The sequence below is a fragment of the Ischnura elegans genome, chromosome 13 (genome assembly GCF_921293095.1).
Source record: "Ischnura elegans chromosome 13, ioIscEleg1.1, whole genome shotgun sequence".
Classification (NCBI taxonomy): domain Eukaryota; kingdom Metazoa; phylum Arthropoda; class Insecta; order Odonata; family Coenagrionidae; genus Ischnura; species Ischnura elegans.
This window is the reverse complement of record NC_060258.1, coordinates 17783299-17900388: the sequence shown is the minus strand read 5'-3', so window position 1 is coordinate 17900388 and position 117090 is coordinate 17783299. Positions and strand designations below refer to the sequence as shown.

Genomic DNA, 117090 nt, shown 5'->3' with positions numbered 1-117090 from the left:
ATTTAACTCTTAAAAAATGGCGCCAAGGGGGACAATAGTTTAACGTCCCATCCGACGGACGGTGTACTGCACTTCTGGTTTAATGCACATTACACGCAGGGATTGAATTTCGAAATGCTCTAAAATTATTTAACGAGATTTGGACGTGGATGCTAGTACACTATCTGACCACTACAGTAAATTCTTCGTTTGCAAGTTTCGGGATAGTACTCGAACAAATAGAGAACGCGTTCCTTCCTCCGCCGCAACGACTGACCTGTATTTTTGACGGTACTCACGAGAAAATTAATCGCGTTATTATCCTTTTCGCTGCTGTTCAATCTCCGAAAACCTTCTCCTCACATGCGGCGAAAAGGTTAAAATGCGTTTCTTGGGCCCATGGAGCTGGTACCTCCGGGATGGGTGTGGTACACCCTCCGAAGGGTCGCTAATCCGCGACAGCAGTGAAAGGGTTAAATAAGTTATTCACGCTTACGAATGGAAATGGAATTGAATACGCTCTAGGGGTGATTTATCCCCCTTATTCCCCTTCCCCATAGTTACGCCACTGACTCCAATGCTTCTAATGATAGGAGATTGCCGTAGGGTAGAAAGAACACTGTATTCTATCCCATCCTCAACTAAAATTGCCACCTTTCCTGAAGCTTTGCTCCTATGGGTATTGTCATTGTGACGTCTGTAGCCGATGTAGCATTCTATGCTGATATATTTATCGTCTTTGAGATTTTCTCCGAAATAGAACAAATATTTGCATGATACCTATCCAGAAACATTTTAAGTTCGGATATTTTTTTCCCATCGTTTGCATTCCAAAAGGCTCTGGCTAGTGATTTATTTTGTACGGGTTCATTATACACAGCTGGTTTTGTAGTTTTAAATTTGCATTATCTTGCTCATAAACTCCTGCATCATTTGCATTGGTTGCTGCATCGTCTGTGTCAGTGTCGTCACGGTTGGCATTAAAGCAGCAGTAACTTGATAATGGCTTTGTTCTGCCTCGTTGCTGTTTTATCTCACATGTGGTTATCTCCGTTTAATACGTAATTACCTTTATTCTGGTTCTGTGCCTGCTCATAATCTTGCGCATGGATATTGCCTTGCCTACGTTTATTCTAAACTTGAGTGAATTGTGCTATTTGGGCAACCTCGCATGTCTGGCGTCCATTCTTCCAGACGTTTATTTATGTGGAGTCGGGACATAGTTATCTTGATGTTTTTCATTTTATTATCTCAAAGGGAAGTCATGCGCTTCCCTGCCTTCTTGTATTCAATGCATTCTTTCAACCTTGACGCGTGATTACCTACACAATTAACACACTTCACTGGGTCCTTCCTTGGGTAGTCTTTCCCCTAATGTCCTTGAACACAGAAGAAGCATCTGGGCGCTTTCATGCAGTTGCGTGAGCTGTGCCCGTATCTATGACACCGGTAGCAACTTTGTGTACCTTTGTTCTAGTATGGATTAATTGTGATAGGATGTTTTCACACGCACTTAATGTCCTCTAGTTTCTACAAATCAAATTCTGGTTGCTTTTGGACTGAAATGACACATGCGTCAGTCCTTGATTTGTCTAAAACTCGTACTGCCACGCATGGGATGCCTTGCGCTGTAAATTCTTCTTGGATGTAATCATAATCCGTATTGTTTTCGTGTCCGTAGATGATATTTCCTAGTATTTTTTCACTTATATATGTCCACTCGTGATTCTTTGTGCCACTTTCCCCTAAAAAACGTTTAACTTTATTGTAGTCGTATTTCGTCTCGAGTTGAAGTTTTGACCTGTTATTTATTTTCTTGATAAAGAAGTTTTTGTGGATCAATTCGATCTTTTGAATTAGGCTCGTCATATAATGTATGTTGTATAAAACAGTTGCAGGACGTTTTCGTTCATCGTAATTGTTTAAACATAGCCTTATGGCATGGGCGTACCAAGTGAGGGGCAGGGGTGGCAGCTGCTCCCCCTAGAAGCAAAAATTGCAAAAGTCTCTGAGCAAAATCAGTACTGAAATAAAACTTAAGTATTCAACAAATTTTCTGTAAACGCACGAAAAATAACATATATTAGTACAAGATATGTAACGAAAATAAAACTACTCTCTCAAGGAAATAATCTCATAAATCCCATGGCTTGCCCCCCCTCCCTCTCCTAGACCATGGCTTGCTCCCCCCTAGGTCATAGCTTGCCTCCCCTCAGTTATGATCGTGGGTACGCCCTTTCCTTATGGCTTCGTTGTTGTTTTGATTCGAAACTCTCGTAAATGGATTAAATGTATTACTGATTGCAATTTCGGGTGCCACTGTGTCCTATTTACGTATCCTCTTCCGCCTGCTTGTCGTGGCTTTAAAAGTCACGAAGATAGCTTCGTCCTGAGTAGGTGCCTGTTTGTCACAGTGATCGGTTTGAATCAATGCAATTTCTATGGTGTTGCCAACTTGGTCCATTCGTAGCTCGTTGCCATTCTGGGTTTCTTCGACTAGTCTTCTTTCAGCCCGTTTTGAGCTTGCTGTCTCCGGAAATAAAACTTATCGCGGATTGGTACCCTTTGTCCTTGAGTACGGCAAATTTGCGGATTGCGGGAGATGCATGATCGGTTGAATATCAGATTATTGACTTGAGAACGTTGAAGAGGCGTCGTTGAGGACTCACTAAACGTACACGTAACTGGATAAAGGAAAGCTATGGAGGACACTCCGGGAGCCCCGGCCGATCCTACCGCCGAAGCGGCAGGGCACAGACGGTCGAGCCAAGATCCCCCATACTAGGATGGTGCGAAAAAACTCAAGTAACAAACTTCGTGTCGCTATAGTGCGGAACATTTGCGATACGTCAGTAAAGAAAAAAAAAGAATTAATAAAATCGGACGTCTTTTTCCGATCCCGCAAAGCACCTGAAAAAAAGGACAAAAATGAAAACAAATGTTTTTTTTTCTACGTTGTAAAAAAGGAATTAAAATTTATATCATTTTGCGCTTTCGCAAAAAAATTATTACAATAGCATAGGTTATTATTAATATATGCGTATTTATGGTTTTAAACTGTTATTACCGATCGCACCAGATCATTAAAGATGCATAAATTTTGCAATTTAGCCGGTTTTTCAGAGTTGTGTAATAATTAATTTTGAAATGAAATTTGTATATTTAGCTGAACTTCTTTAATAGTGGATACAGAGTGCAGGCCAACCTTACAAGGTACGGTTCGGCGTAAGAATGAGAATGAATGCCGGGCGCGACGATACTCCCATTCGGCTCAGCGCATGCGCACTAGACCTCTCCCTCCCCCTCCGTCGCCACCTGGAGGGAATTCAAAAAGCCTTAACATACCGCCCGCCTCGGCAATGTCCAAATAATTACCTTAACATTTATAGCCGCCCGCCGTGACAAGAAGATGGGGGCAGCCAACTTACAGATTAAAAGAAAACACACAAAAGTGAATATGGCTTACCACCGAAACAAGTAATTTAACAATAAATATTTAGTTAGACAATATACATATCTTATTGACAGGGCGCAAAATAAAACCCTTTGAAGTCTTTAGTTTTGCGACTCTAACTAAACCATCATTTCCAGGACATACTTCCACTACTCTCGCCATTTGCCTTTTAGTTGGGGATAACAAAGAATCCTTTACGACAACTAATGCCCCAACAGTCAAGTTAGGCGATATTTGTCGCCATTTGGGAAGATTTTGCAGTTGATTGAGATATTCCCTTGACCGGCTAGTCCAAAATTTATCCCTCATTTGCATCAAAAGTTTATATTTCTTAGTCAAATCTCTTCCGTTACTAGTGAATGTTGATTGTTCTGACATGGCAACCAGAGGTTCCCCAATTAGAAAATGCCCGGGAGTTAACGGCGTTATATCATCTACGGAATTGCTCAAAGGCGAGAGTGGCCGATAGTTTAGACATGATTCAATTTGGCAGAGTAGGGTAGTCGTTTCCTCAAATGTAAGTATTTGGTCGCCAATTACGCGATGTAAATGAAATTTAGTAGATTTTTTTGCTGCCTCCCATATGCCTCCAAAGTGCGGCGCGTACAGTGGGATAAAGGTCCACTGCGTCCCCGTGTTGCTCAGCTGACAGCCGACTTCTTTATAGAAGGATGAGGATTGCTGAAACATTGTCTTCAATTCTTGCGCAGCTCCTCGGAAGGTTGAGGCGTTGTCGCTGTAGAGAAGATAACAAGCACCTCTTCGCGAAACAAATCTGCGAAAAGCAAGGAGAAAAGTGTTAGTGGTAAGATCAGATACACATTCAAGGTGAATGGCTTTCGTTACCATACAGATAAAAAGGCAAATATATCCTTTATATGCTTTGTGCCCCCAACCCTTAGTGGCCCTCAGGAGGAATGGACCAGCATAGTCCAGTCCAGTAGATGAGAATGGTCTTTGGGGTTAAACCCTTTCTTCTGGAAGATCACCCATGGGTTGCACCAGAGTCTCTCCACGAAGCCGGGCGCAGGTCACACACGTCCTGATTTATCGCTTCACCACCACGCGGCTGCGGATGATCCAGTACCGTTGCGCTAGATACGCTGATGTAGCTTGCAGCCCGCCATGAAGGGTGGCTGCGTGTGCGTGGCGCACCAGCAGCACGGTGAAGTGGTGATGGGATATTTCTCGTCATAGTCCAGCACTGAATTTCTTAGTCGACCACCCACGCGAAGTAGTCCATCCAAAAAGGTCGAAGAGGTAGCAGGGGTGATTACCTTTTCAGTGATTTCCTAGACGTCAAGGCTGCAAGTTCGTCTCGGAAAGCTGTGGACTGCGTGCTCCTGATTAAAGCAATCAAAGCTTCGGCACGCTCCTCGGGGGAGACAAACCCCGAGCGTTTGTGGCTTTTATTCCAGAAATTGTGGAACCATCTTAGGCACAGAGACATGACGTTTAGCCGGCGCAGGTATTATTAAAATCTTTGTACTACATCACCTGAGTTATGAAGGGAAGTTGCAGAGTGGTTTACGGCCATCCGCATCTCCGAATCCTCAGCACCTGATGATTGGGGTTTCCCACAGCTTCACCCCTCTTCCCGGCCGGCAAGCCATGTTGGTCCACTCCACCAGAGAGAGGAGTCCATCAGTTCGTCAGGGCTGAACCCACGAGTTTCAGCATCAGCTGGGTTGAGCTTGGTGTTGACGCAACTCCACTGGGCCCCCGGAAGCGACGTCTGGATCTCCGCGACGCGATGAGCCACGAAGGTCTTCCACCTTGAGGGGTGGCCACGGATCCAAGCCAAAGAAACTGCTGGATCTGTCCAGCAGAATACTGGCACAGATACGAACTGAAGACCTTTCACTATTTTCACCAGGAAGCAAGTTAAAAGTACAGCTGCACACAATTCAGTTAATTGTATCTTAACTTCCATAGCATCATCTCAATCATCTGCACCACAAAGAATGCCATCCACGTAAGAATGTCGTGCCACTGCTTTTGCTCCCAAAGGGAATGAATGACTCTCGTTAAGTACCAAATGCCGAAGTACTCTGATAGCTAGGAAATGGGGCTGGAGCCGTACCGTCAGTAACCGTAGTCAGCTTATAATCGGAGACTATTTCGGAAGGATCCTTACGCCAAATAACACGTTGAAAGTCTGAGCCGTCCTCATGCAATCGAATTTGGCAGAACATTTTCACTATGTCCGAAGTAAAAGCCACTCGAAAAAAACGCCAACGCGTTAGAATCAACCACAAATCCGGTTTCTGACGAGGTCCACTCAACAATAAATCATTTAAAGAATTACCAGAGGCACTCTTAAAAGATGCATTAAATACAATTCGAACTTTAAGCGCTTCGTCATTTTCTTTTGAAACAGCATGGTGTGGCAAGTAATATAATTGATCGCTCGCACCAGTAAGTTCCATGTTCTGTCATAAATGCGGCATACTTCTCCCTCAAAACAGGTTGACTTCTGAGTCGATTCTCGTTTTTCAAACATAATTTCATAGCTGACTCCCGAGAAGGATACAATTTCAGCGAAGTGTTTGGCCTGAATGGCAAACGTACTACATATCTCCCATCAGAGTCCCTGCGGTGAGTCGTTTTGAAATGATGTTCACCATAAGAATCCTCTTCTGACGGCGGTGTTACCGTGGAAACTTCCTCAAGGGACTAAAATTTCTGAATCTCATTCCATCCATCGCACATGCATAGCGGTAGCACTGTCAATCTGAAATTGCATATCCTTCGCACGCGAAACAGGTCCCATTAACACCCATCCAAAAGGAATTAAACGGGCAGTAGGAGTTCCTACAGGCCCTTCGCGAACTTCACTTAAAAGTATTTCCCCGCAGACATCGGCGCCCAAGATGAGGTCAACTGATGAAGGAATGGCATGAGTTGGATCCGCAAAGGTCAAATCCTCCAGATGAGACCATGGGTGCAATATCGCATAGTGAGAGGGAGTAAGAGCGGTTAGCCTTTTAAGCACCAAGGATTGAAGATCTAGTTTAAAGTTTCTGTCGAAGGAAGATGTAACCGTCACGTTTACCATGCTTAAAGCAGTACCCACTTCTTGACCTTGTATGCCCATGATCGGAACGCTGACCTTAGTTCACTGAAGTCCCAGAGTTTGTGCCAACCATTCCGTAACAAAAGACGTATCAGACCCAGTGTCTATGAGTCCTCTCACTGCGATAGATTTTCCCGAAATGACCGTATAAAACCAAAAATATGTATATATTAATAATAACCTATACTAATTGTTATAGGTTTTTGCTATAGCTTTAAAAGATATTAATTAAATTTTATTTAATTACAACGAAAAAAAAACATTTTTTCAATTTTTGTCCTTTTTCAGGCGCTTTGCGGGATCGGAAGATGACGTCCGATTTTAATTATTCTTTTTTTGTTTTTCTGATATTTACGTATCGCAACTTTTCCGCGCTATAGCGACACGAAATTTGTATCTTGAGTTTTTTTCGCACCACCCTACCCCATACTCTACTACTTAGTCCCTAACGAGTGGACCAACTCACATTCCCCAAAAATACAATGAGGCATAATGTCCTCCAATTTTGATACTAATGAGCGAGAAAACCCGGATGAATTCGCTAATAGGACACCACCTTGACGTGAGAACGTGCTTATTGGGTAGGCCTTCCGCCAAGACGCCCCTCGCGACTCAAAATGAGTCCACAGCTGGATTTTTCACTAGCAGAAATTCGAAGTCACGATCTTTAAAAAATCCGAATTCGAAACTCCTACACATCGAAAAAACCCAGAACCCAGCGCAAGAATTGCTATAATTGAGAGAGAATTGACAAGGAGTCAACGTGTGATCTAAAGTGCATTTTTTGGAGACAACCTGTGATTTTTAAGGTATTTTGAGGTGAAGCCGTGTGTGTAGGAAGTGGGTAATATGGGTGACGACGATGAATATTAAGTTTTGTACTTCATTAAATGTTATCGTAGAAATCATAATATTGTTCATAATTCAAAGGCCAGCATTTCCCATTCTTTGAGCGCATTCCTTGAGACGCTAACGCGATCATCTCGGAACCCGGGTAAACCCTATTCATGTCCTTTTAATCCAATTAAAAGTCTGATTCCAGGGGCATCACTCGTTATTCAATGACCTAGTCACTACAAGCCGGGACAGTTGATTAAGAATATTAGTCGTGCCTACGGGCATCCGGATCATTCATCTTATAATAAATCCTGCGGGAAATCCAGTGAGTCTGGAGGGATTTTTTTTATGGGACCAGTACAATACGAAGAGGCCAAGATAGCAATGGTTGGGGCGAGGATAAGCACAGTACCCGGAAATTCACGCGTAAGTAATTATACACGTATTATTTACAGTTTGTAGAAAACAAATTGTTAATACCACAATAATTGAATGATTAGCAGTAAACAACGCAAATCTCTACTAACTTCGAAAGTAATGTGGAATGAATTGAAGACAGCTGCTTATAACATTTACATTAAATATCGCTATTTAAGTCCATATTACTTAACCCATTTACGGCCAAAGCTGCGAAAACGCACAATTTTTTAATTAGTTCGTGAAAAAATATTTACTCCGTTATTTAATAGTTTTTCCATGGTAAATTAGCCTTTAGATGGTAAACTTATTTTTAAAACCATTTTCGTTAATAATTTTGACGTGATTATTTAGTTATAATTTTTCAAGTTTACTAAGTTTCTTGCTCATCGAGGGCTATCAATTAAATATTTTGATACGAGTGCACTAAGAATATTTATGAATCCTAATACTAGTATTATAAGTGTACTAAAAATGCTTAATTACTCAGATTTTTTAAAACCAAATAATATATTTAGAGATGTACAATTTTGACACTTGAATATAATGGTGCGTTTTCGCACCTTTGGCGTTTGGGGGTATGGCGGATTAGGACTGAGGCACCGTACCAAGAGACAAATGTAGCAAACCTTGGTCACTAATATTGTACGCTGCCCTGTAATTATTCGGTGAATCAATTTAATCCGTGTTGGGTTTTAAATACCATAAAACGTACTTTCTTATCTTAATGGACTCACAGATGTCGTCTTCTAAAATGTGGCTTCTCTTAGCCATTGTGTACTAATGAGCAGCTTGATTACCCGCCACGAGACCTATCGGTTTTCAACTGTGTGTAATGTACTGTTTCTCAAACAGTGCTGGTCATTTAGAAACGGATCACTGCTATGTATTGTTCAATGGATATTACCTTCTAACACTAGAAGAAAGCTTCAAGAAGTTAGTGTCATTGGCCTATACGCATGCGTTAGGTATAACGTGTGTGACTGGGTGATCCTAAATCTTCAATATCAGCGTTTCAGGTAACGTAAGAGTGAAAAAATTACCTTTTTCATTTCATCAAATTTTCCGAGACTACTGTGGGTGGATAATAAAAGAAGGTGCATGTCCACCCAAGATATCTTGACCTTTTTAGAGGATACCCTGGATTCTGTGGATGACGCCACGGATGTTGTCTAAATACCGCCAGACGTTAAGAACTTGACTGATGAAGAACACGTCGATGATTACATTTGAACTGCGAAGCCGATTAACAATGGCATCGCGGTAACATCGCAAACGCATCGAGGCAATAGCATGGTGGAGAACCCGCTGAGTGCGCAAGAAGAAGAAGGAAAGCCACCAGAGTACCAAAAAGATATCCAGTCGTCTGATAAAAGGCACTAGTTTTCCAAAATGGAAAAAGGATATTGATGCTAAGTTTTTGTGTCGTCTAATATCTAAAGAGAAGGAATATGACGAAAAAATAAGACGTGAATTTGGAGGTATGTCTCCATCTGAAATTTTCCTCAGGTTTCTTGATGGCGATGTTTGGCAGGGAATGGTATATTTTTCAAAAAAAGCAATATATTTTACTTATAGCAGTAGGCATCAGTTACAATTAGTATTGTAGACTTGAGAAGTGTCTTGAGATTTTGATTCTCTCTAGGTATCATGTGCTCCCGCAGCAGGACTTGTACTTGTCTAAAGATATTATAAAGATAAATGGGTTGAATGAGTAGAAAGAGATAAAGGAAAATATCCACCTTTTCTCTCGACAAAACGGACAAATGTGCAAAGCTGAGACCAATATTTATTATGCTGAATGCTAATTTTTTTTGCTGTTTGGAATTTTTTCTCATAACCTTTCTATGGATGAGCAAATGGTTCCGTGATTTGGACGCCACTCAGCAAAAATGTTGATACAAAATGAACCGGTTAGATTAGGGTTCAAATTATGGTGCCTTTGCTCTTCAGATGGTTACCTCATCCAATTTGTCTTCGTATGCAGGGGCTAAATCAATGAAACTCTAATGGAGTGAAGGTAGGATTAGGAGCTATCTTTGTTTCCCATCTCTTGAAAATAATTCCCGAAATTACTCAGCATCGGTTATTTTTTGACAACTTCTCTTATACATGTTCCTTTTTCCAAACACTGAAGGAAAGGCGATCCTTTGTAACTTGAACCACTCGGGAAATTAGAACTGGAAAGTGCCTTGAAGACCCTAAAGCTTTTGGAAAAAACCTCAGAAAATTGATCATGCTTTTGACGAGGAATCTGAATTTTTCGCGGTAAATGGAATGAAACCTCTGTTGCAATTGTGGCCAGCAACAAATGGCCAATTTACCATTTGAAAGAAAAGGCATAACTATTCCCCAGCATTCCAATAATCCCATAGGTGGATTATACATCACGATAATGCAAACGCGAATTATAGAATCAAAATCAGAGGGAAAAAGTGGTGGTGGACATTGTTTACCAATTTACTGGAAAGTGTGTTATCTAATTCATTGAAAATCTATAGGAGGGTCAGTTGGCTCAAAATGTTTCCAATTGATTTCTCATAGATCATATGACGCGCTAACGTCAATCAAAGGTGACCTATTCAGCTATGGCAATCACTAAGAAATAGAAGCAAAAGGACCATCAAATCCGAAAAAAGAGAAACCTTCTCGTAATTCTTTACTAGCAGACACTAAAGAAGATAATGCAGGTCATATTATCGAGAAAAAGGTAACAAGGTGTAGGTAATGTAATAGGCACAATGTATATTTTTGGGTAAAATGTAATGTGCCCTAATATTCAAATAATTTTCATTAATAAAAGGGATGTTTATAGTATGAACGGTTACTTAATGATTTTAAATACTAAATTATGCGTTTCTATGTGTTTATAAATTAAAAAGGAGGAAAAGAAAAATATTTTAGTTTTTCACGGTATTGTAACCGAAGTACCCACATTCCGCCAAAGGTGCAAAAACGCGTCATTATTTTTTTCGTATAAATAAATTTTTTAAAGCCTTAATTTTTTTAAAATTTCTTTTCTAGTATCTATTAAGACTAAATATGATGATAAATTCAAATATTTCTACCGAATATAAGCCTTGGCCGTTAATGGATTAATATTTATCTGGTTGTTTCTATACACGTACCGCCATCTCCGTCGTGGAAGAGGGAGGAGAAAAGAGGCGCGTGGTTGCCCCCAACTCTGCAGAATCGACAAGTGGATGATTCAAGGACTGCTAGGGTACCGTGCGTCACAATGCAAGTTATGGTAACTGCGTGCGGCTTTCAGAGACTCTCTGTTATATGTTGCTTTGTTTTCGCCTGTCTCGGTAGGCAGATCAAAAGCGACAACCAGAGCGGAAACAAGAATTAACATGAAACGATACTGAATATACTGTTGACGTTTAACTTGCATGATCTAAATAATTCATCACTTACATTCTACGACACACAATGGTACCAATCAATTTTCAATTGACCCATTGGTTTAGAAGTCAGCTAATATTTTCCCTCTTGTCGACAAACCGATCAATTTCAGTGGCATAAGCAATTTGTTTTCTCCACATTGTTGATAATACATTTGGATTCATCATATCAAAATTCCAAGTTATTGAAACGAAAACTGAGGGATTACTAAGCGCTGTAATTTGGGCAACTTGATGTAACGCACAAAAAACGGGTACTTTTTAGTAAAACTTAAGTAAAGGAAATAATACGAAGCGAATATTTTAAATAGCAAATAATCAAAGGCAGAAATAAGTTCTCCTCCTTATGCTCTTTGTTGGATTGAAATTGATTGCTTCATTAAGGAGGAACCTGCGCTTCGAAATACTGCTTTCATTAGTTAGATAAACTCGATAACAACGAGTTATAATCGCTAAATTAGTCATTCATAAAAATTAAAAGTAATTCTAAATCAATCAAAATAGCTGTACAATGCATGGCTGTTATATTGACTCTTTAGGTATCGGAAGAATTTAAGTACTTTCTCAGGAAATACAGTAAAGCTTTATAACTACATCATTTGTGATGAATAAAATGAACTTAACTAATGAGACCTTTTTCTCTGTTAATTTCAACCTAATTTGGAAAAATGGTTTATTTATAATTGCTGACCACCAACTCGACAACGCTTTGATTTTCACACCGGTTGAGCACCTTTGTTTGTTTACGTTACCTCGTAGAGTTACGTTGCATTGTGACAATATTACTCGTTTTATTATCCCTTTTACTTAGCCTCAAGTTATTAAATATAACTTTGGGCTGAAGTGATGGCGTCATTATGCCCATTTAAAGGCAAATTTGTGTCTGAAGGTAAAGATAAGAGCTTGGATTATTTGAGGAAACGAAATTTGGCCAAAAGTGAATCCATCAATTCCATCGAAGCGATTTCAACGAGTGCATCTGTCGAAGGATACCGAATCGTCGACGTGCATTTTTAATTTCTTAAGAAATTTTTGCAATATTTCCCAACATAAAGTGTCCATCATTGTTTAAATAATCAATGTTTATGTCTTGATTTATGAAGATTAAAGTCCCTGTCGAATGACTGACACAAAGCTCTTTAATGTTTATTTCTTTGTAGATTTTCCATTCAATAGCCTCATCCATACTATTAATAAGGAGTTGATTAGTGAAAATTAGAAACTAATGTGTCAGTTATAACCCAAATGTAATTCGAATCATTAGTATCAGGATAATTAAATAATACTTGTTCCTAGCGCCGAAGTTTCAGTAAATTTGGAAGGCTGGCATTGCAACTTCTACGGACTCGCTTATGTCAGCTGCCATCGATTGTTCAGGAATGCATCCTAATTTTCATCCTCCTGCAATGACTTCATGAGTAGGTAAATGTATTTATTGTTGTTTTTTCAAATTATGCTAATTGGACCTTTGGAAAACGTATCAAAGTAAATTGTTTGGTCAGTGAAAAAGGAAGTACTTACACTTGTCTATTTTATTTTATACTTTCGATGAATAACATGGGTGAATATTCGATTAATTAGTACGCTCGCGAAGTTGTATTTCCAAATATTACATAGTCGGTACCCAACAGCAATATGCTTGTCTCGTGGTACATTCATTTACCTGTACACCTTATTCTAGACATTTAATATCAATTAAACTGATGATTAAATACAAAATGCGCTAGATTTTCTACTTTATGCTTAGAACTTCTATTTAAATAAGTATTCTCTACAAGTTGAAAACGATGCATATTTTTCGAAAAACAATTTGAAGTAGTATTCACAAGAACAGATAAACTATCGCAAGTCTCATTATCTTCTATCATTTTCGCTTTTGAAGCGATACGCCGACGATTTCAAAGGATGTATTGAATTCCGGTCATGTTATTCGCATGTTCAATAAAATGTAGTCGCATATAGGAATTACTTTAACAACCAGCACTGATAAATTTCGTATTTCGGTGTATAGCACGTTTCGATATGAACTGAATATTCCTTTAATGAATTCGTAGAAAAATGACTCCGAAAAATCCAATTCACTGGAATTACGCAGCAGTCGACAGGAGCAATATCGCTCTTCATATTTTACCTCCGTATACTTTGCAACGTTGCCACTACCTCCGCAGCATAATGGCTGCTCACTCTGCCGAAAACCGGAAGTATGTTCTTTAAACTTAAATACTGACGCTAACATATCGGTAACCCCTTCTAAAAATATATATATTGGGCATCGATGCCTATCCTATGCTGTTTTAATTTTTCAACGATATATTTCGGGCCAAATTTGAGATAAAAAATGTTTTACAAGGGAAGGTCATCATTCTCCCATAAAGACAATGTATTTCAAGGTGAAAATCCGTCATTTGCAAATCCATAAATCTTTTTTAAATGGCCGGTGACATAGTTATATTTTTTCACTACTCGATAGAAAAAATAATGAGCAACAACATATGTCAAAATAAGGGGAGGTTTTCGGGCATGTTTGAAATGATGGTTCCTCTTTAAGACACTAGAATTCCTCAAATTCCGGTACATTGCTTTTTTAACAGATACTAACTATGAGAAATACTTTTGGCTTCATGGCACAGTAGAAGAAACGATGTTCGCATTTTTCGGTTACGTTGATTGAATCGATATCCGGTTTGTTTCATGTGTTGTTTAATCTGTGATTCTAGTCGTTCCTAGTATAGCATATGTTTCTTGTTTTTTTTTTGATGTGGTTGAGTTTAGCGCTACCAGGATAGATGGCAATGGATCACTTTGCTTACTAAGCTTCCTTGCCTCACTGTCCATTCCGTCATCAAATTTTCCAATTCACTGGCATGTTTTCTTGATGCAGAATAAATTAGGGTATAATAAGGGTAAAATGAATGGCTATCGATTAAATTTCAGTGATAGATTCAATTTTCAGTCGATAGTTTCTTCTTTTGTCCGGAAGCTTCACGTCTACATCTAGTGCGCAGATATAGGTATAATGTGTCATAAGCATGGTTAGGCATTTGTTTGGGGTGGTAAAAATGCAGTCGGTTTCATATAAAAAGTAAATGCGCAAACGAAGTTCCGCCTAGAACTTTTTTAAGTACTCAAAGCAAGGACAAAATAAATTTCCAGACCTATTCGTCCCGTAAAATATCTCTCTTTATTTATAATTTCAGTTGATGTCTGGAAATATGATGGGATTCTGATGCATATTCCCTGTATCGCTCTGTATGATATCTATTCTTATTCTTTAAGCAATATCAGACTAGCGTGTAACCTCCAAGTACATAGCATCTCCCAGCCTTCTTTTTACCCTCATAGTACCTTTTGAACAATGCAGCTTTCTTTTGTAAAAATATTTTCCGTCAGTGGAGTTATTCCATTTTTTGGGAAGTTTTTTATCAAAAGTATACTTAAAGATATTAATTTCAATTCAGCCATCACGCATTCGGCTCTTTCCTCAGACCCCAACAAATAAACCAACTGATTTTTAAACCATGGTTTTTTCACATTTAATAATTATACTTATGACAATAACATTTATTCATCTCTGGTCTTTCATTGTAATATACAGGACCATCTTAATACAAACTGAATGCACATAAGCATTGAAACAATCCTCTGAAAGAATGATTCCTCAAGGAACTCACTAATTCCATAAGAGTTTATTTTCACGGTGAACTTTAAAATTTAACACAAATGATACCCTCTGAATGGCATTTTTAATGATTGGGGCAAAGAGTATTATGTTGATGCTGCCATGTGAAAGAGGATTTAAGAAAAACCTGAGTACATATCCGCTGCGATGATTGGCACGTCCGTGAACTTGAGAATTGGTGGTCAAATCTTTCGTATTACTTTAAAATTTAATGCATACGTGATATATGTACAATGAAGTTATTATAAGAAGTTTAAACTCCTTGTTAATGGCTAGGATGAAATGTTTTAAAAAATCTACAATTTAACTCAATTAAAAAAAAATGTAGTTGAAAAATCCGTTAATCTTTTAATGTCTGTGACTCTACCACACGCATATATTGAACCAGGTACTCAAGTGCATGAAATAGATGTGTTACATGGATAAGCTTGCATGTGCAGAGTATGAAAGCTCTTTCTATTGTTTTGATGTTTTTATTCCAAAAGGTTCTCCTGCTGATACTGTTCCCCTTCCTTTACCTGCTGGATGTAATCTCTGATTGTTACGTGGCCTACAAACACTGTAGCGAAGCCAACTACCTATACCTTGGCCTAACGCTCGTGTTTATCTTTTGGCCAATGCTGGCGGAGTTAATCGCGAACATTTCTTCGTAAGTATAATCACAATCACAGTTCTGAACGATTTAAAAAATAAAAATTTAAATAGTCGATAAAAAATGGTTCACTACCTTATTAAACCTTTGATTCTTATGATTCACATTTATTAATTATCTTCTTATAAATCTATTGAAAAATTGTTGCTTAAATTGTAATTAACATTTGATTTGTTACTAACGCCTAGTGTTAGGCAAAAAGTGCATTTTGAGGTATGCAATCGGATTTTATGCATCTCTTGGCATTGTCCTTCAAATGCTTCAAATATATATCGTTGCTATACGCATTCAATCAGTATGATCTTCCGATTTCAAGCGCCTCAGCGACTACAGTGATTGCCATCTAGTTCCCGAGTCTTCAGCTGCCAGCAAATATTCGTCGTCCTATCCCTACTTTACCGCTGTTCATCCATTCTAAAATTTCCATTTATTCACATTTTCCCACAATCTGGATTTCAATGACTGTTTCCATCTTAGAATACTTGCCTACCTCTGTCACGAGCCTTGCCTACCTCACTTGTCACGAGCAATTTATCTTCCTACCTTTCCTTAGAAACAATTGCTAAAGAACTTACCATTAAGCTTCCCCTATCCAGCCTGTCTCCCATTCTTCCTTTTTTTTCCATTCTTTAGGATACCAACTCTCAATCAACATGCGCTATTAAGTCATTTTCCAATACAATACCCTGGTTTCACAATACAAATCCCATATTGAATCTCTATTTAATGTAATCAATCTCTGCAGCTCACAGTCGCTCTCCATCGTCCACAAATGTCTTATTTCTGCTCATAATTCCCTCACTATGAGGCGTCAAAAAGCACTGAGGAAACTGTCCTCTCTTTTAAATTTCTTTTCCAAAAACGAAATATTTTTACCGCTATATACCGCGAATCCTCCGTCTGCCAGCCCTTCTCTACACATCAATAAAACTGACCTTGCACTTCTTCTCAATCTCTCTGCTCCCCCTCCTGCTCCAGCTTCTCCAAATCCTCCACAGAGGATCCTACAGCGCGATATCTCACCTCCCTCCCACTCCTGTTCCCCCATTCTGGTGAAAGGGAACTCATATTCAAAGAAAACGATTTTAGACATAGTCTTTGAAGAGCTTCCCAGGTGCCTAAGGCGAGTAGATTTTTATCTGTCTACCCATATCACTACCAAAAATTGCCACGCTCCGAAACCAAGGTTCGATACATTTAAAACATAAGAGAATGCTGGCAATATGATAGATTGATTTTATATCATGGGGAACGAAACTCGACTGGCTTGAAATGATCTACAGATGGGTATGCGATCGCTTCGTAATATTCAGGAGCAGGAATGAACCGGTGATGGCCTGGGCTTTAAAAAAAATGGGCAATATCAGCGTCGTTTCGGAAATATTGCTAGGATTTGAATTCTCCCTCAAGTGCTTCATGGGTTCTGTCCTCCAAGAAGAGACATGAAATTGTGAAAAGCAAAAAAAATCAATATAAGTGTCAACAAGTGATCAGTATCGCAGAACAATATAACGAACTTCTATCGCAAAAATACTGCAATCAACAATGACGTTTCAGAAGTAAACAAAAAGCTTAATCTCCAAATTTAATAGGGATTTCGTAAAATATACGAAAGATCAGAATGGGTGTGCGTACAGAGGTGATACACAGAGAACGCTCTCAAAAAGGGAGAGAATTTTTTTTAATGGCTCTTTGGAACACGAGTAAAGTAACACATTCATACACAACGAAGTATGCTATTATTGATTCAGGAAAGCTGCTTCCTAAATGTTTTTGGGCATGCAAGAACCTGGAGATGATTTTGGTCCGCGTGTGCATGAAACTGAAGAAACTGGGGACTGAAGTTTTAAATTTTTCTGTTGTCTGTTGAAAATTTGGAAAACTTACGGCTGGGTCGTATATCAAGTTTTTTAAAACCATACGTTAATAAATATAAATTATTGCTTATCGATTCATAGGGCGACAAACAAATAGTGTTATTTATGATGAACTATTTATTGACGAGGAAGGAAAACAAATCACAACATAAAAATTACACCACCGAAGCGCACATCCTTAAGCCAACCGAGCGATGTATATTTCTACTGACCGGTAAAGCAGTTTATTGTAAAGACCAGAACTCTACCTTCCTCCATCTGGGAAAAGAGAGATTTTCTTACGTGAAAATGGAATAAAATCACTAGTGCATCATCAATTGTCCTCTTCAGCATTCAATGAAATGTTGCAGTATGCAGTTAATAGGGAATGGATTTGTTTTTAGAACTAATGGGAAATATGTTTCCCTGATGACTTAAATAACGAAAGTGCGAATGCTCATGTAGCTGTTTTATAAAATGGGCATGGTGCTTTTCAATATGTTTCACATCGGCCCTGGGTAAGCGCAATTCCTAATTTTGTCCTTTGACAAACATGGCAGGCACGGATCAATTTACGTATTTGTCTGCCCATGTCCTTCCATAAAAATCTTTCACTAGTGATCATCGCAATTTTTTGCGTAAGCATGCGAGGCATGCACGTATTGGATCCTCTTCTTAACTTGGCTACTTAGCACCCACATTCTAAACTTACCATCCTTACCTAGCCGCACATGGACTATCTCTTAACTGACCTCAAATCTGTCGGCTCGTCTGTCTACGTTCCGTTATTGCGAATCATCCTTGGGTAGCGATCCATCTAAAATTAGATTTTAGGGTGAAACTCTAGGATCCTTAAATTGAGCTCTTTTCAAAGCCTCAACTCCTTGCCACAACGTCTCGTAAATTCCCAGATTGACTTCTGGAATAATTAAAACCATGTGACCTCTAACTACCGCTTCGTTTTTCCCACAGGGATGTCTACTTAGCCAATCACGAACAATATTTGGGTTGCCCTCAAAGTTTTGTATCTCAAACGAGAACTCTTGAATCGACATCGCTTTTATCCTCATCCTATTATCTTTCAAGTAAAATTTATTCAAAAATATTTAGGATTTACGATCCGTAACGATCGTGAATTCTCGGCCCAAGAGAAAGGCCCGTAACTTTTCAAGCACCCATACTTTGGCTAATATTTCTTTTTCCATTGTGGAGTACAAACTCACCGGCCCACAAAGCTTACGGATTAATAAAGATGTTGCCTTTTCCTTATCTGATTTATCTTTTTGGCTCAGCACTGAACCTACTTCATAATTGCTACCATCATTTTGAAGGAACATGCGTTTTGAAAAGTCCGGGTGAGATATATTGACGCTACTCACAAATATTTACTTTGCGGCTCTGAAGGATTTTTCATGTTCCTCCATCCGCCGCCGTTTATTTACTTTCTTTAGAAGGTTGAGCACAGGGCCATTACTCTCGGAATGGTGTCGGCAAAGACGAGAATAATAATTACAGACTCCCAAAAAACGCACAGTTTCCTCACGCTTTATGGCTGTTGGTACTGCGTGATCGCTTGTATCTTACCTGGGTTGGCATTATACCATAGACACTAATGGCACAACCCATAAAATTGATTTTGTTTAAAGGAACGCCATATCGATAAATTCAATCTTAAATTAGCCTTTTGAATAGGTCAAAATGCAATATTTAAATGGGATAGGTGATAATTGAAGGATCGCGAGAATACCACTACATCATCTACATAAGTTGTGGCATAATTTTACATTTCTTTTCCAAGGGTTTCGTCTACACACCGTATTAAGGCCGCCCAACTCTTTTATGATCCAAACGAAACTCTGTAAAACACCTAGGTGCAGGACTTATAGAGGAAAATAGTGTAACCTTCGTCATCCTCGTGATATTTAAGTTGCCAATAGTGATGACGTGAGGTTCGTGTTAAGGAAACCAAACAGCTCGGTTATAAAGACTTCTTTCTGGTAGCGCAACAGTCATGCACCACATACAAGTTACATAAAAGTTTCTCGAGTTTTCCACCGGTTGATTCCGTCCATGTCTCCCGACGTTTCGATACGCGACTTGCTGATCATCTTCAGGGGATGTGAGTAAATTTCTCTCGGGTTTCCCACCGGGGTAAAGGCTTCATAATGGCCGACGTTTCGAGCTCCGACTCGGCGCTCATCATCAGGGCTACTGGATGCTGTGATGCGGGAATGGGCCTGCTTATATGCTGCCCTCCTCCGGTCAGGTTCCTCGGGATTGGCTGGTAGTTTCCCGCCTGGTGGAGTTGACTCCGGATTGGTCTGTCCTTCGTATCGTCCTTTCCCTGTATTCGGTCAGTTTTTTCAAAACGGGTTTCCAAGTGCTGCTAAGGGAATACCCTGAATCGCGATTAAAGCTCTTCCTCTCCAGTTTAATTTCGATGGCTTCTTTGGTGAGACGGTCCCAAAAACTTTTGGCATGACAAAGTATCTCTGTTTTTTCAAATTGAATTTTATGGGCGTGTTCGACACTATGCTCAGCAATGGCAGATTTTTCTAGCTGACCAAGCCTCAGATGCCGCTTATGTTCTTTAAGCCTGGTTTCAATGGTGCGGCCAGTTTCTCCAATGTATGCCTCACCGCACTCGCAGGGGACACGGTAGACACCAGGAATCTTGAGACCGGCTGGGTCCTTCGCTCGTACCAGCTGTTCCTTCAATTTCATGGGAGGCTTGTGGATGGTCTCGATGTTGTGCCTCCTGAGTATCCTCGAAATCTTTCCCGAAACTGATGAGACATAAGGCAGGCACGCTCTTGCAACCGGCTTTTCCTTGTCCTCTATATGGCGCTTATCCCGTGGTTCGGAGGTCCTTCTAAGGGCCATGGAAATTTGGTGTCCATTGTAACCATTTTGCGCAAAGGTTTTCTTCAGATGTGCCAACTCCGAGGGTAAACTGTTTTGGTGAGAGATGGACATGGCTCTATGAAACAGGGTTGTCAGTACAGCTGTGCGCTGCGAAGGATGATGGTGACTGCCTCCATTCAAGTACAAGTTGGTGCTTGTCGGTTTCCGATAAACGCTGTGGCCAAGAGTTCCATCGCTCTTCCGTTGGATGAGAATATCCAGGAACGGTAGCCGGCCATCCTTCTCTAGTTCCATGGTGAAGGTGATGTTGGGATGCCGGCTGTTCATGTGCTCCAAGAACTGGTCAAGGTTGTCCCTCCCGTGTGGCCACACTATGAAGGTATCGTCAACGTACCGGTAGAAATACTTCGGGCGTAGCGGAGCTGAGTTTAAGACCTTCTCTTCGAAATCCTCCATAAAGAAATTGGCGACGGTGGGGGATAGAGGGGACCCCATGGCAACTCCCTCAGCCTGCTCAAAGAATTCACCGTTGAATTGGAAGTAGGTGGAAGTTAAAACGTGGTGAAATAATTTCACTGTGTCGGGTTCAAACTTGCGTTCCAAGAGACATAGAGTGTCAGTCACAGGAACACGGGTAAAAAGTGACACTACGTCAAGGCTAACTAGTAGGTCTGTTTTTTCCACATGGATTTCACTTAGTGTTTGCACAAACTCCGCGGAATTCTTGATCGTCCGTCAAGAACCTGAGGCCACAAGCACCGGCTCCTCCGAGGCTCTATGGATTGCCGAAAATCCATAAACACGGAGCACCTTTGAGGCCTATTGTAAGTACCATTGGATCACCCACCTATGACCTAGCGAGACATCTCGTCGGCATTCTCTCTCCATACGTGGGACTATGTGAACATCACATCAAGAATTCCGCGGAGTTTGTGTAAACACTAAGTGAAATCCATGTGGAAAAAACAGACCTACTAGTTAGCCTAGACGTAGTGTCACTTTTTACCCGTGTTCCTGTGACTGACACTCTATGTCTCTTGGAACGCAAGTTTGAACCCGACACAGTGAAATTATTTCACCACGTTTTAACTTCCACCTACTTCCAATTCAACGGTGAATTCTTTGAGCAGGCTGAGGGAGTTGCCATGGGGTCCCCTCTATCCCCCGCCTTCGCCAATTTCTTTATGGAGGATTTCGAAGAGAAGGCCTTAAACTCAGCTCCGCTACGCCCGAAGTATTTCTACCGGTACTTTGACGATACCTTCATAGTGTGGCCACACGGGAGGGACAACCTTGACCAGTTCTTGGAGCACATGAACAGCCGGCATCCCAACATCACCTTCACCATGGAACTAGAGAAGGATGGCCGGCTACCGTTCCTGGATATTCTCATCCAACGGAAGAGCGATGGAACTCTTGGCCACAGCGTTTATCGGAAACCGACAAGCACCAACTTGTACTTGAATGGAGGCAGTCACCATCATCCTTCGCAGCGCACAGCTGTACTGACAACCCTGTTTCATAGAGCCATGTCCATCTCTCACCAAAACAGTTTACCCTCGGAGTTGGCACATCTGAAGAAAACCTTTGCGCAAAATGGTTACAATGGACACCAAATTTCCATGGCCCTTAAAAGGACCTCCGAACCACGGGATAAGCGCCATATAGAGGACAAGGAAAAGCCGGTTGCAAGAGCGTGCCTGCCTTATGTCTCATCAGTTTCGGGAAAGATTTCGAGGATACTCAGGAGGCACAACATCGAGACCATCCACAAGCCTCCCATGAAATTGAAGGAACAGCTGGTACGAGCGAAGGACCCAGCCGGTCTCAAGATTCCTGGTGTCTACCGTGTCCCCTGCGAGTGCGGTGAGGCATACATTGGAGAAACTGGCCGCACCATTGAAACCAGGCTTAAAGAACATAAGCGGCATCTGAGGCTTGGTCAGCTAGAAAAATCTGCCATTGCTGAGCATAGTGTCGAACACGCCCATAAAATTCAATTTGAAAAAACAGAGATACTTTGTCATGCCAAAAGTTTTTGGGACCGTCTCACCAAAGAAGCCATCGAAATTAAACTGGAGAGGAAGAGCTTTAATCGCGATTCAGGGTATTCCCTTAGCAGCACTTGGAAACCCGTTTTGAAAAAACTGACCGAATACAGGGAAAGGACGATACGAAGGACAGACCAATCCGGAGTCAACTCCACCAGGCGGGAAACTACCAGCCAATCCCGAGGAACCTGACCGGAGGAGGGCAGCATATAAGCAGGCCCATTCCCGCATCACAGCATCCAGTAGCCCTGATGATGAGCGCCGAGTCGGAGCTCGAAACGTCGGCCATTATGAAGCCTTTACCCCGGTGGGAAACCCGAGAGAAGTTTACTCACATCATTCGCCGGGAAAGCATCAAATCTTTCTTCATCTTCAGGGGATCTTCCGAATGAAGATCCCCTGAATCCATGGAAGCACAACGTAATATGCTTTTTCTTGGGTTTTTTACCATATTATTCACGGGTTCTTTGTTTTTGCTTAAGTTACTCCTTTTTCTAGATGATTTCTATTCTTATTGCATAGGTATTTTACCAATTAGTCTTAAATGTGGCTTACAAAACCACCTTCTTTCAGGAAATGGCGTGGTTACATGGGTACCTGGAAGGAAGTATTCAGCCTACGATCGTTGAGACTACTACCTCGGTAAGAATACAAGCCTTTTTGAATAAAGATTATTTTTCTTTGTGTTACTTTAGTCATTAACACCATTTGACTAAATGCCATGGATTTAGGCGAGTTTGGAAGTGCGCAATGCGTACGCAATATAAGAGGCAGGTTCTAATGACCTATGTGAAAGACGGTGTACGTGTGTTGTATCCAAATTAGATACAAAAATCTATATACAGCTTTGAGCGTGGGACACTGGCTTAATATCCATGAGTATTCCAACCAAGTTACAAAAGAGTACTTTGAACGGCGTAGCATTTATTAGATTATTTATTATTTATTAAATTATGTAGCATTTATTATTCCAGCTTTAATATGCAGACATAAAATTTTAAACTCTTCAACAGAAACTTACAATAATGATTAATGAAAATAATTAATACGATTAACAAAAATTTTCCGCAATTCATTCATTTACGCTAAGGATATGCGAGTACTCGAAAATCCGAGTCGAGTAGTTAGTATTCGACTCGAGTGTTTTCATTAGCATTACGAATGTCGAGTCGAGTCCAGTAGTTTCGGTTACAGAGCTGTCGAGGCCAGTACGGCCACAAATCTGCCGACAGGAAGCGCTATCATTAATCTTAAGTAATACTATAATTTTTAAAGTCGATAATGATTCCTAATGCCTTGGCCTTGGAGTTTCATCTTGCTATGTACACTTCAGTAGTCGCCGTTGGCTCGAAATACCTTTTCGTCATCCGCGGCGGCCGATCGTCTTCCTACCCGGCGCACAGTGGGCGGAAATCGGAAAAAGCCGGACAAAATTACAAGATGGCTTTTTTTGAGTTATAAACTTGAAACCTCGCAGGTATACTCAAAAATGATTGAAATGTATTGATATGTACTTCATTTGACATAGATTCTACCCGTTACTGAGATACAGAGGCTCAAACGTGAGCAAATTTCCATAAAAACGCCCGTCCTCAATTTTCTCTGAAAATCTTCCAAAGTAAGTGCATGGTGAAGTTATGGGTGGATTCTTGCCGAATAAAAAACCACATAATCTGTTACCATGGTGTTGTTTCTTTAATTTTCCGTAATCTTAAAGAATACAATCCATAAATTCTTACCGTGCAGTAAAAAAATGGCGGATACTGTTTTTCGACGAAGTTTTACATTTAGGTAGAGTTTCAAATAGGTTTTCGGCAAGGTCGCGCAGAGTAACTTATATAAGAGCATTGTTTGAAGATTTCTTGAGGTCTTTATGCAGTTTTCTTTGAAATAAGTTTGCGTCACCGGAAATTACATTGATTTTTCGATCGCGCGGCAGGGTTCTTCTCCGCGCGTCGGGAGTTGGATTAGCCGCGCCGCGGTAAGCTGTATGGGTTTTAACGCTCAATATTCACCGTTTTTATGTTTTGCTTCAAGACACCGATTCTCAAATGGTCTATGGTGAAGACAGTGGAGGTTTTTCATGCAATGTACTTGCACGTTTCATCGAAGTTCATTTCGTTATCTTTGGATACGATCGAAGACCATGCTTCTATTAAAAGCGTTCAAACCTCGACAAAGTGAGTTGTTTTCCTGGGACTCATACAAAAAGACCTACCAGAAAGATACCAGCTGAAACCCTTATACCTTCTTCAATCACCGATCCCTGACCCTCAGGATTCTAATTTCGAAAACGGTCGTTTTATGACACCCTGGAGCGGAGCCCTGGGCCGTCTTAACGGAGGTATTTCCATGGGAACGAAAAAATGAACGATTTTTGTGTCGCTTCAAAAATTGGCTCGCTCGGAATCCATAACATTTCCGGAATATGCTTTACATTACTTTCTCAATACTTCTATGGGAGTTGTAATTTTTGTAAAATTCTATTTCTTTCAAATTTATTGAATAAATACTTTTCCACATTTAGTTTTACGTTAAAAAATTCATACTTTATTCATACGTACCGACGGATCAATATTGACATAAATGGCGTGAATAAATTATTCTGCGACAACGTTGTGCTTGGTAAAGGAAACTTACCCATGCGGGACTCGAACCCGACACTTCTTTGACAGGCGAGCATTTTACCCCGCCGCCACCCAAGTCGGCAAATTGAACAAATAACGAACTGCAAAAAGCGTCATTAAATCTAATGTTTTACTCTTGAGATGAAGAGAATGTTGTTCAAGAAGATGGCTAATAATGCAGTGTTCAGTGACTTAACATTACTAATCATGGACATAGATTACTGATGGCAACTAAATAATCAAAATTTTATGGACGAAAATTATGGATCGCGTGACAATCTCATGTTCTGCACCTACAGCAAGCACTAGAAAGTTGTTGAAGCAGATACGATGAAGACAGGGTAGTTTAGGTAGACAATTCCACGGGAACTTCTAGATTTTTAAAAACGTGTATCATTCCCTCAGTTCTACTTTCACTGTGGTGAAGGAAAGTTAAGTTCTCTTGAGTGCGCAGAATTTGTGAAAGTGATTTTAATTTGCTTGTGGAGCGTAGAAATTTTAAACTTCCGCTTGCCTGTAAGTACGTTTTTGAATAAATCCCCGAACATCTTTTTCAAAATAGTTATTTTAATTTATATTATCAATTTTAGCTGAAAATTTTCTTAGCATTACTTTCCTAACTAAAATAAATTAAAATTTAAATTATCAAATGCCACTGTTTAAATTCCAATCAATACGACATATCCAATATGCATTCAGAAAATCATATGTGGCAGTGCAGCGTACACAAACCAACAGAATATTTATCGATATCAGGTGAACGATATTTTACATCTCCTAAGTTATTCATACCCGACGCTATTGCACCGCAGATTTAGAACCCCATGATTCAGCTGTCCTTCAGTGTGTTGCAAACTAAAAACTATCGTTTTTCTTAATTTCGAAATGACTATACTTCCCTGCAGGATAATAAATTATATGGGTTTTAAGATTAAGAAAAAATTAGGAAAATAAGGTAAGCAATGTAAGCATTACTTTTCCGTTGATCATGGTCAGTAGTAAACAGAACTTGATCGTGTAAAATCCACAGTTGAAATCATTAAGGCCATCCACCTGCCTTTCGATATAATGTCTTTCTGATTTTGTAACATCTTTTGTCTCTTTTTTTCACCTAAAGCGGATGGGATGACAAAATCGTGTCGACGTCGGCAGTGGATTTTCCCAGATAGTGTCATCTAAAATTGTAGAGCCTATATGTGAGAAGTGCCTCCGATGCAATTTAAATTCTTTATCAAACGTTTAGAGATAAATGTAATTAACCAAGAGAAAGTGGAAACTTCAGTCGTTACCTGTAGCGCCTTTGTTACCTGCTGCTTTTTAATCAAACTAAGAGATACAAGGGAACTCATGACTAGGAATTTATCTGAAGCATCCACTTGTTGCCACATTTGCTTATATTGAGAGTGGCCCGAACTTCCATCAAAGCCGTACTTTGAGATTAATCTGTAGTTCACCACACATTTTAATTCTTGGGAGGTGGAAGTGGTGGCTAAGCAGGCTATTGTTCCCAATATGGTGTGGTTCAGTCGTGCTTGAAGGTTTACTTCGCACATGGTCTCAGTTGTTTTAATTCCTTCGTTATAAGCTGCCTTTTATGCTATCGCTATTCTATCATAACTGGGATACAATTCGTGTCCATGGCTCAGAGCTGTCCTACGAAAAGGCCGACGTTGACGCTTGGTCAAACCAGAGGCAATCATCAATGACAGTGCCTCTTCCACTGTCATCTCAGGGTGGACCTTTTCACTCGTCCTCCACTTTGAAAGAACTCTCTTAGCCGGAGTAGGGGTCGTAGTTGTTATTTCTGCAATTAGGTGAGCTACTGCAGTGTCTCCCCTCTCTCTCAAACTCACAGATGCCGCGAGAGCAAGCTCAGCAGTTGTAGCAGTAGCTTTTAAAGTTTGAATTTTCTTCTGCGTGATCTAACACATTAGGTGCGACATTTTTTTGGCCGCCCTGGAATGCCTGGCAAATATAATATGAATTTTGTAGCATGAAGCTACAGGGGGAATTTTATTTAGTCAATCAATTTCAGAGGAATAGATTTTTACAAAAATACAATACTCAACAGGCTGTCGTTGAAGTATCGGGAAAGTGATGCATAAAAAATTCTGGAAATTTTATAGAGTCAGCGAGCCAACTTTTGTATCGACACAAAAATCATTCATTATACCGAGAACTCTCTACCCATTTTTTAAGGTATGGCCATAGAATGCGTTTGGTCAGGAAGTCATTGAGAAATTTCAGAACATTAGGGCCTTGTCTTAAATTCAGCCTCCGCGATAAATAATGGAGCAAATATTTTTTACCGAGCGAATGATTTTTTTACCAATTCCAATATTATTTTGTAGATATCAAGTCATGTAATAATGTGAGGTGGCATTTTCTATGGAATGGCGGATGGAGCCTATGTAAAATTTAGAAATAATAAATTTGTCGAACCTATGGTTATCCAATGCCCTAATGCGTACACGGGGGGGAACGTATGGTAAACGTGTGAAGACATGGTAATCTATATATCAAAGTAGAACTGAGGGTATGATGCACATTTTAAAAAAAGCTAGAAGTTTCCATGGAAATACCTCCGTTAAGACGGCCCAGGGCTCCGCTCCAGGGTGTCATAAAACGACCGTTTTCGAAATTAGAATCCTGAGGGTTAGGGATCGGTGATTGAAGAAGGTATAAGGGTTTCAGCTGGTATCTTTCTGGTAGGTCTTTTTGTATGAGTCCCAGGAAAACAACTCACTTTGTCGAGGTTTGAACGCTTTTAATAGAAGCATGGTCTTCGATCGTATCCAAAGATAACGAAATGAACTTCGATGAAACGTGCAAGTACATTGCATGAAAAACCTCCACTGTCTTCACCATAGACCATTTGAGAATCGGTGTCTTGAAGCAAAACATAAAAACGGTGAATGTTGAGCGTTAAAACCCATACAGCTTCAATAACCTTACCGCGGCGCGGCTAATCCAACTCCCGACTCGCGGAGAAGAACCCTGCCGCGCGATAGAAAAATCGATGTAATTTCCGGCGACGCAAACTTATTTCGAAGAAAACTGCATAAAGACCTCAAGAAATCTTCAAACAATGCTCTTATATAAGTTACTCTGCGCGACCTTGCCGAAAACCTATTTGAAACTCTACCTAAATGTAAAACTTCGTCGAAAAACAGTATCCGCCATTTTGTTACTGCACGGTAAGAATTTATGGATTGTATTCTTTAAGATTACGGAAAATTAAAAAAAACACCATGGTAACAGATTATGTGGTTTTTTATTCTGCAAGAATCCACCCATAACTTCACCATTCACTTACTTTGGAAGATTTTCAGAGAAAATTGAGGACGGGCGTTTTTATGGAAATTTGCTCACGTTTGAGCCTCTGTATCTCAGTAACGGGTAGAATCTATGTCAAATGAAGTACATATCAATAAATTTCAATCATTTTTGAGTATACCTGCGAGGTTTCAAGTTTATAACTCAAAAAAAGCCATTTTGTAATTTTGTCCGGCTTTTTCCGATTTCCGCCCACTGTGCGGCGGCGTGTTCGGAGTAATCGGAGTGGACCACTGCATCGCTCATACTTTCTTTTTGCGATACCTTGCAACCCACTCATTTTTCTTCAATAAAAGGCCGAGAGAATTCGTAACAAATTGTTGAGATCTCTGGTAGAAATAGCCCGGTCAAATTTGCCCAAAACAAAGGGGTACCCTTACATAAATTCCCTTCAAGCTGAAATTTTGCATGAACTTAGGGATATCAATTTGATTAAATGCTGAAAAGTCTCCATAGATCCCGTTTGTGCTAAAAGTTTTATTCAAGGTTAAAGGTCACAAAATGGGTTTTTTGCATTTTTTGGCCAAAACGTTAGTTTAATGAAAACAATTGCTATGTACAAAATTGTAGATAAAACAATTATCTACACAATTATTATCATACTTTTCCCTTAGATTTACCGTTTCTGAGAAAAACCATTCGAAATTTATCTGTATTTTACGTAATATGCGTTGCTATATTGTTGCGCTCTCCGAACATTGTTGTACGCGTAAAACGAATATTGGCTACCAGCTCTCACCTGTCCCTTCGCCAACAATATACTCATAACTTCCTTTGCGATATATCTGTACCCTACCCATTTTCATTCACTCTAACGCCGAGAGAATGCGTAAAATGTTGTTACAATTTCTGAGAGAAATATGTAACTTTAATGTTGGAGCGGACAATGGCAGTTTTTCTCCGGTGTTTAAAGTCACAAGCTTTCAGCCTTTTTCATTACTGCGTACGTCCGATACTAATTTTCTTCTCATTCATTTGCTGCGAGTTTTTTTTTCTAGAAATTAAATAACAAGAGTCACTAAGGTTGATTTGACGACTTGAGAAATGCATACATTTTTGCCTTCCAAAGCTAAGATTAAGTTCTATAGTTCGTTCACCCTGTCCACTTAAACTTCATGAAGATTCAAGAACCATAACAATCATTGATATAATTTTTAAAGGTATTTCCAATGTTCCCGAATCTTACAATTATGGATAGTAAGTATGTACTTGAGCAGAAATTGTCTTGCCTTGAATTCTACTTGCCTTTATTGCCGGCAGAAATTTGCCATGAAATGAAATTTTCAGCAGGCAGTAATATGGAGACGTCAAAACCTGCTGCCTGATCAAGTAGAAAATTTGTTTTTCCTGCGTGAGAATTGAAAGGCTCAAAGAATACATGTTTCATTTCTAAAGGTTAATTCATTTCAATTGTGCCTATGGAACTCTTTAAGGCAAATTTATGTTCATTTACCTCTGAATTCTGGCACAATTACCCTCAAAGTTCCTCATTACACTCTCCGTTTTACATCAAGTTAAGCATTTAGAATGAAAAACTCATAATGGGATCGGAAAAATAAGAATAAATTAGTGCATGCATTGTTGTATTGCCTGGTCCAGAAAGTACCATACTCGATTCGATACTCGCGAATAGTTTTCAACTCGACTCGAGATCAAAAAGTGCTACTCACACATCCCTAATATTTACTACCAACAATTGTATTGATATACTTTACGTTCGACGAAAACAGCCTAAGAGTAGCCTTTCAAGTCCATTCATGAATTTTCCTAATCTTTGTTTACTCACTGACACAGTTTCTCGCAAAAAAAAATTGTGTCTATAAATGAAAACTTAAAATACCACATATTTGAACAGTTGCTCAAGTGGACTGTGCATAAATATACAAACTTTGAGCCGAAATTCTTTTACGCAAATAATTCCCTACTTTCTACAAATCCATAATTTGTTAAAATATAACACGAGTATTCGTGTTATTGTATACTTGCTTGAAAACAGAGGAAAAGTCCTTACATTAATTCAGTTTCCCAACACATATATTTTCCACAGAAGATTAATGCAATATCCATGAACAAAATTATGCAATACTTACCATGTGGACTTCCATACAAATCGCAACCCCTAAGCAAATAGATTTTGAAAAATGATTCAGTTTTTCGGCTCAGATGAGGGTCTATTATAATTTTATTGAGTAAGAAACATGGTAAATGAGATGGCTGCCGGTCATTTTGGCGTAAATTTCAAAATACGATTTTCAACCGTTATATTTTATTATGTAATATAATGGGTAATTTTTTAACTGCATACAATTTGTATCGTCGTCAGGTATTTTTCTCTCGAAAATTTTCTATTGCACAAAACGCCGTTGTAAAAGCGAGTAGAGGAAAAGACAGAATAGGGGAAAGAGGAGCGTGGAGAGAGGGAACAAATGGGTTTGGGGGAGTAAACGTTCTGAGCGCTGCGGTTTCATGGAAGAGGAATGGAAGATGGAATACGTCGGCCTCCTCTTACCATTTTATTGTATATTTTTAAATGTGTTGCATAATTTTTTGTCTAATTATAGATGATATTGGACCATTTTAGAATAGATTTGGTTTCAATAAAAGCTAGTGACAGGCATTCAAACTAATGAAAATCTAATGTATTTTATGATAAAAAGGTTGTATATGTACTTTTATAGCTTTCTTTTTCATTCAGAGCATTTAGGAGCGTGTGGTACGCCGTGGACTCCAGGAGAGAGTTTGACTCAGACCAGGTAGAGTTCATTGAAGAGCTCAACAGGTTACGTGGAGATGATAACAAGAAAATGGCGGTGAAGATAAGGTAAACACCGTAGTCATTGTATAATTTCATGTTAATTTTAATGATGGAAATATATATTAATGTGGTTATTCAATACGCTATTGAATAATTATTAGAATTAATTTATTTAGAAAAGCTTTATCTTCCATAACTTTAAGCATGGTATTGCAAAATTTAATGAGATAATGAGCAAATTTGAACTATGTAGCCAATGGTTTAAGGAATTGAGTGGAGATCCAGGGGTTTGACTGTCAAACTGATTATTATTAAAATGCTCCATTCTCATGAGTAAGTCCACATTGGAACTTATTGGCAGAGAATGCCAGACGCATTGATAAAATATAAAATTTTAAAATTAGTATTTCAAGTTAGTATGTCATTATTTATGTCACATCAAGTTAAGCCTATAACAAATGTTGCATTCGAGCTTATGTTAATTTGGTAATGGAACCATTTCGCTCATTGATATAAATAAATAACTATGGATTGGTCCCAGGTAAAGGAGACAGAAGTGATGTTCGAATAATTAAGAGGCTAAAGGGATCAAATAGATTGTCTCCCTGTATGCAGTGGTTTGACAAAAAAATTTTCACATTAATTCTCTCTCATACCTTTGCTATTTCAAAATTCCGTAGATACCCACTTACCCATGAGTTCAACTAACTATCTGAGGTAATAATTTGATTGCTTGCGTGTCATTAAGTTTCGCCTTAAATTTCCACTTTGTTCAAAATCGATGAAATGCCTTCACGGAAATTTTCCCATTAGTTTCACTATTTTCCACGTGTACTGCTTCTTTCTTTGAGCGCCATCATTGACGTAGAGCTACTGCTACCTCCGAGAAAAAGTTCCCTACCGAGAACATATTGCTATCATGTTCTTAAATCTGGCATATAGGCTGACAAGTAGGTTGAAGGTGTTGCGGTATTGCTGACAGGTTACTATTGTCCATCTGTGACAAAAGGAGTACTGGTCGATAGAGACGTTTTCTTAGCTTTTGACTCGAATGTAAATCAATTATTCTCCATACCGAATTAAATCGAAACTAGATGGTCATACGTGGAGCAAGGAGCAAGCTCCATTCTAACAATAATAGACACTTCGTTACTTCCAAAAAATATAAAATTTCTATTTAATGACCGTTTTCAGCTATTACATAATTATCAAGTGCAGAGAATATAAAACATATGTTGAGGACATATTAATATACACTATGTTTGTTGATGTGGTGGGGTTGGTACCAAGCTGGGATTGGTAATTCCTGGAGGGGAAGGAGGTCGAAACAAAGTTTGTAAAGAGTAGTACCTTAACGGCAACTATTGTCGCATGACGTCACAGCACCATGTGCCTTAAATATCTTCCACGTTTGAATAGATACATTTATAGAGTTAGCGTTTAGACTGTTATTACAAAAATGTTTATCCTTCAACGTTATAAACGATTCACTTATTATATTTTATGAAGTCAACACGTAAGTCTCCAAACGTGAATGGCGACTGTCGCATGACGTCACAGTATCATCTACCTTTAACATCTTCCACATTTCAATAGACAAATGTTTGATTCAAACGGCATAGCTGTAAAACTTTTGTTTTCCTTAGAATGTAACCATCTGATTTCCTAAGACTCATTCAATTTCCCTAGTAACGGTACAAGGGTACCCTTAATTGAAAAGTTAGCGTTTTGTCAGTTACTACAAAAAATGTTCTTCTTCGTCGTAATGTACGAATTACTGATTTTTTTACGTATTCAACTCGTAAGCCTCCGAAAGTGCATTCCAAAGCTGGTACATGACGTCACAGCATCATCTACCTTAAATATCTTCCACATTTCAATATATAAATGTATGCTTTATACGGTATAGCCGTTTGCATTTTATTATCGCTCGGTTGAAACGATTAAACTCCCTTGAGGGTCCATTGCCAAGGTGCAAGAGTACCCCTATTTGACGATGTATCGTTTTGACGTCTATTACAGAAATGTTCATCATTCAAGCTAATAATAGAAACCGTGATTTATGTAAACATTTATATTCTCTAACATTAGTTTTTATATTTTAATATTCCAAATTAGTGTTGAATTCTCACTGTTTTTGAAAATATGAAGATCATCTCTATCCACTTAATGCAATTTTTAACATAATTCAAGGTCATTGATCTGGGTAAATAAATTAGAAAAGAAATAATATATTTTTATTCCATTTTTATTTTTTTTTATTAATTTACGTACATAAAACTTTTCATCCCCATTGAAATTGTAAAAACATCATCCCCCATCAGTCATGAACATCCGAGGATAGTACATTTTTCTCTCTCCCCATCACCATTAATTTGGGTCAACAACCCCTCCCCGTATCGGAGACTAATCATCTCCATGCGATACTTCCCCTACCTTCAACATCCATTATACCCCCTCCTTCAACTCTTACTTCTTGAGGAAGGTAAACTTCTCCAGTACATCTGGGAATCTTCTCCTTAACAATCGCTGCCAGAATCAATGGATAGACAAAATATCAGATGCTTGATAAATTACATACATTATAATTCATTTCATAATGAATATTCCGAATAACCAATAGAAAATTTGATGGCTGTATTCGAAGGATGATAAAATGCTAACAGCCATGCCGTTTATATGAAAAATTTGTCTACTCAAATGTGGAAGATATTTGAGGTACATGATGATGTGACGTCATGTACCAGAGTCGCCAAATACGGTACTATAGTCAAGAACGGGGGATTTGGGAGGGTGATGAGTAATAAGGGGGGTGGATTGGGAAAGGATTGGATTGAAAGTGGAATGGATTGGATTACGTCGTTAGCCAGGTGTTCTTCGGTTGCTATCTTTTGAATTTCTTAGGCAACCACCATCCTTCCTTTCCCAGTAAAATGGATTGTTTTTGTATCTCAACTGCTTTGGTGCCCCATTTCCAAGAGGTTCCCGGCAAAAGCTGACTTGTCATTCTTGTTCCTCCAGCATGCCTCGTGTTTCTTCATTCTTGTCTTGAAGTTTGGTCCCGTTTGGCCGATAAAACATGAATCACAATTATTACTATTTAATTCATAGATACCAAATTTCAATGTGTGTTCAATTACACCTTTTGTATTATTGAACAATATTCCCAAGGTTTTGTCATTATAGCAAGCGACCTTGTATTTAGTATAAGGGATTGCTTGGGTTACAAGATTGGATAAAAAAGCCGATAAAATGTATTATTTTTCCACGGGTAGCAAGGAACTTGACTTTGAGTAAAATAAATTGCTGAAGGTGGCATGAGGCCTTAATGTGAATGTTTTACAGAATAACAGTTTTTATTCTTGTCTCTCTTTCACAGACAGAGTGAAAAATCCTGGATAAACGGGCTCTCCTTCGCTGCGCTGGTGGAAAACGAAGAGGAGCAGCTCATATGGAAGTTGAATGAGGCGCTAAATGAGTCTGCTCCTCAGCTCCTCCTCCAACTGGTAATCGCCATCATCGGATTAGGCAACGGCGAGACGGTCGGTGAGTGGATGTGCATGTATGATCAGGGTTCGCCCTGGTCGATGGAATAGAAAGAAACTCTCCTGAAAGCCTAAAGACCCTGAAAATGGAGAATGGGAAGTTAGAAATGGAATGGTTATGTAATACTTAATTTTTCTGCTTCTTCCACCTCTGCCAACAGTAAATGAGAGATGAAATACTTTTACGTTCAATGGTGTCAGGCTCAACTTTGTGGAAGTTAAAGTTCACAAATGAAAAAACGACTTCGTTTTCTTCCACTAATTTATTTTCACGGTACGACATGTTTCGACCTTGAGCGGTCATTTACGAGTACCTAATAACTAATAAATACCTAGTAACCTGAAATACTTTATGATTATGCGGGCATAATTGGTTGGCTGCAATTGAGTCATTTCTCATTACACGCTTCTGACGCAGGTATGGGCAAAGAGATGAAAGGTATTAGGCTCGAATTGGTCACCCCGGGTAAAAACATGGCTGTCGACAAAGCACTGAGGTCACAATGACAATTGCAGGCACTGTTCATTCACTGAATCGGAACACGATCCATGTATTACTGGTATACTCATTTTGAGTAACATTAAAAAAGTATGCCAGACGATATTTGCAATTTGCAACTCGGCATCGATCATCTAGTATTTGCCTCGTCACATTGAACGCTAATTTTCAGGAAATTTAACGTAAGTAATCAGAGTAACAAAGTTTTCTACTTTTTAAAAGTGGGCTGTTTACTGGTTAAAACTATTAACCTTTTCTGGAAGACACTCCTTTTTACCTGAGGAAAATGTTTTCCTTCCAAATCTCAATCAAGGGAGTTCATAGGAAGCATACCCTATCATTCTAATAACTTAGTCTGAAACTGATTAAGGTATTAAATTAAGGTATGTGCAGAATTTCACTCATTGGGCATTCCCGTCACAGTTAGGCTTTGCAAGAAGGTAGGCAACTTGCCTCACAATTGTTAGATTAAAAAGGAATAAGTAATCATTAACTGCCTATTTACAAAATTATTGATACCGACAAAACATTAGAGCATCCCTATTAAAATTTTCTCTTCCATTATATATGTCAGTGCGTAATGTGGAAATAATTAATAAGAATAATACAATCAAACTGCAGCAGGCAGCATAAAATAATATGCTAGGAAAAAGTATTTTCCTAAAAGCAAAGAACAAAGCATCCATAATAACGTGTCGGAGGAAATTAGGCTTCTTTGTCAAATAACTTTGGATCGTGTTAAAAAATGTAATCAAAGACTAATTATAAACTGGATGCTTTATGCGCTGTAATCATTTCATCAAAACATAAAACACAATAGGGAAACATTTCAAGAATTTCCTTAGATGGTTGTTATATATAACAATAAACCAAGTTATTTTTGACGAAATGTAATGAAATAACTAGAATTCTTATTCAAACACAAGTAAACATTGCATTTTGTAAAACTTTCTGAAGCACTCTAGGAGTCATCAGGTGATTCTGATTTCCAATCTTCATTGCTGTAGTTTTCACGAGCTTTCTTGGGTGCAAAATCACATTTTGAACAACGCCCCCTCTCCTTTTCTCATTAAAGGCCACGGTAGTCATTTTTGAAATGTCAACTGGGTAAAAATTATCTAATACTGTCACGTATAATTGTTAGAACTTAGTCATGTAATTGCTTTTTACACTCATTGACATAAATACGATGATATCATGAAGTAAATTTGTGAAATATTAGACATCTGGTTTTGATAGAAATGTATTGTCCTACATTGATTGATTGCCGTATTAGTACAAGGGGACGAATTCTTCCCATAACTATTCTTCCTTCAATTTCAAATAATTTGAAATACCGTCATGTCACGATACATATTAAATTTTGGAAAACCAAAAGGAATGAAGAAAATATTAGAAACACATAAACGTAGCTATGAAAGCAGAAAAAATAAAAACACAGCAAATAGACGCTGTTTAACATCGTAAGCCTCTACTTTTCTATCAAAGTCGGATTTTCCCCTTTCCTCGCATGGTGTTAACACTTGTTACTGTCGGCAGATACAAACGTGCTGAAAACGTCCCAATAGAAAATAGTGGAAAAATCTACTTGACTAAAGAAGAAAAAATGATTCTGAAGGTATGAGCTGAAATTGGCACATCTGTCGTTAAAGGTTTAAACTGGAGTAACTAGTTGCTGACGCATAATTACACGGTTTGAAAATGTTCTCAATACAGAAGATAAAACATTGAAAGAAACCTGGTCCCTCTCCTTTTCGCGTCTTGCGCGGCACTAATGAGGGATCCTCTTTGCGCCAAGAAAATAAGCGTAGATCATTATTCCGAAAATTCTACCGTAATACATTTGCACTGGAGACGTTTTTTGTTGGATGAAGAAAGATATCTAACCTAAAGCACGCTTTGAAATGGGTATGAAGAAAGAAAGCTCCGTTGTGACGTCACGAGTCGTAGGTGGACGGAGGGAGGTGCGAAGACTGATGTTTAGAGTGCCAGTTTGCGAGGAATGCGTACAAAAACCATGCGATGCCTAAACAGACATTTATCCGGCTACGATATCCTTTATATAACAATGTATATACTTCTATTTAAATGATGTCAACAGTACATCCTTACCTCAGGGAAGAATAATATTTATTTAGATTGGACAAACAACTTCGCCGAAAAATCTACTTTACACAGAGGCAACTTGCTCCCAAATGTATTTGAAATCTCGAAAATTTCATCAAATGCCTTGTATTCGGTAAAATACTTTCACGCATTAGTGATAAACAGCATACAAATCATTGCATCTTTTATATTTTTCACGAAGCTTCTATTTTTTCAGCATCGCTGAGTTAGACGATGATATAATAGAGAAGTAATGTTCTTACACACACGCAAGATTAGGTAAGAACTAGAATGTGCTTCTGTGAAGTGCCATAGAGGTTGTTTTCAACACATTCATCTGCAAACAAAAATGTCATGGGAAATTATTCACTCAGCAGGGCGAATTGCAACCTCTTAAGAAATGGTGAACTAGGGTTTGCTTCTTCTAAGACCTTAGAAATATTATTTTGAATGCACAAATACCATATGCTACCTCAGAACACATAAATATAGCATTCAGTTCGAAAAATTGCTACCCCTGATAGGACATAGTGATGTCGTTTGTGCTGCTGTCAATTGACAAAGAGATTTATTTGAATGGACAAATACCATTTCCTACCTGAGGACACATAAATGTGGCATATAATGCATTCATTTGGGAAAATCCTCATTTTTTTGACTGATTTAGTTGTTAAAAATACATTTAACCCATTACCGGTCGAGTAAAGAAACACTTGAAAATATATAATTTTTTCTCTTCGATTTACCTAATAACATGCTAAATAAGGTAAATTGAAAATATGGGCCTTCAAAAAAATTTGCTTATGGTAAAAAAATGTTGCGTTTTCGCAACGATGGCCGATTCCGGTATCTGTAAACGGTTATGCAACCCGCATTACAATAAATTGCCGTCTCATAGAAATATGCTGTTTTTACAGTCGTATATAATCCTATACCTTTTTATGCTACGTATGTGACCAATATCGTCATATTGGATAAATAAAATCCTTAGATATTATGTTTCCAATGAGATGTTGTTGTTATTTGACCTTAATCCATTATAAAATAGACATGCTTTACGGTTTGAAAGAAATAAGTCAAAGCGAAAATTTTCTCAGAAGAGCATGTATTTCTCATTTTTTCATTGACTTTATTTATACCATAGCAGATTTAATTACAACAATCAATGGCTAGTTATGAAATACTCAAGCATTTTGGGTGCAATGGAACATAAAATTTCGTACATTCCTACATGGTTTGGCTTTTACACTGTTTCGGCAACTATTGAATTTTTTTAACCCTCTATGGCCAAATTCGTCCTTTCATGCTTCACGAATCCGCGATGATGGCCTAACTTTTTCTGTATTTAAGAACGCGAATTGTACAGGGGTACGTCATCTGCTGACTGATTCACTTCACTCTTTAGATGCGTCATTGCTAGATACGATTTGAAGTCTACCAGTGAAATTTACTTCCGTCGCATAACCTGTACAATCTCCTGGCGTTAGTGCAAACGATGTCCAGTAAGTTGATAAGCTAGGACCTATTTTCTCCTGAATTGTAGTGCGGTAATTTGCATTATCAAGTAGGTCCACACCTCCCATGTATTTACTATACTCCCCAATAACACGAATAGTATTTTCTTTTACTAACATAGAATAGTATGTGAAATAGTATTTTCTTTTGTCTGCTGAAACTTTTTCCTGTGCCCAATGGAAGCGAAAAACTTGTATTGCCGTGTACAGGTACAATCTAGTTATCATTCCATCGAAAAATACTTAAACCTTCGACTTTATCAAATGTTTGTTTTCATGTTCCTCTCGCCTTCACGTCGATGGTTTTATATATTATATTCTATCAGGCACTCTTCCGTTATATTTTCATGGATGGTTCCAGTGACAAATAATCATTTTTCTTTCAAAACAATAAATAGTCTTCAAGATGAAAAGAAGTTATCGAACAACATACCATGATTCAAGGGATCAGGGATAACCTTGAGAAATTCCAGACTAACACTTGCTTTCAAGCCTAAATTTCGATGGAAGTAATTTTGTACCACCTGGTTGAACCCTAAAACCGTCTAACATAACCGAATAACACAAGCACCAAAGTTAAAAGCTAAATCTAAAAGGCTTGTTTTAAAAGAACATTTATGCACTGATGTGACCAAAGTAAGGTACCATTTGCTCATTATTTCAAAATTTATGCGAAAATATTCCGAATTGTAATAATTTTTTAATTCAAGTGGTCAAATTGAGGGCATAATTTACAAATCTGTCATTTTTGTCCAGACAGGAATTGCCAGAAAAAAGTAGATTATTTATTACTAATCTAATATGTTTTGGTTTAAACTTTTCCGAACCAAATCTACGCCTTATTGTTTTCTTTCACCCAATATTTTGTTGTAGAAGTCGGTGATATTGCTGAATCGAAAGTAAGGAAGGACTAATTCGAATTGAAAGTACAAAGTTTTGTGTTCCATTGCACCCGAAATGCTTTCATGTAATTCATAAATAGTCATTGTTTGTTGTAATCCAATCAGTTGTGATAAAAATGTCAATTAAAAACTGAAAAATACGTTATCTTCTGTAAACATATTCACTTTGACTCGTTTCTTTCAAGCCGTAATGCATCTCTAATTTATATTAGATTTAGGTAAAATAATGCAGCATCTCATTGGAAATATAATATGTAAGAATTTAAACTATCAAATATGACAATATCTGTCAAATATGAGGCATAAAAAGGCGGGGATTATATCTGACAGTATAAATGGCATAATCCTACGTGACGGAAATATGTGGTAATGCAGGTTGCATAACTGCCTACAGATACCGGATTCGGCCAACGTTGCGAAAACGCAACATTATTGTCCGGATCTGATTTTCGCTTAATGTTGACTCCCTGACGAAATATAAGCTTTACCATCTATTGATTGAAATTTCTACGTCCACATGGACGAATAAAAAACTTAATAAAGGGAATAGTTGCTCTTAGGAAAAATTATTTATCTTGCTTTATAGGAGACTCGAAAATTGACATATTTTGAGTATTTTTATAAATATCGAAATACTTATTAAATGTCATTATAATCTCAATAAAAATCAGTTTACACTTATTTTTATCGAAAAAAGTGGATTCTACATAAATAAAATTCAATTGAAACATTTTTTTTGCATTTCTCAATAATGTTGCGTTTTCGCAGCCTTGGCCGTAAATGGGTTAAGGTCATGATGATGGTCATGGATACAGAATAATGGTCGAGAATGATCGGAAGGATGTGGATAAACTATACTCAGCCTTGATGGATTGTTAAAGAGGGATAATCCCTATCTGTTAATGGAATTATTCACTTCTAGCATAAAACAATTTCTTTTTTCTTCACAAATCACATTTTACCGACTTTTTCACGACCAATGATGACTTTCTATAAAATATCATATAAATCACAAGCTGACAGACTACTCACTGGCAGTATATGGACAACATATTTAAACTGTAGTTCTGTACCCTAAAACATGTGCAATGGAAGCTTAACTGCTGGTGTTATCTAGATCTACATAATACCCCACAAGCCACTCAAAAGGTATGTAGCAGGGGTTGTACGAACAACACCCGTTTAAAGATAAAAAGGAAATGCGAATAAGCCGCCATTTTGTCACCGACAATCTTCAACCTCTTTGTCAATGACCTTTCTTCTTCTCTCTCTTCTCTCCTTCTTCTCCACAAACTCAAACTTTCCTGTTTGCCAATGATACCGCAATCGCAGCTCAATCCTGGAGCGGCACTTACGCTTTGCGTAAACTCCAAACCTATCTTTCTCTTCTTGAAAAGTGGACTGTTTCGTCGAAGACAACAATCAGCGCTGCCAACAGCAGTCTTGTCGTCTTTCAAAGGCGAAAAAAACCTCTTTCGAATTCCCTTACCTTTATTTTCTGCAAAATACCAATGATTTTAAAACACAAATTCTTAGGGTTACACTTCGATACTAAGTTACTCTGGTCCGCACACGTAAAGCAAGCCATTAGAACTGCTACCAACACAAGGGTAGCACTCAGGAGCATCCTAAAATTCGCGATTTGCCATCGCAAGGAAGGACAAGGTGACGCTGTTCAAGTCCTACATTAGACCTCGGCTGCTTTACGGATTCGAAGTCTTCGGCAGCACTTCCCTTACGAATATCAAACGCTTAGAATTTCCATTCCAAAATCGTACTGTGCGCTACATCACAATCCAACGAAAACTCATTCCCATTATAGAAATAAGACGCGCTGACAAAATACCCAAAATACGTGAGTTCATTAACTCTTAAAGGACCAACCTTTTACCGGTTACACCGTGGACCAAGGGAGGGTCAAAAATTTTCCACTTATATTTTTTCGTTTTAACTAATAGTGAGACAATAAATCTTCAGCAATGTGTTTTATATTGTTAAAACATTTTAAAAGTTATTTATCCAGCTGAAAGTCATAAAATTGCGATAAAAATATTGAAATTTTCAAATCTTTATAAACCCATCAAAAACGAAATTATGATAGAACTTCTTCACAGAGGTTCCGGGTTGCATGCTCCGATTTGAAAATAAAGTTTCTAAATCAATAATAACTGTGCTTCTATAATAACAATAAGGCATGTTTTTTTCAAATTAAAGTCAATTTTCAGCAACTGTACTGCAGGACAACAATTTTATAATTATTTTAAATAAACCTAAAAATTTCCTCTCCGTTTTCAGTTGCATAATTTACAAGTTCATGATAGATCAAAATACGTCTCCTAATTAAAATAATAATGTTCTATATTGTTAGTAGTATTCATTTATCAATAATCATATCATTCCGATAAAGTTATAAAACTATTAACATTAGCAAGTAATAATGAATGATGAGCTCAAATCTTCTGATAAGGCAGCATTATTGCCAGTATTGAATGGGTCTGTTTTTTGCCATGGTTACCGCAAATATACCTGTTATATATAGTACGTATAATCATAGTTCTTTTATAATTTGTTTAGTTTTTCTCTTTTTGATGTGACGGCATTGCTGCGCGCGTGGCACTTGCCTGTGCCAATTACTTCGACAGCAACATATGACGCCTGTATTTTGCTATTCGGGACCCCTTCCATCACCAATAAAGAGTGGTTATATTGTGTTTTCCAAGCAATACTGTATTGAGTCCGCATAAGTTCAAGGCCCAGCAAATATGCCTAGGGGAGGAGTGACTCATGATTTTGAGGTTCCCGTATGTCGTATGCATCGAAAAAGCAACGCTATATTCGTGGGAACGTGAATTATGAGCGGTTCGCAGACTAAGGGAAGGCAGGACGATTGAAAAATAAAAGAAGGCCTAAGAGCAGAGGGAGGGGGCAGTAGAGGAGAGACTGGAGAGCTCGGGGTTTCCGTAGGTCATATGCGTCGAAAAACAAACGCTTTATTCGTGGGAACGTAAAATATGAGCGCTTCCCAGACGAAAGGAAAGCAGGACGATAAAAAAAAATAAAGCCAAAAAGCGAGGGAAGGTGGCAGAGGAGGAGTGACTCGGGATCTCAAATCTATTTTTATTTCGATGGAAGGGGGCAGGGCGGGAGGACGTAGGGGAAAATGTGGGTGCGTTAAATGGGTTCCCCGAAACTGGTACAAAATATTTATTTTATTTTATGCAATGGTTTTGAGGTTTATTGGGTAATTCATGTCCATTTTGTACAAGTACCTACGCATAATACTCACGTGTTTTGAGTGAAAAGCAAATTGGGTGAATATCAATTTAAAAATTAATGAGATACGAGATCACATTTAACACGTCGATCTTAAAAAACATTAGTGATTCATTTTATTTATATGTCAGCGTCAGAAACATGGTCTGATTATATAGCAATGCCATATGGCGCATCTACAGTTTTATCTACCACTCTACAGGTTTGGGCGTTCGACGATTTTTGTCAGATATTCTGGAATTATTCTCCTACGTTACCACTTGTAGGAGCTGTTTGTTCCTTAACTTACGTAGAAAAACCCACGAAACTTGAAATTACAATCCATTAATCATAGAAACTTGTACCAATGTTATTTTTGCTCCTGATACTTTATCTGTAGGAAGAATGATCTCGTCACTAACGTCATATTTTCTCTCTTAGCATTTGTATTTCGATATAAAACAATTGGTGAGAATTACAAACATTCGATTTTCTCATTGTAACAATGGTAGTAGATCTACAAGCCAAAGTAATTCCGGGGTGGCTGTAAACCGAAGTGCTTTCTTCGTGAGGCATTGGTTCTTAGTCCTTTTACTAACTCATTCTTTGGAATAGTTAAACATTCTTCCCACGGCGCCGCAACCCTTTGGCCAAGACTAACGCATCATATACATAAGAGAACGAAATTTATTCAGCTGGAAATAGAAATATAATTTGAAAAATAAGAGCCTCATTCCCTGAGGATCTCATCCACATTTGATGATGCGTCTTATTTCATTACAAGAAAATGGATTATTTGGAAAATCAAGTTGGTTTTTTTCTAAAGCATGGTACCCCAAAGGTACTATTGATCTCACTTATAGCGGATTCAATTTATTGTCGAATTTAATGAATTTTTCGTGTACAAAAAGAACAAATTAGAAACATTTCACTCGTAATAATGAAAGTACTCTCGAAGATGGAACTTAAATTAGTTTTTAATTGGTTTCAGATTCCAAAGGTATACTTCTACATAGGCCTGAAAATTCGGAAAGAATAATTTCATTACGCACGTACGGCAAATTTGATTCATTTATTTCATTTTCCCGCAGAATGTCAGTTGCAACATTCATAAGAAACATAAGCAAATAATATCAAGTAGACCTCACTATTCACCATCAGGTATTATCACCAAACTTAAAAATAATGTATTTTTTATCACATCGTGATTTTAATTATAATCAATGTTGAAAAATTCATACAAAAGTAGATAAAGGGATAAGTTAAACAATAGATTGAGCTGGGGGAAAATAGGATAAAATTGTCACTTTAATCCTGCTCACAGTTCCAGTTTCAAAAATTCTTATTGACCAGGTTCTACGATTTAAGTTTCGATGGCATTTAAAATGCATCTTTTGTAATCCTAGCCGGCCTACCGAACTAATTTATCTCTTCACCTTAACAGAATAACAATAGTTAATTTACTTAGATTATCAATTAAGCAAGGAACTAGTGGAAATGAGTTTTTAGAAAGTAATACGGATTGAGACGTAATTTTTTCCGTCATAGGTTATCGGGCGATTGACTTCCAGGTATAGGGTCTAAGGTCAAGCCATCAAGGTCATCGGCATTCACGGGGGAGAAATGGAGCGGTGCCCTCGTTCCCTATGAATAACATCAATACATAGAGGGGTCCGCTAGTGAGTCTCAAACACAATGGCTTCATTCCCTTCCAGCAGTCGTAGGCTCTCTGCGTCTCAGGAATACAGTTTATAGTGTGAAGCAGTAGAAGCCGTACGGAGTAAAAACCAAGAGAACAATGGCAAAAAAATTGGAATTCGGGTAGAAAAATCAAGAAGATATCAAGGAAAACCATAAACCTAGAAGATAAATTGAAAGAGGTAAATTGCTTTGAAAATGGAGAGCGTCAAAGCGATATTGCGCGGAAGGTTAAACTCGCGATGTCTTATTCTGAATAAAGACGAAGTTAAAACATCAGTGACATCAGCCCCACCCACTATAACCAAGCGCTCAGTACATATGGAAAGTTCATTTTGAATTAGTACGAAAAGGCAAGGTTGGTAATCGCTCCGAGACATTTAGTGAAAACTCCGGTAGGTTTCAGTGTTTTACGCGGCAAGCAGGTATTTTCAGTGCGGCGATATCAGGTGAATCTGCCAGTGTTGATTGCGGAGTCGCCGCAACATTTTCTGATTAACTTCAAGCTGTGATTGAAAGTGGCTCCTTTCTTCCTAAACTAGTTTTTAGTGCTGACGAGATGATATTGTTTCGGAAAAAAATGCAATCTCGTTCATTCATTTTCAGGGAAGGACAACTGGGTCAGATTTCAAGGCATTTAAAGACAATTTCACGTAGCTGCTAATGCCTAATGGGACTTCAAATTAAAGCCAGCTCTGATTTTACATTCACAAACTCCGCGAGCAATTAAATGGTATTCAAATTAGCAATAGCCTGGTATTTGGATGAGCGAAAAAGGGGCCTAGATGAGGCAGTAATTGTTTCTAGGTTGGTTTGAAAATTTGTCAACTGCCGGCAATGCGTTATGAACCCCTGAGATAGCAGAGGTTAGCTCACCCGAACAACGGGAGGGAATTTCTAAAGCTCGTACGAATTTTTTTACGTGAACAAAAGTCTTTGAATGCATGCCTACTATCTTTAAAGCTATCATAAATTATAAATGTTTTTTATGAAAAAGGTTTTCTAAGACTATTAATAGGAATATATATGGTTTAGAGGAAATTCAATACCCAACGCCTATGCCACCAAGAACGCATCTCTATCTTCCCATTGTTAAAACGCTCTCATATAACGCAATTTCGTATAGCGCAAAGATCCCAAGGAACGCATCCCTTGCGCTATACGAGGCATGGGTGTAATGAAGGTGATTTTCGTTTCCTTCGCAGGTAAGGTTTAAAAGTCACTGCAACACAATAATCTGTTTTGCACAAATTTTAAAAATATCACTCAGCCACTTCCTTACCGAAAGAAATGCTCTTACAAGCAGGTGATGATCTTTACCCCTTTTCCCTCTCCTTTCTCGACGATTTTCGCCAATATATATTAGGTAAACGCGATTTGTTCACTTTTTTTGCTAATGGTGTCCAAAGCCATTTTTTCCATAACGTTTATTGCATTGACAAATTCCTTTTCCTCAGCAGCAGAGAAATAGGAAGTCAAACGCCATCACCCTTACTTGGGCGTTGAGATGTGTGTCATTTCCCCAGGGTTCCAGAGGCATGTCGTTGTACAGTACTCCTAGGAATGCGGTAAAACAAGGCTGCCCACGAGTAGTTTTGTTCCCGATTTTACATCATCTAAAGAATTATCAAGACCTTCAATTGAGTAGGTTAGTCCAGTGCCCTCCTGAGTTTTCCTTGTACTTACCGCCATTATCTACAGTTGAGCAAAAAGATTACGTCGAAGGAATATTTAAGCTATTGATTAGTTAGGTTAATTTATATAATAAGTATCTCCATGTCATTTTCATTCATATTAAGTATTGGGGTAGCTTGGTCCATGAAGCATCAGTTACTCCAGCTATAAAGAACTTTTGGGGTAACTGGAACACCCCTATTACAAAACCCACAGAAAGTATAAGGGTGAGAACAACATATACGTGAACAGAATCAATCTTCACGTTTTTTTCTAAAGTTGTTAATAGTTTGGAATTACTAAAATTCCACAGCAGCCCAAAATCACAAAATAGCTGCAAATGAGGTAAGGCATTTTTTCAAGGATCAAAATAACAAGTAGGTGTGCCAACCTGATAAACTTAAAATTACCATAAATACGCAAATAATCTACCCATGCCCCAGTTACCCCGAAGCACCTTATATCCTGAACAATGCATATTATTTTTGGCGTTTCGTTACTTTCTTTTTTTCTTACATAGGAGGCCGTCTACTTCCTGCCTTCTTAAATGGTTATATCTGATATTGATATAAACGATACATGTGGCAAATTAATTTTTAGGAAAATACGTAGTAAAGTCAAAACGTCATTTAATGTAATGAAAGAGTAATTTCAAAAAGCGCTGGATACTGTCGAAAGTATTAAATAATTACTTGCTAGACCCCTATAGGAGTAGCAAATTACAGCTGGAGCCAGTAAAAAGTAAATAAAATGAGTGAAATACAGCTTGTGAAAGGCGTTAATTCACTCTATCTATAGCGGAATATAAATAAAAAGTTGTTTTTTAAAATAAAAGAATTATTTTACCTCGTCCTACTGAATGGATAACCATGAAGGCAATATCGCAAAACAAATTCAAAGGCACCAAGCTAAAATACAAAAGCACGTTCATAAGATAGAAGCAGAATCATCATTTACACGTGAATAGAATCGCTTTAAATATTGTCGCCACAAAAACGTTCTTTGGGTACGTCTGGGACATTTCCCAACGCCCAGAATACGATGAAGTGTATCTTTACGAAAGGAGCAAACGTGGTAAAATGCCGTCGACGCTGATATGCCAACGAACGCAGCCATTGGAATAGCTATCCGTGCACATGAAATTATTGGAATCAGCCAGCAAAATGAGCGATTTGTGAAATTTGTTTTCATTTAAATGTAATAGGATATTTAAGGCCGTTTTATAGGAGGTACTTCCTCGTGACTTCGATGGATTAATATAAGAATGGAACATCAAGGAGCCGCAACATACCTTTTTTGATAAACACTTGAACCTTGTAAATGGGAGATGGAGTTTTTCCTAGCCTCTATGTTAGCGAATACGCATCGTTCAAGATGGTGAAGCCATTATTTTTCTCGGGGTATAATCGTACGACCTGTCAGAAGGATACTATCAAAATTTTCTTTCGTGATAGCTTTCACTTACACCGATGACTTTCCAAAAATTGAAATTCAACACTCAGTATTAACACAGGTAATAATATCGGAGACCAAATGAAAGCGAACAAATCCGAATTTAAAACCATGCCTAATTGAAAATACTCCTCCAAGCATTCCAAAACCGAAGATTTGACTGCATTACTTCCCTAGAGGGGAAATGACGAAACACTTCCACTATATAATTTCCATCCAAGAGAGAGGTATGAAATGGTCAGATAATGGGAAAGAGGTTGCAACAAAACAAAGAAGGAAAGGAAGGGAAAACCTCTGGAGACTAACGTAGCATTGCTGAAGGATAATCTGACAGATGGGGGGACAACATCTGGAGAAATTGATCTAGCCTTAAATTATCGTGAGAAATCACGGAATCTTTTGAAAGAACTTTGCATAAGTACACTCATTTATATAATAATTCCATTTAAATTGACGTTCAATCGACACTGCACTCATTTTAGCCTCACGTATTCACTCTTCACTCATTATCTGGAGATTACTCTCGCCATTTCCTCAAATTTCCTTATTCAATCGTTCAAATGGAATTATTGTTGAGTTGATTTATAATAAGTAATCGACAATACTAACATAGACTCATGTAAAGTCCCTTTTCAGGAGTTTCTGAGGACCTAATTACCCCGTTCTGTAATTTTGAGGGCCGTATCAAGTGGACTTGAAGTAAATGATACGGTTTTCTCAGCTTGTTGTCTGAAAACAGCTACATTCTTAGCTAAAATTCTATTTTTCCCTTGATATTTCCGTACCAGAAGGTCTATGTGCCCCTGGCGAGTTTGCTTCCCGCGTCAATTTTGCCTATTTTTAATTGATATTGTCATCCTAAACAAGAATGTGGCATACATCATCCTAAATAAGTTTGATTGCATCTTTACAACACACCGTTGATAAAAACCTTCCTTAATTTAATAATACTTAAGACTGCTGATTTTTGGCCAGCTTTTTTCGATTTTAGCCCAATGTGCGTCGTATCCATGGCTTTATAACAACCAAGGGCTTTGAAATGCTTCTTCCTAAATGGAGTTTAATTAACTCATTAAATGCCTAATTTTGGCAAACTTTTAGAATCCTAGTTTCACGAAGTTCACTCCTATGATGACTTTAATATTTTTTCACAGTGATATTACGTTTAGCTAACAGTAGTTAATAGTTCATTGGAAATAATTAACCCATTTATTAATTTACCCAACAATACAGCCGCTCTTTATTTATAAATGGTGCAACTAAACAATAAGTTCATTGAATGTTAGGCGGTACGAAGTTCGCCGGGTCAGCTAGTATAAACATATACTGCAAACAACTTCAAATTATGATCCCACTGAATGGAATGATTCATGATATCAAATGCACTCTAACATGAGTGCAATAACAAAATAAATGAAAACCATGGATAGATAACAATAGTAGGATAATTGGTAAGGTAATCATCGCTATAAATATTTAAATGAACAATATAAGCACTATTCGGTCAAAAAAGTGCCAAAAAACTATGTATACAGGCAGTAAAAAGTAAAATCAAAAGTGAACAATGAAAAAATTAACATTCAAGTAAAATGAGTGGCAATTAGCCTGTTTCTCATGTCCCGCCCTCGCTGATTCCCAAGTACATTTTGGTCAGGGACTACATCAACTCCTAATTCCTCCAACTCTACCATGTCTTCAGCATTTAGGGGCAAACCTTCTTCGACACACGTGTTGTGCAGTACAGCACAGCTATTGACAATTCTGCTCACTTTGTCCGGCAAATAGTGTAATACTCAAGAGGCATCTCCACCTGCTCTTTAATACCCCTATGCACCTTTCAAACGTGCTGCGTGCTCTCGTCAAGGAACGGTTGAAGTTGTCCTCTGGGGTGTTAGGAGCAAAATAACCTGGGACAGGTGTCATCAGCCAGGGGGCAACAGGGTATCCACTGTCACCTATAGAAATAATTACAGACCAAGTTAATTCTTGTGTCACTAACCTAATAGTCGAAGAAATTAAAATCTTCTATTTTGAAAGTGTGATAAAATTCCAAAGGGCATATCTGATGGTTTGAATCCATTATTGCTTAGTAAATATGATAACTATGATGTAATTAATAGTTCATATTATGTAACCACCGAGTAGGAATGTTTACCTCAAAATTAGTAATAAAATAAAAAAATTAAGATACACCCATTCAAATAATGACTGAGAAACATGGAAAAATAGGCATGTCTATTACCCAAGAGCCACACATTGTACCGCTCATATGCTTGAGTGAGGGCTGGCTATAAAGCAGAATGAGATATGATGTAAGCATCATGAGTCGAGCCACAGTACCGAGAGTTGATATTTGTTATTTTAAGGTCCATGTCACACACCTAGGCTGCTATTCCGGATAAGCGTTGCAAAAAAATAGCATATGCTATTCTGCGGGTCATTATTGCAACGACCCCGTATTCTTAATGACATGTAGTAATAATTTTGTTCGGAATAGCATCATGCTATTTCTTGCGCGAGCTTTTTGGAAGCTCCGCCCCTTCCCGTATGAAAAACTTTCTGAACAGTTTGCGCAACCAATGAGGCAGAAGATATTTTATATATTTTTCTGTATTTTATGGAATATTGACTTGCAATTACAAATAATTGCTTCATTTGCATTTAAAAATTATATTTAACCGTGGATTTATATAATACGCTTTGGAAATCTCGTTTAGGAAATCAGCTGATTGTTGTTGTTTTGATAATATCACAATGGCTTCAGACAGGTGTGTTAGGTCATAATTTTACTATTATAATGATGATTTATCGGGCATAAATATTGAATCAATTACCTATATCCGATCGGTCCTTTATCGTGAGATATATGTTATGCAAAATAATCATTGAAAGCTAAATATGTTTGATTTTCTTCGTAATTGTCTTAGGCTTCGAAGTCTGTCTGTTCGTTGCATGTCAAAATAAATATGTACCAACTTTTATTGCTTTGATCATGACGATATAGCTTTACTGTATGGACTAGAAGCTTTCGTTTTTAATACTAACTTTATATTATATGACTCCCTAATTTCAGTATTCAATCTCTGTTTAGGAACTGAAGTAGGTGGTAACGTCACAGCTGTGCTTTCATGTATTAAGATGGAATAGTATCGATATTTCAGCTGCAGATTTGGAAAAAGCAGAGGGAGGTGATGGTGAATTTGAGGATGATGGAACAGCTGTGAAAAAGTGAATCTAGCAATAGTGAATCGTGTGGAAAGTGCTGTTGCGTCAGTTATCATTGTTTTCGTATCAGCTGATTTTAATGTGCTCACTGAAATTTTTTATAGACCCTGAACTGTGCCGATATACTGAAAATTAAATATGTGAATAACTTGCTTGGCTATAGAGGAAACAATTTTTATTGAATTCCACATGATATATATTGCGTTTATGATGTACATGAATATTCCATTAAACGTTTGTCGTGAATCATATTTGTTCGGAAACTTTATTGGTGTTCGGAGAAATCCTTTGTTTTCAAGCAAGTATTTCAAGTCGACTGCCCCTGTTATAATTTAGTAAATTTTAAGTTTTAATTGTAGAAGGTAGCGAATAGTGTGGAAAAAAATTTCGACTCGTTGCATGTATTTGTATATACTGTCAAATTGAGGAAATGAACGGCTGATCAAAGTATATGGTATTATTATGGTAATATATGGTTTTCATTGAAAGCTTTAACTATTATTATATTTGGCGAGTTAGTGTGTTAACACAAGCTTGAAATTTTTCAAGAATCGACCTGATAGCCTACATTGAGGATATTTTTAGTAGCAAGTCAAGTGATGAAATAAAATTATGAGTTGTAAATATGAATAAAACACGGAAAATTTGGGCTAACCGTAGTAATTTTTTGCATTAATTGTTATTGTTTTCGTACTGTCGATGAAGCAAGCTTGTGCTTCATATATTAAGCTCGAATGTTAATTTCTAACCAATTCACTTAGCTAGTTAAATATTCATCACTTATGCTACTATTATTTAATTAAAATAAAGCGGATATCATTTTATTTTTGGCTTTTATTCCATTTTTCATTACTTGATTATGTTACTTTAACCTCAGAAAAACAATTCGACATCGCAATGCGCACGTTGTCAGGGTTGCAATGGTTGCAATACCGAATAGCTCGGCCTCCAAGACCGCGTAATATTATAGCAAGCCTACCGGTTGCAATTCGCCGTTCAGAATAGTGAATTGCTACGGGCCTATGCTATTCTGAGAATTACGTCTTCCGGTGTAGTAAAAACACGAATTGCAACCGTTCTGAATACCAAATAGCATAGACATTGCAATACGCTATATTATAGCAACATCGGTTGCAATATCGGAGAATAGCATAATGCTATTCCATCCAGAATAGCAGCCCTAGAAAAATAATTTCATGCATCTAAATTAGCATTTCAGGTATTGAACTTGATTGAGCCATAAAAAGAGTGAGACTTACAATTAAAAATATTACCAAATCCATTCAAATAATGAATTTCAGTAAGTTTTAATCAAGACCAAGGATAGTGTTTTTCTCGGCAAACATGGCCAGTCAATAGTAACACTATGACTATCTTTGAAAAATATATATAAGTAACTTGAAATTGCAAGGAAAATTAAACTGCTCATTACATATACATGTTGAAGCTGCCATAAAAACATAGTCTTCCCACTTGTACATTCAAAGAGTGATATCTCTTATGGTTAAAGTAATCTTTCTCTTTAAATACTGGGTGGTTATGAGGGGGTGCCACAATGGCAACGTGGGTACAATCAACCACACCAATAACCCCCGGAAATCCATATTTTTCATAAAATCTGAAATGAATTGATACTACTGCGAATGAGATTCATACAAAAATTATTTATCTCTTAATATGTAATAAGATTTTAAAGTACATATTCTTAATCACTTACTAACAGAAAAATATTGCAATAGCATAAGAGAAGACATGTAATAATACAAACAATATCACAGCATGTATATTATTAAAAAATCTGGTAGGTTTTTATGCATATAATTTATGCTTGTTAGTTAAACGAAATCATTCACTTCATATTTCAATGCACTTTCCCTGATTGTGCTTGACATTTTCCCTTTACAGATTTTGATGGGGTTTAATGTTTTAACTTACCTTCTGCTGAAGGGTTACGAGAAATGGTTTTCATGGGTGGTCAATGACTTAGTTAGCGATATAGATCAAGCTTCACCCAACGATTAAATAGGAGGTCATTTATGGCATTGGTGACCTCATTTGTGACTCTAATGACCCTTGACAGTGACAATTACTTAGAACTCATCTAAAGAAGGGCATCATTACAAACATTCAAGAAAGAAAATGCTCTACTTAAACATATAGTACAAGTGAAATGCATAACCTCTGCCTTGTCCTAGACACTGCATCATGACTTAGGTCAAGCTTCACCCAACGATTGAAGAGGTGGTCATTTATGCCACTGGTGACTTCATTAATGACCCTGCTGACCCTTGATCTAGACATTGCCGTTGTACAGTCTTGCGCAATACAAGACTGATATGAGCCAGTGGCATAAAACCATAGGGCTGCAAACACCTTGAAATAAGTAAGCTATAAGTAATGGTGACTGAGGTTGACTTAAACAAAACTATTGTCCTTCGTTACATGACCGCAGAAGCAAGTGACTCTTCCAAATTTGCATTTATTCTGAAAAATGTATGGTGATTGGTGAAAAACCATCTCATCACTAGGGCAGTGAGTTTTAAAAACATACTTACCACAACACAACAAGAAGTGAAAATACGACTTACCGATCCCTTTAAAAATAAATACGCATAACATTTAAACAATTCATTTCATAACAATTAAAAATTCTACGAGAAAACAGATCTAAGAAGAAGCAGCTGGTCTATCAAAATCCTACTCATTGAACTATAATTGAAACATTGACAAAATGTAATATTAATATGTTTAGAGGCCAACTTTTTACAACTTAACTTCGACGATAAGCTTTAATAAGATGGACTATTCCAAGAATATTTCCGAGACCAAACATTACTAAATGTAATTCAATGCACGTCCTCGGAAATTGCTGAAAAACAACTGGGGCCTAAGTCCGTAACTTGAATTCTCCTTTCTCCGGAGAAAGTGTATTCTCCCGTAGTTTTCTCCCGACTGTAGTCCGTAACTTGGCGGAGAAAACATCAGTTCCTGGCCGCTACCGGAGAAAACTCTAATTCTCGGTATCGGATAGGAAGAGCAGATAGGTATGAAAAATATTGAATCCGAAGCCGGCGATACCGTGAAGAACCAATAGAAAAGCTTTGTTTCAAATAAAAAAACGAGAGGGAAATCAAACGATTCCCACCTGTAATAAGGGCTACTAGTTCATCATTAAAGTTAAACTTTCAAATAAAAGAAATTGATGCATCGAAATTATAATTGATAGTGGATAAATCGATTTAAATCCATCGCAGATATATTTGTTCATTAGTACACACAAAAGAGTATATTATACCATTGAAAAAGGAGAGACTAATGCGTAACACCAAAGCATTTTTATGTTTTAGATGTAGGTAATCTTGTATACAAACGGCCGCTGTATTCATTGATGATATATATGGCATATTTTTTTGCACTTCGGATGCTTACTTTCATTGGTGAATGCATGATGAGTATGGAAAAACATAACTATCAACGTCAGTATTACATGCATTTATCCTCGAAAAGCTGAAATACACAATGTGGGAGTGGAAAAAGAAAATTGAAAAACTTTACTATGCAGAAAAGAATCGTAAAGAAAATAACGTTAAGATAAATGTGTGAATGGTACATATTTATTCTTGCAAATACCTACGTGCGAGCAGTTAGTAACATATGTTACAATCTCCCAAAATATTATAGTTTAGGAAACACAACAACCTGCCTCGCTACTTTTAAAAATTTCAAATACTGACAGCGTAGAATAGCGAAAACATGGGGAAAATGGTATACTGGAGGTATATATAGAGAAAACAAAGCAAAATTACCCTTACTTGTACATATTTATTGCTCATCATATCACATACAGCACTACAACGCACAAATTTCTATCTTTTTAATACTTATAATCATTATATTCGGAATCGACTGTTTCAATAAATATCTTGGCTCACAATAAATATAAAACACTATTATGTAACACTAATAAAACATGATAATCGGTTTTCCAATCACTTTGCACACACTAAAAGAATTTGCACTCCTTGAAGTTCGAAAGGATTCTTTACACCTCACTTACTACTCATCACTAACGACTTAGAATCAGATTACGTTATTTCACATTAACATTGCGAAGACAATTAAATGAATAGGTTGAAACAAATTGCTAAACCAGTTATTGTAACACCAACAAACTTCGAATTTCACTATTACTCTCACCGTAACATGACCAAAACAAACAATAACACAACGAAATGCGTGAAATGTAAACATTGCCAAAAGCTCACATCTCACAACGAATTGGGAATTGGTAATAGATGCAGTACGTAATAAAATCAAACAGAACTTAGAAGCGAACAAACGAATGAACATTAACAGGCGTTCGATGTATCCCTAAAGTAATACTAGTTCAAATATGAAACATATCCCCTTCGCAATAGTTAGATACCTTTCATCGTAATGTATACAGTTGATTCGTAGCCTAAGTTATATACGTGCGAAATAATTTCGTCGAAGATGTTATATTCACAACACACTTCACTCTTTACTTCATCGTCTATGTCCAATCAATTCACTAAGGGGTTCACTAAGGACACAAATTTTGTTCACTTATACTAGAGGCACAATGAAAGTTCACTGCACGTAGTTTCCTTGCAAATGCAGCCATACAAAAATTTCTATTCTTCTCACTAATTACACTACATACGTTGCCTGCCTAACTTGAAGAATGCATTTTCGTGTTCTATTTTGTCACAAATACGTAAAAAACCATATTAGAATACAATTAGAACCGCAGTACGATCGCCCACAACGGTCCGCCATTGGTATTTTTCTCGTTTCTCCTATGGAGAAAATGAATCGCCGGGTCCCGGGCGGGTGACTCCGAAGCTCCCGTCCAGGGCGCGTCAGTTTCTCCAAATCACGTTACGGACTTCAGTCGGGAGAAAGTTACTCTCCAGGAGAGACAGTTTCTCCGTTACTGGGAGAAAGTTTTCTCCGTTACCGGGAGAAACGAGTTACGGACTTCAGTTGGGAGAAACTGGTGCTTCACGAGTCTCTTTTCTCCCAACTCGGGAGAAAACGAAGTTACCGACTTAGGCCCCAAGAAACACGGTAAACTGAGCACAGATACTTTCGAGGATCGTGCCGTATTTGTCAACACGTTCGGCGGTACATTCAAACGCGAAATTATGTGGTCTTAGAAAAAAACATAATTTTGCAGCATATAAATCACACGAGCAGCCATGAATGTAGTGAAATAATCATAAAGGGCATGATGAGATGAAGTTATGGCAATGTATATGCTTTTAAAATTTAGGAATGTCATAGAAAACTTTTGAACTCAAGATGAATGGAATACATTACGTAAAGAAATATATACTTGTAAAGAAACATAAAACCCCGGAGCTTTTTCAGCTGCAGAATGTTACTTACCTTTGTGTCAACGGAAAGCGATGATGATCTTCCCACATAGCAGAAATACATCTCGGATACGTCTCAGAGACGTCTGGAATATCACATGTTACGTCTTAGAGACATTTTGAGAGCTTCAGAGGCATCTCTGAGACTTCTCTGAGATGTCACTATGTCCAAAAACATGGTCTATGTGACATCTCTTGAGACGTCTCACATAAGTCTCTGAGATGTCTCATTAGACTTTGTACTATGGTATGCTTTAAATTTAGGCAAAAAAATAATTAAATTTGAATTGTACAGTTATGGCCTACTTTTCTCGATCATTTTTAGGGACAAATTTTGTGATGGTTCACCTTTTGAAAATAAGAAATCCATATTAAATGTCGTGATTTTAATAATCCAAACTGCAGATTTGCACCGAAAAATATGTATGGAAGGCATTGATGGCGTTTAAATACGTTTTTTTTTAAATTCCTGAACGTCTCACGATTACATCTCCGAGACATCTGTGAGACATACGTGATATTCGAGTCATTCGAGACCATAGTGAGACGTCTCTGAGAGGTTCGTTGCTATGTGGGTTCCTCCCTCCGGGATAACGTCTGCGAGAGATTCTATTAAATCTCTCGCCATTGGCTTTAAGAGACGAAAAATGCTCTTGAATTCGCCGTTGCTCAAGCTGAAGGCATCTTCTCTTCCTCTGAAATATCTCCTTCTTCTCAAAACTCCCCCTTCTTCCTCCTCTAGTTCTCCCAATAGCCAAAAATTTACCATACCATCCGCCATATTGTTTTAGATTCCGATACGTAATTATAAATCTCACCTAACTACGACCACTCGGCTTTCATTCCGACACGGATTCAGCAGATCCCGAGCAAAATCTCATCTCGAGCGTGTCAAGCCACGACCACCGAGAGACAAGGCCTGAGCGCTGAATCGTGACGTCATGAGTCGTAGGCGGACGGAGGGAGTAGCAAAGACTGCCATTGATAGCGCCGATTGGTGGGGAATGCGTAAGAAAACCAAACGATATGTGAACAGACATTTTTTCGGCTACAATTTTCCTTATATAATATCATGTGTAATTACATTTAAATGATGTTAACAGTAAATCCCTACCTCAGGAAAAATAATTGTTTCGACTGGACCAACGCCTTCGCCGAAAAATCTTCTTTGAAGAGAAACAGCTTGCTTCCAAATGCATTCGAAACCTCGGGAATATCATTAAAAGTCTTATATTCAGTAAAACATTTTTTACATATCAGTGGTTCTTATAACATAGAAGTCATAGGATATTTACATCCTTCACGGGGCTTCTATTTTTTCAGCATCGCTGCATTAAATGATAATGAAATAAAAAAGTTATGTTCTTACACATGCGCAAGATTAGGATAAAACTAGATTGTGCTTCTGTTAAATTATATAGGGATTGTTTTGATTAGACCTATCTGCAAACTATAATTTCATGGCAATAACTAAACTATACTCAGCCTTGGTGGATTGGTGAAGAGAGATACTGCCTTCCTGTTGATGGATTTGTTTTCACTTATAATTCAAACCTCATCCAGACCAACATTTTCGAGACCGATGATGACTTTCTTCAGAATATCTTTTAGAACACAGGCTGACAGAGTACTCACTGGCAAAATATGGACAATATCTTTAAATGAATATAGTAAGTTCTCTACCGCGAACACATGAGCACTAGAAGCTAAACTGCTGGAGTTATATGCAGATTCTTCTATACATCTGCCCATGTAGTCAAGAAAGGGTTTCAAATGAACTTCATCCATCATAAGGGTGATATAACGCTCGTGACTCTGTAATGAGATACTCGGTGCCTCACGTAAAATAGAAACCCATACTCATTTTGCTCATTAATTGGACCAATTTTAAAAGAAGAGCAGAGCCGTTTGATAGTAACTGGATGTGGGAAAACCAAATGACCAGAATTGCGAGCAAATTTATGAACTTCAGGAGATATTTAAAAAACATTGCAGCAAATACAAATATGTCACAGATGAACCTTACTTACCTTCTTTTCTTGAACCTACTTACCTTTTTTTCTGGAACAAGAGACATTTGTGATTTGATAAAGTTATTCAAAGATTGAGTTGCATAGTCTTTAATTTTTCATTTTTCCAGTAGAGCTACAACATCGCTAAAAAATATTTATATTATTTGTGGAGTTTTTAAATTCTATCCAACACATCATAGGTACTTTTCATACATGAAATAGGCTTGAAAAAGTGGAGTGAATTTTCCTATTGCTTTTAATTCCCTTTTTCAGTGGTATCCTTTGATATTATTATGAATGTATACTATTAATGAGTAAGTAATAAGAGGCGGTGCACACTCTTCCAAATACTTTAATATTATAGCACACGGCTTCACGACCACATCCCAAAATGCTGAATGCTTATTCATCTTCACCAGAGCATTTACGTTTCCGAAAGAGTCTAGCTTTTTCTAAGCCCTATATGCTTCCTGAGTTTTCAAACTCTCAGCTAAAGGAGCTTCCACAGTTGCACTTTCAAGACGCTGTTCCCTCATTGATGGCGCATCCCTGGTCTGCTCTGAAGTGGTAAGGTACCCAGGGCAATCAGGGAAGATCCTTGGCATGGCACCATCCCTCAGTTTTGGGCTGTTCAATGGTACAGCCAGCAGTTTTCCTGACTTCTCATCGAAGTAGGAGCTTTAATGAAGCACATCTTCAAACAGAAAATGCCGGATACACACCTTAAAAATAGAGATAATTTTATTGGTAGACGGATAATCAACTGTATTTCAAGTGAAGAATACCCTCGTCTGATAAGGGTGCAGTAAACAAGATCTTAAGTCGACTTAAATAATTCGCTGTGCACACAATGGTAGTTAGATTAACAATATTTGATCTAAAATGCAAACTTAGACATGGGCCATATTTATCTCGTTTGTAGGTAGCCCATTTATTCATCCCGAGCGTTCCACATGTTTCCATAATTTATTAACTACTGAAGAATCGTTCATTTAATACCCTCGAAGACTTTTAGATTTCGCTCTCCAAACAATCGTTCTCAGATTAACACGATTAGTTAGTACATATCATCTATGTAAGAACTACTCAATGCAAAAAAACTTCTTTTCTAAAACAGTAATACTACCCTATGCATGCGTAAACATACAAATAATGTAAAATGCCATCGTAAGCATGTGTCATATTTATTACACAAGTAATTATCTCATTTATTCATCCCGAGTGTTTCACATGTTTCCACAATTTACTAATAACAAAACTATTCATAACACCCTCAAAAAATCAAGTTCTTCTTAATAACAACACCTTAGAACACGAGGATAAGCGCCGTATTCTATTTAGCGTTGATATTCGAGAATTTTAAAGACATTTAAATACTATGAAATAATTAAAACCATTAATTATTCAAGCAATAACGCAAATAATATTGAAATCAACCTGCAAATACACTCGAGAGTAGAATTGTTTCAAGAAACCATAACAATTCGTCTACCGGTCAATTCTTATATCAAATATCTTTTTAATTCACTTTTAATGACGATCAACATTTACATTATACTAACATTTCCCTGAATAATCACGCCGTCCAAATAGAAAGAAAAAGATAGTAACTCACCTTGGAATATTTCGTCGACTGGAAGTCTTTCCTTGGAATGGTAAGTGTCCATTTCCTCTTCGTCTCTTCGTCCTTAGGAAATTTGAAAACGCACACTTTCGTTACCTCCGTGTATTTTCCTCTGCACAGAGGCAGACAACACTAGTACACTATTTGTTGAACACTTATATTCAATACTGTTGCCCACAAAACCATCGCAAAAGCTTTAAAACTCCAAATAACTTAGCGTTCAACAACCCAATCACCATTTTCACCGCAATGGCTTATAAACATAAACAACTGCAAGCATTGTCGGAAGGCGTGGTTGATAACCTACGGCTCGTGACGTCAGACAATTAGAAGGCATCAGCGCTCAGGCCTTGTCTCTCGGTGGTCGTGGTCAAACACACCAAATCACATTACGTATCGAAATTTTCCGGGCGAGTCCTTGGTTACGTATCGGAATTAATCTCAAGCGATTCAAGCACCCCCCCCCCCCCAGGAGTCTGAACCCCCCTGAAATATAAAAACAAATTTACTTTGATTCATAAAAGAAAGAAAAAATGAAAAATCATCAATTTTTTTATTTCGTTGGGGGAGGGGTTAAGACCCACTTCGACCCCCCCCCGAAATCCGAAACATAAAAACACATTCACTTTGCCTCATAAAAGAAAGAAAAAATGAAAAGTCTTTAATTTTTATATTTCGGGGGGGTCCAGTGGGTCCGGACCCCCTCCCCCCGAAATATAAAAACACATTTCTTGCCGTATAAAAGAAAATAAATTTGAAATTTGGGGGGTGTTGGGGGAGGGGAAACCAGGGGCCGTATTCTGTAACTCCAAGACGATCGGTGCGGCACCGATTCGTCGGGTGCGACGTCACACCGACTACCGGTAAGAAGTCGTGCGATTCTGTACGAACCTGGTCTGTGCGGCACCGACGAGAGGACGGGAGATCGTCGGTAGCCGTATCGACAGCAAAAAGGTGTCGGTACGGCCACCGACTAGTGGGTTTCATGAACTCCCCGGTGCGCATTGTACGTTTTATTTTGTTTTTACCTCATCACCAAATAAATAATGAGGTTTTCTGCAATGTTATCTTTTTCTGCCCCTTCGAATACGCCTCTGTAATTCACTGTGTCATCATCTATATTGATTACCTTGACAGAAATATAAGATAATGGTTAATAAAAATGAGGTTTGCTAACATATAATGACTTTCTCTCATTTATGTTACCACTTTCACTCGCTTGTAATAGGCTTTATTTCTCTCTATCATGATTTATTTGCTCCTTTGACATATAAAAGATATATTTGATTAAATATGAGTTTTGCCGCAATGTTATCACTTTATATCACTCTGAATAGGCGACTGTTATTTCACTCCATCATCAATTTGGCGTTTCTCTCGGCATAGAAATAAGATCTTTTTATTTAAGTATGAAGTTTGCCACAACGGTATCAGTTTCTTTCATTTGTAACGGGCAACTATATTTCATTTCATCGTCAGCCATTGATTCCCTTGACGATAAAAGAAGATATTTGTTAATAAGTATGAGGTTTACCGCAATATTATCATTTTCTCTCACTTGGAATGCGCAACTTATACATATTTCACCCAATCACAATTTATTTACTTCCTTGTCATTACACTTCTTTTAATTACACCCAGCTCCATATTTTTATAACAATTTCCTAACTTGTTCCTCTAATATGACATTTACATTTGAATCCTACGTTCACGTTCCATGGTATGCTATTTTCGTCTGCTACGGTGCCAATGGCATAACCTTCCGTTGATAACATTTATACGGAACTTACTTAATGACAACTATATTACCAAATCATGAATAAATAGCATTATACGGAACCAATATTTAAAAAAAGAAAGTACGATCTCAAGGATAGTTTCAATAATTCATTCCAGCAACAACAATCTCCATCACATACAAACTTTATTGTGATGTTGTAATATTGTTTCCTTCGATTCTGTAGGTACAGCATTACTACCACACATTATATAAGCATTGTTAACAACTTATCCAATATCGTTTATCTTATTCTAGCAATAAGTCGTAATTTCCTCAAATAAAAAGATTGAGAATGACGACAACAAACTGTGCCAATGAGTCTTCTCTTGATTTTACCCTACTTTCATTGGTGGAGACACGTGAAACTTCGGATATAGTCGGATTTTCCCTGTTTGGGAAGGAGAGGGAACCGTACCGACTGTTTGAAACCGACGACCTTACAGAATCGCTGAAAGTGTCGTCGTCGGTGCGGAATCCGTTGTCGGTACGGTTTGATGTCCAGTCGGTGGGCTTGAAAGGGAAACCGACCGGTGCGGTACCGACGAAATACAGAATACGGCCCCAGACCCCCTAGACCCACTTACTCGCTATTCCACTGATTGAGGCTCTGTAATGCATTCAATAAAAAGATCATAATGATAAACTGTGTTGATTCTTGCCTAATTTTAAACCATCTGGGTGGGGGCACGTGCCCCCTCTCACCCCCATAAATCCTCCAATGTTGGCTGGGATCATTAGCGAATCATTTACCCTGAATTTTCCCAATGGATCCAATTTGAATATGGATGTCTAGAAAATATCTTCTCAAAGATATCTTGTAGATATCTGAAAGGCGGACATTCAGATATCTAAAAAAATCTAGAAGATATCTAGAAGATATTACAAGATATCTTTTAGATATCTAGAAAATGTTTAGAATGTCTTCAGCTAATGTCTACAAAATATTTTGTGCTACGTGGGAGGTTAGCGTCAAAGACCCTTTCCGTTGCATAGGTTTGACTTTTAATGCGCCAGATAGAAACAAAGAGTGGAAACTAGGACAAATATGCACAAGGGCGTACCCAGGATCAAAACTAGGCGGGGGGGGCAAGCCATGGTTGTTCAAGTTGTAGATAAGATTGAAGCATGGAAAAGGTGAATGAAACCAACACTTGAAGGAAACTGTAACAGTTCTTCATTAGTTTTTAAAAATATTTGCTTGAATGAATATTATTTTCCTTAAAGACATTTGCGATTTTTTCTTCTGAGGGGGTTAGGGGGTGGGCAGCTGCCCCCTGCTGCCCCTCGCTGGGTACGCCCATGAATATGCAGTAAATCATTATATCCAACATAAATTGAAGCAGAATGATATATTTGTAATAAAAGATTAAAATTTCCCATTGAGTGCGTATATATTTAGATACATACGAAATTTTTGCGACGTGTGGCCGAAGACAACAAAAGGAGTAATGGAAACTAAATGTCTTTGAGAAGTAGAAAAGACTTACATTAAAATAGCCCTCAAAATTCTATAACAGGCTATCTCTGAAGGAATATGCTGTCTCCATGCAGCGTCGTACCACCGCCTTCCTTGGTCTGGGTCGTTTGGCACCACAGAAGGAAACTTTTTTGGCGTTCAACGAGAGGTAGCTTCACATATCAGCATACAACAATATACGTAAGGTTTCCTCACACACATTTAAAATTCTCATTTTTATCTACTATTTATTTATAAACGAAATAACGTATACGACAATGCACTCCTTATGCAAGCAATGCAGAGATTTTGAGATTCACACTTTGTTAACATGGCGTCACCCGAGAATACGTTTTTGGAGCGGAATTCAAGTTGAAACTTCAAACTGCTCTAGGGGCGTAAATATTCAGCGCTGAATGGTAAAATTCTGTGAGAACCTTTCTAACATCCATTGCTTTTGAGTAAAAACTTTTGGGCTATGTCGCCGCGTCAAATTTTGGGTGGCTCCAACGTTTCCCGACCGATGCTGGTCGCTTTCTCAAGGGAATCTGAGGAGGTGGGATTTAAAATTGATATATATAGGTATACGTGTCAGGTGGTGGGGGGAGGGGAGTGAGAGGTTGGAGGGGTAGGTTGTCGATTATTTTTGCCGATTACGGGTTGCCAAGTACGGCTGATTTTAAGGCCAGTGTCTCTGTTGAAGTTGTTTTTCTCCTCTTTACATATTTCTATTGCTTCTCTTACGAGTCTCTGTTTAAAGCCTTTCACTCTTGCAACAATTTTTGCTTCCTTAAGGTCGATTGTGTGGCCCAGCGCTGCGTGTTCGGCTACCGCGGACTTCGTTGACTGCCCCAGTCGAATTGCTCTCTCGTGCTTCTCTAGAGGTTGGAGGGGTAGGTTGTCGATTATAATCGACAACCTACCCCTCCAACCTCCCACTCCCCTCCCCCCACCACCTGACACGTATACCTATATATATCAATTTTAAATCCCACCTCCTCAGATTCCCTTGAGAAAGCGACCAGCATCGGTCGGGAAACGTTGGGGCCACCCAAAATCTGACGCGGCGACATAGCCCAAAAGTTTTTACTCAACATGACGAGCACCCGCGAAAGTTTTAACGAAGAATCCATTGCTTTATAAATCAAACATACTATTTGGTAGTGTTATCCCTTCTATTGCAAGGGAACTACGTGCTGTGATTTTACATTGTAACTCTAATGTAAGTGAACACAGTTTGTGCCTTTATTGTACCGCTACGTGAATTGATTGCATATAGAAGATGAAGTTAATAATGAAGCGATAAGTGTAGTAAGACGTGGATGTAATATCTTCGACAATTTTTTTTATTTCTTCCATGCTAGTTTAATCAACCGTATACATTCCGATCAAAGGTATCTCACTATTGCTTAGAGGATATGTTTCATATTTGAACTAGTTGTAATTTAGGGATACATCGAACGCAGATAAATTTTCATTCGTTTGTTTGATTCTAAGTTCTGTATGATTTTATTGCCTATTGCCATTTCATTGTGAGCTTTCGCCAGTGTTTACAGTTCATGCAATATGTTGCGGTGTTTTTTTATTTTGGTTATATTTTGGTTACGGTAAGAGTGATGGTGAAATTCGAAGTTTTTTTATGTGGCAATAACTAGTTAAGCAATTTGTTTCAGCCTATTCAACTCATTGTCTTCGCAAAGCTAATGTGAAATAACGTGATCTGATTCTAAGTCGTTAGTGATGAGGGGGAAGTGAGGTGTGAAGAATCCTTTCGAACTTCAAAGAGTGCAAATACTTTTAGTGTGTGCAAAGTGATTGGAAAACCGATTATCATGTTTTATTAGTGTTACATTATGGTGTTTTTTATATTTATTGTGAGGCAAGTTCTTCATTGAATCAGTTGATTAGAAATATAATGATTAGGAATATACTAACGGTCAAAAAGGCAGCTTGAGAAATGGGTGCGTTTAGTGCTTTTTGAGATATTATGAGCAAAAAATATGTACAAGTAAGGGTAATTTTGCTTTGTTTTTTATATATAAGCTCCTCTAGTAAACTATTTTCCCTGTGTTTCCGCACTTCTACGCTGTCAATATTCGAAAATTTTAAATGTAGCGAGACAGGTTGTTGTGTTTCCTTAACTCTAACATTTTGGGAGTTGCAAACATATGTTACTAATTGCTCGCCCATAGGTATTTGCAATGTATTAAATATTGACCTTGGTAATTATGTTTTTGTATAATTATCACTTATACACCAATGAAAATAAGTATCCTAAGTGCTAAAAATATGCAATATATATCATCAATGAATACAACGGCCGTTTGTATACAAGAATAACTGCATCTCAAACATAAAAATGCATTGTTTTTATGCATTAGTCTCTCCTTTTTCAATGGTATCATATAATCATACAATACATGAATGAACAAATATTTTTGCGATAGATTTAAATCGATTATCCATTTCCAAGTATAAATTTCTATGCATCAATTTCTTTTATTTGAAAGTTTAACTTTAATGATGAATGATTAGCCCTTATTACAAATGAGAATCGTTTGATTTCCCGCTCGTTTCTAATTTGAAACAAAGCATTTTTATTGGTCCTTCACGCTACCGCCGGCTTCGGATTCAATATTTTTCATGCCAATCTGCTCTTCCTATCCAATTACGAGAATTAGAGTTTTCTCCGGTAGCGGCCAAGAACTGATCTCTTCTCCGCCAAGTTACAGACTTCAGTCGGGAGAAAACTACGGTAGAAAACAGTTTCTCCGGAGAAAAGAGATTTCAAGTTGCAGACTTAGGCCCCTGGGGGTATAGTAGTTTCCAAATCCATGCGTGTAAGCCTTCTCAAGCGCCTTCCGGTGCCCTAGATTGGCCCCTCAGTTTCATCCCACTCCAGAGCCCGACGCAGGTATCTCTTCTTCCCATTGAGACACTGCGAACCTCGACATCCTGTTATAGTTGGTGTCAATAAATGCGGATTCGCACGATGATGTCTTTGTTTTGGTGAAACGCGGGAGCAGCACGAAGAACGTCTCAAAGCCGTGTAAGGAGGCTTCAAAAAGCATGAATCGCGCTAAATTAGAATAAATGCCAATGGAGAGCAAGCTAATGTCGATTTTTAGGGAAAATAATCTCGGCAGAAGAAGGAATACTTCCTCACCCGGAGAACATAGAAGCCATACGCGAGACAGAAAGGCCAAAGACAAAAGAAGCGGTGCGGCGATTCCTAGGTATGGTCCATTACCACTTTATTTTTTTGGATCACCTCACTCACATGACTCAATTATTACGATAATTATTATTTTACGAATGATAACTTGCTTGAGCTAAAGTTCACGAAAAATCGTTTGCTAAAATAAAGAAGAGGCTCACCAAAGCACCAAACCTGGGTGATTTTTTACCCAAATAGAAAATTTAGTTTCTCAGCAGATGTTTAAGTCTATGGTTTGAGGGCCGTATTTGAGCAGAAGAAAAACAACGGGAATTGGAAAGTCGTCAACTTTGCGTCCGGATCTCTCACGGAATCGGAACAGGGGTACGCGGAAATAGAATAAAAAGAAGATTTACCTTTGACTTCGGCGTGTGAGAAATTCCCCCATAGACCCAAGGATGTCATTTCATTTTAAGGACGGACCATAAATAATTAGTGCCCTTGTAGATTACGAAAACTTTTAGTGATTTATCCACGAGGTTGCCAATATTTCGCATGAGACATCTAGGTTACCAGTACACCATTTAGTACGTTCCTGGAATTTTTTTTCACCCCAGATATTTTTTCAGAGCACCACGGACCTGGAACACGGGTTAAGGACATAACTATGGCACAAAAAGATGAAGCAATGGTAAAACAACTGATAAAAAGCTCTCCCAATGTCAGAAAAAAGGATGAAAGAATTCAAAGAAAAGCCAGATGAAAGCGACGTATTAAAATAAATAAGGTGATACGTTCGTTATGGCTGGCCTGTGCACATAGAAAACCTTAAGCTGCCATTGCGGAAGTAATATGAAGACATAGGATATCTCCATGAGGGAAAATAATAACTTATGCACGGACACAGAGCTATTTTCTGGAGGATTTAACTCATTAACGGCCAAGGCTAATATTCGGTAGAAATATTTGAATTTATCATCATATTTAGTCTTAATAGATACTAGAAAAGAAATTTTGAAAAATTTGAGGCTCTAAAAAATTTATTTATACAAAAAAAATAATGGTGCGTTTTCGCACCTTTGGCGGAATGTGGGTACTTCGGTTAACATACCGTGAAAAACTAAAATCTTTTTCTTTTCCACCTTTTTAATTTTTAAACACATATAAACGCATGATTTAGTATTTAAAATCATTAAGTAACCGTTCATACTCTAACAAATCCCTTTCATTAATGAAAATTATTTTAATATAAGGCACATTACATTTTACCCAAAAATATACATTGAGCCTATTACATTACCTACACCTTTCCTTGTTACCTTTTTCTCGATATTATGACCTGCATTAACTTCTTTAGTGTCTGCTAGTAAGGAATTACGAGGAGGTTTGTCTTTTTTCGGATTTGATGGTCCTTCTGCATGTATTTCTTAGTGATTGCCATAACTGAATCGGTCACCTTTGATTGACGTTAGCGCGTCATATGATCTTTGAGAAATCAATTGGAGACATTTTGAGCCAACTGGCCCTCCTATAGAATTTCAATGAAGTAGTTAACACACTTTCCATTAAATTGGTAAACAATGTCCACCACCAATTTTTCCCTCTGATTTTGATTCTATAATTCGCGTTTGCATTATCGTGATGTATAATCCACCGGTTGGATTATTGGAATGGCAGAAGCTGGGGAATAGTTATGCCTTTTCTTTCAAATGGTAAATTAACTATTTGTTGCTGGCCACAATTGCAACAGAGGTTTCATTCCATTTGACCGCGAACAATTCAGATTCCTCGTCAAAAGCATGATCAATTTTCAGAGGTTTTTTCGAAAAGCTTTAGAGTCTTCAAGCGGGCACTTTCCAGTTACTCGAGTGGTTCAAGTTGCAAAGGATCGTCTTTCCTTCAGTGTTTGGAACAAGGAACATGTATAAGAGAAGTTTTCAATAAATAACCGATGCTGAGTAATATCGGGAATTATTTTCAAGAGATGTGAAACAACGATAGCTCCTAATCCTACCTTCACTCCATTACAGTTTGATTGATTTAGCCCCTGTATACGAAGACAAATTGGATGAGGTAAAGAGCAAAGGCACCATAATTTGAACCCTAATAAAACCGGTTTATTTTGTATCAGCATTTTCGCTGAGTGGCATCCAAAATACGAAACCATATGCTCATCCATAGGAGGGTTATGAGAAAAAATTCCAAACTGCAAAAAATTAGCATTCAGCATAGTAAATATTGGTCTTAGCTTTGCACATTTGTCCGTTTTGTCGAGAGAAAAGGTGGATATTTTCATTTATCTCTTTCTACTCATAGTTTGACGAACTAATTCAACCCATTAATCTTTATAATATCTTTAGACAAGTCCTGCTGCAGGAGCACATGATACCTAGAGAGAATCAAAATCTCAAGACACTTCTCAAGTCTACAATACTAATTGTAACTGATTCCATCTGCTATAAGTAACATATATTACTTTTTTTGAAAAATATACCATTCCCTCCCAAACCTCGTCATCAAGAAATCGGAGGAAAATGTCAGATGGAGACATACCTCCAAATTCACGTCTTATTTTTTCGTCATATTCCTTCTCTTTTGATATTGGACGGCACAAAAACTTAGCATCAATATCCTTTTTCCATTTTGGAAAATTAGTGCCTTTTATCAGACGACTGGATATCTTTTTTGGTACTCTGATGGCTTTCCTTCTTCTTCTTGCGCACTCAGCCGGTGCTCCACTATGCCATCGCCTCGATGCGTTTGCAATGTTACCGCGATGTCATTGTTAATCGGCTTCGCAGTTCAAATGTTATCATCGACGTCTTCTTATCAGTCAAGTTCTTAACGTCTGGCGGTATTTAGACAACATCCGTGGCGTCATTCACAGAATCCAGGGTTTCCTCTAAAGTGGTCAAGATATATTGGGTGGACATACACCTTTTATTATCCACCTACAGTAGTCTCGGAAAATCTGATGAAATGAAAAAGATAATTTATTTCACTCCCACGTCGCCTGAAACGTTGATATTGAAGATGTAGAATCACCCATTTACACCCGTCATACCTAACGAATGCGAATAGACCAATGACACTAACTTCTTGAAGTTTTCTTCTAGTGTTTGAAGGTAAGATCCATTGAACTATACATAGCAGTGATCCGTTTCTGAATGACCAGCGCTGTTCGAGAAACAGTACATTACACACAGCTGAAAACCGATAGGGCTCGTGGCGGGGAATCGAGCTGCCCATTAGTACACAATGGCTAAAAGAAGCCACATTTTAGAAGACGACAGCTGTGAGACCAATAAGATGAGAAAGTACATTTCATGATATTTACAACCCAACAGGGATCAAATTGATTCACCGAATAATTACAGGGCGGCGTACAATATTAGTGACCAAGGTTTGCTACATTTGTCTCTCGGTACGGTGCCTCAGTCCTAATCCGCCATACCCCCAAACGCCAAAGGTGCGAAAACGCACCATTATATACAAGTGTCAAAATTGTACATCTCTAAATATATTATTTGGTTTTAAAAAATCTGAGTAATTAAGCATTATTAGTACACTTATAATACTAGTATTAGGATTCATAAATATTCTTAGTGCACTCGTAAAAAAATATTAAGTAGATAGCCCTCGATGAGCTAGAAATTTAGTAAACTTGAAAAATTATAACTAAATAATCACGTCAAAATTATTAAAGAAAATGGTTTTAAAAATAAGTTTACCATCTAAAGGCTAATTTACCATGGAAAAACTATTAAATATCGGTGTAAATATTTTTTCACGAACTAATTAAAAAATGGTGCGTTTTCGCACCTTTGGCCGTAAATGGGTTAAAGAAGTAAATTCTTGACAGGTTACCTATGGAGCATATATGAGTGGGGAACTGTAGTGAAAGAGCGTGAGATTCATTTTGATGGCCGGGAATATCGGTAATCATACACAATGCAGTAGAAAAATGAAAGGACTGTCTAAAGAGGCGTCCACTGCGTGTTAAACCCCCGATACCATTTTAAATCTCGGAAAGACTATGGATGAAGGTAGGAACAGGTATTGTATCCGTCCGCAATAAAAACTTTAGCCGTGGAGGATTATTTGGAGATAGCCGGAGGTGATGAGGCTGTTAAGCACTACCGCAGCAACATTCATTGAAAAAATCAAAGCTGTTAGTCCCCTCGGGCTCGATCGGGCAAATTTGGCAGGGATTTGAGAGAGGAAAGTCCAGAGATGGGGGAAAAGTAGTTTATTCCTTGTTAAACTGTACTTTCATCGTGACCGCCCACCCGAGTCCCCCCTGCTCCTCCTTCACCTTGCTTTTATCCCCAGTCAGCCGTTTGTCGTAATTCGCTTTCCTCCGGGAAAGGTGGATGGCACAAAGGGTGGGGAGGGGGCGTCTGTGCGAGGGAGGGGGTGCCGTTGCTGCAATTCGGCAATCGGACTTCGTTGCACATTCCTCTAGTGTGAGGAAAGGAAAAAGGTAGATGGGGCAAGAAGGGAGGGAGGTGACGAGACATGAATGCTGACATGGGGACTTACAATCACCCTCCCTCAACAGAAAAAAAATAATATATATGTATTTTTTTAACTACATAATCAAAATTAAATGTCACTTTAAAACAGACGATTAACAAGTAATTAATACAATCCTAATCCCTAAAACATAAAGACATATTTTTTTTCATCACACATTTTCTGTTTCCAGAATTTCGCAGGGAAGAGCGACGCGCACATGAGTCGCGTCAATAATAGGAGTCTGTGGCTCTTTCCTCTTACTTCCACAGCAAGGAATCAAGTTTTTCTTTTTTACATAATAAAGAGAAATAATAATACATAATACAAACGTAACCAATATAGTTCCTCCTCCAACATAATAGGTATGGACCGCAGAATTTGTGCGTGCACTTACGACTCCCAATAACAGGCTTTCGAAATCTTTCCTCCCTCCGCCCTCGGAGAGGCTCTTTTCCACTTCATCCCTCAGCAACTCCAAGCTACTTCCATTCAAGCCGTAAACATTTCGCAAGAGGGAGTTTCCCTCTCCAGTCAACAAATCGAATTGTGGTATCAACATTTTGGGAAGTGTCCCGTTTACAACGGATTTCCCATGGACCGAGGAAAATAACTGAAATCCCCGTGCCGCGATATCGCAATGGCTTACATTGAACAACATACCACTCCCACTAATTTCCAATGTGACCGGTCGCTCTACTGAAGTGCCGTTGCGGCATAGCAAGGTAATTTGAGAGGGACTAGAAATGGAAAACAGCCACCCCTGATCAATTTTTTTTCCAAAAGGGGCGTTTAAGTTTAAACACATCTTTCCGACAGTTTGAAAAACAATTATTGTTATGAGCCATAAACATGTTATATTCACAGGAGTCCACATTAGCGTGAAATAACACAAAATCGTCGGGACACAGGACCAGTGGCCCCTTATTGCATTTATCCAAGTCACCCTTTTCTAGTATGGCATAACGATTTCTAGTTCGTCTCTGATGCCCTGAAATTCCTTGAGCATCTTATTCATCGCTATTAAATAGCCCTCATTCATGTGTTTTCCCTTCAGGTTAGCACTCTCGGAAACACTTTCAATTGCATCCCCCAGTCGTTTATATCCATTTTTTAGCACTAATAAGTCATAATTCATCACAACAGACCATGTGTGCTCCGAGAATACCACATCCCTTTGCTTCTCGAAAATCACCCCATTCATCAGAGGGGTCACTCTCACTTGCCCACCGCTCTTCGGCAGTACAAGCAGTAGTATCATACACCAACACAGATTAATTACCTCCATTTTTCGACCTTGGTCTAGGACGGAGGTTGTATTGGTGCGTCTGGGCTACGCTTTCGTTTCCACACGTGAGGGGGGGGGGGGCTTGCACTGCCTTGGATGGGAGGGGATTCTTCACTTGAGAGGCAGGGGGACTCACTCAGCGTCGGGGGTGGTCCAAGGGATCGCAGAGCATACGTTGGGCCGGCGAGGGGGGGCTGCGGCGGGGCAGGTGGACACTCCTCCTCTTCTTTATCTTTCTCTGGCGTCGCCAAGCCGTCTGGTGCGTTATCCACCGCGGGTTGCGCGTCGTTGAGGGATGGCCGTTCCTCCAGGGGAGATGTGGATTCTTCGCGACTATCTCCGTTGAGTGAAGCACTGCGATTGCCGTGTATTTCCCACTCGACTGCCACCTCTTTTATTAGGGGTGCCGATGTCACTTTTTTTGGCCTCCCTCTTTTTGCGCCGGCTGGGGGAGGGGGGGGGAGGGGAGGCGGAGGAGAAGTGATGAGGTTTCACTCGGTTTTCGTGCACAATGACCGTGCGGTGCGCGAGTTGCAATTTAAGGTTGCAAGGTGGAATGACACTGACAACGCGGAACTGCCCCTTCCACGGCTTGTGGAATTTTTTCACTTGTCCCGGCCGCAAACTTAAGTCGCTCAAGTATACTAAATCGCCCTCTGAGTATGATCGCCGACTCGTTGACTTCGCTAAAGATGCTCGCACTTGGTTTTCCGCTGCTTTTTTATTATTTTTCCTACATTTGTCCCATATCATTTTAAGTCGACGCCTCATGGTAGACACATATGTCCCATCCAGCCCTTTTATTTTATCCCCCTCTTGCGCCACCGGCCAATCCTCAATCGGAAAAACCTCCACCCGACCTACCTTTCTACTTAGCCCATCCGCGTTTAGGTGTAGTTTTCCCGATTTATGAACAACGTCATAATCGTATTCACTTAGTTTAAGGGTCCATCTCATCAGCCTGCTGCAGGGGTCTTTAACGCTAAATAGCCACTTCAGCGCAGCGTGGTCTGTGATTACCCGAAATTTCCTGCCATAGAGGTAACATCGGAAATGATTCACCCCTTACACTAGGGCCGCCAATTCCTTTTCCGTGGCGCTGTAATTTATTTCGGAAGTATGAAGCTGCCGGGACGCAAAGGCGATAGGATGTTCATTCCCATCAACTTCTTGGGCCAATACCGCGCCTATAGCAAAGTTACTGGCGTCGGTGGAGAGTATAAAAGACTTATGAAATCGGGATACACTAAAACTGGACTTTGCGTGAGCGCCGTTTTCAAGGACTCCATAGCCATATCGCACTCCGGGGTCCAAACAAACGCGGCCCCCTTTTTCAGTAGACGTGTGAGGGGTTTGGCCGTCACCGCATAATTCTCAACGAATCTCCGATAATAATTGGCCAACCCCAAAAGGACTGCAATTCCTTAGTTTTCGGGGGCGTAGGGAAATTCCTAACCGCTTCTATTTTCTCGGGGTCCGGGCGAACTCCACTCTCCCCAATTATGTGTCCCAAATATTTAACTTCGCTCTGCGCGATCATACATTTTTCGAATTTGAGTGTGAGTTTGGCTGACCTCAACTTCTCCAACACTTTCCTTACTCTTATTGCATGCTTGTCAATACCGGAACTGAATATGATTACATCATCGAGATAAACGAGGGCCTGGGTCGGTTTTAATCCTCGTAAAACCCCATCCATCATTCTCTGAAACGTCGCGGGGGCGTTTCGGAGGCCGAATGGAATCCTCTTATACTCATAATGGCCACTGTTGACGATAAATCCTGTCTTAGCTGACGAATCTGGGTGCATCTGAATTTGGTGGTAGCCAGCTGTCAGATCTAAAGTTGTGAAGTAATTACAGCCCCCTAGGTAATCGAGGGTCTCTACAATATTGGGTATCGGGTAGACGTCTGGCGTGGTGATGGCATTTAGAGCCCGAAAATCAACACAAAATCTAAATTTTTGCTCTCCATTCCGCGATTTTTTTGGCACGATCACCACAGGGGACGCCCACGGGCTCTCACTTGGAACGATTATCCCTGCGTCGAGTTGCTCCCGCACTAATTTTTCGATAATGGCCTTCTGATGGAAGGGACTTCTATAAGGTTTTCTGTAAATTGGGGGGTGAATTCCCGTCGGTATGTGGTGGGCGGTTATACCAGTTGGTGGTGGCATTCCGTCCTCCGAAAATAAATCTCGGAACTCTTCGAATACAGGCAAGAGGACATTCCTCTCGGATTCTTTCAAGTGACTCAGCTTTTCGGAGAAATCTAACTCATCAACCATTGGTCTCGCAACTCTCACCTTCCCCTCCATTTCCCCGCCTTTGCTTTTTCCCCACTCATGTCGACCTGTGCGACGCTAGCCAGCACCGTTCCCTTATTCAGCGTTAATTCTCCGTTGTTGAAATTGGCCACCTGAAGTATTATTCGTTCATCTTCGCTTACGCGGCACACTACCCTCGCTACATAGCACCCTTCAATACATTCCAACGCCGGTTCGGCTATGACTTCGCTACCAACCCACCCCCGCCCTCCTTGCAATGCCACCTCAAATATTCTTTCACTACGTGGGGGCAAAACTTCGGATCTCTCGAGTCGCGCAATAACATTTCTTTCCCATAGTTTTGCTTCATCATCGACCTTTTTCGACATCTCTATTTCACCAGCATTGGCAATACGGCCGTCTCGCGAGGTCCAAACCTGGCCGTTTATCGTAATGCGCCCTCTGCTAGCATCTATAACACCCTATTATTACTGCAAAAAGTCTAGTCCCAAAATCCCGTCAAAACCACCTAAATTGTCCACGACCTGCATCACATGGTCATACCGCTCCTTTCCCACAGAAATGCATATAAGTTTTTCTCCGTGGACCCACATCACGTCTCCCGTAATTCCCTTAACTCTGTAAGGAGAACTCTTCACACCCCCCAGCCCACACGTTGCACTCGTCACCAATGATATTTGAGCTCCTGTGTCAATCAGCACCCAACACGGGCGTTCTTTAATATAAACTTCCGCCACTAAATCGTGTGCCCTTCCCCCCATATCCACCCTCGGAAGAAGGACACTTACCGGGGGCCGCGGTTGGGGGCGACGTCGGCCCCAGCAGCGTTTAAATTCCCGTTGCCCTCCCCTCGGCGGCAGTTCCGACATTCCCGCGCGACGTGGCCCTCTCTCCCGCATGAATGACAGCGTCTCCTTGTCTTGCACTCCCTCGCGAAGTGGCCCTCTTCCCCGCATTGAAGCACGCCATCTCCCTCGGTGCGCGGAAGATGTGTCTGGTCGGTTGTGGCCGCTCCTTGAAGCATCCCTCCACCTCTTGGATTCGTATCGCCGCTTGGACCACTTCGTCGAGCTTCTCGTTCTCCTCACTCAGCTCCCGGAGTTTGTTGTGCATTTGTTCTAAGGCCTGTTGCAGGTCTATCTCCTTCCCTCCAATGCTCACTCTTCCGGCCATCCTGGAACTCCATTCATTTCCCCAAATATGCCAAATCCCACTTCCAGACACCAGTTGTTAGTCCCCTCGGGCTCGATCGGGCAAATTTGGTAGGGATTGGAGAGAGGAAAGTCCAGAGATGGTGGAAAAGTAGTTTATTCCTTGTTAAACTGTACTTTCATCGTGACCGCCCACCCGAGTCCCCCCTGCTCCTCCTTCACCTTGCTTTTATCCCCAGTCAGCCGTTTGTCGTAATTCGCATTCCTCCGGGAAAGGTGGATGGCACAAAGGGTGGGTAGGGGGCGTCTGTGCGAGGGTGGGGGTGCCGTTGCTGCAATTCGGCAATCGGACTTCGTTGCACATTCCTCTAGTGTGAGGAAAGGAAAAAGGTAGATGGGGCAAGAAGGGAGGGAGGTGACGAGACATGGGGACTTACAAAGCAAATTCCTCTAGGTTTGGAATTCCTGAAGTTGTTAAATCCAACAATGGGCCACAGTTTGGAGGACAAATTTTTGGAATTTAATAAAGAATGCAGATTCCGTCTACTAACGAGCAGTCCCTTAATATCGAGAAGTATTTACCAAGGAAAATGAGGAGTTTTAATAGTTAAAAATTCTACTGAAGGAGAAAGATCCAAATTTAGGGTTACTCGTCTACTGTTCAATAATCCTGGAAGCCGAATATAGCCATCAGAGCTGTAAATGGAAAGAAATTAAGCACAAATCGTCCCACTTCCTCGGACTCGTTGACGCCATCGTGGTCCTACCTGATGGAGCACGGGGAGAAAAAAGGTGTAAAGAAAGAAAAGGCCAACAAGAATTACAGTAGAAGACATATCACTCGAGCTCTGCCCGAGCTGAAACGAAGGACGTAGTTTGGGCGAGTTTCTGGAGACACTACGGGAAAATTGTTAACAAATGTAACTAGCCGTGGTCATGCGACAAGTAAGTTGACGTTGGCGTAGCTCGGCAAAATCGAACGTTCATCGTAGTGGCCAAAGCGGCGGTGCAGAGCTGCCGGTCCGGAGCAGGAGAATTCCACTGGGATGAAATAAGATAAAAAAGTGGTCTGTTGGCTAGAAAAAAATGCGTTTGTAGGAGATAAGAGAATTTCTTTCTTGTGGAGAGGGGAGGGTGTTTGGATCCATGGGCCGGCCTACGAAGTTCACTGACAGCAGGTGGTTGCAGTGATTCATTGCTGGCTTTAAGAAGGGCCTAGCTATAAGACGTCCCGCGCCAAGATGGCTTCGCGCAAACGGGGCTCGCGCCCAGACGGCCCACAGTGGGCTGAAATCGAAAAAAGCTGGACAAAAACTTAGAATCGATTTTTTTAATGCGGAAATTGAAACTTTGCAGTTTTTTTCAATACATTAGTGCGTTTTATGACGCAAACTGTTTTTCATAGGTTAATTTTTTAAGCAGTTTACTTGGCCTCAAAATTAAACAAAGTTCGAAAAAATTACTCGCATTGAATTTTTTTCGAAATTCATCATATTAAAACTAATGTCACACCTTCTGCAGCTATTTAATAGAAAATAAAATTTACAATATTATTATGACGTTTATATTTGTAAATTATTGGTTACTTTCACGACTCATTTGTATTGCTTGTGGCCGATACGGTACAAAATGGCGGACCCTGTTTTTCGTCGAAATTTTGTGTTTATTTAGGATTATAAAAAAGGATCACCGACACACATCGAGATATTTACAACAAAACACACGTAAAACTACACGTTTACAACAAAACCTATAGCTTATGATACCAAAAGGAGAATCTCGACCACCTGCGACGCCGAAATTCAGATCGATTTTTCGAACGTGCGGCGCAGTTCGGAGCTTGCTGCTGGCCACGGGGAATACCGTGCTCGACGGAGGTTGGAAAGTGAATCTTTTAGCTAGTGAATTGTGTATAAGATATAATTTGCTTTTCCACTATTTTACTTTTGATATAACCTAATTTTTCGCTGCCTTGCGGTATTTATCGTCGCTACGATAGAAATTGGAGGACCCTATTTTTTGTCAAAATTTTGTGTTCATTTGGGTTGACAAGATAAAAAATGGATTACCGACATGCTTCAAGATATTTACGTTAAATTACATCAAACGTTTTAGAGAGTCCATCCAAAGAAATCAACAATGACCGTTAGTATCAAGCAAAATAAAAAAAGATATTTTTCCGAGCGCGCAGTCCGCGGCAGCTCCCTGATGGTATGGAATGCCGTGACGCGGCGTACTTTAAAATTTTCTACGCATAGTCATATAGGCTTTTTGCGAACAGCGTTAGTTTTATTATTTACTTAATAGGATACACATACTTTAGCCTTTTTTCTCATTCTATCCTTTTGAATAAAGGATTAGCACTAGTTAGGTTGATAGATTGGACACACCGCTCACGTAATTGCATGACTTGATTTCGGTAGTAGTACTATCCCTTCTAATTCCATGCAGCAGAATGTCCTACCAATAGTCTAATAATTAGAGTTAGTTCATCAGTCTAATCTGCGAGCCTCGGGATTTGTTTGTAATTATCTGTGGGGTGTTCAATATAAATAGAATCGAATTAGATGGAGCTTGTGAAATAAGTCTTCAATGGTTGATATTCTCGAATGGTTTCTGATGACGCTTCCAATTTATTTTGCAATCAATTTTTTTTAAATATCGCTTGAAAATGAAACGGAGACCCTTGATATCTTATACGTTTCCTTATGAGTGAATTTTTCTGTCACATAATTTGCATAATATCAACCACATCAAAATAATCACATCTTACGACGATGGATTGAATTCCGGATTCATCAATTTTTACAAAGCATTGGAAGAGTAACGTCGAGACCTGGAATTTAATTATTGTTTCAAAACACTTTTGTTTCATTTTTCAAATCACTTCTGGTTCCATATCAGGCAAACGAGTTACCAATAACACAAAAAATACGTCGTAATTGAATAAAGGGTAAATTTGAGAGGCGCCCATGTTACCTCAAAAGAAAGAAATTGCCAGCTCCACGTATATATAACGAGACAAATGATTAAGAACTCCAAATGAAAATCTCTGACCAGGTTAAATGATGTATATTTAGTGAAATATCTTTTCTACAAGTGTTTTTATTTGCTCTCAAAATTAAGTCGAGGACAGACTTACTCAACTGGATGCTTCACCGTGAGCTAACACGACACATAAGTGGAAAAGAGAAATAATAATTATGAAACATGGCGTCAACATGTCAGTAATATTTGGCTCAAAATTTCCTGTAACTATTAATCTGTTTCCGACGTGTATATTCCCATGCGCTATCAGTATGAAATTCTATAATATGGTTGGTATGTAAAAGTGATGCAGGAGTTTTTTTTTACAAAAACTATATGAGTTGAACTTGAGGACATTCAGTTGCTACTAGGCGGTTTAATGGCTCAGTCTAATTAGCATCGCTGGCTGATTTGAGGAAACACTTCGTAAACAATCTAACTCACCCAAATAAGAGAAAATTTGGAGGGACAAGCCTGCTCTCTGGCCCCTTTTTTGACCCCTTGTGCTTTCTCTCACCGGCCTTCTTGAACCCCATGTTAATGAGAACAATTCAAGGACGTGATGAGCTTTGAAGATCAAAATCCTTGTAAATATCGACAGAAATACCTATGTTACGCTAGCAAGAGTCGTCGCAAACGACATGTATCAGTTTACTCAACCTACGGGGAATGGGGAATGTCTTCAACCTGATTTTGTGTTCAAAACTGTATATAAATAAGTTAAAATATGTGCGTACATTATTTTTTAAAATTCTGGGTCATATAATGGGTTTTATTATGTTTTGAAGAATAGGAGTTATGTTTCCGTACCCTGATTTTCAACGTGATTAATTTATTGCCATATAGGTGCTATTTTCCAACATATGTGCTTTCCGTATTGGCAGGGTACGTGACTTGCAACATTAGTGTGGGGGAAAGTATCATTTAAGTATCATTTTTAAATTTAGGAGGAATAATTGCCTTGTGTGAAAATGGCTTTTTTGCTGTTATACAATGATGTTAATGTGTGACGTGTGTGTCATTTCCAGGGCTCTTCACCTACATTGGAATCCTGGCATCACTAGCATCTTTTTCTTGGACCCTCCATTTGTACCACTACGTACAACACTACGATGGACTCGTGAACAACTTCAAGCTGTTACACAGAGCCACTGACTTTCTGGCTCACTTCTTAATTGTGGGTAAGCACTGCCTTTAAACATTTTACAGTACATTTTACTTATTATTTTCTGAATGAGCTCCCAATTTTACCACATTTTATTAAACTCTCTTTCTTGTTTTTCCTTCCGGGAAAACCTTGCAAATCAAATTTAGACCGATTCTTGATTAACTAAACAGCTGAAAGTGTTGGGATAGCTCAAACCTGGATTACAATGCATTGTTCTTATACTTTTACTACCATTGGAAGAGTGCCTCGAGTAATATTTAGACATAAAAATTAAACATGGAGTTCTAAGTATGGCCACTAAAATCCAACGGAGGCGCCGCCATCAAAGTATGTGCAATAAATTATCTGCTTTTTAAACATAAAGTACCTCCATTATTCTTAAGTTTATCTTGAACAAAAGGCTACAATTAACGATTCTTTAAATGACTTGTTCTGAAAATCATGCAGTCACTATCAAAAGTTTCAGGACAAAGGTTGTGGTGATAATTCTGCATCTTGAGAAATTTTAGTTTCCCTTATTGTTTTTGCTTTCCTCGGTAACTCAACGAAAATCTTTTGTTTGCGCGTGATGAAATATGCTCTCATAGGAATATTTACTTGCAAAGTGATCAATCTGTTTCGTTTTATGTCGGATTTAATGAATTTTTCATGTGCATGTGCTACGTAAATGCGCGGCTGACATTGTGATGTGTGCTGGATTGAATCCCCAATGTAGAATTTTATGGTCATTTTTTTTCAGGTCCTTCACTCGTTTTGTGTTTCTTTATATATTGAAAGCCCTATAAATTTCCTGAAACAGAATCACATACTTTTCTTAACCATAATGCGCCATAAAAAATTTAAGAATATGGCTAGTATGGCTGTATCCTTTTTAAGAATGGCTACATTCAAAGGGAAGAGATTCGAAAAAAAGTGTCAGCCGGTGGTAAAGAGCGGATTAAATCCCGGCGTTAGCGGTTTTGTACAGTTCAAAGACTGGATCAAGGAGTCACATATTTGGTTTCATTAGCAAAAATATATTATTCTTTTTCGATTAATATTGATAATAATTATTTGTCATAATTCATTTACTTCGCACTATCCTCGGTTGTTTCGATTGTGCTATCAGATTTGAAAATTTATTTGCACCTTTGTGGAATGTGTTCATTTTGCTATCATCGCTATTGGTTTACCTACCTTTTTGTGCGTCATTATGCGATGTCTTTTTTGAGTTAAATAGCGTAATAGCCTTCATTACCATCTCATGTTACTTCACCAGGGTTTCGTGCTAAATGCGTTCTATGGTTTTCAATTGATACAACAATCCAACTTATCTCCCAGGACGGATTCCTCCAATTAATCGGTGGGCCGAAAAAGAAAACTTGCTGAAATTATTCCCAATTGTGAATGCAAAACCGGGAAGGCCAAAAAATCTAACCATTTATTGTAGTGGCACCCTTTTATATCGTAACTGCGTTAGGTCGAGCCCATTTTTAGTATTTCCAGCATCACTATTTTTATAACGATCTTTAACTAATATATACGTTTCTTTTGTACTTTATAACATGTTTCTGACATTATTTTTAAATTCACAACGTTTACTTTATCAATGCTGATCAGTTAAAAGACTTCTAATACGAGTCCTATATAGATTTTAACCATAGGTGCTAGCATAAATTTTATAAAATAACCTCAATTCTTCTTTTCAGTGAGAAAATTAGAAAGCACGATCCTTATTTTTCTTTTTAGTATTCTAAACTTTTCCTCGCTTGAGGAAATGCTTTTTGAAAAAAATATGTGCACCATGAGATTAGAGCCCGGGTCTATGAAGTTAATCAACGCGTATACCATTTCACCACGTCAATTCAATTGAACGCAAATGAATGATTAGAAAATAATTTTGGAGTGGTATCTATTGAAACGTAAATCGTGGAACTGTAAACCATGGCAAAGCGTATGAAAAAGAATATTAAAGTATTCATTTCCACCGTTCTTCCTTTAACTTTTATTAATTGTTGGTGTAAAAAGCATCTTTACCAACCATGTGAAAGAACTGAATAATAATTATAACAATCAGTACATAGAAGCCATAAATTATCATGTCCAAAAAAAACCTTAAACTTCATCACAGAAATCTAATAAAAATTCATTCTGTTTATAGAATGTAAAAATTGAAGGTGGATGTAGTTCCTAAGTAGTAATCATGTAATCGGGAACTGCGAACCGTGAACAACAGAAAGATAAAATCAAGGAAGCATGTGGCTCACAAACAATTTAATTAAACAATAATTCAGAACCAGAAATGGACGCATGAGCTATGAAAGAGCAAAGGAATACGCGGTTGAGTGTTACGGGGACAGATAATAGGCATAATAGGTAGAGGGCGGAAATACAGTCGCCTTAATGGATGGGCTGCTGAATTTGTCCCAGAATATTGTTTGTTACTGGGCAAGGCGTTTCAAGGAAGGCGACGAGTGGCTGATAGACAGGCGAAGGAGCGGATGATCTCTTGCCATCCATAATTTTGAGGACATCAGGATTCCCCATTTGATCGAGGATATTCTTTTGTGTCCATAGAGTGAATGCCTTATCCTGGGAGGGGCAGTTTCGATGCAGCTACGCAACAGATATAAGGCGGGTGATGGAGCTTAGTGTACAAATCCACAAACCTGCCCTCAAGGCATTTATAACAGACCGACAAAATATTCAATGCTGTTATTCAGGGGGAACAATATAGTTAGGGAATAGACTTTTATGAATCTCACTACTTTTTTTGACGAGAAAATTATTCGCAACATAAAATAATGAAGAATAAAACTGTGAAAGAAATTCAAAGGATTCAAACATGCAGAGAATATGAAACAAATTCTTATATTTCGTGAATTGGTTATATTTTGTCCATTTTTTTGTATTATGACACAAGGTGATTCATACGTGTATTAGAGAACATTTGATGTATCGGTGAACGAATGCATAAAGAGATTGATAATATTGTTCTTTTAAATTATAAAATTAGTCTTTTATATTTTCTGTTAAATAATTTCTGAATAAAAGTTACTCAGCACATAGTGTGGTTAATAACGTGAGGAAAAGAGTGACACTTGCCGTTGGTATGAGTACGTCAACGCCGAGGTCAGGTTATTATCCAATCCTTACCATTGGCCTGCCTTTTTTCCGAATACCTAGATTTAGGGTTATGGTGTCTGACCATTTGCTTCTGTAACTACCTCACGAAGTGGAAGCGGTGTTCTTTGCGGAAAATCGTCAAAAACCAACAATCAAAAACAATGGAAACAAATTTGAAAATTTTCCAACAATGGGGAATTTTCACACTTTTTGAAAACTATGTTAAAATGTCGTAAACCTCTAGGAAATAATATCTACCGGGGGAAATTTCAATACTAGAGGTAGTTTTCGAGACATTAAAGGTCAAAATGGAGGAGTGGGGGGTGCGAGCGAAAGTAGTGTGTCGAAGAGGTGTGACGTTATTTCTCCCCAAACAGAGTTGCTAACGTCCGAGGCGTGGAGTTTGGAGATTGTTGCGATATGCCTATGCCAGGAAGAAGTTGTTTTTACCTACGTGAAGTGCTTTTATGTCGAATTATAAATATTACGTGGTGCCTATTTGTTCAAATACATCACGAAATTCTTTATCAGATATATTCGTCGTTATATTAGATTATATTCGTCGTTATGTCGAATAATGAAGCGAGAAGAATGTATTGGGTAAAGGCGATGAAGAGGAAGAACGGTATGTCGACGAAAACGACGGAATTTGTTTGTAAAGATCATTTTAAGTAATTACAACAGTTGTTGAAAAATGTCTTGAGCGTGTGGTGCGGAGGACGTGCAGCTGCCCTGATTGCGCAGTACCCGCCGGTCGCTTGAATGGTGTTTTTTCTTAGCTATCATGGGTTGAAAAAAAACGGCCGTCGTAGTATCCGTTGGCTTATAATTATTGTATTTTTTGAATTTATCAATGATTAATCATGATAAGAATACTTAAAGGGTACATACAGTAGGCCAAGGGCCCAACTAGGAATTAAGGCCAGGGGGGTATTCAGGCGCAATTATACTGGGAAGCCTGGGGGTATGACTTACCCGCCAGGGTGGGAGCGGGAGATGCGGGGGCCCTCCGCCAGAAAATATTTCAGATAAATGGTTAAAAATGGTGAGTTTTACGGCCTTCTGAGGGATATTTTATTAATCCTTACACTATTCTACAAGTAATATTAATCCAATTATGCAAAATAGATTAAACTGAAAAATATCTCTGTGCTCTGGGGGGGCGTTATCCCCTAAATCCCCCTCGCTGCGCCACTGCAGTGGACTACCTTGCCCCTCTCCGAAATCAATTGATTAACATGTGTAGTATTCCTATCTGAACTCCCTCAAAACCACATTTGCTACCTAGGAGCGTAAAATGTGTAAGAAACTCACTGATATATGACCACTACTTCCTCCAATCAACTGACTTTGTGCCACAGGAGGAAATACAACCCGAGGAAGTGGTGTAAAGTCGAGGTCAGGAAAAGTACTGCCAAATGAAGCCAAAAACAAAAAGTGTTGGTATTCAGAAAAAAACCTGTTTCTGCCAATGCTGCTAATTCTCCTATGAAGTTATTCTGCCTGTAAAAGCTTTATAGTATTGCAGCTTGTGAAATTAGCTATTCAACTACTGAAGAAGAGTGTAATAAGTGATTCCTACTTTGGCGGCAGCAGCAGCTCTGACATGGAATCAGACAGGGAGATATGTAGCCAAAGGGCCAAGTATACCTACTTTGTTTTTGATGGAAAAACCAGCGTTTTATTCAAGGATAGCTAGCGAAAATTATTTTATTGTCAATTTGCTATCACTAAAGACTGGATTACTTCTCATGGTTATGTCAAGGAAAATTAGACTCAACGAATCCTTCAATATTTTAGCCCGGTAGATCTCAATGACTCGCCCTCGATAGCGGCACAATATTTCTCTGCTTCCATTATTTCAGTGGTTAGTTTTTGGAAAAATCTAGTTTTTTGGTTTGGCAAAAATAAGATGTTGCTTAGTATGCCAATTCCCTTTCCTGCTCGCTATTCGCATGTAGTGTCTATTATTGATTGTTTAGAAATTGAAAAGCCAGTTAAACCCAATTTTGCAAAGTTTAACTTGAATAGGAGTATAAAAATAGATCAGTCCTCACTGCAGTGAGTGACATACAACGCATTTTCTGTTTTATAGATGAGTTTACTTTTACTGCGATAAGTATATCAAATTGCGCTTAGTTTATTACGCTGCAAAAGGTAATATGCTAAAATGAACCGAAAAAAGTGAATTGCTAAAGTAACTTTAAAACAGTTTTTTTTACAGCAATCAGTGCATTATACCGCTGATAGTACAGAAAAATAGAAATAACGTTTTTCAAAGGCAATTATCTCAAAGGAGTCAGCTTTTAACATTACTGTAAAATTGATGGAATGTTTACAGCTGAAACATTTCTATATAACTCAATAAAAAATTATATGATTCTTCTTTAGATAATTTCATTTCGAGGGGTTATGGTGGCTGGGCAATAGATAGTTTTCGCTTCGACTGAATTTCTTGAGCAAATTCCAAAAGGCTGTGAGGTAGTGGCAGATCGCGGCTTCAAGCAAACTGCTCACTCATTTAGTGGTAAAATTTGAGAGTTAATTAGACCATCAAGTGTTACCAAGAATGTAAAGATCTCTAAAGATGAAGTTATGCTAACTAAGCAAATAGAAAGCTTTAGGATACACGTTGAGAGAGTAATAAGAAAGGTCATAGAATATTGTGAGAATAGTTTTTCCTTCATTCCTGCGTTGATATCCATTTGGTGCAAAAACAGGATTACAGGATAGCTTTAAAAGACAAACAATTCTACCGTAACGATATTCGGGTTCTGCCACAATGATGGGAAAAATTTGAAGGTAGCGTCGGAAAATACTTTGAACGATTCATCTAAAACCATTTTTTCAAAATAAAGTTGTATTTTTCATTTAAAAAACAGCGAAATTACCGTAAATATGTGCACAGAAAGCATTGGACACCTTTGGGAGATTATCGCAACAGCTTACACGAAACCGTCTTCCATTTCGCAAATATTCGACATATTCCTTTTTACGAATATAGAAAATGGATGAAAAATATTTTACGTGACAAAATAACATCATAACATGTCTCAGAGAAAACACGGATTAAAAAAATACCGAGATATTCACTTACTCAACGAGTGCTTCATTGTAGCTTCTGCCGACGTGCATGCAAAACGAAAACGACTTAGGGAGAAATGACATCACCAACTATCAGAGCTAACTTCGCGTTTGCAGACAAATTTCACTGTTTTAAATGCATTATAATGATAAAATCAATGGTTTACGAGAAGTTTGATAGTTGAAAATGGATTCCTGGTGAAAATTGCTATAAGGATTATGTACAATTTCGATGAAAAAATTTTCATGCAACTTCCCCATTCACTGATATGCGGGACCCTTTGTCGCTAGTCTTAAACAATTATGTTTACACCGACGCTGAATGTCATGCACCCTTTACCCTCCGGTTACCTCTTTAACCTCTTTTAACCTCTTAACTGTTAACTGTTAACCTCTTTTGCAAATCCAATAACTTTATGAAATCATAGCCAATCATTAAAATTATGCGTCTTCTCCTACCCAATTCCTAACTGTATGACATATAATCGTTATACAATGTGTATGAAGCAGTTACAGGGAATTAAAAATGATTTTAAATATATAAAGAAACACAAAACGAGTTTAGGACCTAAAAAAAATATGAACAAAAAATTCTTCTGCGGAATTCGACCCAACATACATCGCAATCTTTGCCACTCCTGAACTCCACTAGGTCATCATAGCTGATTTCTATGAAGGCTTTATAATACGTAAAATGGAAACCATCAGTGAAAACCAGGGCAAGTATGTAGTATGGACGGACTAAATAATCATTGAATTCTACGTAATTTAAAAGAGAATAATCAATTCGCAAGTAATATATCTCTCTGAGAGCATATTTCTTCACCCGCAAATAAAATATTTTTGGTGATACCAAGGAAAACAAAAAGTATAATGGAAACTAAAATTTCTCGAGAAGCAGAAGTGACGCCACAAACTTTATCCTAAAAGTTCTGATAGTTACTGTTCACTGCCCCAGGGAATTTCCGACTTCGCACATAACTTCTACCGTTTCTATGATCCAATCAACAATTGAATAAACAAACGTCTGCTACAAAACTATTTCAAATTGAAGAAAAACGTTAACAAATTGAATTCAGAGATGTAAAATTTTCAAGAAAGGAGAAAGTGAGGAAATATTTAATAACATAATGTGTTACGACATCAATTCTAAGACATCAGACAAGGTTGGTTGGAAAGATGAACACTTATGTTAGGATCTATCACGAAACTCTTGACGGCTCTCGATGAAACTCTCCATGAGTGCAAAAAATGAATGAGTCCAAAAATGAAGAGGTAAAATAGTTGAATTGCAAAATGTAGTATGAAATGAAAGAAAGTGAAGTGAAAGCAAGGAAAACAATAATAATGCAATGTGTTAATACATCGTATTCAAAACATCAGAGCAAGGTAGGTAGGAAAGGTGAATTTTAATTAGAATATTTTATAATATTAGCGCATTTAGGCCAATGTGTTTTAATTTATTTTATCATAATAACAAATACAGCGCATGATAATCTTTTTACGTAATATCCATTATGAAACTTGTATAGCTCTTGATAAAACTGTTAAATTAGCTCCTTATTTCTCTTGTCCACTTAAAATTATAGAATTTATAAAAAATGCCACTAATTTTACTGTCAGGTAAATGAAAAGTGAAAGTGAATACAAATCCATCCACTTCCAAGGTAGATGGAAATAAATGTTCTTTTCTCAATCAAAAAATGCGAAATGTCACATTTTTTAAAAATATCTTTCAAAATGTAGGAAACCTCTAAGAAAGAATATCTACCGAGCGTAATTTCAATACGAGCGGTAGTTTTTGAGATATTTAAGGTCAAAGTGGAGGAGAGGGGTGCGAACGAAATAAGTGTGCCCATGAGGTGTGACGTCATTTATCCCTAATTGATCGGGGGGGAAAAATCCGAAAACTCGAAAAAGTCGATCGGTTTTCGAGATATATCGATTCGAATTAACATTGGAGTCTTATGGGACTAAAACTTTTTCCTTTTAGTGCCTACTTGTTAATGCCACGGGAACAAAACATTTCTCTCACGGAAACTAGATTTTTTTGCTGATTTTTTGATGTGAAATATTTTGCCATATTTTGATTATAAGTATTTTTTATATATTTTTTTAAATTTCCAATGCTTTTCTTACAAGCCTATCTTTGGATTTTAAAAAAACCAATTTGCACTGGTTGTAGGAAGAAGTCCTTAACCTATAAGATACTAGATTTTTTGGATGATTTGTTGGTGTGAATTTTTTTGCCATATTTTGATTTAAATATTTTTTTTAACTTTTTAAAATATCCAATGCTTTTCTTGTGGGCCAAATTTTGGAATTTGTTTTACCAATTTGCAATAATCGTAGGACAAATTCCTTTAAATACAGGATACTAGATTTTTTCCTCAATTTTTTGGCTATCTTTAAATATCCATAAGTCAAACGAATTTCGAGTAATTAACGATTATCGATTTTCCATTGAAATTGCGACTACTACAACGTTTGGTAACTTACAACGCAACCGCCGTGAAGTTTGCATTCCCTCAACACACAATTTTAGAATTTCGGAATTTTTTTGCCACTTTCCGACGAGGTAGGACATGCTGCCAGGTAGGTTTCTCGTAAAATTGAAGGGAAAGAAAGGTAGGTCATTTTGGGTTTCAGCGACCCAAAGAATGTCAGAAACACCCTGAATTGTAGCCGAGTTTTTTTTCCTTATTTTGCAGAACAGAGTTGCTGGTAATGCTATACCATGACCATGAACCCATGAGGCCCTGACGATATTTCACTTCTGAATTCGAGGGATAATTAAAGTAAAACATCATTTACGGTTACAGCATACATCTACGTCCTCCATTAATCTAGCCTAAATTACGGCTTTAATAATGGGGCATTGTTTGATGGGGGATCGTTGTTTCAAGATGACCCATGGAAAGATTAGTGCATGATCTCTTTTCGCAGTTTCTGTCATGATTCCCAGTCTCTGAGTAGTGCTCGTAGGAGGCTGATGTGCCTATCGGTCGCTCCGTCCACATTTCACTTATCCCACGATAGCCACCCTCTCTTCCTGCTGCCATTCCTCCCAAGCCCGAGTAGGACTATAGTAGGAGTTCCGTCATAGTGATCTTCCCTTGACTATCAATGATGTGATGAGGAAAAAGTCCTCATTTAACCGTCGAGTGGGTGAGTCTGATATTTTTACACCACCGGGCGCGTGGCGCAATTTGTCCACGATACATGCATTTACATGATAACACTCTATTTTTGTTAAAATTTATCCTTATTTGAAGAAATTAGCTCAAACTTGTACATTTGTAGGTGATAGAGGTATAAAGGTGCATTGGTAGCACAGGTGGTACACGGCTAGCCGCGCGGCGTAATTTATACACCACGGATGTCGAGTTCTTCTTGACGATCTAATAAATTTTTCTACAATACTTTAAGCTTCAAAAACTCACGCTATAAATAGTCACATTGAAGTTTTAAGAGTACTCTAGGCCATTCAAGGAAAGCAAAGCACGAGCTACACGGCCGGTCGCGCGGCGTACTTACCATTAAACCCTCACCAGTAATTCTACCATCAACTTATCTTTATCTCTCACGTTTTTATACTCCTATTTTGTTTCTCTTATTTATGGTTTCTTAATTCTGCCTTTTGTTAAGGTTATTTTACGTATGATATTACGTTAATTTTCATTAATATTGTGTGATACATCGACTCATGGTCGTTGCATGCAGGGACCGTACATTAACCCTCAAGCGGGCAAGCCTGATATTTTTACACGACGGGGCGCGTGGCATACTTTGACCACGATATATACATTTTTATGATAACACTTCATTTTTGTTCAAATAAATCTTAATTTTTAGAAATAAGTTCAAGCTTGTAAATTTATAGGTGAGACACATATATAGGTAGAGTGGTGGTATACGGCCGGTCGCGCGGCGTAATTTCTACGCCACAGGTGTCGGTTCCTGTTGCCGATCTAAAAATAAATTAGCTGTATTACTTCGACCTTTGAACACTCGCACTTTAGACAGTCAACCTACATTGTAAGAATGCACGAGGCCATTCTAGACCAGAATGTACGCACAATGCTAAAATTCTTGGTTTTTGAAGATTGGCGTAGGTACTTAATTTATACGCGAGCGCGCCCGCTCGAGGGTTAAGGAAGAGTTAGATGAGGGGAAGAAAGAGGACTCTCCCAAAAAGCGTAAAATGTTTCTGCTCTTGAGGAAAAGTTCCTGTTCCATAAGAACGTGGTAGAAACTGATCTCAAAAGAGCGCTGAAATGCTTGGAAGAGCTGAAGAAAAGTAGGAGAACTTTGAGGATCGCCTGAATGCCCTGGAATAATAATTCCGTCAGAACCGCCTTCATATTTACGGTGTCCAGGAGAGAGAGAGCGAGAGAATTGTCTAAAGGTAGTAGAATACTTTTTCACAAACAGATCAAATTCCACTTGGGCGTGCCCATGGGATATGATATTCAGCTAATACATATTAGCAGCCTTGAAGCGGGGCTGGGTTGTTTTCCAGATTCTGATCGGATTGGCGGCACTTTTTACGTAATTTCAATGTTTAACCTTCTTCAATGATCTTATGCCTTAATGATATTCCATAAACATTAAACGAATTTTCTGTAAAATATGAAGTACATTGGCAGGAAATAGGGTGATAATTTAGGTTGAATGATGTCGATCATTTTCAATGGCTCGACTTATGTAGGTTAACACAACGGAAAACGATGTGGTTAGATTTTTATTTGTTTTGCACGTAATCGGTTATTTTTATTTTGTACTTCAATGACGCACATTTAATATTGTTACGTCTTACAACATATCTTCTATCTAATACTTCATTTTGCGCAAATTCCACGTAAAAAAATCCCCTAGAGCGGATTTCGATCCCTATACTATAAGAAGTCAGTCTAGTTTTTTTAGCCTTATGAGCTACCGACGCGTCTTGTCAAAATGGGGAAATTTGTGAACTAAGCTTGAAAAGATGATGTGAAGGTGACCGAATAGTTTTCACCCTGGCTATACCCGGTATTTAGGATGTACACAATGGAATCAACCGTATTTAGTATAAGAAAATGTTAGTTAAATTTATTACACACATATGCAATACAATGTCATCTTAGGATATAAAAAGTTATAATTGTGGTTCTGCAATGTTTGGCAATACGGGCGTGCCCGCAAGGGAGGGGCGCGTGCCCCCTTCCCCCAATCTGTATTCGCCACTGATTTAGTACATAACCACGGGTAATTTCCATATTACTACGAAGCCAAGTCACGCAAAAAATCATATTGATAAAGTTGCAGTTCTTAAACTCCTGTATATTCCAATGCCTATGGTTCCTCTTATTGTGAATGAACAAATTATTCACTATCCTCCCGACTCAAAGTTCCTCTCCCGACTCGAAGTGCCCGTCCCGCCGCCCGCGAACTTTCCACCACAATTCGCAGGCAAGGTCACGCCTTGTTGAACCACGGTGAACCACGATGGCGAGTGTATAGAAGGCCAAAGCATATCAAACTACAGAAATTGTTATACTTCCAAAACTAAGCACCAGTTTCCAATACATTATACTACCTACATGTATGTAAGTCATTACGCCATGCATTCCAACCTTTTTCACTTTTTTTCCAAATTACTCGTCCAAATATCATGTTAACAAACTTCCGCTGACAATTCTAGTCTGCGCATATAGTCTAATTTACACGATAATTAAATTCACTTACATCCATATTACTCTGGCAGAAAATCCAATTATATCAGCAATAATGAAATAAAGTGGTATTATTTTATTAGATCTTAATTGTTAATATAAACAGAATCATAACAGACCACTCTCCACAAAACAAGGTGAGATGACGCTAGAGTTTTATGGCGATCAAAAATTTTTGGGATTGTTTAAGTAAATAGGCTATAGAGATAAGAATGGAAAATAAAAATGTCAGCAGAGATACTGGATATCCGATCATCAGCTCTTGGAATCTAACTCCAAAAAGAATATTGATTTACAGAGCTATTTTTACGCTGGTCCGCGGTCCTTCGCCACAAAAATCGGGAATGAACAAATCCTCAGCTCCTGATGCTGAGTTTCAAAGGTCACTTCTAATAAAGATTCAGTAGCCTTGAGAATGGGTGACGAGTTGGAACACGAAACATCGGCGCTCTTACAAGGAGACATCGCGAGAGTGATGCATGAGATCTGGATGCCGATGTAATTCCCTGAAATTATATAAGTAAGGCAGAAAAGTTGCCAAGGCTTTCGTCCACATAGGCCAGGGTTCGAGAAATGTTGGAATGTAAAGATTTTATGCACGGTGACTTCGCTTGAGTAATTTACTCATCTCAATCACCTCGGTGGTGTAGCGCTCAGGTGAACTTTCTCCGGGACTCTTCACGCGATCCTCCCGGATTATAGTGTTGGTGTAGGCTGATTTTTTCTCTCTCGTATAATTTTAGAAATCACTGTCACAACTCATCCCCATTCGTTTAATCCGTGTTTTTTTTCTTTTCATATAAGTTTATGGATTAGAAATGAAACTCCAAATTGTGCCTCACCACGCAAATTTTGAGGACGCATATAACTACCTACACGTGATTTTCCGGGCAAAGTAATCATCATTGCTGGGGTTTTAAAACTTCTATTTCTAAATTTGTATCTCCTGTGTCATTTTTTAACAATTTGTCCACATTGCACCGCCTGTCTGCCCTCCATGGGAATCTACTTTGAGTAAAGAAATCACGCCACATAAGGTATTAGGGCCATTTGTAAGCAAACTAAATGGAGCTGTGAGTTTTCCAGATTTAGAGCATATCACGAGACAAAATTTACTTTCTGGATCTCTTATATACAAGAAAACTTTTGGCAGTATTTTCCTGGACGCAGTTATCGCATACTGCGTCGTGTAGGAGTGGGTGAGTTTTTTTAATACTACCAACTACAATTTGCACAGAATTTTGCCCTTTTTAGGCTAGCACTCTCTTCATGTCTACTCTATATGAGCACCTAGTTTGATCAGTGATGATGAAATCGCCATTTTATTTCGTCATTAAATTTTTCTTATGCATAAATCTCCGCGGATTTTAATAATCTCTCTCGAGTGCGCAATGCACTTTTTTCATTTATAGTAGTAGTCTAGTCACGTTGCAAAGTATGAGCTCCATACCTGTGTTGGAAGTGGATGGTGGTGTTGCATCAAATATCAATTACGCATTTCTTTATTGAGCGACATGCGGAAAGGCATTTTAATGTTTTTCATCGTCGCGCGTTTCGGCCGGTCAACAAGATTACCTCGGAATGTGCTATGGCTGGGTTGTGTTGTAACAATCCGCACGTATTGTCGTGGGTCGGACCTTGTGCTAAGACGGCCTTTTATACTCTACTTTTCTTATGGCAAACAAGAGTAATTATATTGTTGAGCAATAAATGTGTTATAATAACGAATTTACACAATTTTCACTTTCTCTTCCTGCATTTACCTGTGATTTTCCTCCGTATCCATAGGTTGCAGGTTCATTGCACTCGCGATGGTCATGGCCCTCCATCCACTGTGGTTATCTGTGGCTGCTTTTGTCTACCAGGGATTCCTCTTCCTTCATCTCTACTACTTCAGTTCCGACCGAAAAAAGTACAGGTAAAGTAATGTTTTGCAAATTTAAATCATTATAGTGTCACAATCATTTGGTTTCTGTTTCTCGTTATACGGTCAATCCTTCCTTTAGTGGCATGAAGAGTAAATTTAAGATTAGTATTAGATGTAAAAAATTTAATTCAACTTTTTGAATCAAATCTTGATCAAATGAACACCTATCCTTTCCCACGGTGACTTTTGTACCTTGAATAATCTAGGCAAACTATTTTGTGTCCACACATTGGTATCAAATTCGATGTGGCTCAACAGGGTTAAGCAGGTACTACATTTCCATCAAAATGGATTAAACCAACGAATGAAATAAAGCCTCTTGTCTCTTAGACCATGAAACAATTATCACTTTTTTCGTCGCGTGGTGTGGTCCTGAAACTGGAAATGAGCTAATATTGATCGCAAGATGCTATGAAAACTCTCATTAAGGCAAGCCGTATTGATAAGTTCATATAAATTACGTAGGAAATTATATTTAAAAATCAAAATGCAAGAACAGGTATTTCCGAATAATAAATGAATTCCTTAAGGAATCGAGACCGAATGCTACAGGCTACCTGTTTCTCACAATATATTAACTTTATTTTATAATATTCCTGATTATTTCCTTTCGTAGATGTCTACTGCCGTGTTAAAAGATTTCAGTGAATTAAAAAAAAGAAAAAGCGCTGTAAATGGCTACCATGGAATTTCACGCAGATAGAATCCATCCGACCCTACGGTGATTTTTGCCGTTATTTCACCAGGTTTTCTTCCTTATTTTTCTATGAGCGTTCAATACAACGCCAGGGCACTGTAATATCATCATTAGTTTTTCATTTATTAAATTATTAATTAGCGCTCCATCGAAAAGTAAGAAGTACGGTAGCTTGAGTAGTCAACAATAATGACATCACGCTTTTTAATTGTGCAGGATCCGATTTCGTACGACGTAACTGCATCCCAGTTTAAGCTTCGTTAACTTATAATGTTTGACTAGGAAAGCAAGAAATGCCACAAAAATGCATGTGCATTCACAGTTTCATCTGTTAAATCTCTGTAAAGCCTTTAATATTTCTTTAGCCTATACCTAGTGTGTTACATGAAAATAAGTAACAATAAAACCGAGAAGGTCTACTCGCATGGAATGGTTTAAAATATTCGTGCGTAATCCCCTTTTTTCTAATCATCTTTATAAGAGAAATTCTCCATTTTTTTCAAATTTTCTGCTAGCCGAATGGATGGAAAATAAATGTTAAAAGTTACATTTACCACTGAATTCTTCGTTATTTCGGTCACTTTAGTAACTTTGTATTTCCCCAACGTTTCATTTGATAGCCAAACTTCATCTTTGCCAAAATATGGAAAAGCATTTAGGCAGTACTTTGATTGAAAATCTGTCAAAACCTAGTATTTTATTCCCAATCTGTCTGGTTTATATGGCATGTACCGCATAAAATGGCAGCGACGTTTTATTGGATAGAGCTATGCATTGGCTACTACGCCAAAGTCTCCATCGAATTTACTATTTCGACCATTGCAACTGGAATCGTCGCTTCCATCACACGCAGATGGTTATAGATTATGCGGACGGTCCTTGAACTGATATTTCCGCTTTACTTCCAAAATTCTTATATCACCCATAAAACAGCAACAACACAGTATGGTGTATGATATTCCCTAGCAGCCATTTGAATGACAACGGTTCTTTTCTCTTGATGTCTTTGTCTATTCTAACTTTCTTCCACTCGCTACTGACTCGCCTGCGGAAAATTTTCCAACAAAAGTGAAATATGGTATACTCTTCTCCAGCGGCATTGGCGGGAGAGCATTTCAAATGCTTACAAATGGATCAAAATTCAAAAGTAATGCTAATCGCCGTTCGAAAGGTATGTTTAAATTCAAATAAAGTAATGTACTTAAACATCAAATAATTTACATTAATGTCAATAATCAAATACAAAATTAACATTGAAATAATATTCAAAATAAAATCAATCACAATACATTTTTTGTTTTCTCACTATACTGCCTGTTCAAGTTTTGTATTCACTATCCATTACATTGTTATAATTTGTTTGCATAGGGGTTATAGATTGTATTAAATGGAATGAATTCCTTCGCAACATCCGTTTCTCATGATTTTTTTTATTATGTAGGACTTCTTTGGCCACTAATCCACTAACCAGACTCTTATTTTTAATTGCAATTTTATTACCTGGCTGAAATTCTTGCCTGGTGACAGCACCTCTTTCATAATATTGCTTACATTTGACCTCACTTTATTACGTACATTTTTCTGAATCAGTGGTTTAAACAATTTTCTATTAATAGGCAATTTGGACGTTAGCCTTCGACTGATTAGTAACTGAGCTGGAGATGCACCTAGGCCAGAGAGAGGAGTGTTTCTGTGTTCCAACAGTGAGAGATGAACATCATCTCGACTCTCTTTACATTTTAACTCCTCTTTCAGCTAGTCCATTTGATTTAGGGTAAAGAGGTGAATTAATAGTTATTAACCGTATTCCCCAATAATTTTCAAAATTTCCGAAGTAAAGAGAATTAAAAGGCATATTTTCATAAGTAATTACTCTTGGAATACGATGGGTTGTAAAGACTGGTTTCAGATTTTTACAATTGTATCTGCCGTAGATGATCCTAGCAAACAATAATTCGATCCATTTTAAAAAATAATCGATTACAACTATCAATTTTTTCTAGCAAAATTCCTTAATTCCATACTAATCTTTTCTAAGGGAAATTCTGGTATTTCCTAACCAATCATTGACTCTTTTACATTTGCAGGTATAAACTTTTCAAAGACACTACACATTTCCACTTATTGTGCTATGTTGCTGTTAATTTCAGGCCAGTATAACCCTTGTCTAGCCCTGGCGTTGGTTTTTTCGATTCCCATATAACCCCGATGAAGTAATTTAAGCATGTATTGTCTCAATTTTCTTGGGGCTTTTAACTTTTTATAAAAGAACAATAATCCATTATCCTCATGAATGTTATTTATAATCTTATAATATTGACTTAGTACACCCTCATGATCTTGCTTTCTATACTAACCAACTTTACATAAATTCATAGCCGTTTTCAAGCACATATCCACTGCAGTTTCTACTTTAAATTCCTTTCTTTCATTTTTTACTCATTTGCAATTGATCAATGACACCAACTACATGTATTTACTGTCGAACAAGGTTCTTCATGGACATCATCTTTACAATATGACCTTGACTGGGGGTCCGCTTTGCACATCAGTTGGCCTGGGAAATAACTTACATCTAACATAAGTCATATTTCAATAATTCAATCGTCATTCGTTTAAGTTTCAATTCATTCATTCATTACTTAAGACCAAATTTTAAACCAGGTTCATTCTCACTACGGAAACCAAGGGTTCATTACCGGTATTTATTAAAACTGGTTTACCGTGTACATATAATAGTGAAATTTTGATGTGGCAAAAATTACACTCAGAAATTCCTTTTCTATCTACGAGCATGATTTTTGAGTTTCAGTGAGAGGACTAGATGAAAAACTAACTGGTCGATTTCCACTTAAGCCCGTATGACACTTCCCAATTTATTGGCCAATCCATTGGATATTGGATTGTGGACCTACTGACACACACCAAATTCTAGCCCAATATCCGTTCCACAATAATGGACACAATTTCTCGTCCAATCTGGAATTTAGAATAGGTTCTATTTTCTTGCGGCCAATCTCCAATCAGAACTCAGTCTTGTCGACTCCTAGTGGCCAAAACTAGAAGCTATTTGCAAAACATTCGGTTTGGTTATTAAAAATGAGTGTATTTTCCGAGAATTAGCATGAGATTTCGAAAATGTGGACTAAAGAAGTTGTGTCGCTGTTAATAGAAGCGTTCAAATCGCACAAGTTCTTATACAATGTTAAATTGACGAAGTATGAGAATAAAAATTTACGTGCTGATGCACTGAAAGACATAGTTACGTGCCTAAAACCACTGGTATTCGTAACAGAGGAACAGGTAAAGACAAAAAATTGCCAATTTAAGGACAGTTATTCTATCCGAGCAAGGAAAGTACAAGAGGTCAATGAGTAATAGAGCAATTGAGTGATAACAACTCGTCGAATTCCATGATGTTCAATCTCAAAAAGTTGTTATATGCTGACAAGTCCTCCACTCGCAGCTCATGCTCCACCATTCCTAAAATTCCTCGGTCGCCGTCTTCTCGCCTCTGAAGTCAATCCCTGCACCATATTTTGCGGCTCCTATTACGCCGGTATCTACCTTCTTCAGCTGCCACAGCTAGAATATTAGCTACGATATATATTAGTGCCGCTTACTCTACATTCATTTTTAGGCGGTTTGCAACGCAGAATATCTTTGCAGCCCCTCGAAATAGTTATTGAATTTTTATACCACCTCCCTTTCTGTAGCTCATTGGCAATCAATCTGCGTCTTGAGATGCTCTTTTGTGATTTTGTGTTATGTGGCGTTCTCTAGCGGGATATTAAAACACTGAAACGGCCAATATTAGTGTAAATATTGGTACGTGTCGTACGATACGTAAAGCCCATTATTTTTACCAATATTGCGCGCCGATATCTTGGCCAATAAATCGGGAATTGTCATACGGGCTTTAGGTGGCAACAACCTAGCCCATATTTGGAGGCATCACCTCAGATAACACAGCATTTGTATTACATCAATAATACACTAAAATGCATGACAAAATGCATATGCATAAAATGGAATACGATCGTAATACGTCTGAATATTTCAAGTAAGAGAGGCTAAAAGTCCCTCAGGATGTATGTATACGTGCGTATTACAAATTGGAAATCTGAATACCCATACATCAAATACACATATGCATACGATGGAAAATTACCATATTATTTCTGTATATTTTACGTAAAAGTGCTACAAAAGCTCTTCAGGATGTATGTATACGTGCGTATTACAATTTGGAAATCTGAATACCCATACATGTAATATTCATACGTATCTGCAGGCCCTTGTACATGAATTATGCATATTGATTTTCTGACCCACATCCACTTAATATACATATTCATAATAAGGTGAACCTATGAAAAATTTAAAAGTTACACTTTATATTTTTTTAAATTCAGAGAAAATTTATTCTGTTCAAAGGCGCTGTGAAAAAAGTAAGTTAAATGAACATTTATAGAAATCAGATAGTCAATAGCATTGATCAAAGGAAATATAAGGAAACCAGAACATACAGACAACAAAACATATATTCAAAGAGAAATATAAAAAAAATCACACAAAGAATAAGTGTGGCCATCAAAAGTGCTAACAAGCATTAAGGGCCAGCAAACAGGAGGTGAAATTTAGTTTTAAAAATGGCACAAAGATAAATCAAGTACAAACAATGATTTGAGTTGGAAAGCAGTAAAAGTGTTAACACAAAACAAGCGTTGTAACCCATTGCAAAAGGTGAAACTTAAACTCAGGAAGCCAAGACTGCATCATCTGCCACTTCCTGACAGGAGAAAAAAAGTAGTCAAGTTTAAAAGTCAAGAAAAAATATATCCTTTTGTAAGATCTGCATAGGAGCTCTCAGCATTTCAATTTGACCATAACTCATTTAGGCAGTCAGTATTCTGTGAAGTTTGTAATTTTAGTACTAATTCTGAATTCTAATAAGTATACGGCACATAATCTATTATTTTATGCGTACAAGAATAACATTATGAGGTTTTATCATATAAATTCAATGGCCACTAGTTCCCTAGATACATAACAAGAAAGGAAAACAATAGCCAAACATAAATAAAATAATTACCTTGGATACAACTATTGGCGCAATGTGATAAACACGTGAATATACTTAAATAACATAATTAATGGAGTCTAAGTAGGCATGCAACATAATTGCGACGTAATTTTGCCAAATTAGTTAAACAGTAGATTTTAATCGTGTAGTAGCACATATTTAGTCAAAATATTGAAGAATACGCGTAAGAAAATACTCTTATGCAACACAATAGAGAACTACGCGCATGGTTTACAGTGATATCAATCATTTCACTCAAAATTAAAGATAAATCATACCTTCCCTTAATTATCCAGTGATAGGCAACTGTGGTAGTTGGCTTGCACGAGTCGCAATAACGTGCGGGATGGAAGCATATTTCCAAAACATAGCTCCGGGTCTCACTTGAGCTCACAATCCAAACACACCTGTTATCGAGGATTACAACACAATGTCAATTCTGCCAATACGTATAATACTACAAACAAATATAACCACGTAAAATAACTATACATCAGTAGCTAGTCAAGTACGGATTTTCTTTTGGTATTAGGATAGATGCCGGAGTTCCGCCAATAGCACTTTCTAGTAGTCTCGAACGAGATGCCGAGCTTAACGAGAGTATAACTGTATGTCTCCCGCTCACTTCCCTTGCCTATCGCGACAGTGGAGCCATAGAACTGAGAAATTAATTTTTTGTTTTTACAGTTATATTAAGATATTGTTTAAAAAATTAAACTTCGCTTTTTCTTTTGCCCTGTGCAAGAACTTTTTTTTTAATTTCATGTATTGTGAACCATTTTTCTATGAGTATATTTCGCGGATGTAAATTGAAATTTACGTATAAAATACGTCCGTATTTCGCGTGTATTTACAAATTAACATAACTATGGCCGCCATTTTCACTGCTCTTGCTCACATCGACCAGTATTAGATTTATTTTAAAGCTGTATTGGTATGAATTAGAATTGATGAATGATCATTAAAACAAGGAACTCTGGTGTTTGCCGTGAACGTAATTATTTCTGGAAAAACAGTTTAGGAACATTCCACAAGACACCAGGCAAATCCACCTCCCAAAAATTACAGTAAATATACATAATGTATTTTTGTGCATTTTTGACCACATTTACATATGTATTGAAATTTCAAAAATACACAAAAAAACAAATGTACTTATCGCGTAACACACGTACCACTCGTACCGCTTTTACATATGTACGAATACAGAGGAAATACATTCAATAATACATATGTATTACAGATGTAATATATAACCAAAATACGTATGTATGCAACCTATTTATTTAGTAGCCTTGAACTAATATTTCCAAGAGTAGGAATTTCGAAATAGCTCCGCATTATACAGTTGTTAAGACCGCGGGGATCCAAAGACAATCTCATTGTTTTATTACTGTTTCCAATTTCCACTAAGTTGCTCACCCTTCTACGTGAAATTTCAAATTTCTTAATTTTATCACGCTCAAGCTTCGAATGCCAATGACAATCTCCTAGGTGGATTAGCAATAGGGAATGAATTCTCATTTAATACAATGGAATAAGTTTCAAGGAAACATTCCACACCAGAGAACAAATATTTATGATCATTAACAAATTTATCCCTTCCACTATACATATATTAAAATAAATCACCAATTTTCGGTGAGTTAATTCCAGTTCAACACAGCCACAAGAGCTCAATAATGGCTTAGTTTTAGAGTCCTTATTTTCAACAACCACAAAATTTATAACATGATCTTTTCCACTCTTTAATACCTTACACTTCAGGTCAACCACTCCAAGTAACTTCACTTTATTACCATCGAATTCTTCTATAATGAATGACGTAGGTTTCAATTTCACCTTCATCAAATGATCTCTTTTATCATGTGTCAGTATTCTGTAAGGCAGAAAATTCTCCTGAGCAGTGGTATCTAGTTAAAATTTGACGTTTATACCATTAAAATTAATATTCCCGGACCAGACATTCGAATTATCTGTACTTAAACTGCTTAATACCCTTTTATTTAAAATATCATTAAGATCGTGTACAACACTTACGTCTTTGGCCGAGAAGTCAACTGATTTTACTTTATAATTGTGATACAATTTTTTAAATTCACATGCAATTTAAAAATGATTTTGCTTTCCAAAATGATTGCAAATTTTACTGATTGCTGGAGTTTTTCCTTTTTTTATGCTATAATTGCACTTTTTACACAAATAGACATCATTTACTACTTTCTTAGTTAATTACTTATCAGTATGCCTCACTGAGTTTTTCAATTCTTTAGCTCTTGTCCTCTTCCTTCTGACTGCATCCACTGGTTGCAGAGTTGCTGTGAAGTTTGATTGTTAATCTCCGGGATTTCCCTAATTTCAGCAATAAAATTTACTATTTTTCCTCATTATTCTTAATAATAACTTCTATTTTTTCATGGGTGTTTGTCAGGGCACAAATGAGTACCTATCGATTTTGAGCTGAGCCATGTATGCATTGTTGCACCAATCTTGTGTTTTTTATTAGAATTCATGCATTTTTTTCTCCCAACAGATGGGTAATTACAGACACTCACAACAAACTGTGGATGGTGTATCGACTTTTTATCACGCCGTACAACCTGAGAATTTGGAGAATGAATACTTATGACGACCTCGTATTCCATTTGGAGACCTTTGCGTTGGCCCTGTCTTGGCCATTTCTGTTGGACGGCGGTCATCCGTTGGCACACTACCAATGGATCATCACGGCGCCCATATTGATTCTCAACTTTATCGTCTTGCCACTTCTTCTCAAGCTCAATGAGAGAATGTTTGAAGAGGCACCGCGATGTAAGGACCATGACCCCTTCAGATGCGCCCGCTTCCTGATCAGATCGAAACTCTGGAATGATCTGAAAGCGGCAAAAACGAGGGTGAGACGTTTATTTGGAAGAATTACATCCACATCAACATCTACATGATACCCTACCACCTTTTGGATGGTTGGCAGGGGTTGATCAAATAACCCAAATGAAGCATACAATATGATATTCACATGCACTCCATGCGGTCCAAAAATGTATACATGTAGGAACTTAAGACAGGCATCAAGACACTTAGACCCACTATCGAAGCTAACAAAACAATAGTTTGAAAAATATTATGAAATTCTTTCCCAGTGTGTTATTTTAGAGAAGTCTTGTCGGGCTTTTAACTAGTGTAAATCGTAGTATAACACTAGTGTTTCTCTCACCAACACATTTCCACGGATACCAGTCTTAAATTTTGTTTCCACGGTCTTTCCCTGATGTGGCAGTTTTGGATGAACAAGGGGTTGGCATAAAGGTTCAACAAAGGTATTTGGTCATACGTAATGGATGTAAACTCGTCCGTCGTCATCGGAGTGAATGATGACGATTCGTGATGAGTTTCACTCATAATATGGTGAACGATTCGTTCGTTGAGACGAAGGTGATATAAAAACAATTTAAACCGATGACAATACCCAGAAGACTTAGAGTAAACTATTAGAAAACGGAACTTACGAATTAAAAAATAGTTAGCCCTAACTTAGATAACTAATACTCAACACTTTCTAACCCAGAGCTTCAAAATAGAAATGGGAGAAAACATATTTCAAGATTTTTCATTTTGAAAACTTGAGAATTTTGCCCTCAACCACAATAGGGTGGTTTCCTATTATTTTTTTATTGCCTATATCGGAAGATTGTTACTCCTGGAGTACGTATTTCACGCTTTTAGATTTTTAACTGTCGATATCTATCTTTCGCTTTTAAATGAAAAGTGAAAATATTCAAGCGCGCGAAAACGCGACGGGTAAGGAAATCTCTCCGTGTGACATATTTCTGGTTCCCCCTCCCGCCTTGTGAGGTGACCTTGATCGAGGCTCCGAGCGCTGATAGGACGCAGGATGCTAGCGGGTAGCTGAGTACCTTGCTGGCTGGTAGCGCTTGGCTTAAAAAAGATTTATTAATACCTTATCAAACGAAGAAAACTTTCCGACCTTAGCCAGTTTTAATAGGTGATTATTAAGACATGTTTCCCTGAGCTCTGCGCCTCATGCATGCATTGGTAATCTCAGACGATGTATAACTCCTATTTTCTCCTATAGAAACTAGGTCCCTGTGACGTCACGTGGAGTGGCATCGCATGGGCGCCAATCTGGCCCTTTTCAAATGAGGATAAAAATGGACCATTGCCATTCGTCTAAACCGGCATTTCTAAAACGAAATTATTTATGTATTATGAATACACTAATGGTGGTTAACAAATCTCAATCAATGCCTTTCGGTTTCTTTGATGAAGGAAACTACCCTATTATCAATGCAGCTTAATATTTCAACAATATAATTTTCACCACAAAATGAAACATTGGGTTTTAATGGGTTAATATGGCGGACGAGCCGTTGGTCGAAACGTTGGAGATATAAAACAAATTAACGCGGTGAAAATCCCGAGAAGGCTGCAAGCAAAATATTAAAAAACGGAACTTAGGAGTTCAATTGTTTTTTTCTCTCCAGACGGTGGCCGAGTAAGCCACAGAATCATTGACGTTCGCGAAACAATTGACGAAGTGCGAAGCTCTAAATAACTTCGCTTATTCCTTTGTTTACCCTTTCGTTCCAAGCCAATGTATATCCTGCCTGTTAGTGTCACGTTGAATAAATATTATGCAAATAAAATTCAGGGCTGGAATCCATAGAAATTCGAGGGAATAATGAAGGTGTTTAAGGGGAAAAACTCCAAGTTATGCAGCGAAAAATGAAATATTTTTCAGAGGAAACGTCAATGGATAAAAGAAAGGGAGTTATACGGCAAAGAACTGTGTCAACAACATCCAAACTGGTCATTTGACTGCCTAAGACAATATGAAAGATGTTTTGAGTGATAATATGCCCTCCAACTTAAATTTAAATTTGAATTTGAAATGAGAGATAATATTACATCACTCTGTCCATCTTACGCACACAACAGTCACTTAAAAAGATATGGATAGTTGGATAACCTTTTTTTCTTCTTTACTGTTTGGTATGCTCTCATACTGAACAAAATGGTCACATTAACTAATGATTAACATGAAAAATTACAGCATATTTAAAGGTGTATAAGAAAAAAAAAGGGTGAAACAATTATTGCTGAAAATTTCATTCCATGCATGTATTCCCGGCTGCATTTATAGTCTCTAGTATAGGTTTCCTATTTTTATTATTGCCTAAATCGAAAAATTAGTACTCCTGAAGTACATATTTCACGCTTTTAGATTTTTAAATGGCGATATCTATTTTTCACGATTAAATAAAAAGTGAAAATTTTTAAGCGCGCGAAAACGCGACTGCTAAGCATGAATGCCGGGAAAACTCCGTGTGACGTCGTTCTGGTTCCCGCTGCCGCAAGTGAGGTGACCTTGGAGCGAGGCTTTGAGCGCTGATATGACGCAGGTAGCAGAGTACCCTGATAGCTGGTAACGCTTGGCTTAAATAAGGATTATTAATACCTTATCAAACGAAGGAAACTTTAGGCAGTTTTAATAGGTGATTATTAAGACATGTTTCCCTGAGCCCTGTGCTTCATGCATGCATTGGTAATCTTAGACGATGTAAAACTCCTATCTACTCAAGTAAAAATTTCTCCCTTGCAACTTGACTGAAACTGGGCTGAAACTACCTTGAAACTCACTGCCTTGCTTCTATGCTGAAACTGCATTGAAATTGAAACAAACCAGTCCCAGACGGCACAGAACCCTCCTCATCTAATTCGTATGTACATAGTACCCATTGACTACGGGGATACTGTGCCGCTCCGTCGCTTTTCGTCAATGGATAATTTCCATGCGCGGTCTGTCGACGAAGCGCGTACGCAGCATGTGAATGTCCGCTACTAAGCACGTACGATAGGATACAAAGCGCGCAGGAACACAGCACTCAGGCTAATCTCAATCGATTAGGTCGAAAATTAGATATATATCGTAACTCGCACGATCGAAAAATGTATCGAACGCAACACAATCGATAACTACCGACCGTAACGAGAACCTTAATACGAATCATTATGAATTGTAAGTTCTCAACAGGTAAATAATACTATATCATGGTATTTAGAATTCATGATACAGTATTATTTACCTATTGAGAACTTACAAAACTTATTCGGCCACTTAAATAACTGCGAAAAATGAGATTCTCAAGGTTAATTCACGCATCCCCAGCATCCAGCATTGTTAAGTGGCTCGTACTTACTTGGAAACCTTGAGATGTTAATAAGAGTAAATTATTATTAATTTTGACACTAAATAAGACATCACATAGCCCACGAGCATTAAAAAGCTTACCCTAAAGCCTGACGAAATAAAATTTTTAAATAAAAATTGCCGATGAAACAGGATTGCTGACACATCTGCTATTAGTACGATCGAATTCATCAAAATGCAAGCAAAGATTAACGTATAGTTCAATCTCAGCTACTAAAACTTACCCATATCAGGCGCTTAAGTATTTAAAAATTATTAGGGATGAGTAAAAGTCTCTAGGTCACTGCAGTAAATGTATCAACCTATTAAAAATATGAAAGTCCTGCCAAATCACCAGCATATACACTTGTAAAATAAAACATGGTATCTCTTAGGTAGATCACACCTCCGATTTTATACTTACTTTGCATGATGTCAACACCACAAGAAATTTTAAAGAGGCAGGAAAGAAAACACCCACAGAAATACAATACATATATTATGTATTTTCTATTGTCAACCACAATAATATTTCCAATTTTCTCTTCTATCCCACATCTAATTTAGCGAAACAATTACTCTTATTCTCTTTCGAACAAAAAATTATTTAAAAGAGGACTGGTCGATACATACAAACTATCTTCAATACTTTCTCCGATGAACGTCCACTATCACAGCATCAACTTGCACAAATCAAATCCACATCCACAAATATGTCACTTCTGCCACAATGGCTGTCTTCTTGGCGACAGGTAACAGTGAAGCAATGGTACCCTCCTCCAATCTGGGCACCTTCAATTCAGCAAGAATTTTCTCCTCGTCTTCTCGTCCAAGGCCACAGATTATTTTCTGATATCACTAGGTGCGATGTGAAGCTCACACACCTAAAATTAATAAATAATAAAATACCATGTAACTTATTAGGTCAAATCATTTCCAATTTTTGGTATTTCTGCATGAGAAATCAAATTACTAGGCTCGTAAATATAGTAAATATTTGTATGCCTGATATTTTTATTGTTTTAAAGTATAGCATAAGATAATTTGAAATGATGAAAGCCGACGTGTAATACACCATAGGGCAAGCTAAGAAGCAATATTCAATCCTATAAACTTGGCAGCTTATTCCTAGTGACTCCTTTAACCACACGTTTACCGAATGAATTAATACAAAAAAGGCAACTAAAATGCAAGAATTTTCAAAAGAATTGCTGCTACAATACTTTGAATCACCATTTTTAGTACTGAATAGTACTATAGTACTTCAGTACTGAATAGTTCGGGATGTTGATGCATCAACACCCCGATGCCACTTCTGACTTAAAATTACATCCAAATAATTACAGCGAGAAAGAGTACATACCTCACAGTTTTTCGTAGGGGTGAAATGTTTTCTTCTTATCGCCCAAATGCACTTCTTCTTCAACTCAGGATCTTTTGGAAAGCTAAAAACTTGAAATATGTCCCGGAGTTTCCATTACATCCCGACAATACACACACGAAAGGCATTTTTAACAAAAATATCTCACAAACACGTTTCTGAAGCCCAGTGAATGAAATTAAAGAATAAGGGAAACTTCACCATTACCAGACACTCTATTTTTCACAAACTTAACCACAAAAATCCCTGAAATGTGGTGAGACGTGACGTAAACGATGCGATCTCCATCGCCTTGTACCAGCTTGTGAAGGCATGTGATCTTTCTAGGAGGATATGGCACGATGGCACCAGATGGCACCACCCGCGAAAGAAAATAGTCCCAGACCGAATACAGTTTTATCGATGAGATACAATTTTATCGATGCATATGAATTTGCCAGTCCTCTTGCATCTTTTTTCGTCATTAAAGGAAATAAAGAAACAAAACTTTTTTAGTAACTTCCTAAGCGCGATTTTTGTATCTTGATGGTCCACCCTCGTATTCAGGTACGAAAACTTCCTGTGCCGACTGGGGTGGAGTTTGGGAGAGGGATGGCAGTACAGTAGCAGTGCAATTAAGAACTCCAGCTACTCCAATGAAACTCCCTTGGCCGACTAAACTGAAACTCCCTTGGCTAGCTACACTGAAACTCCCTTGGCCACTAAATAGACTTAAACTCCCTTGGCTACCAGCTAGACTGAAACTCCCTTGGCCAGCTAGACTGAAACTCCATTGGATAGCTAGGCTGAAACTCCCTTGTATGCCAGGCTGAAACTCCCTTGTATGCCAGGCTGAAACTCCCTTGTATGCCAGGCTGAAACTCCCTTGTTTGGCTGAATACATTTCCCCTACCCAATTCATTAAAATTCCCTTGTCAAATCATATACAGTATCATATCAAACACAGTCAATTAACAACTTGCGCAACCCAGCCAACAGTGGATGATCACATAACAGATTTCTCCCACAATTTTGCATGCATGATAAGAGATAAAGGGTGGATAGGTCATTGTGATCAACAATAGTTATTATAACTGCAATGACCACAACATTTTTCAAGACACAATTTATTAGAACATGAAAATACATCAATAAATTAATAACTGTTAAAAGCACATACAAAAATATTCCAAATGAAAGAAGTCATGGAAGTTAGATGCTCCTGAAAAAGAGAAGAAACATGACTGATGAGAGTCACAAGCGACTTAACTCAAAATCAAATTAGCAAAATTGCACATGAAAAACTCTCCTTTACTTGGCTTATTAGTTATATGGTGCATTAATGTGAACCATTCAAATTATAGAAAGCAAAACTTAAATTATCACTGAGGAAGCATGCGCTTTGCATCATAGTTAAATGAAAAACGAAGCGACGACTCGTAACTTAGGCTATGTGTGAACTCCAAACGAAAACCACGTAAAATTCCAAAACATTCAGCACTAACTAATAAGTATAAGCAGTAAATATACATTGCACTATAGCGAAACATACCCGCATTCCTTACTTCTTCGAAAACCCGCTCGAGCTCACTGAGTCCGGTCCTCCGCAGGATGACTAACGGACGGCGCGGCATCCGCGGTATTGATGACCGGTCGGTGTATTATCCTCCTCGTCCGGGGTATCCATGAGGCAGGAAAAGTGGACGGCAGTCGCCAACGCGTTGAAAGAAGAATTCGTTATTGGCTGCATGACCCCCGAAAAAGGAGCTTGAAATCCTTAAACGTGCTTGGATTAAAACACGAATTCAATGTCAACGTTCTCATGGCTAAACATGGAAGGAATAAACATGCCATCAGAGAAGTTAAAACGCTTACCTCCAATTATGACTGCAGTCACCACCACCGACCTCGTTCTCCCCTTCACCTTAATTTCGATTAATTCTTGCCATTAACAAACGTCGAAGTACCGGGAAAATATTTGTGCCATCAATCTTTTCATGCTAAAACCCACGCTCACCTCGCTCCTAGCAACTTGAGAGAAATAACGGCAACCGACAGCTTGACGCGCGGGAAAAGGTATACGTGTTGCCAAAAGCTAAATTTAAAAAATACATTGCCGCTGGAAACAGGGGTCGCGTATATGTCCGGTAGAAGGGTTCCGTATGTTGGCAAATCTTACGATGGGTAGCACACGCGCAGCAAGGGAGAAGCAGTTCAAATTCATGAGGGAGAGGGGATACCCAAATGCTGCAGCAGCTCTGTGGCAAGTCAGTAAAGACATGCGGCAAGAGAGACGCAGTGGTGTCATAAATTCGGCCTGGCCTGAGCCTATTGTCCAGTTCAGTATCAGTGGGGCACATATACAGCAAGGGAGAAGCAGTTCAAATTCAATGGACTTGCAAGGGAGAATGGCATCAGAGTTTCAGTTGAGTGCTCTTTTTCTTGTTGAGGACAAGGCAGTGCAGTGCAGTTACAAGGTTGTTTCAAGGCAGTTTGAGCGCATTCAGTGGAGTTTCAGACCAGAATCAGCTCTGTTTCAAGGGAGAAATTTTTACTTGAGAATTACTCGTATAGAAACTAGGTCCCTGTGACGTCTCGTGGAGTGGCATCGCATAGGCGCCAATCTGGCCTTTTTCAAATGAGGATAAAATTGACAATTAACATTCGTCTAAACTGGGATTTGTAAAACCAAATAATTTGTAATCAGTGGTCAAATAGTAGTTTTCATCATAGCGAGGTCTGTGATTGTAAGTTTTACATGATTAATATAAGAATGGTAGTGTCCTCCAGTCTTTTATTATTGTATTTGCTTATCCGTATTTCATGACAATATAGAAATAACTATAGTGTATGGTAAATTTTGTTAACATTCTGATAACTTCATTAATGTTTGAAATGCCAAAAAAATACTCCAGCAGGTACACACTAAAAAAGGTATATAGATAGCAGCATGAATGCATTTTGTTCAAGATAACCTTTAATAAGCAGTTTACCGCAAATATTTCTTTGACTACTGTTGTAATTTAGTTGGAGTATTCTCTATGTTTTGTTGTGTGTGTTTTATAAGTTGCACTGTTGTCTTTTGATTGGAACTAAGTATTTGAATATAAAAAGCATTATTATTATTAAATATGAAATAATAAATTAAATATGGTATGCAAATCAAACTTAATGCCTTCATTAAGCAATATCCAGTTCTCAATTTGATGCTGCTATTTTCACTGAAACCTGGCTGACGGAGGAAATTGATTCTTCCGAACTAAATTGATCCAATTATAACATCTTTAGGAAAGATCGCAATCAAAGTACCACCGGTAAAACTCGTGGTGGTGGTGTGCTTATCGCCGTCACATCTCATTACAGTTCATATGAGATTACGGTACCAGCTGAAAAAATTGAGCATGTTTTCGTATCTGTGAAATTAAGTTCTAAGAATATCCTATTGGGCTCTGTTTACACCCCACCCTGTTCTACTGTGTCTAACTATGAAATCCATTGTACTTCGGTAGAGAGTATTCTTCTGTCCAGTTCATTTGGAAAAATAATTATCATGGGTGATTACAATTGACCGGGTGTTAATTGGTATTACATTGATGAGGAATCTCCTGCATCAAATGTCCATGATCAGGCCAAAATTGTAATAGAATATTATTCATTTCTCGGTTTAAAATAAGTGAGTCAGGTTTGCAATAGCTCAGGTAACCAACTATGTAGACTTAGTTTTTTCTAACTGTGAAAATGTTTATGTCACATCTTACCCTATGCCATTGATGAAATGTGATATCTACCATCCACCTTTTCACCTTGATATTATGTTTATAAAAAGCTCATACTGTAATATCAAACCAATATATTTTATATGATTTTAAAAATTGTGATTTTGATAGCTTAAACAATTACTTACATGATATAAATTGGGCTATAGCTTACTCACTGTACCTGACTGTAATATTGCTGTTAACAAATTCTACTGCACTCTGTATGATGGAATTGCTATGTTCACGCCTATAATTCGTGTGGGAAATAGTATGTACCCAAGATGGTTCTCCACCGATTTGAAAAAATTGATTGAGGAATAGAAACTGTCTCATAAAGCCTATAAAATTACTGGTTATCAAGATGATCATCAAAAATTTGCTAGTCTCCGTAAAAAATGTAAAAGTCTGACTAAATTATGCCATGCCAATCACATTGATTCTACCCAAAATAATATAATTGCCAATGTGAAATATTTCTGGTCACATGTAAATAACCTTAAAAAATCAAATATGTTACCAAAACTTACATGTACCTACAGAATGAAAGATGTGATAATCCACAAGGAATAAATAATTTTTTTGCTAACCATTTCTCCAAAGTTTATTCTACTGATGTCCCAGGTAATATACCTTCATTTCAGTTCTCAAATACTTTCAGCATATCAAATGTAAAACTCTCTACCAATGAGATTCTTATAAAATTGAAGCAACTTGATACATATCTCAAAAAGTATGGGACCAGATGGTATCCCTCCAATTCTACTAAAAGCATATTGTAACTCCTTATTGTATCCTTTGTATGTTCTTCTCAATATGTCTTTAGAGAAGGGTGTATTCCCAGATTCATTCAAAAATTAATTTATAGTCCCTGTCCACAAAAGTGGAAACAAGCATGATGTGAGTAACTACAGACCCATAGTAATACAGTCTGCATTGGCTAAAGTCCTTGAAAGCCTATAGTCACTGATATGCTAAGCCCTTTAATAGAAAACATACTAACTAATGAACAGCACGTATTAAGGAAAGGACACTCAACAGCAACCAACTTAGCTCTATTCCAGCATGATATTACCATGTCTTTACAGAACTACTATCAAATAGATACTGTTTACTGCGACTTCTCAAAAGCCTTGGACAGAGTGAATCACTCCATCATAATTTCCAAATCTGAGGCTTATGGTATGTTTGGTCTTCTATTGTTATGGCTAAAAAGGTACATTTCAGACAGAATTCTCACAGTAAAGATTTGCAACTCACAATCTTTTGATTTTGTTGCAACTTCGGGTAAGCCTCAAGGATCCCCCCTTGGACCATTACTTTTGCTCTTATTTATTAAAGATGCTTGTCCTTTCCCAAGTAGCAAATTTGCTTTAAAGAATATTGAAAAATGATTTTAAAATTATTTCAAATGATTTTAAAATCAAAATATCATAAGATGGCTAAATTAATGACTTTTTCAAGATTTTAAAATAACTTTAAAATAATGTATTAGGCGTTGCTCTTTTTAAGTCATTGTACCATTTGATCTCACTTTGTTGATTGTATATTCTTGGATATGCAGGAAGTAATGGCTTATTTTTGCCAAAAATGTTCCTTTTTTAATTTCACAGAAAAATAATTATGTGAACATTATTTTAAAACGATTTCAAAATTATTTTACACACATTTTAAAATAATTTTGAAATAATTTGATAATTATTTTCTAATCATTCTAACATAATGGTAAAATCATTTTTACATAATTTTGAAATAATTAGGTCATTATTTTGAAATAATTTTAAAACGCTAATATAAATTTTCATTGGTACATATAATCTTAGTCATACCAGTGTGATAAAATAAACCAGTATAAAAATTCTCATTCCTTGGAGGTGATTGTGGATAACTGACAAGTAGCTTTACATAAAACAAGTAATACAGATGATTTCGGAGACTTTGTCTACCAAAAATGAATCCCTTTTTTCAAAAGTGAGTTTGAATTTCGCCATCTTGAAATCCACAAAACTGTATTTGGCAGTTTTCCATAATATTTCTAGAAATGTAAAATATTGAATTTCTGGGAAAAATATTCCAAAATGAAGGCATATCATCAAAAAATGGACGTTGAATGATCCGAGAATGCAATCAAGGAACACCTGAAAACACTCTCAATATGTGCTTTATTGCATCCTAAAAAGGGATAAGGCCTTAGTATGTAGACTTTATGAATGAATTCGTTTCTAATCCAATATATTATCCAATTAAATTTATTCACCCAGAAAAATGTCTGTTGTATGCTGACGATCTTAAAATTTACCACCCTATTCATTGCACTGAGAATGTCAAGGAGCTACAACACTCCCTCAACAATTTACTCATTTGGTGTGGTTCTAACTATATGCAATTGAATTTTAAAAAGTGCAAGGTAATGACCTTTTGCAAAAATAATGCCCCTTTTCTATGTAATTATGTTTTAGCTGGTACCCCCTTGAAGAGAGTAAATTGCTTCTCTGACTTAGGAATATTATTTGAAAATAATTTAAGCTTTAGAATTCATATTGAACATATAACATATTAAAGCATACAAAATGTTGGGGTTTATCAACCGAATTTGTAGGGATTTTAAAATGTTAATTGCTTATCACTGCTTTATGCTACCCTAGTAAGATCTATTCTGGAATATTATGGCACTGTGATATGGAATCCATATAATGAGACACATATTAATGCTCTGGAAAGGATTCAAAAGTGTAATGTATGTAAATCTCAGAGTAAGGATGGGGGAGAGTGCGCTTTGGCTACTGCGCATGTAGTCAAGATGGTGTCACGTGACGGTGGGAAGGAAGCTCAGAGGGATGGGGAGAGTGAGCTTTGGCTACTGCGCACGCAGTCAAGATGGGGTCACGTGACATTGAAACGTTGGATACCGTATCGCCGTAAGATAAACAAACATACGAATTTCCGACAAGGTGAGTAGTTTTTAAAGTAAAACCGTGATCTTAGAGTAAATGATAATTATTTCCTTTCTCGATGTATTTCATTTGTTATACTGAATATATCTGGGGCGTTTAGATTCTTTTCTCCCCTTAATTTCTAAAATACCGTAGCGTCAGCATGGCAATGTTTTGCTATGCATTGAGTTGTAAACAATGTTTCGCGAAAGGAAGTGGAATTCATTTTCATTGATAATTTCTTTAGATTGATTCTTCATAGTGTCAGTGTTCATACAATTTCCGTACCCTTCTAGCCTCATCGGTATTCCTTTTATAATGGAATTTGTGTGTAGTGTGTTTGGAATGTTTGACACGCCTTGAAATGGGGATATTTTAACCTTTTGAATATTCCTTTAAAATATGGGCTTTTACTTAGATATTTCTTACGGCTGACTTGTATTAACTATAAAAAGTGTCTCTTTAGGTTTCCTGCAAGTGAAGAAGAAGGAAATCATCGATGAGGAATGTAAAAGGAGCATATTTCGTGCCCAGCAAGTGCACCAAAATGTGTTTTATCAAAAAAGTTTATCATTAAAATATGCATTTATATCCAAATAAAAGTGGAAAACATCAAGTGCATTGTTTAGTCCAGAAGGAATCCTATTAAACTTGAAAAATGTATTATTTTAATGCTTTGGTGGATATGCAAATACTGTAGACTAGTAATAGCGGGAATAGTTTAAAACTATGCATTCTTTTACTTTCCATGGTGAAATAATTTTACTATCATTATATAAATTACATGTTTAATATTATAAATACAGCCAAATCTTGGAACGTTTTATTCTTGACGCAATGTATGAGCTGCGAGTCGTAAAGTAAGCCCCTAGTGTAGAAAAAGGTATATTTTACTTAAGTAGTTGTTGGGGATCTTACGCAAAATTTGAATTTAGACTTTGCTATTTCTGATATTCTTTTGAAAAATTTAATTGTTGACCATTTTAGATGCTGAAAGCATACAAAAGAAAAACAAAGCTTTACGACATAAATTTCCTAGTTGAAAATTTAAATCATATGTGAGAGAAAAATGGAAATTAATTGTAGATATAATTCAATAATTACTTTTTCTAAGAGTCTTTGTTACTATTTTCGAGTTTTTCGAAGTAATTGAGCCCGATTGTATTTATTTAGTCCTCATTGTATCACCGTAATACGGTAACTTCATGCCACCCGTGCTACGGTAGATTTAAATTTCCCGCACTTCTTCCCACCGTCACGTGGTAACCATGTTGACTACAAGGATCTGCTACTGCGCAGCCTGAAAGCGCCCTCTACCCCAATCCTTACTCTGAGATGTAAATGGATACCGGTTACTAAGTAGCAGAATGTTTGTTTTCCTTTTAAAAATGTGATTGTCACTAGTTTTGATGCTGACGTAATGATGAATAAACTGCGCCTGCGAGAGATATTATAAATTGGCGACGAGGAATATTAATTAAATCATATACGGAGTAAAACATCCCTGTAAACACAAATAGCTGCAGCAGCGCTGCACAGGGGTTTCACAGCTGCAAGTTCGTTTCCGTTTCAATGAAGCGCGGTAGCAGCGCTTGTGCAGCGCTCTTTCGCAGCACGCTGGCGAAACATGCAATTGCAGCGCATCAACAGCGCATGCGCAAAGCATGCCTGCAGCACGCTGCTGGAACGCTGCAAATGCGAGTTTGTGCAACAATCCTCCGCTACGCGATACGCGAATGTTTACCAGGGTGCTTGGGAAGTTTGCTGAGGCTATGGCGGCCAACGTTGTGGAACTGTTGATCGTCCTTGGGGATTCTTATTAGGTAAGAATTTATCATCTTCTTTTAAAATGTATAATTTTAGTTACTTTAAATTCAATTCTCCTAGAAATTAGGTAGAATTGGCATTCTTTCATGGTGAATATAAACACATTTTAAGAGTGAGTGTTTTTGTTTACATACGTGGTCGTAGTTATGTTTGGAACCATTGGAAATAAGCTTTAAAATAATGATCATATAGGTTTCCATTAATAGTGAAATAGGAAATTTGTAACGCATGTCACTGGAAAAGTTCACAGCTCAAAAGTTTTTAGTTAGCCAACCTTTTTAGTAAAATACTAAAAAGATTGGCTAACGAGACGGGCTGACGCGGGAGTGAAAAAATCATTAAAGCGACAGAGAGAATGCCCTGCTGAAATGGAAGATGTCAATACTGATTTATCCAGTAATTATCTCGTGTTACTAATTAAAAAATATAAGTTGTCTAAAGCTTAAGTACGCCTTCAGGAATGCATTGATTAATTTTAAAATGAAAAAACTGGTGGAGGAGTAACGGGATAACTCAAAAGCATTTTGGTCTGGTGTTAGGGAAGTACGAGCAATGTAAAATATCTTCCGTTTGATCGCTAAAATACGATGATGGATAAGTATTAGCAAACAGTTTCGTGAAAGCCAATATATTGAATTCCTACTTCAAGAGTGTGTTCACTGAACCTTATGAGAACAAATTAGAAAATATTGACAATGTTTTTGCAAGTTGTAGCTTCAGGGTAGATTGCCTTCATGAGTGTTTGGCAAGTTTAGCCTTTATATAAATGAGAGAGTGTAATTTTCTGGCGTATGTAACATTGTTGTGACCGTGTGGTGTGCATGTGGGAATCCTCTTGCGTGCTTATGATTCATCATTATAAATATTATAATTATTACAAAGCTATTCTTGGTATAGTTTTTACTCTTGTCATTTATTCCTTCCCTCCTTTTACTATTGATCTCCCATTGATTGCGTCTTTTGTATCAGTAGATGCTTTATGTGTGTTCTTTGGTATTTCCTCAGATGCTGATAAGAAGCCTACGCTGGTTCATGTTGGTTTTGGTAAAATAAATAAAAAGATAGGAGAGTGGTACCAGCAATTGCACCAGGATAAGGAGATCCGTTTTTGACAGCGATTGTGTATACTGTTGCATTATTATGAATATATGCTTTTATTTTTCATTGAATTGCTCTTGCTTCATCTGATGTGTCTAGCATAATTACTTTAAACGACCACTGCTTATTCTCTAATTTTCAGTTTTGTATTTCGAAGAAAAAGCATAAAAACTTCCACTGCTATTATATGCCATGCCATTCTGCCCTTGGGTACTGTCATTTTGTTCTGTAACTAGGAATTGTGGTGCATTCTCATTCTATATTGAGTACTATGTTTGTTGCCTTTGCTTTTGATGATTATTCGTTGCATTGCTTCTGCTGACATATCATGCATTAATTACTTAACATGAATTTTGTTTATTCTCTAATTTTCAAATTTATATTCTGAGGAGAGGGCAGAGAAACTTCCACTGCCATTAATTGCTATTTAAATCTGGCCTTGCATAATGTCTCTTTGTTCTGTAACTTTTTGGGATGCAAATTAAAAGATGCACTGAAAATAAATTTTTATAAGCATATTTTGAATTTTTGCGATTTTATTCTTCTACCATAAACTCATGCTGCTGTAAGGATA

The 117090-nt window shown here is 37.9% G+C and overlaps 2 protein-coding genes and 1 long non-coding RNA gene across 3 annotated transcripts; 2 read left to right on the top strand and 1 right to left on the bottom strand.

Annotated features, from left to right (window-relative positions):
* Positions 1 to 21367: 21367 nt before the first annotated feature.
* Positions 21368 to 22775, top strand: LOC124170050. Its single transcript, XM_046548734.1, has 2 exons — positions 21368 to 22163; positions 22756 to 22775. Exons 1-2 carry the CDS (start codon positions 21368 to 21370, stop codon positions 22773 to 22775), a joined length of 816 nt encoding a protein of 271 aa, XP_046404690.1.
* A 42-nt stretch (positions 22776 to 22817) lies between these two features.
* On the top strand, positions 22818 to 93547 carry LOC124170049. Its single transcript, XM_046548733.1, has 5 exons — positions 22818 to 22915; positions 30932 to 31057; positions 34371 to 34537; positions 79583 to 79735; positions 93414 to 93547. The coding sequence occupies exons 1-5, from the start codon at positions 22818 to 22820 to the stop codon at positions 93545 to 93547; spliced, it is 678 nt and encodes a 225-aa protein (XP_046404689.1).
* Positions 49482 to 53053, bottom strand: LOC124170305. The gene is made up of 3 exons (XR_006867423.1): positions 53038 to 53053; positions 49876 to 50014; positions 49482 to 49588 (listed from the first exon to the last, which is right to left on the bottom strand). It is a non-coding gene; the product is annotated as an uncharacterized LOC124170305 (long non-coding RNA).
* Positions 93548 to 117090: the final 23543 nt, after the last annotated feature.

Excerpts from the sequence above, each read along its gene's own strand:
- LOC124170049 (XM_046548733.1), top strand. The coding sequence starts at position 22,818 with ATGTGGCTTACAAAACCACCTTCTTTCAGGAAATGGCGTGGTTACATG. Across the intron at positions 31,058-34,370 it reads AAAATGGCGGTGAAGATAAG|ACAGAGTGAAAAATCCTGGA; the intron begins GTAAACACCGTA and ends TCTCTTTCACAG. Across the intron at positions 79,736-93,413 it reads GGCTCACTTCTTAATTGTGG|GTTGCAGGTTCATTGCACTC; the intron begins GTAAGCACTGCC and ends CCGTATCCATAG.
- LOC124170050 (XM_046548734.1), top strand. The coding sequence starts at position 21,368 with ATGGGGTCCCCTCTATCCCCCGCCTTCGCCAATTTCTTTATGGAGGAT. Across the intron at positions 22,164-22,755 it reads TAAGCGGCATCTGAGGCTTG|TTACTCCTTTTTCTAGATGA; the intron begins GTCAGCTAGAAA and ends TTTTTGCTTAAG.